Source organism: Pseudophryne corroboree, chromosome 7 (genome assembly GCF_028390025.1).
Source record: "Pseudophryne corroboree isolate aPseCor3 chromosome 7, aPseCor3.hap2, whole genome shotgun sequence".
NCBI lineage: Eukaryota > Metazoa > Chordata > Amphibia > Anura > Myobatrachidae > Pseudophryne > Pseudophryne corroboree.
The window spans coordinates 1,437,002-1,581,180 of record NC_086450.1 but is presented as its reverse complement, the minus strand read 5'-3'; the positions used below and the strand labels follow the sequence as shown (position 1 = coordinate 1,581,180).

The 144,179-nt window shown below is 50.3% G+C and overlaps 1 protein-coding gene across 1 annotated transcript; it reads left to right on the top strand.

Annotated features, from left to right (window-relative positions):
* The first annotated feature begins 30,287 nt into the window (after positions 1-30,287).
* On the top strand, positions 30,288-87,555 carry SUMO1 (small ubiquitin like modifier 1). Its single transcript, XM_063932590.1, has 5 exons — positions 30,288-30,532; positions 37,044-37,121; positions 69,127-69,204; positions 82,934-83,005; positions 87,026-87,555. Exons 1-5 carry the CDS (start codon positions 30,521-30,523, stop codon positions 87,092-87,094), a joined length of 309 nt encoding a protein of 102 aa, XP_063788660.1. The 5' UTR covers positions 30,288-30,520; the 3' UTR covers positions 87,095-87,555.
* Positions 87,556-144,179: the final 56,624 nt, after the last annotated feature.

Genomic DNA, 144,179 nt, shown 5'->3' with positions numbered 1-144,179 from the left:
AGAGCCGCAGCTGCCGGTCCACGAGCACTGATTGGCTCAGAAACTGGAGCCTTAATTAAAATATCAAAAGTCCGCTTAAGCCCTTCTCAGGTAAGCGCACAACCCACGGGCCGCAAAAGTGGGCGGCTGGGGCCGCATGCGGCCCGCGGGCCATGAGTTTGACACCTATGCTGTAGATGAATGTAAAATCCAAAGACTGGGCAGACTGGTGCTCGATATACACAGGTTCACATAGGAGACGGAACAGTACTAGCAGACTGTTGTCCGGAGTTTGTGGATTTCACTCAGCTGGACTGATTAGCACTTGAGGAGAGCACTGCCTACACAGCAATCTATGAATGATGTTTGGCAGAACTGACTGGATCTTGAAGTACACAGAAATGCACAACTGGCTGTGAATGGCGCTCAGCAGGACTAGCTAGCGCTGGAGAAATGCACAGCTTACACAGGAGTCCAAAATAGTATTTAGTAGGACAGGCTGGAACTTGAAGCGTACAGCAATGCACCAGAGACTGTGGGTAGATCTCAACAGGAGTGACTAGCGCTTGAGAAATACACAGCTTACACTGGAGTACAGAATAATAGCAGGACTGTCTGGAACTAGAAGCATTAACAATGCACAGGAGACTATGGACAGAGGTCAGCAGGGCTGGCTAGCACTGGAGAAATACACAGCTTACACTGGAGTACAGAATAATAGCAGGACTGTCTGGAACTAGAAGCATTAACAATGCACAGGAGACTATGGACAGAGGTCAGCAGGGCTGGCTAGCACTGGAGAAATACACAGCTTACACTGGAGTATAGAATAATAGCAGGACTGTCTGGATCTAGAAGCATTAACAATGCACAGGAGACTATGGACAGAGGTCAGCAGGGCTGGCTAGCACTGGAGAAATACACAGCTTACACTGGAGTACAGAATAATAGCAGGACTGTCTGGAACTAGGAGCATTAACAATGCACAGGAGACTATGGACAGAGGTCAGCAGGGCTGGCTAGCACTGGAGAAATACACAGCTTACACTGGAGTACAGAATAATAGCAGGACTGTCTGGATCTAGAAGCATTAACAATGCACAGGAGACTATGGACAGAGGTCAGCAGGGCTGGCTAGCACTGGAGAAATACACAGCTTACACTGGAGTACAGAATAATAGCAGGACTGTTTGGAACTAGGAGCATTAACAATGCACAGGAGACTATGGACAGAGGTCAGCAGGGCTGGCTAGCACTGGAGAAATACACAGCTTACACTGGAGTACAGAATAATAGCAGGACTGTCTGGATCTAGAAGCATTAACAATGCACAGGAGACTATGGACAGAGGTCAGCAGGGCTGGCTAGCACTGGAGAAATACACAGCTTACACTGGAATACAGAATAATAGCAGGACTGTCTGGAACTAGGAGCATTAACAATGCACAGGAGACTATGGACAGAGGTCAGCAGGGCTGGCTAGCACTGGAGAAATACACAGCAGCTGATGGAACACATTGAACTGTGGAGCTATGCTCTGGACACTGGAACTAGCAGGCAGGATACAGCAGAAGTTGTACTGGCAATGCATAGTGGCCAGAGAGAGACATATGGCGTGCCCTGGCTGTTGATAGGATACTGGAGTCATGTGCATGCGATCTCAGGCAAGGTGGCATGACCCATGTCTAGGTGGCGCCAACCCCACATGAAGAAAACACTCATTCCAACTTATTATTACTACTACTTGGAACATTACCTGACAGCTTTAGGAGAGTGATGCAATGCTATGAAGTCACAGTGCCAGGAAAACAACATTGACAGCCCAAAATCACAGCCCTCATCAGATGGCGTGACACTTTCCTGTTGCGTCGTGGAGACTTCGCTTTGCACTGAATACCCAACTGGCCGCTGTGTCAGACTCTTGCTTGCAGCCTGTTTTCATGGTTATACCTCATGCAATATAATTCTAAGAACCTGTGTCTCCTTATTTTGTGTTGCTGATTTTTGTCACTTTTCTATGCATTTGATTAAATGTATTGTTTTTTAAGCAAATGTGTAGGCCATTAATTCTACACTGTGTATTTACAGCTGCTTTCTTTTTTGATATTGTCTCCCTTTCTCTTACGTCCTAGAGGATACTGAGGTCCACATAAGTACCATGGGGTATAGACGGGTCCACTAGGAGCCTTGGGCACTTTAAGAAATTAACAGTGTGGGCTGGCTCCTCCCTCTATGCCCCTCCTACCAGACTCAGTTTAGAAAATGTGCCCGGAAGAGACGGTCACGCTTATGGAAGTTCCTGAAGAGTTTTCTGCATTTATTTTCAGGCAGGACTGGATGGCACCAGCCTGCCTGCTTCATGGGACTTAGGGGGGTGGAACGGCCTAACCTCTTAAAGGGTTAATGGTCCCGTTCCCTGCTGACAGGACACTGAGCTCCTGAGGGAGTCATTCGCAAGCCCCACCACGGTGAGTGTACCCTCCCGCAGCACCCTTAACAGGGCCAGAAGATTGAAGAGTGGTGAGTAGGTAGCCGGCATCTCGGTTAGCGGGTCGCCGACGGTAATGGCTGCACACGGGTAGGAGAGCAGCGCTGGCTGGCAGGCTGCGGCTCCGGGCTTCACTACATGACAGATGCATGTTCCGCTGTGAGGGGCGAGGTGAAGCTACATCGATTACCCACACTGACAGGACATTACAGGGGTTCTAACCCACTGTATGACTACAAATATACCTCAGTCAGTATAAAAATACCGGGAAGAACGTGTGCCATTAAGGGGGCGGGGCTTCACTATGAGCAGATCCAGCAGCTCACCAGCGCCATTTACCCCCTGCAGATCTCACGCAACAGTCTCACAGGGACGCGCAGCTCCATCAAGACTCCAGTTTACCTCAGCAGTACCAGGGGGTTATAGAAGGGGGGGGGGGCAATAGTAGAATACGAAGCCCCTGAAGGGTACTTAGTTTGCGACCCGGCTAAGCTTCCATTAGCTGTAAGGGCGCTGTGTGGCTGGCTCCATCATACTCTGTCTCCCTAGGGGGCTCTGTGTGGGTTCACTGTGCTTTAACCTTTTCTCTCCTGTGTGGGTGTGTTTCACTTGTTGCTATTTCAAAAGAGTGTGTGTCTTGCACTGCAGAGTGCTTCTCATCCCCAGGGGGATCACTACAGTGTACTCAGGATAGTACACCTTCTCAGACTACTGGGTCTGAACCAGCATGGTTAGATTCACTAAAGGGGATGATCTCAAATATTTCTTATAGATTGTCCCAAACTGAAAAAGAGACGCAATACTTAAGACAGTCTATGGATGACCTGATAAATAGAGATTCAGCGGCCATACCAGTGTCTCAGATCCCTACCATTTGTCCACAAAAGTGTACACTGGCGCAGATCCTGCATACTGACTGACACCGACGATGATGCCACTGATGCAGATGACAGTGAGGTGGATTTCGGTGGGGGGGGGATGCAGCTCTGTCACAGGGAATACCGTCCCTAATAGAGGCTGCTAGAGAGGTCCTGCACATTCCTGATAAGGTGATAGAGGACATTGAGGAATCTCATTTCAATGTAGAAAATAAATCCTCTGTTACTTTCCCTGCATCTAAGGAGTTAAATTCTCTATTTGAAGAAACTTGGGTCAATCCTGACAAGAAGTTTCAGATCCCTAAACGGTTAATAGCATCTTTCCCCTTTCCGCAGGAGGATAGGAAAAAGTGGGAAGTCCCGCCAATTGTTGATGCCTCAATTTCTCGGTTGTCCCGTAAGAAAATCTTACCGGTCCCAGGTGCAGCCTCCTTAAAGGACACGGCTGACCGCAAGATTGAGACCACTCTCAAATCTCTGTACACGGCTGTGGGGGTGGCCAAAAGACACACTATAGCTTGTGCTTGAATCACTAGGGACATTTAAAAATCGTCAGGTAATCTAATGGAGGACTTAGATTTCTTACACAGGGGGGAGATAGTTTTACTCCTACAACATATACAGGACTCTGCAGATTTTATGGTGGAGGCCCTAAAAGAGGTAGGCTTACTCCACACACGCACCACGGCCATGGCCGTGCCAGCATGAAGGGGCTTATGGCTACGCCAGTGGAATGCGGATTCCAGGAAAGGTGTAGAAAGCCTACCATTCACTGGTGAAGCCCTGTTTGGAGAGGAACTGGATATGTGGATATCCAAGGCTATGGCGTGTAAGTCTACATACCTTCCTTCCGCAGCCCCCCCAGCTAGGAAAACCTACTCTGCTCCAACTCTGCAGTCCTTTCGGACAACAAAGTTCAAAGGTAAATCCAAGGGTGCTTCTACTACCTTCAAAGGTAATAGAAGTAAACCCAGAAAACCTGCACCTGCAGGTTCACAGGAACGGACCTCTGGCTCTGCTTCCTCATAGCTTTCAGAATGACGGTGGACCGCACTGCCTAGAAGACAGGCAGGTGGGAGCCTGCTTAAGTTATTTCAGTCACATATGGGCAACATCAGGCCTAGATCTTTGGGTCAAAATCGCCCAGGCCTACAGACTGGAGTTTCAGGAACTCCCACCTCACAGATTCTACAAATCAGGCTTACCAGCTTCTCCAGAAGCAAATATGACTTTGCAGGAAGCAATACAAAAACTGGTACATGTCAGGGCCGAGTGTTTTTGTGAATCCGTTAACCCTGGACCAATCAAAGGTGTAGGTGCTGGTGTATGATGAAAACTGGGAGGACGAAGAAAGTTCAGTTTCATATATTTATTAACGGCAACAATTCCAGTAAGGAGTTAAATGACAATTATTAGTCATCATATATATACTGACGTATTACAATGAATGGTATAATGATAAGCAGGAACAGTCTTAAAGATGCATTGAAGAAATGTTCATACAACTGAGTTTAAACAGGCTTGTGAAGAATTGTCCAAATGAAGTAGTGACTGGGGCCAAACTGTAACTGGATATTGCAGACATAAATGAATAACTGTAGAGACTTGTACTGAAGCTTAAAGGTTAAACTGGAAGACTGTGAAGAATTGTCCTTGATTGCAGCAACAATGAAAATACAATACTGAATAGAATACTTGCAAATTATGAAGATAACACTTGAAGCACTGTGAAAAGGCAGCAGACGACAATGGTGATGAATGGGTTAAACTGAGAGCTGATTAAACAAGCACCTGAGTTTAGTAGAATCTTCCAAAGGCTGTGATTGAAGCAGGCAGGCAGGTTAACCTCTCACAAGACTCTGGAAATCCACTTGTTGCCACTGGGAGAACAATTGACTGACAGCACAGGAGGGAGCTGGTGGATCTTTTGCAGTGAAGGCTGCAGGCAGACCTCTGGGAGCAGAGGAGATATCTGGACCACTGGAATCACACAGAAAACCACGGAGAGAGCACAGAGCTAGGGTACAGAGTAGCTACAACAAAGTACTGGCTCAGAGTAACATAATCCCAGCCTACTTAAAGGCAGCGCAAGCACGGGATTGGCTAACACTTACCCACAGGTGTTTCACAAGTGCTCTCAGGTGCTCATTTGATCTCCAACATGGCCGCCTCCTATACTGCAGACACACAGCGGTGCCTTTGGCCATTTGGTCCCCGCACTCCCGGTTCCCAGAACCTGCATCACCTCTGCCGCTGACCACGCTGCGTCCCCACACAGCCGCACAGCACCACGAGCAACCGTGCCGGCAACAGACGGACCCCAGAACCCGCAGAGGTGAGTGATCGGTTCGTGACAGTACCCTCCTTTAAGGGTGGACTCTGTACACCTTTGAGCTTTGTCAGGATTCTTGGAAAATAATTTTTGCACCAGTCTTGGAGGGGTGTGGTATTGAAAGTCGACAGTAACTAGGTCGACAATGTCTAGGTCGACCACTATTGGTCGACAGTAACTAGGTCGACAGGGTGTCTAGGTCGACAGGGTCTTTAGGTCGACATGTTCTAGGTCGACAGGTCAAAAGGTCGCCGGGTTACGTTGCGACTTACAAAGGAGGCGGTCGCAGAGCCGACCGCTAAGAAGATTGACGTGACGGAGGCGTGGCTGGGCGGATCCGGCGTGTTTGGAGCCGTTTTCAGGGAGTGGTGAGTATAACGCAGGCGTGTCCAACAAAACGGAGGGCGGAGAAGTGACGTCAAAGCCGAGCCCATCATCGCTGGATCGATCGCACAGGGTAAGTAGCTGCAGGGCTAGTCTTGTTTTGTGTGAAAATCTTTTAGCTTAGCAGGGCTGCACAAGCGATCGCAGCTCTGCTAAGATATAATTCACTCCCCCATAGGTGTAGCTAGTTGATCGCAGCAGCAGCAAAAAGTTGCTGGCTGCGATCAACTCGGAATGACCCCCTGTGTTCCCCGATCAGAGATGATCTCTCGAGGAAGGCCATGCAATTTAAAAATCTCAGAAATGAACAATCTGGCTGCTGGTAATCCAGTTAATGGTATTCCGCCCTTTTGATGGAGGTAAATCGGTCATGAAATCCATTGAGATATGAGTCCACGGTTGTTTGGGTATAGATAACGGATGTAACAAACCTGGAGGAGAACCCCTTGGACTCTTATGTTGGGCACATTTAGGACATGCTGCTATAAACTCTTGAACATCGTCTTTGAGACGTGGCCACCAGTAAGACTGTTTAATATATTTGAGGGTCTTTAGGACCCCAGGATGACCCATGAAAGATGAAGAGTGAGCCCAAGTAAGTAGTCGTTTTCGAAGGTTTGTGGCTACAAATTTTTTGCAGGCGGAGGAACTGGGACCGGAGAAGTTTGAGTCATTAGAAAGGACGTAGGACTCACAATGGCTAGATTCGTGGTAGCATAATTTGATTCAGAAGAATTGAAAGACAGAGAAAGGGCATCTGCTTTTTTGTATTGAGACCCTGGACGATAGGTGAGCTTCAATTTAAATCGGGTGAAGAAAAGAGCCCATCGAGCTTGTCGTGGATTCAAACACAGAGCCGACTGCAGATAAAGAAGATTCTTATGATCAGTATATACTGTAATGGGGTGTTGTGCTCTCTCTAAAAGGTATCTCCACTCCTCAAACGCCAATTTGATGGCAAGTACTGTAATTCCTGCTCACCAATTGCATAATTACGTTCGGCTGGTAGAAACTTACGGGAGAAATATCCGCAGGGATGGACTTTTTTATCTTCAAAGACTTGTGACAACACAGCTCCCACTGCTTCCGTAGATGCATCTACCTCCAGTAGAAAGGGACGGTTCAAATCCGGCTGTCGAAGAATGGGGGCTAACACAAAGGCTTGCTTTAAATCAGAGAAGGCTTTGATTGCTTCAGAAGACCAGTTCATAGGATTTGCTCCCTTGCGAGTCAGGGCTTTGATGGGAGCAGCCAACGTAGAGTAATTCTTAATATATTTCCTATAAAAATTAGCAAAGCCAAGGAATCGCTGAATCCCCTTGAGAGTTGTAGGAATGGACCAGTCTCGGATAGCTTGTACCTTTACAGGATCCATACATAGCTCTGATCCGGAAATAATGTAACCAAGGAACGGTACAGAAGATACTTCAAATGTACACTTCTCCAACTTACAATATAGTCGATTTTCCTCAGGTGGGTCAGTACCTCTTTAACTTGTTGACGGTGAGACTTCAGATCCTGGGAGAATATTAAGATATCATCCAAGTACACTACTAAACACTTGTAGAGAAGATCTAAAAAAAGTTCATTCACATAGCTTTGGAAAACTGCAGGAGCATTACAAAGACCAAAAGGCATTAAAAGGTATTTGTAATGCCCATCCCGGGTATTAAAGGCAGTCTTCCATTCATCCCCTGCACGGATGCAGATTAAATTGTAGGCTCCACGAAGATCTAATTTTGTAAACACAGTAGCTCCCTTTACCCGGTCAAATAATTCTGAAATTAATGGCAACGGTACTTGTTCTTCACAGTGATCTCATTAAGCCCGTGATAATCTATGCATGGTCGTAAACCACCGTCTTTCTTCTTAACGAAGAAGAATCCGGCTCCTGCAGGTGTGGAAGATGGTCTAATAAATCCTTTGGTTAAATTCTCTTGTATATAATCAGACATAGCTTGAGTCTCTGGGACGGACAGCGGATAAATCCGCCCCCTAGGAGGTGTTTTGCCTGGCACCAAAACGATTGGGCAGTCCCATTCGCGATGAGGGATAAAGGAGTCTGCCGCTTGTTTACTGAAGACATCCACAAAAGATTGATAGACTGAAGGTAACTTGGGAAGACTGACTGACCAGAAAGGTATAATTGAAGCTAAACAGTCCTTGGTGTCACAACTGAGGGCTTGTGTCGATATCTGGAAGCCTCAGTTGTAGGGGCTGACGGATACTGGAATTTGGGAGGTGAGAGTAACCTCCTAGACATGCACTAGACAGTAGCAAGGATGCCAGAAGGCATGACCATGACAACTGGAAATATCTTTCACAGGTTTTATTAAATTAAAGTCATATAAGGTGTAAATCAACAAAAGCCACAGTAGATAAAAAAGCCAGAATCCGGACTGTAAATAAAAGTTCAATATAATGCCTGGGGACCCAAGTGAGGAATAATGTGCTGTTGGGAATGATGAATGAAGTGATGAAGCTGGGGATCACAGGTGAACCTGTAAATAATAATAAAGTTTGTGGATAACTGTAGATGAGGCTGGGGTGCGCTGGGAAACTGTAGATGAGGCTGGAGTGCACTGGGAAGCTGTAGATGAGGCTGGGGTGCGCTGGGAAACTGTAGATGAGGCTGGGGTGCACTGGGAAACTGTAGATGAGGCTGGGGTGCACTGGGAAGCTGTAGATGAGGCTGGGGTGCGCTGGGAAACTGTAGATAAGGCTGGGGTGCGCTGGGAAACTGTAGATGACGCTGGGGTTCGTTGGAAAGCTGTAGAATGATGAGGTGGCTGCTGGAAAGCCAGAGCATGTGAAATGGTTAATGCTAAGGACGGGAACACTGAAGACAGCTTTACCACAGAATCAAACACAGGAGGCTGGAATAGCACCGCAGGGGGAACCACAAGGGAGTCAGGCTAAGGCAGAAAGAGTTCACTGGAGAATCCGCAGAAGACTGCACGCAGGAATCACTGGAGACAAATGAAGCACTGACAACCCTTCAGTGCTGGGACAGGGATTTTATACCTGTAGGTGAGCAGGGATTGGTGAGCAATCAGGCTCCGGTTCTGTCGGCACTGTGGATAGGTAAAATATCAACATGTGATCTATATCCATCATGGCTGCACCCACCGACGATTGCAGAAGGGGAACTAGGAACTTGAATCCTACACGTGAAGCAACAATGGCGGCGGAGGCCACAACAGCAAAAGTCCACACACCCAGCGCGCCCAATGGCCTCAGAGATGGAGGCAGCGGCCAAAGCACATGAGGACATGCGTCCAGCAAGGAATCACAAGCGCGGCCATGACAGCGGCGACGGGACTGAGAACGCAGCACCACCCAAGTGCAAACGCTGAGGAGGCCAGCTCAAACCAGCGCTGCAGGCCAAACATAACTACATCCCGGCCCTGGCTCGCTGAGCCAACCTCAGGAGGCACTTAACCGGTAAGAAGCGGCGTCTAGTTACCCGGATCGTGACACTTGGTACAAGATTCACCCCACGAAAGAATTTCCATGGTTTGCCAGTTGAATTGTGGATTATGTTTCTGCAGCCAAGGTAATCCAAGTATCACATCATGAGAGGCTTTGGGAATCACGAGGAAGGAAATATATTCGGAATGGAGAACACCAACTTTCATCTTGAGACATACGGTTCGATGAGTAATTATGCTGTCTGGAATTCGACTTCCATCCACTGCTGTAACAGCAACTGCTACTTCCAGAGGCACGGTTTGAACTTTAGATCGTATGACAAAGCCTGAGGTGATGAAGTTCTCGGCTGCACCGGAATCTAGGAGAGCTGAAACTTTAACTGTAGAACTCGGAGCTTCTAAACGGGATGCGGTCAAGATCCCGCTGGACGGAATCCTGGCGGTCGAAATACAGACACCGGGATCCTGACCGGCACAATCCCGACATATTCTCCCTCTGTGGGTGTCCATGACACCCATAGAGGGAGAATAAATTAGCGTGCTGAGCGTAGCGAGCCCGCAAGGGGCTGCGTTGCGCTCACCCCCCTGTCGGGATTGTGCCAGTCGGGATCCCAGTGTCGGTATTCCCGGCGGGATTTCGTACTGATCCCTTCTAAACGAATAGGCAAAGTTGTCTCTTTCCCGGAACATGATTCCAAGGTAACTCCTAGCTTAACCTCTCTTGAATAAGCTAGGAGCGAGAGTTTCCCGGCCAGAGTTTGCAAGACTTAATGAAATGTTCGGAGGACCCGCAGTACATGCAGAGGTTACCCTGTAGACGACGAATTCGTTCCTCCTCCGTAAGGCGAGAGTGCCCGCTCTGCATTGGCTCTTCTGTCATTACAGGAGACTAAGATGAAAAAAAATCTTGTCGAGGTCTGGGACGATAGCGCGGACTAGATCGCTCTGCCTTGGATTTCTCTAAACATCGCTCTCTGTAGTGCAGATCAAGTTTATTGCAGATGGAAATTAATTCATCCAGCTTAGTTGGCACATCACGAATGGTTAAATCATCCTTGATTCTTTCTGAGAGTCCATTCCAAAATGCTGCGACCAGGGCCTCCTCATTCCAGTTTAACTCTGAAGACAACGTGCGAAACTGAATAATATATTGACTAACGGGACGTAAACCTTGACGTAGAATCCCCAAAGATGCAGAGGTGGTTCTACCTGGTTCATCGAAGATTTTCTGGAAGGATGATACGAACTCTTTATAATAATTAGAGAGAATAGGATCTCCCCTCTCCCACAGTGGCGACGCCCACTCCAAGGCCTGACTGGACAGGAGGGCAATAATATATGCGATCTTAGAACGGGCTGATGGAAAACTATCAGACAACAGTTCGAACTGGATCTCGCATTGGTTCAGAAATCCTCTGCAAAGCTTTGGGGTTCCATCAAACTTACTTGGCGAAGGTAACTGCAGACGAGACATAGGCACCGTCACTGGAGAAACCGTTGCAGAAGCCGAGACAACCGGAGCTGGAACTTGTGGTGTCTTTATAGCCATGTGAAGAGCCTTCAAACGATCTGCCCTAGTTTGCATAAACTGAATTATTTGTGTCTGTATGGACTCCTGATTTTCCAGTCGGGAAAGGATGTTTACCGTAGCACCGCCTCCTGCGAATTGGTCACCCGACGGATCCATGTGGCCAGTGCTTACTGTCAGAGCCGAGTGTTTTTGTGAATCCGTTATCCCTGGACCAATCAAAGGTGTAGGTGCTGGTGTATGATGAAAGCAGGGAGGACGAAGAAAGTTCCATTTCAAATATTTATTAAAGGCAACAATTCCAGTAAGGAGTTAAATGACAATTATTAGTCACCATATAAATACTGACGTATTGCAATGAATGGTATGATGATAAGCAGGAACAGTCTTAAAGATGCATTGAAGAAATGTTCATAAAACTGAGTTTAAACAGGCTTGTGAAGAATTGTCCAAATGAAGCAATGACTGGGGCCAAACTGTAAGGAGTGTTACCTGGATATTGTAGACATAAATGAATAACTGTAGAGACTTGCACTGAAGCTTAAAGGTTAAACCGGAAGGCTGTGAAGAATTGTCCTTGATTGCAGCAACAATGAAAATACAATACTGAATAGGATACTTGTACATTGTGAAGAAGCACTGTGAAACTGCAGTAGATGACAGTGGTGATGAATGGGTTAAGCTGAGAGCTGATTAAACGAGCACCTGAGTTTAGTAGAATCTTCCAAAGGCTGTGATTGAAGCAGGCAGACAGGGTAACCTCTCACAAGACTCTGGAAATCCACTTGTTGCCACTGGGAGAGTGATTGACTGACAGCACAGCAGGGAGCTGGTGGATCTTTTGCAGTGAAAGCTGCAGGCAGACCTCAGAGAGCAGAGGAGATATCTGGACCACTGGAATCACACAAAACCACATAGAGAGCACAGAGTTAGGGTACAGAGTAGCTACAACAAAGTACTGGCTCAGAGTAACATAATACCAGCCTACTTAAAGGCAGCGCAAGCACAGGATTGGCTAACACTTATCCACAGGTGTTTCACAAGTGCTCTCAGGTGCTCATTTGGTCTCCAACATGGCCGCCTCCTATACTGTAGACACACAGCGGTGTCTTTGGCCATTTGGTCCCCGCACTCCCAGAACCTGCATCACCTCTGCCGCTGACCACGCCGCGTCCCCACACGGCCACACAGCACCGCGAGCAACCGCGCCGGCAACGGACGGACCCCAGAACCCGCAGAGGTGAGTGATCGGTTCGTGATAGTACAGACTCAGGTCATGGTTCCAGTTCCACCTTGGCTACAGAACAGGGGTTATTAATCCAACCTGTTTGTGGTTCCGAAACCCGACGGTTCGGTAAGGCCCATTTTAAACCTCAAGTCACTAAACCCAAATTTACGGGTGTTCAAATTCAAGATGGAGTCTCTGAGAGCGGTGATCCCAGGTCTGGAGGAAGGGGAATTCTTGGTGTCTCTGGATATCAAGGATGCATACCTTCATATCCTAATCTGGCCACCTCATCAGGCTTATCTAAGGTTTGCATTACAGGACTGTCACTACAATTTTTGTCTCGCAACTGCACTGAGGGTGTTCACCAAGGTAATGGCAGAGATGATGTTCCTCCTCCGCAGACAGGGAGTGAACATAATTCCGTACCTGGATGACCTGCTGAAAAAAGCATCATCCAGGGAGAAGCTGTTGGACAGCACTGCCCTTTCAGCTCGACTACTCCAGGATCATGGGTAGATTCTGAACCTACCAAAATCTCACATGGAACCGAGGAGACTTCCATTCCTGGGAATGATACTGGATACGGAAGCACTGAGGGTATTCGTTCCATGGGAAAAGGCATTCGTAATCCAGTCGATGGTGCGGGATGTTCTAAAACCAACCCGGATATCGGTGAATCTGTGCATTCGTCTTCTGGGGAAGATGGTAGCCATTACGAGGCTCTACAGTACGGAAGGTTTCACGATAGGCCCTTCCAGCTGGATCTGTTGGACAAATGGTCCGGATCACATCTCCACATGCACCAGAGGATACGTCTGTTGCCGAGAGCCAGGATTTCTCTGCTGTGGTGGCTTCAAACTTCTCACCTGTCAGAGGACCGAAGGTTCAGGATTCAAAATTGGATTCTTCTAACCACAGACGCAAACCTCAGAGGTTGGGGAGCAGTCACCCAGGGGGAACAGTTCGAAGGAAGATGGGCAAGTCAGGAAACCATTCTTCCAATCAACATTCTTGAACTAAGGGCCATATACAACGCCCTTCTACAGGCATAACATCTTCTTCAAGATCAGGCCATTCAGGTTCAGTCGGACAATGTGACAGTGGTAACGTACATAAACCGACAGGGCGGAACGAAGAGCAGAGCGGCGATGTCAGAGGTAACAAGGATTCTCCTCTGGGTGGAAAGACACGCAGTGGCGTTGTTGGCAATCTTCATTGCGGGAGTAGACAACTGGGAAGCAGACTTCCTCAGCAGACAAAATCTCCATCCAGGAGAGTGGGCCCTTCACCTGGAGGTGTTCGGGTGGTTGACACGTCGGTGGGGAATTCCACAGATCGACATGATGGCCTCTTGTCTCAACAAGAAGCACAAGTGGTATTGTTCCAGGTCGAGAGACCCACAGGCAGTGGCGGTAGTCGCTCTGGTGACTCCATCGGTCTATCAGACAGTGCACGACCACTTCCATTGATCCCAAGAATTCTCAAAAGAATAAGAAGGGAAAAGGTTCAAGCAATTCTCATTGCTCCAGATTGGCCAAAAAGGGCTTGGTACGTGGACCTACTGGAGATGCTCCTAGAGGATCCGTGGCCTCTACCTCTTAGAAAGGACCTTCTGCAACAAGGGCCATTCATCTATCAAGACTTACCGTGGCTATGTTTGATGGCATGGAAATTGAGCGTCAGATTGTAGCCCAGAAAGGGATTCAGGACAGGGTTATTCCTACCTTGATCCAGGCCAGGAAGGGGGTAATGTCTAAACATTACCATCGGATTTGGAGAAAATGTTTCCTGGTGTGAACTCAGGAAATTCCCTGCGGAGGAATTTCAACTGGGACGTTTTCTGCAGTCAGGTGTGGATGCGGGCCTATGGCTGGTCCAGATTTCGGCCTTGTCCATTTTCTTCCAGAAACAATTGGCTTCTCCCCCTGAGGTTCAGACATTCTTAAAAGGCGTTCTGCACATCCAACCGCCCTTTGTGCCTCCCACGACACCTTAGGATCTCAACGTGGTGTTGCAGTTTCTCCAATCTGAATGGTTTGAGCCTTTATAGGACGTTGACGGTTTGTTATGTGGAAGACCGTCACACTGTTGGCCTTGGCTTCTGCAAGACGTGTGTCGGAATTGGGGGCGTTGCCTCACAAGAGCCCATATTTGATTTTTCATGAAGATAGAGCTGAACTCAGAACTTGGCAGCAATTTCTTCCAAAGGTAGTGTCTGTGTTTCATATCAACCAACCTATTGTGTTTCTAGTGGTTACCGACACCTCCTCTACCTCAAAGTCCCTGGATGTTGTGAGGGCTTTGAAGATTTATGTAAAGAGGACAGCTCGTCACAGAAAATCAGACTCGCTGTTTGTGCTCTATGGTGGTCATTCCGAGTTGTTCGCTCGCTAGCTGCTTTTAGCAGCATTGCACACGCTAGGCCGCCGCCCTCTGGGAGTGTATTTTAGCTTAGCAGAATAGCGAACGAAAGATTAGCAGAATTGCTACTAAATAATTCCTTGCAGTTTCTGAGTAGCTCCAGACCTACTCCTAGATTGCGATCAGCTCAGTCCGTTTAGTTCCTGGTTTGACGTCACAAACACGACCTGCGTTCGGCCAGCCACTCCCCCGTTTCTCCAGACAGACACGCCTGCGTTTTTTAGCACACTCCCGGAAAACACTCAGTTACCACCCAGAAACGCCCATTTCCTGTCAATCATTCACCGATCAGCAGTGCGACTGAAAAGCGCTGCACGAACAACAGCAAAACTGCTAAGTTTTTAGTTAAATAACTAAGCGCATGCGAGCTGTGTACCATGCGCATTTAGCAGCAAATCGCAGCATAGCGAAAATCGGCAACGAGCGAACAACTCGGAATTACCACCTATGATCCCAATAAAATTGGGTGTCCTGCTTCAAAGCAGCTCACTGGAGTAGAAACATAGAAACATTGTTGTCGGCAGATAAGAACCACTTGGCCCATCTAGTCTGCCCCTTTTTTTTTTTTTACATTATTTTTATCTCTAACCTTATTTGATCCTTATTTCTTTGTAAGGATATCCTTATGTCTATCCCATGCATTTTTACATTGCTCTACTGTCTTAGCCTCTACCACCTCTGATGGGAGGCTATTCCACTTGTCCACTACCCTTTCTGTGAAGTAATTTTTCCGCAAATTTCCCCTGAACTTTTGGCTTACTATCCAGCATGCGTACTCTGTGGCAGGCTTGCCGGTTCCTAAATCTGTACATGTACACTCGACTAGGTCAGTGGGTTCTTCCAGGGCGGCTGCCCGGGGTGTCTTGACTTTACAGCTTTGCCGAGCAGCTACTTGGTCAGGTTCGATCACGTTTGCTAAGTTCTACAGGTTCGATACTTTGGCCTCTGAGGACCTTCAGTTTGGGCAATAAATTCTGCAGGAACCTCAGCACTCTCCCACCCGGTTTTGGAGCTTTGGTACAATCCCATGGTACTAATGTGGACCCAGTATCCTCTGGAATGTAAGAGAAAATAGGATTTTAATTACCTACCAGTACATCCTTTTCTCGTAGTCCGTAGAGAATACTGGGTGCCCGCCCAGCTCTTCATTCTTCCTGCCCTGTTACTTTAGTTTAGTATTATTGTTGGTTCATCTGTTGCTATTCCTGTTAGTTTGGTGAGCATGGCTTTCCTCTTGTTGTGTGTGATGGTTCAAATCTCACCACTTTTCTGTTAAATCCTTCTCTCGAAGTATGTCCGTCTCCTCGGGCACAGTTTCTAGACTGAGTCTGGTAGGAGGGGCATAGAGGGAGGAGCCAGCCCTCACTGTTAATTTCTTAAAGTGCCCAAGGCTCCTAGCGGACCCGTCTATACCCCATGGTACTAATGTGGACCCCAGTATCCTCTATGGAGTACGAGAAAAGGATTTACCGGTAGGTACTGTAATTAAAATCCTATTATCACTGCATCCCCCTGTCCCCAGCCTCTTCTGTCAGTGACACAGGCAGCACCTGTACCCTTCCCTGTCCCTATCCTGGTGTAACGGACCCCCTTCTGAGACAGCAGCAGTCAGCCAGCAGATATTATAATGAAAAGCAGAATACTTATATATTCAGGGGGAATATGGGGTGTGTGCAGGGTGACAGCATGGTGGGGGTGTGGTTAGGCCTCCCCGACGCACCCTAGTCCTCATAGCCACCCCAGTATATGTGTTGTCCCCGCCCTACTGAGGCATGGAGCAGCCAGGCACAGTGCCTCAGAGTATGGAGGTGTGAGGAATTCATAGCAGGAGCCCTGACCTAATACCTGGGGGGTAACTATGAGATAGCATTATGTGGCCGCCCGTCTCTCAGTGTGACGCTGCTGCAGGGAGACCGGGGCAATAGGCAGAGCTGGGGTAACTGTGAGATAGCATTATGTGGCCGCCCGTCTCTCAGTGTGACGCTGCTGCAGGGAGACCGGGGCAATAGGCAGAGCTGGGGTAACTGTGAGATAGCATTATGTGGCCGCCCGTCTCTCAGTGTGACGCTGCTGCAGGGAGACCGGGGCAATAGGCAGAGCTGGGGTAACTATGAGATAGCATTATGTGGCCGCCTGTCTCTCAGTATGACGCTGCTGCAGGGAGCCCGGGGCAATAGGCAGAGCTGGGGTAACTGTGAGAAAGCATTATGTGGCCGCCCGTCTCTCAGTGTCACTCTGCTGCAGGGAGCCCGGGGCAATAGGCAGAGCTGGGGTAATTGTGAGATAGCATTATGTGGCCGCCCATCTCTCAGTGTGACTCTGCTGCAGGGAGCCCGGGGCAATAGGCAGAGCTGGGGTAAATATGAGATAGGATTATGTGGCCGCCCGTCTCTCAGTGTGACTCTGCTGCACGGAGCCCGGGGCAATAGGCAGAGCTGGGGTAACCGTGAGATAGCATTATGTGGCCGCCCGTCTCTCAGTGTCACTCTGCTGCAGGGAGCCCGGGGCAATAGGCAGAGCTGGGGTAAATATGAGATAGGATTATGTGGCCGTCCGTCTCTCAGTGTGACTCTGCTGCAGGGAGCCCGGGGCAATAGGCAGAGCTGGGGTAAATATGAGATAGGATTATGTGGCCGCCCGTCTCTCAGTGTGACTCTGCTGCAGGGAGCCCGGGGCAATAGGCAGAGCTGGGGTAATTGTGAGATAGGATTATGTGGCCGCCCGTCTCTCAGTGTGATTGCTGCAGGGAGCCCGGGGCAATAGGCAGAGCTGGGGTAACTGTGAGATAGCATTATGTGGCCGCCCGTCTCTCAGTGTGACGCTGCTGCAGGGAGACCGGGGCAATAGGCAGAGCTGGGGTAACTGTGAGATAGCATTATGTGGCCGCCCGTCTCTCAGTGTCACTCTGCTGCAGGGAGCCCGGGGCAATAGGCAGAGCTGGGGTAACTATGAGATAGCATTATGTGGCCGCCTGTCTCTCAGTATGACGCTGCTGCAGGGAGCCCGGGGCAATAGGCAGAGCTGGGGTAACTGTGAGAAAGCATTATGTGGCAGCCCGTCTCTCAGTGTCACTCTGCGGCAGGGAGCCCGGGGTAATAGGCAGAGCTGGGGTAACTGTGAGATAGCATTATGTGGCCGCCCGTCTCTCAGTGTGACGCTGCTGCAGGGAGCCCGGGGCAATAGGCAGAGCTGGGGTAACTGTGAGATAGCATTATGTGGCCGCCCGTCTCTCAGTGTCACTCTGCTGCAGGGAGCCCGGGGCAATAGGCAGAGCTGGGGTAATTGTGAGATAGCATTATGTGGCCGCCCATCTCTCAGTGTGACTCTGCTGCAGGGAGCCCGGGGCAATAGGCAGAGCTGGGGTAAATATGAGATAGGATTATGTGGCCGCCCGTCTCTCAGTGTGACGCTGCTGCAGGGAGCCCGGGGCAATAGGCAAAGCTGGGGTAACTGTGAGATAGCATTATGTGGCTGCCCGTCTCTCAGTGTGACGCTGCTGCAGGGAGCCCGGGGCAATAGGCAAAGCTGGGGTAACTGTGAGATAGCATTATGTGGCCGCCCGTCTCTCAGTGTGACGCTGCTGCAGGGAGCCCGGGGCAATAGGCAAAGCTGGGGTAACTGTGAGATAGCATTATGTGGCCGCCTGTCTCTCAGTATGACACTGCTGCAGGGAGCCCGGGGCAATAGGCAGAGCTGGGGTAACTGTGAGATAGCATTATGTGGCTGCCCGTCTCTCAGTGTGACGCTGCTGCAGGGAGCCCGGGGCAATAGGCAGAGCTGGGGTAACTATGAGATAGCATTCTGTGGCCGCCCGTCTCTCAGTGTGACGCTGCTGCAGGGAGCCCGGGGCAATAGGCAAAGCTGGGGTAACTGTGAGATAGCATTATGTGGCCGCCTGTCTCTCAGTATGACACTGCTGCAGGGAGCCCGGGGCAATAGGCAGAGCTGGGGTAAGTGCATCACATGTAGGTGCCCCTGGCATGTGGTGAGGTGGCACCACGGTAACACATGTACATAGCATGTCAGCTGGGAGGAGTCTTTCTCTGGGTCCACAGCTGGGGCCCTACATAGGTGACCCCCAATGCCAGCCTCACCCATACCTCCCAACATGACCCTCTCCAGGAGGGACACAATGCTATGCTTCTGGACTTCCCTCTTAATAATAAGAATTTACTTACCGATAATTCTATTTCTCATAGTCCGTAGTGGATGATGGGGACTCCGAAAGGACCATGGGGAATAGCGGCTCCGCAGGAGACTGGGCACAAAGTAAAAGCTTTAGGACTATCTGGTGTGTACTGGCTCCTCCCCCTATGACCCTCCTCCAAGCCTCAGCTAGGTACTGTGCCCGGACGAGCGTACACAATAAGGAAGGATCTTGAATCCCGGGTAAGACTCATACCAGCCACACCAATCACACCGTACAACTTGTGATCTGAACCCAGTTAACAGCATGATAACAGAAGGAGCCTCTGAAAAGATGGCTCACAACAACAATAACCCGATTTTTGTAACAATAACTATGTACAAGTAATGCAGACAATCCGCACTTGGGATGGGCGCCCAGCATCCACTACGGACTATGAGAAATAGAATTATCGGTAAGTAAATTCTTATTTTCTCTAACGTCCTAGTGGATGCTGGGGACTCCGAAAGGACCATGGGGATTATACCAAAGCTCCCAAACGGGCGGGAGAGTGCGGATGACTCTGCAGCACCGAATGAGAGAACTCCAGGTCCTCCTCAGCCAGGGTATCAAATTTGTAGAATTTAGCAAACGTGTTTGCCCCTGACCAAGTAGCTGCTCGGCAAAGTTGTAAAGCCGAGACCCCTCGGGCAGCCGCCCAAGATGAGCCCACTTTCCGTGTGGAATGGGCTTTTACAGATTTTGGCTGTGGCAGGCCTGCCACAGAATGTGCAAGCTGAATTGTACTACAAATCCAACGAGCAATCATCTGCTTAGAAGCAGGAGCACCCAGCTTGTTGGGTGCATACAGGATAAACAGCGAGTCAGATTTTCTGACTCCAGCCGTCCTGGAAACATATATTTTCAGGGCCCTGACTACGTCCAGCAACTTGGAATCCTCCAAGTCCCTAGTAGCCGCAGGCACCACAATAGGTTGGTTTAAGTGAAATGCTGAAACCACCTTAGGGAGAAATTGAGGACGAGTCCTCAATTCTGCCCTGTCCGTATGAAAAATTAGGTAAGGGCTTTTATAGGATAAAGCCGCCAATTCTGATACACGCCTGGCTGAAGCCAGGGCTAACAGCATTACCACTTTCCATGTGAGATATTTCAAGTCCACAGTGGTGAGTGGTTCAAACCAATGTGATTTTAGGAATCCCAACACTACATTGAGATCCCAAGGTGCCACTGGAGGCACAAAAGGAGGCTGTATATGCAGTACTCCCTTGACAAACGTCTGAACTTCAGGAACAGAAGCTAGTTCTTTTTGGAAGAATATCGACAGGGCCGAAATTTAAACCTTAATGAACCCTAATTTGAGGCCCATAGACAGTCCTGTTTGCAGGAAATGCAGGAATCGACCCAGTTGAAATTCCTCCGTAGGGGCCTTCCTGGCCTCGCACCACGCAACATATTTACGCCAAATACGGTGATAATGTTGTACGGTTACATCCTTCCTGGCTTTGATCAGGGTAGGGATGACTTCATCCGGAATGCCTTTTTCCTTCAGGATCCGGCGTTCAACCGCCATGCCGTCAAACGCAGCTGCGGTAAGTCTTGGAACAGACATGGTCCCTGCTGGAGCAGGTCCTGTCTTAGAGGTAGAGGCCACGGGTCTTCCGTGAGCATCTCTTGAATTTCCGGGTACCAAGTCCTTCTTGGCCAATCCGGAGCCACGAGTATAGTCTTTACTCCTCTCCTTCTTATGATTCTCAGTACTTTTGGTATGAGAGGAAGAGGAGGGAACACATACACTGACCGGTACACCCACGGTGTTACCAGAGCGTCCACAGCTATTGCCTGAGGGTCCCTTGACCTGGAGCAATATCTGTCCAGTTTTTTGTTGAGGCGAGACGCCATCATGTCCACCTTTGGTTTTCCCAACGGTTTACAATCATGTGGAAGACTTCTGGGTGAAGTCCCCACTCCCCCGGGTGAAGATCGTGTCTGCTGAGGAAGTCTGCTTCCCAGTTGTCCACTCCCGGAATGAACACTGCTGACAGTGCTATCACATGATTTTCCGCCCAGCGAAGAATCCTTGCCACTTCCGTCATTGCCCTCCTGCTTCTTGTGCCGCCCTGTCTGTTTACGTGGGCGACTGCCGTGATGTTGTCCGACTGGATCAATACTGGCTGACCCTGAAGCAGAGGCCTTGCCTGACTTAGGGCATTGTAAATGGCCCTTAGTTCCAGGATATTTATGTGAAGTGACGTTTCCATGCTTGACCACAAGCCCTGGAAATTTTTTCCCTGTGTGACTGCTCCCCAGCCTCTCAGGCTGGCATCCGTGGTCACCAGGACCCAATCCTGAATGCCGAATCTGCGGCCCTCTAGGAGATGAGCACTCTGTAACCACCACAGGAGAGACACCCTTGTCCTTGGAGACAGGGTTATCCGCTGATGCATTTGAAGATGCGATCCGGACCATTTGTCTAGCAGATCCAACTGAAAAGTTCTTGCGTGGAATCTGCCGAATGGAATCGCTTCGTAAGAAGCCACCATCTTTCCCAGGACCCTTGTGCACTGATGCACTGACACCTGGCCTGGTCTTAGGAGTTTCCTGACTAGGTCGGATAACTCCCTGGCTTTCTCTTCCGGGAGAAACACCTTTTTCTGTACTGTGTCCAGAATCATCCCTAGGAACAGCAGACGTGTCGTCGGAATCAGCTGCGATTTTGGAATATTTAGAATCCATCCGTGCTGTCGTAGTACTATTTGAGATAGTGCTACTCCGACCTCTAACTGTTCTCTGGACCGTGCCCTTATCAGGAGATCGTCCAAGTAAGGGATAATTAAGACGCCTTTTCTTCGAAGAAGAATCATCATTTCGGCCATTACCTTGGTAAAGACCCGGGGTGCCGTGGACAATCCAAACGGCAGCGTCTGAAACTGATAGTGACAGTTCTGTACCACAAACCTGAGGTACCCTTGGTGAGAAGGGCAAATTGGGACATGGAGGTAAGCATCCTTGATGTCCAGAGACACCATGTAGTCCCCTTCTTCCAGGTTCGCTATCACTGCTCTGAGTGACTCCATCTTGAACTTGAACCTTTTTATGTAAGTGTTCAAGGCTTTCAGATTTAAAATGGGTCTCACCGAGCCGTCCGGCTTCGGTACCACAAACAGCGTGGAGTAATACCCCTTTCCCTGTTGTAGGAGGGGTACCTTGATTATCACTTGCTGGGAATACAGCTTGTGAATGGCTTCCAATACCGCCTCCCTGTCGGGGGTAGACGTTGGTAAAGCAGACTTCAGGAACCGGCGAGGGGGAGACGTCTCGAATTCCAATTTGTACCCCTGAGATACTACCTGCAGGATCCAGGGGTCCACTTGCGAGTGAGCCCACTGCGCGCTGATATTCTTGAGACGGGCCCCCACCGTGCCTGAGTCCGCTTGTAAGGCCCCAGCGTCATGCTGAGGACTTGGCAGAAGCGGGGGAGGGCTTCTGTTCGTGGGAAGAAGCTGTCTGTTGCAGTCTTTTTCCCCTTCCTCTGCCCCGGGGCAGATATGAGTGGCCCTTTTGCCCGCTTGCCCTTATGGGGACGAAAGGACTGAGCCTGAAAAGACGGTATCTTTTTCTGCTGCGAGGTGACTTGGGGTAAAAAGGTGGATTTCCCAGCCGTTGCCGTGGCCACCAGGTCCGATAGACCGCCCCCAAATAACTCCTCCCCTTTATACGGCAATACTTCCATATGCCATTTGGAATCCGCATCCCCTGACCACTGTCGCGTCCATAATCCTCTTCTGGCAGAAATGGACATCGCACTTACTCTTGATGCCAGAGTGCAAATGTCTCTCTGTGCATCTCGCATATATAGGAATGCATCCTTTAAATGCTCTATAGTCAATAATATATTGTCCCTGTCCAGGGTATCAATATTTTCAGTCAGGGAATCCGACCAAGCCACCCCAGCACTGCACATCCAGGCTGAGGCGATTGCTGGTCGCAGTATAACACCAGTATGAGTGTATATACTTTTAAGGATATTTTCCAGCCTCCTATCTGCTGGCTCCTGAAGGGCGGCCGTTTCTGGAGACGGTAACGCCACTTGTTTTGATAAGCGTGTGAGCGCCTTATCCACCCTAGGGGGTGTTTCCCAACGAGCCCTAACCTCTGGTGGGAAGGGATATAGTGCCAATAATTTTTTAGAAATTAGCAGTTTTTTGTCGGGGGTAACCCACGCTTCATCACACACTTCATTCAATTCATCTGATTCAGGAAAAAAATAAGATTTTACTTACCGATAAATCTATTTCTCGGAGTCCGTAGTGGATGCTGGGGTTCCTGAAAGGACCAGGGGGATAGCGGCTCTGCAGGAGACAGGGCACAAAAAGTAAAGCTTTTCCAGATCAGGTGGTGTGCACTGGCTCCTCCCCCTATGACCCTCCTCCAGACTCCAGTTAGGTACTGTGCCCGGACGAGCGTACACAATAAGGGAGGATTTTGAATCCCGGGTAAGACTCATACCAGCCACACCAATCACACCGTACAACCTGTGATCTAAACCCAGTTAACAGTATGATAACAGCGGAGCCTCTGAAAGATGGCTTCCTTCAACAATAACCCGAATTAGTTAACAATAACTATGTACAATTATTGCAGATAATCCGCACTTGGGATGGGCGCCCAGCATCCACTACGGACTCCGAGAAATAGATTTATCGGTAAGTAAAATCTTATTTTCTCTATCGTCCTAGTGGATGCTGGGGTTCCTGAAAGGACCATGGGGATTATACCAAAGCTCCCAAACGGGCGGGAGAGTGCGGATGACTCTGCAGCACCGAATGAGAGAACTCCAGGTCCTCCTTAGCCAGAGTATCAAATTTGTAAAATTTTACAAACGTGTTCTCCCCTGACCACGTAGCTGCTCGGCAAAGTTGTAATGCCGAGACCCCTCGGGCAGCCGCCCAAGATGAGCCCACCTTCCTTGTGGAGTGGGCCTTTACAGATTTAGGCTGTGGCAGGCCTGCCACAGAATGTGCAAGTTGGATTGTGCTACAGATCCAACGAGCAATCGTCTGCTTAGACGCAGGAGCACCCATCTTGTTGGGTGCATACAATATAAACAACGAGTCAGATTTTCTGACTCCAGCTGTCCTTGCAATATATATTTTTAATGCTCTGACAACGTCCAGTAACTTGGAGTCCTCCAAGTCACTTGTAGCCGCAGGCACTACAATAGGCTGGTTCAGATGAAATGCTGACACCACCTTAGGGAGAAAATGCGGACGAGTCCGCAGTTCTGCCCTGTCCGAATGGAAAATCAGATATGGGCTTTTGTAAGATAAAGCTGCCAGTTCTGACACTCTCCTGGCCGAAGCCAGGGCTAGAAGCATGGTCACTTTCCATGTGAGATATTTCAAATCCACCTTCTTTAGTGGTTCAAACCAATGAGATTTTAGAAAGTCCAAAACCACATTGAGATCCCACGGTGCCACTGGAGGCACCACAGGAGGCTGTATATGTAGCACTCCCTTAACAAAGGTCTGGACTTCAGGGACTGAAGCCAATTCTTTTTGAAAGAAAATCGACAGGGCCGAAATTTGAACCTTAATAGATCCCAATTTGAGACCCATAGACAATCCTGATTGCAGGAAATGTAGGAATCGACCCAGTTGAAATTCCTCCGTCGGAGCACTCCGATCTTCGCACCACGCAACATATTTTCGCCAAATTCGGTGATAATGTTGCACGGTTACTTCCTTCCTTGCTTTAATCAAAGTAGGAATGACTTCTTCCGGCATGCCTTTTTCCTTTAGGATCCGGCGTTCAACCGCCATGCCGTCAAACGCAGCCGCGGTAAGTCTTGAAAAAGACAGGGACCCTGCTGAAGCAAGTCCCTCCTTAGAGGTAGAGGCCACGGATCTTCCGTGATCATCTCTTGAAGTTCCGGGTACCAAGTCCTTCTTGGCCAATCCGGAACCACTAGTATCGTCCTTACGCCTCTTTGCCGTATAATTCTCAATACTTTTGGTATGAGAGGCAGAGGAGGAAACACATACACCGACTGGTACACCCAAGGCGTTACCAGCGCGTCCACAGCTATTGCCTGCGGATCTCTTGACCTGGCGCAATACCTGTCCAGTTTTTTGTTGAGGCGAGACGCCATCATGTCCACCATTGGTCTTTCCCAACGGGTTACCAGCAAGTGGAAGACTTCTGGATGAAGTCCCCACTCTCCCGGGTGAAGATCGTGTCTGCTGAGGAAGTCTGCTTCCCAGTTGTCCACTCCCGGGATGAACACTGCTGACAGTGCTATCACATGATTCTCTGCCCAGCGAAGAATCCTTGCAGCTTCTGCCATTGCACTCCTGCTTCTTGTGCCGCCCTGTCTGTTCACATGGGCGACTGCCGTGATGTTGTCCGACTGGATCAACACCGGTTTTCCCTGAAGCAGAGGTTCTGCCTGGCTTAGAGCATTGTATATTGCTCTTAGTTCCAGAATGTTTATGTGAAGAGACGTTTCCAGGCTCGTCCATACTCCCTGGAAGTTTCTTCCTTGTGTGACTGCTCCCCAGCCTCTCAGGCTGGCGTCCGTGGTCACCAGGATCCAATCCTGTATGCCGAATCTGCGGCCCTCCAATAGATGAGCACTCTGCAACCACCACAGAAGAGACACCCTTGTCCTTGGAGACAGGGTTATCCGCAGGTGCATCTGAAGATGCGACCCTGACCATTTGTCCAACAGATCCCTTTGGAAAATTCTTGCGTGGAATCTGCCGAATGGAATTGCTTCGTAAGAAGCCACCATTTTTCCCAGGACTCTTGTGCATTGATGTACAGACACCTTTCCTGGTTTTAGGAGGTTCCTGACAAGCTCGGATAACTCCTTGGCTTTTTCCTCCGGGAGAAAAACCTTTTTCTGAACCGTGTCCAGAATCATCCCTAGGAACAGCAGACGAGTTGTCGGCATTAACTGGGATTTTGGAATATTCAGAATCCACCCGTGCTGTTTTAGCACTTCTTGCGACAGTGCTAATCCCATCTCTAGCTGTTCTCTGGACCTTACCCTTATTAGGAGATCGTCCAAGTATGGGATAATTAATATGCCTTTTCTTCGAAGAAGAATCATCATCTCGGCCATTACCTTTGTAAAGACCCGAGGTGCCGTGGACAATCCGAACGGCAGCGTCTGAAACTGATAGTGACAGTTTTGTACAACGAACCTGAGGTACCCCTGGTGTGAGGGGTAAATTGGAACGTGGAGATACGCATCCTTGATGTCCAAGGATACCATAAAGTCCCCCTCTTCCAGGTTCGCTATCACTGCTCTGAGTGACTCCATCTTGAACTTGAACTTCTTTATGTACAGGTTCAAGGACTTCAGATTTAGAATAGGCCTTACCGAGCCATCCGGCTTCGGTACCACAAAAAGAGTGGAATAATACCCCTTCCCTTGTTGTAGAAGAGGTACCTTGACTATCACCTGCTGAGAGTACAGCTTGTGAATGGCTTCCAAAACCGTCTCCCTTTCGGAGGGGGACATTGGTAAAGCAGACTTCAGGAAACGGCGAGGTGGATCTGTCTCTAATTCCAACCTGTACCCCTGAGATATTATCTGCAGGATCCAGGGATCTACCTGCGAGTGAGCCCACTGCGCGCTGTAATTTTTGAGACGACCACCCACCGTCCCCGAGTCCGCTTGAGAAGCCCCAGCGTCATGCTGAGGCTTTTGTAGAAGCCGGGGAAGGCTTCTGTTCCTGGGAAGGAGCTGCCTGTTGCTGTCTCTTCCCTCGACCTCTGCCTCGTGGCAGATATGAATAGCCCTTTGCTCTCTTATTTTTAAAGGAACGAAAGGGCTGCGGTTGAAAAGTCGGTGCCTTTTTCTGTTGGGGAGTGACTTGAGGTAGAAAGGTGGATTTCCCGGCTGTAGCCGTGGCCACCAAATCTGATAGACCGACTCCAAATAACTCCTCCCCTTTATACGGCAAAACTTCCATATGTCGTTTTGAATCCGCATCGCCTGTCCACTGTCGCGTCCATAAAGCTCTTCTGGCCGAAATGGACATAGCACTTACCCGTGATGCCAGTGTGCAGATATCCCTCTGTGCATCACGCATATAAAGAAATGCATCCTTTATTTGTTCTAACGACAGTAAAATATTGTCCCTGTCCAGGGTATCAATATTTTCAATCAGGGACTCTGACCAAACTACCCCAGCACTGCACATCCAGGCAGTCGCTATAGCTGGTCGTAGTATAACACCTGCATGTGTGTATATACTTTTTTGGATATTTTCCATCCTCCTATCTGATGGATCTTTAAGTGCGGCCGTCTCAGGAGAGGGTAACGCCACTTGTTTAGATAAGCGTGTTAGCGCCTTGTCCACCCTAGGAGGTGTTTCCCAGCGCTCCCTAACCTCTGGCGGGAAAGGGTATAATGCCAATAATTTCTTTGAAATTATCAGCTTTTTATCAGGGGCAACCCACGCTTCATTACACACGTCATTTAATTCTTCTGATTCAGGAAAAACTATAGGTAGTTTTTTCACACCCCACATAATACCCTGTTTAGTGGTACCTGTAGTATCAGCTAAATGTAACGCCTCCTTCATTGCCAAAATCATATAACGTGTGGCCCTACTGGAAAATACGGTTGATTCGTCACCGTCACCACTGGAGTCAGTGCCTGTGTCTGGGTCTGTGTCGACCGACTGAGGCAAAGGGCGTTTCACAGCCCCTGACGGTGTTTGAGTCGCCTGGACAGGCACTAATTGATTGTCCGGCCGTCTCATGTCGTCAAACGACTGCTTTAGCGTGTTGACACTATCCCGTAGTTCCATAAATAAAGGCATCCATTCTGGTGTCGACTCCCTAGGGGGTGACATCCTCATATTTGGCAATTGCTCCGCCTCCACACCAATATCGTCCTCATACATGTCGACACACACGTACCGACACACAGCAGACACACAGGGAATGCTCCTAACGAAGACAGGACCCACTAGCCCTTTGGGGAGACAGAGGGAGAGTTTGCCAGCACACACCAAAAGCGCTATATATAACAGGGATAGCCTTATAATAAGTGCTCCCTTATAGCTGCTTTATATATATCAAAATATCGCCATAAATTTGCCCCCCCTCTCTGTTTTACCCTGTTTCTGTAGTGCAGTGCAGGGGAGAGACCTGGGAGCCGTCCTGACCAGCGGAGCTGTGAGAGGAAATGGCGCCGTGTGCTGAGGAGATAGGTCCCGCCCCTTTTCCGGCGGGCTCGTCTCCCGCTATTTAGTGAATCCAGGCAGGGGTTAAATATCTCCATATAGCCTCTGGGGGCTATATGTGAGGTATTTTTAGCCTTTATATAGGTTACATTTGCCTCCCAGGGCGCCCCCCCCCAGCGCCCTGCACCCTCAGTGACTGCGTGTGAAGTGTGCTGAGAGGAAAATGGCGCACAGCTGCAGTGCTGTGCGCTACCTTTAGAAGACTGCAGGAGTCTTCAGCCGCCGATTCTGGACCTCTTCTGACTTCAGCATCTGCAAGGGGGCCGGCGGCGCGGCTCCGGTGACCATCCAGGCTGTACCTGTGATCGTCCCTCTGGAGCTGATGTCCAGTAGCCAAGAAGCCAATCCATCCTGCACGCAGGTGAGTTCACTTCTTCTCCCCTCAGTCCCTCGTTGCAGTGATCCTGTTGCCAGCAGGACTCACTGTAAAATAAAAAACCTAAGCTAAACTTTTTCTAAGCAGCTCTTTAGGAGAGCCACCTAGATTGCACCCTTCTCGGCCGGGCACAAAAATCTAACTGGAGTCTGGAGGAGGGTCATAGGGGGAGGAGCCAGTGCACACCACCTGATCTGGAAAAGCTTTACTTTTTGTGCCCTGTCTCCTGCGGAGCCGCTATCCCCCTGGTCCTTTCAGGAACCCCAGCATCCACTAGGACGATAGAGAAACTACGGGTAGTTTTTTCACACCCCACATAATACCCTTTTTTGTGGTACTTGCAGTATCAGAGATGTGCAAAACCTCCTTCATTGCCGTGATCATGTAACGTGTGGCCCTACTGGAAAATACGTTTGTTTCTTCACCGTCGACACTGCAGTCAGTGTCTGTGTCTGGGTCCGTGTCGACCCACTGAGGTAACGGGCGTTTAATAGCCCCTGACGGTGTTTGAGACGCCTGGACAGGCACTAACTGAGCTGCCGGCTGTCTCATGTCGTCAACAGTTTTCTGTAACGTGCCGACACTGTCACGTAATTCCTTAATTACGGCCATCCATTCAGGTGTCGACTCCCTAGGGGGTGACATCACCATTATAGGCAATTGCTCCGCCTCCACATCATTTTCCTCCTCATACATGTCGACACACACGTACCGACACCCAGCACACACACAGGGAATGCTCTGATAGAGGACAGGACCCACTTAGCCCCTTGGGGAGACAGAGGGAGAGTTTGCCAGCACACACCAGAGCGCTATATATGTTTAGGGACAACCTTACAATAAGTGTCTATCACTTATAGCTGCTTATATCTGTTATTTTGCTAAATAAGTGCCCCCCTCTCTTTTTTACCCTGTTTCTGTAGTTGCAGGATGCAGGGGAGATTCTGGGAGCCTTCCTACCAGCGGAGCTGTGTGGGAAAAATGGCGCTGTGTGCTGAGGAGATAGGCCCCGCCCCTTCACGGCGGGCTCTTCTCCCGCTTTTTTCTGGAAAACTGGCAGGGGTTAAATACATCCATATAGCCCAGGAGCTATATGTGATGTATTTTTTGCCAAATAAGGTAAATTCATTGCTTCCCAGGGCGCCCCCCCCAGCGTCCTGCACCCTCAGTGACCGGAGTGTGAAGTGTGCTGAGAGCAATGGCGCACAGCTGCAGTGCTGTGCGCTACCTTATGAAGACAGGAAAGTCTTCTGCCGCCGATTTATGGACCTCTTCTTGCTTCAGCATCTGTAAGGGGGCCGGCGGCGCGGCTCCGGGACCCATCCATGGCTGGGCCTGTGATCGTCCCTCTGGAGCTAATGTCCAGTAGCCTAAGAAGCCCAATCCACTCTGCACGCAGGTGAGTTCGCTTCTTCTCCCCTTAGTCCCTCGATGCAGTGAGCCTGTTGCCAGCAGGTCTCACTGAAAATAACAAACCTAAACTAAAACTTTCACTAAGAAGCTCAGGAGAGCCCCTAGTGTGCACCCATCTCGTCGGGCACAGAGATCTAACTGAGGCTTGGAGGAGGGTCATAGGGGGAGGAGCCAGTGCACACCAGCTAGTCCTAAAGCTTTTACTTTGTGCCCAGTCTCCTGCGGAGCCGCTATTCCCCATGGTCCTTTCGGAGTCCCCAGCATCCACTAGGGCGTTAGAGAAATATGAATGCCCTCACCTGTGCTGAAACACCTTTCTTATCCATTAACCTGTTCAGCACAGGTGAGGGCAATCATAAATGAAGAGGGTAGTCCAGAAGCAGAGCATTGTGTCCTCCTGGAGAGGTCATGTTGGGAGGTATGCTCACGGTAGATGCTAGAATCACGTGGGCTAACCTCCGTCCCTGCAACAGCCCCCAGCAGCAGCACACACGTCACAGGACGTCATCAGGGCGTGGGCGGGGCATTGAATGGCAGGAAGTGACATCGGCACCGGAGACAGGAAGACATCATCGCCTGAGAAGAGAGAGGGAGACAGAGGCAGAGAGAGAGAGCGGCTCCCAGCGCCCGACACACACCGGGGACCGCAGCCAGCATGTCTGACCAGGTGAGCGGGGACCGGGGGGAGGCAGCCATCATGACAGCGGCACTACATCTCCCAGCATACCCCGACACACTGCTGGAGTCCCTTCCCCCGGCCTAGTGTGTGTATTATACAGGGTTACACGTACAGCAGACTGTCATCCCCCGGCCTAGTGTGTGTATTATACAGGGTTACACGTACAGCGGACTGTCATCCCCCGGCCTAGTGTGTGTATTATACAGGGTTACACGTACAGCAGACTGTCATCCCCCGGCCTAGTGTGTGTATTATACAGGGTTACACGTACAGCAGACTGTCATCCCCCGGCCTAGTGTGTGTATTATACAGGGTTACACGTACAGCAGACTGTCATCCCCCGGCCTAGTGTGTGTATTATACAGGGTTACACGTACAGCACACTGTCATCCCCCGGCCTAGTGTGTGTATTATACAGGGTTACACGTACAGCAGACTGTCATCCCCCGGCCTAGTGTGTGTATTATACAGGGTTACACGTACAGCAGACTGTCATCCCCCGGCCTAGTGTGTGTATTATACAGGGTTACACGTACAGCAGACTGTCATCCCCCGGCCTAGTGTGTGTATTATACAGGGTTACACGTACAGCAGACTGTCATCCCCCGGCCTAGTGTGTGTATTATACAGGGTTACACGTACAGCAGACTGTCATCCCCCGGCCTAGTGTGTGTATTATACAGGGTTACACGTACAGCAGACTGTCATCCCCCGGCCTAGTGTGTGTATTATACAGGGTTACACGTACAGCGGACTGTCATCCCCCGGCCTAGTGTGTGTATTATACAGGGTTACACGTACAGCGGACTGTCATCCCCCGGCCTAGTGTGTGTATTATACAGGGTTACACGTACAGCGGACTGTCATCCCCCGGCCTAGTGTGTGTATTATACAGGGTTACACGTACAGCGGACTGTCATCCCCCGGCCTAGTGTGTGTATTATACAGGGTTACACGTACAGCAGACTGTCATCCCCCGGCCTAGTGTGTGTATTATACAGGGTTACACGTACAGCGGACTGTCATCCCCCGGCCTAGTGTGTGTATTATACAGGGTTACACGTACAGCAGACTGTCATCCCCCGGCCTAGTGTGTGTATTATACAGGGTTACACGTACAGCGGACTGTCATCCCCCGGCCTAGTGTGTGTATTATACAGGGTTACACGTACAGCAGACTGTCATCCCCCGGCCTAGTGTGTGTATTATACAGGGTTACACGTACAGCAGACTGTCATCCCCCGGCCTAGTGTGTGTATTATACAGGGTTACACGTACAGCAGACTGTCATCCCCCGGCCTAGTGTGTGTATTATACAGGGTTACACGTACAGCAGACTGTCATCCCCCGGCCTAGTGTGTGTATTATACAGGGTTACACGTACAGCAGACTGTCATCCCCCGGCCTAGTGTGTGTATTATACAGGGTTACACGTACAGCAGACTGTCATCCCCCGGCCTAGTGTGTGTATTATACAGGGTTACACGTACAGCAGACTGTCATCCCCCGGCCTAGTGTGTGTATTATACAGGGTTACACGTACAGCACACTGTCATCCCCCGGCCTAGTGTGTGTATTATACAGGGTTACACGTACAGCGGACTGTCATCCCCCGGCCTAGTGTGTGTATTATACAGGGTTACACGTACAGCGGACTGTCATCCCCCGGCCTAGTGTGTGTATTATACAGGGTTACACGTACAGCGGACTGTCATCCCCCGGCCTAGTGTGTGTATTATACAGGGTTACACGTACAGCGGACTGTCATCCCCCGGCCTAGTGTGTGTATTATACAGGGTTACACGTACAGCGGACTGTCATCCCCCGGCCTAGTGTGTGTATTATACAGGGTTACAGGGACAGCAGACTGTCATCCCCCGGCCTAGTGTGTGTATTATACAGGGTTACACGTACAGCAGACTGTCATCCCCCGGCCTAGTGTTGGTATTATACAGGGTTACACGTACAGCAGACTGTCATCCCCCGGCCTAGTGTGTGTATTATACAGGGTTACAGGGACAGCACACTGTCATCCCCCGTCCTAGTGTGTGTATTATACAGGGTTACACGTACAGCAGACTGTCATCCCCCGGCCTAGTGTGTGTATTATACAGGGTTACACGTACAGCAGACTGTCATCCCCCGGCCTAGTGTGTATTATACAAGGTTACACGTACAGCGGACTGTCATCCCCCGGCCTAGTGTGTGTATTATACAGGGTTACACGTACAGCAGACTGTCATCCCCCGGCCTAGTGTGTGTATTATACAGGGTTACACGTACAGCAGACTGTCATCTCTCGGTCAGTGCTGGGGATCTCTGTGGGGAGGGGTCCTGAGGGTTACACGGACAGCAGACTGTCATCCCCCGGCCTAGTGTGTGTATTATACTGGGTTACACGTACAGCAGACTGTCATCCCCCGGCCTAGTGTGTGTATTATACTGGGTTACACGTACAGCACACTGTCATCCCCCGGCCTAGTGTGTGTATTATACAGGGTTACACGTACAGCAGACTGTCATCTCTCGGTCAGTGCTGGGGATCTCTGTGGGGAGGGGTCCTGAGGGTTACACGGACAGCAGACTGTCATCCCCCGGCCTAGTGTGTGTATTATACAGGGTTACACGTACAGCAGACTGTCACCCCCCGGCCTAGTGTGTGTATTATACAGGGTTACACGTACAGCAGACTGTCATCCCCCGGCCTAGTGTGTGTATTATACAGGGTTACACGTACAGCAGACTGTCATCCCCCGGCCTAGTGTGTGTATTATACAGGGTTACACGTACAGCAGACTGTCATCCCCCGGCCTAGTGTGTGTATTATACAGGGTTACACGTACAGCGGACTGTCATCCCCCGGCCTAGTGTGAGTATTATACAGGGTTACACGTACAGCAGACTGTCATTCCCCGGCCTAGTGTGTGTATGTAACAGGGACAGCGGACTGTCACCCCCCGGCCTAGTGTGTGTATTATACAGGGTTACACGTACAGCGGACTGTCATCCCCCGGCCTAGTGTGTGTATTATACAGGGTTACACGTACAGCAGACTGTCATTCCCCGGCCTAGTGTGTGTATTATACAGGGTTACACGTACAGCAGACTGTCATCCCCCGGCCTAGTGTGAGTATTATACAGGGTTACACGTACAGCAGACTGTCATTCCCCGGCCTAGTGTGTGTATTATACAGGGTTACACGTACAGCGGACTGTCATCCCCCGGCCTAGTGTGTGTATGTAACAGGGACAGCGGACTGTCACCCCCCGGCCTAGTGTGTGTATTATACAGGGTTACACGTACAGCGGACTGTCATCCCCCGGCCTAGTGTGTGTATTATACAGGGTTACACGTACAGCGGACTGTCATCCCCCGGCCTAGTATGTGTATTATACAGGGTTACACGTACAGCGGACTGTCATCCCCCGGCCTAGTGTGTGTATTATACAGGGTTACACGTACAGCAGACTGTCATCCCCCGGCCTAGTGTGTGTATTATACAGGGTTACACGTACGGCGGACTATCATCCCCCGGCCTAGTGTGTGTATTATATAGGGTTACACGTACAGCAGACTGTCATCCCCCGGCCTAGTGTGTGTATTATACAGGGTTACATGTACAGAAGACTGTCATCCCCCGGCCTAGTGTGTGTATTATACAGGGTTACACGTACAGCAGACTGTCATCCCCCGGCCTAGTGTGTGTATTATGCAGGGTTACACGTACAGCAGACTGTCATCCCCCGGCCTAGTGTGTGTATTATACAGGGTTACACGGACAGCAGACTGTCATCCCCCGGCCTAGTGTGTGTATTATACAGGGTTACACGGACAGCAGACTGTCATCCCCCGGCCTAGTGTGTGTATTATACAGGGTTACACGGACAGCAGACTGTCATCCCCCGGCCTAGTGTGTGTATTATACAGGGTTACACGGACAGCAGACTGTCATCTCTCGGTCAGTGCTGGGGATCTCTGTGGGGAGGGGTCCTGAGGGTTACACGGACAGCAGACTGTCATCCCCCGGCCTAGTGTGTGTATTATACAGGGTTACACGGACAGCAGACTGTCATCCCCCGGCCTAGTGTGTGTATTATACAGGGTTACACGTACAGCAGACTGTCATCCCCCGGCCTAGTGTGTGTATTATACAGGGTTACACGGACAGCAGACTGTCATCTCTTGTTCAGTGCTGGGGATCTCTGTGGGAAGGAGTCCTCAGGGTTACATGTACAGCAGACTGTCATCCCCCGGTCAGTGCTGGGGATCTATGTGTAACACTTCTAGTAGATCAGGAGAAATGATGAACCTGTAAGTAGGGGACAGAGTGATGTAATATGTAGTTTATCCAGGACAATAGTGAGTTGTATTATGATGTCATTAATCTGGTTAAGAAAAACATTTGAGTTTTGATTATCAAGTTTGCCCATTGCTGCCCAGATGTCATGTTTGGGTAAGAGGGGGTACTATAGCTACTATACATGTATGATGAGTGTTACATAGCGGAAGTGTCACATCTATAGTGTCCTCGTCTCCCGTGTATGGGGAGTGAGGGGCTAGTGTTACATAGCAGAAGTGTCACATCTATAGTGTCCTCGGCTCCTATGTATGAGGAGTGAGGGGCTAGTGTTACATAGCGCAAGTGTCACATCTATAGTGTCCTCGTCTCCCGTGTATGGGGAGTGAGGGACTAGTGTTACATAGTGCAAGTGTCACATCTATACTGTCCTCGTCTCCTGTGTATGGGGAGTGAGGGGCTAGTGTTACATAGCAGAAGTGTCACATCTATAGTGTCCTCGGCTCCTATGTATGGGGAGTGAGGGGCTAGTGTTACATATTGGAAGTGTCACATTTATAGTGTCCTTGGCTCCCATGTATGGTGAGTGAGGGGCTAGTGTTACATAGCGGAAGTGTCACATCTATAGTGTCCTCAGCTCCAGTGTATGGGGAGTGAGGGGCTAGTGTTACATAGCAGAAGTGTCACATCTATAGTGTCCTCGGCACCTATGTATGGGGAGTGAGGGGCTAGTGTTACATAGCAGAAGTGTCACATCTATAGTGTCCTCAGCTCCCGTGTATGGGGAGTGAGGGGCTAGTGTTACATAGCGGATGTGTCACATCTATAGTGTCCTCGGCTCCCGTGTATGGGGAGTGAGGGGCTAGTGTTACATAGCGGAAGTGTCACATCTATAGTGTCCTCGGCTCTCGTGTATGGGGAGTGAGGGACTAGTGTTACATAGCGGATGTATCACATCTATAGTGTCCTCGGTTCACGTGTATGGGGAGTTAAGGGCTAGTGTTACATAGCGGAAGTGTCACATCTATAGTGTCCTCGTCTCCCGTGTATGGGGAGTGAGGGGCTAGTGTTACATAGCGGAAGTGTCACATCTATAGTGTCCTCGTCTCCCGTGTATGGGGAGTGAGGGGCTAGTGTTACATAGCGGAAGTGTCACATCTATAGTGTCCTCGGCTCCTATGTATGGGGAGTGAGGGGCTAGTGTTACATAGTGGAAGTGTCACATCTATAGTGTCCTCGTCTCCTGTGTATGGGGAGTGAGGGGCTAGTGTTACATAGCGCAAGTGTCACATCTATAGTGTCCTCGTCTCCTGTGTATGGGGAGTGAGGGGCTAGTGTTACATAGTAGTAGTGTCACATCTATAGTGTCCTCGTCTCCCGTGTATGGGGAGTGAGGGGCTAGTGTTACATAGCGGAAGTGTCACATCTATAGTGTCCTCGTCTCCCGTGTATGGGGAGTGAGGGGCTAGTGTTACATAGCGGAAGTGTCACATCTATAGTGTCCTCGGCTCCTATGTATGGGGAGTGAGGGGCTAGTGTTACATAGTGGAAGTGTCACATCTATAGTGTCCTCGTCTCCTGTGTATGGGGAGTGAGGGGCTAGTGTTACATAGCGCAAGTGTCACATCTATAGTGTCCTCGTCTCCTGTGTATGGGGAGTGAGGGGCTAGTGTTACATAGTAGTAGTGTCACATCTATAGTGTCCTCGGCTCCCGTGTATGGGGAGTGAGGGGCTAGTGTTACATAGCGGATGTATCACATCTATAGTGTCCTCGGTTCACGTGTATGGGGAGTTAAGGGCTAGTGTTACATAGCGGAAGTGTCACATCTATAGTGTCCTCGTCTCCCGTGTATGGGGAGTGAGGGGCTAGTGTTACATAGCGGAAGTGTCACATCTATAGTGTCCTCGTCTCCCGTGTATGGGGAGTGAGGGGCTAGTGTTACGTAGCGGAAGTGTCACATCTATAGTGTCCTCGTCTCCTGTGTATGGGGAGTGAGGGGCTAGTGTTACATAGCGCAAGTGTCACATCTATAGTGTCCTCGGCTCTCGTGTATGGGGAGTGAGGGGCTTGTGATGTAATGTCTCGCCGCCTACTCCTCCTTACATGAAACCAAACCATCCAGCCAGAGACCTCACTGACCTATACATACCGTGATCTCCGATCCATAGCACCAAGTAATGTCTCTCCTCCTCCTTCTAGGAAACCAAACCATCCAGCGAGGACTTGGGAGATAAGAAGGAACCCGGTGACTACATTAAACTAAAAGTAATTGGCCAGGTAAATGAATGCTTAATTATATGATGGAATGAAAGACAATGTATGGAGATGTCCCATTACAGCATGGCTGCATAGGCGCCACCAGCATCTGCCTACTATGTATGTAAGGGGCCCAGTCAGCGCTGATGCCGCGCGTTTCACGCATTGTGCGGCTGCTTTCATCAGTGCAGAGGAATATGCGCTGTGCAGTGGCTTCTGGGAGGATTTCTTTATTTCTTTTTTTAAATCGAGTAGTTTGTATTCAATAAAAAAAAAATCAGTCATATTGTCACATTTACAAGCAATACATACATTTAGCTGAACGCTCGGTTAACAACAAAGGCAAAAAACCAACGCATAGAACCGTTCACAAGAGTATGGTGGCCAATCCCGGGATTGGGATCCTGCGATTTTGACCAAAAATTGTCTGGTATTCAATCCCAGGATTAGAGCTTCCAATCACAGGGATTTTGGGATCGGGAAGTCTTTTTTTTATTCACTGCCAGAAAGTGTTGAGCGTCCTCAAGAGGGTCAGACGCAGCCCGGCTCCCTCTGCCCCCTGGCTGTGCTCAGTGTGCCGTGACGTCAAAGGTCACGCTGCGCAGCCGCCCGCTGCACCTCACCTCCCCTCCCCGCAGGAAGTGGACCCAGCCCCCCACCCATCCAGATGAGGGTGAGTTATGTGGGCTGGGCATGGCGGGTGTCACATTGAAAAGAAACAAATCCCGGGATTGAATAAAAAGGCCTGGGACAGGCGACCCTACTCGGGAGCAATACAGTAACATGTGCAGAAATGTACAGTAATCCGGGAACATGAGGGCGTGTGCCTGCCTCAGTACACAGCTAGCAGCAGGGGAACAGGACTGTACATAAAGCATAAGGGCGTGTGCCCGCCTCAGTACACAGCTAGCTGCAGGAGATAGAGGGGAACAGGACTGTACCCAAAGCATAAGGGCATGTGCCCGCCTCAGTACACCGCTAGCTGCAGGAGATACAGGGGAACAGGACTGTACATAAAGCATAAGGACATGTGCCCGCCTCAGTACACAGCTAGCTGCAGGAGATAGAGGGGAACAGGACTGTACCCAAAGCATAAGGGCATGTGCCCGCCTCAGTACACCGCTAGCTGCAGGAGATACAGGGGAACAGGACTGTACATAAAGCATAAGGACATGTGCCCGCCTCAGTACACAGCTAGCTGCAGGAGATACAGGGGAACAGGACTGTACCCAAAGCATAAGGGCGTGTGCCCGCCTCAGTACACAGCTAGCTGCAGGAGATACAGGGGAACAGGACTGTACATAAAGCATAAGGACATGTGCCCGCCTCAGTACACAGCTAGCTGCAGGAGTTACAGGGAACAGGACTGTACATAAAGCATAAGGACATGTGCCCGCCTCAGTACACAGCTAGCTGCAGGAGTTACAGGGAACAGGACTGTACATAAAGCATAAGGGCATGTGCCCGCCTCAGTACACAGCTAGCTGCAGGAGATACAGGGGAACAGGACTGTACATAAAGCATAAGGGCATGTGCCCGCCTCAGTACACAGCTAGCTGCAGGAGATACAGAGGAACAGGACTGTACATAAAGCATAAGGGCATGTGCCCGCCTCAGTACACAGCTAGCTGCAGGAGATACAGGGGAACAGGACTGTACATAAAGCATAAGGACATGTGCCCGCCTCAGTACACAGCTAGCTGCAGGAGATACAGGGGAACAGGACTGTACATAAAGCATAAGGACATGTGCCCGCCTCAGTATACAGCTAGCTGCAGGGGATACAGGGGAACAGGACTGTACATAAAGCATAAGGCCATGTGCCCACCTCAGTACACAGCTAGCTGCAGGAGATACAGGGGAACAGGTCTGTACATAAAGCATAAGGACATGTGCCCGCCTCAGTACACAGCTAGCTGCAGGAGATACAGGGGAACAGGACTGTACCCAAAGCATAAGGGCATGTGCCCACCTCAGTACACAGCTAGCTGCAGGAGTTACAGGGAACAGGACTGTACATAAAGCATAAGGGCATGTGCCCGCCTCAGTACACAGCTAGCTGCAGGAGATACAGGGGAACAGGTCTGTACATAAAGCATAAGGACATGTGCCCGCCTCAGTACACAGCTAGCTGCAGGAGATACAGGGGAACAGGACTGTACCCAAAGCATAAGGGCATGTGCCCGCCTCAGTACACAGCTAGCTGCAGGAGATACAGGGGAACAGGACTGTACATAAAGCATAAGGGCATGTGCCCGCCTCAGTACGCAGCTAGCTGCAGGAGATACAGGGGAACAGGACTGTACATAAAGCATAAGGGCATGTGCCCACCTCAGTACACAGCTAGCTGCAGGAGTTACAGGGAACAGGACTGTACATAAAGCATAAGGGCATGTGCCCGCCTCAGTACACAGCTAGCTGCAGGAGATACAGGGGAACAGGTCTGTACATAAAGCATAAGGACATGTGCCCGCCTCAGTACACAGCTAGCTGCAGGAGATACAGGGGAACAGGACTGTACCCAAAGCATAAGGGCATGTGCCCGCCTCAGTACACAGCTAGCTGCAGGAGATACAGGGGAACAGGACTGTACATAAAGCATAAGGGCATGTGCCCGCCTCAGTACGCAGCTAGCTGCAGGAGATACAGGGGAACAGGACTGTACATAAAGCATAAGGGCATGTGCCCACCTCAGTACACAGCTAGCTGCAGGAGTTACAGGGAACAGGACTGTACATAAAGCATAAGGGCATGTGCCCGCCTCAGTACACAGCTAGCTGCAGGAGATACAGGGGAACAGGTCTGTACATAAAGCATAAGGACATGTGCCCGCCTCAGTACACAGCTAGCTGCAGGAGATACAGGGGAACAGGACTGTACCCAAAGCATAAGGGCATGTGCCCGCCTCAGTACACAGCTAGCTGCAGGAGATACAGGGGAACAGGACTGTACATAAAGCATAAGGGCATGTGCCCGCCTCAGTACGCAGCTAGCTGCAGGAGATACAGGGGAACAGGACTGTACATAAAGCATAAGGGCATGTGCCCGCCTCAGTACACAGCTAGCTGCAGGAGATACAGGGGAACAGGACTGTACATAAAGCATAAGGGCATGTGCCCGCCTCAGTACACAGCTAGCTGCAGGAGATACAGGGGAACAGGTCTGTACATAAAGCATAAGGACATGTGCCCGCCTCAGTACACAGCTAGCTGCAGGAGATACAGGGGAACAGGACTGTACATAAAGCATAAGGGCATGTGCCCGCCTCAGTACACAGCTAGCTGCAGGGGATACAGGGGAACAGGACTGTACATAAAGCATAAGGACATGTGCCCGCCTCAGTACACAGCTAGCTGCAGGAGATACAGGGGAACAGGACTGTACATAAAGCAGAAGGGCATGTGCCCGCCTCAGTACACAGCTAGCTGCAGGAGATACAGGGGAACAGGTCTGTACATAAAGCGTAAGGACATGTGCCCGCCTCAGTACACAGCTAGCTGCAGGAGATACAGGGGAACAGGACTGTACATAAAGCGTAAGGGCATGTGCCCGCCTCAGTACACAGCTAGCTGCAGGAGATACAGGGGAACAGGACTGTACATAAAGCATAAGGACATGTGCCCGCCTCAGTACACAGCTAGCTGCAGGAGATACAGGGGAACAGGACTGTACCCAAAGCATAAGGACATGTGCCCGCCTCAGTACACAGCTAGCTGCAGGAGATACAGGGGAACAGGACTGTACCCAAAGCATAAGGGCATGTGCCCGCCTCAGTACACAGCTAGCTGCAGGAGATACAGGGGAACAGGACTGTACATAAAGCATAAGGGCATGTGCCCGCCTCAGTACACAGCTAGCTGCAGGGGATACAGGGGAACAGGACTGTACATAAAGCATAAGGACATGTGCCCGCCTCAGTACACAGCTAGCTGCAGGGGATACAGGGGAACAGGACTGTACATAAAGCATAAGGCCATGTGCCCACCTCAGTACACAGCTAGCTGCAGGGGATACAGGGGAACAGGACTGTACATAAAGCATAAGGACATGTGCCCGCCTCAGTACACAGCTAGCTGCAGGAGATACAGGGGAACAGGACTGTACATAAAGCATAAGGGCATGTGCCCGCCTCAGTACACAGCTAGCTGCAGGAGATACAGGGGAACAGGACTGTACATAAAGTATAAGGACATGTGCCCGCCTCAGTACACAGCTAGCTGCAGGAGATACAGGGGAACAGGACTGTACATAAAGCATAAGGGCATGTGCCCGCCTCAGTACACAGCTAGCTGCAGGAGATACAGGGGAACAGGACTGTACATAAAGCAGAAGGGCATGTGCCCGCCTCAGTACACAGCTAGCTGCAGGAGATACAGGGGAACAGGTCTGTACCCAAAGCATAAGGGCATGTGCCCACCTCAGTACACAGCTAGCTGCAGGAGTTACAGGGAACAGGACTGTACATAAAGCATAAGGGCATGTGCCCGCCTCAGTACACAGCTAGCTGCAGGAGATACAGGGGAACAGGTCTGTACATAAAGCATAAGGACATGTGCCCGCCTCAGTACACAGCTAGCTGCAGGAGATACAGGGGAACAGGTCTGTACCCAAAGCATAAGGGCATGTGCCCACCTCAGTACACAGCTAGCTGCAGGAGTTACAGGGAACAGGACTGTACATAAAGCATAAGGGCATGTGCCCGCCTCAGTACACAGCTAGCTGCAGGGGATACAGGGGAACAGGACTGTACATAAAGCATAAGGACATGTGCCCGCCTCAGTACACAGCTAGCTGCAGGAGATACAGGGGAACAGGACTGTACCCAAAGCATAAGGGCATGTGCCCGCCTCAGTACACAGCTAGCTGCAGGAGATACAGGGGAACAGGACAGTACATAAAGCATAAGGGCATGTGCCCGCCTCAGTACACAGCTAGCTGCAGGAGATACAGGGGAACAGGACTGTACATAAAGCATAAGGGCATGTGCCCGCATCAGTACACAGCTAGCTGCAGGAGATACAGGGGAACAGGACTGTACATAAAGCATAAGGACATGTGCCCGCCTCAGTACACAGCTAGCTGCAGGAGATACAGGGGAACAGGACTGTACCCAAAGCATAAGGGCATGTGCCCGCCTCAGTACACAGCTAGCTGCAGGAGATACAGGGGAACAGGACTGTACATAAAGCATAAGGGCATGTGCCCGCCTCAGTACACAGCTAGCTGCAGGGGATACAGGGGAACAGGACTGTACATAAAGCATAAGGGCATGTGCCCGCCTCAGTACACAGCTAGCTGCAGGAGATACAGGGGAACAGGACTGTACATAAAGCATAAGGGCATGTGCCCGCCTCAGTACACAGCTAGCTGCAGGAGATACAGAGGAACAGGACTGTACATAAAGCATAAGGGCATGTGCCCGCCTCAGTACACAGCTAGCTGCAGGAGATACAGGGGAACAGGACTGTACATAAAGCATAAGGACATGTGCCCGCCTCAGTACACAGCTAGCTGCAGGAGATACAGGGGAACAGGACTGTACATAAAGCATAAGGGCATGTGCCCGCCTCAGTACACAGCTAGCTGCAGGAGATACAGGGGAACAGGACTGTACATAAAGCATAAGGGCATGTGCCCGCCTCAGTACACAGCTAGCTGCAGGAGATACAGGGGAACAGGACTGTACATAAAGCATAAGGGCATGTGCCCGCCTCAGTACACAGCTAGCTGCAGGAGATACAGGGGAACAGGACTGTACATAAAGCATAAGGGCATGTGCCCGCCTCAGTACACAGCTAGCTGCAGGAGATACAGGGGAACAGGACTGTACATAAAGCATAAGGGCATGTGCCCGCCTCAGTACACAGCTAGCTGCAGGAGATACAGGGGAACAGGACTGTACATAAAGCATAAGGACATGTGCCCGCCTCAGTACACAGCTAGCTGCAGGAGATACAGGGGAACAGGACTGTACATAAAGCATAAGGACATGTGCCCGCCTCAGTACACAGCTAGCTGCAGGAGATACAGGGGAACAGGACTGTACATAAAGCATAAGGACATGTGCCCGCCTCAGTACACAGCTAGCTGCAGGAGATACAGGGGAACAGGACTGTACATAAAGCATAAGGGCATGTGCCCGCCTCAGTACACAGCTAGCTGCAGGAGATACAGGGGAACAGGACTGTACATAAAGCATAAGGACATGTGCCCGCCTCAGTACACAGCTAGCTGCAGGAGATACAGGGGAACAGGACTGTACATAAAGCATAAAGACATGTGCCCGCCTCAGTACACAGCTAGCTGCAGGAGATACAGGGGAACAGGACTGTACCCAAAGCATAAGGGCATGTGCCCGCCTCAGTACACAGCTAGCTGCAGGAGATACAGGGGAACAGGACTGTACATAAAGCATAAGGGCATGTGCCCGCCTCAGTACACAGCTAGCTGCAGGAGATACAGGGGAACAGGACTGTACATAAAGCATAAGGACATGTGCCCGCCTCAGTACACAGCTAGCTGCAGGAGATAGAGGGGAACAGGACTGTACCCAAAGCATAAGGGCATGTGCCCGCCTCAGTACACAGCTAGCTGCAGGAGATACAGGGGAACAGGACTGTACATAAAGCATAAGGGCATGTGCCCGCCTCAGTACACAGCTAGCTGCAGGAGATACAGGGGAACAGGACTGTACCCAAAGCATAAGGGCATGTGCCCGCCTCAGTACACAGCTAGCTGCAGGAGATACAGGGGAATACTGGGATACAGGGGAATATTGGGATACAGGGGAATTATCATGCATACAGTATGTGCAGGAAAGTGGCTTCTGCTATGTGAATAAAATCTTTACAGTTATATACCTCTTGGGATGATTTAATATATCTATGTTCACTGTCTTATTATGTCGTTCCAACACCCGGGGCCGGATGTAATGACACGGGATGCCGGCCGAACTCGGTGTTTTTATTAAATGGGCAATCACTTGCAAGGCAAAACCATGCCTTGTAAGTGATTTCCCCTTTAAAAAAACGTCTGAGTTAAGCACCACTCCACACGACCGCCGAACTTGGGCATCATTACATCCGTCCCCGGGTGTGACACTTGTAGTGCAGGTATGGTTCATAGTCACTAGTCAGTACATTCGTCCCCAAGTGTGACACTTGTAGTGCAGGTGTGGTTCCTAGTCACTAGTCATTACATCCGTCCCCAGATGTGACACTTGTAGTGCAGGTATGGTTCCTAGTCGCTAGTCATTACATCCGGCCCCAGGTGTGACACTTGTAGTGCAGTTATGATTCCTAGTCACTAGTCGTTACATCTGTCCCCAGGTGTGACACTGGTAGTGCAGGTATGGTTACTAGTCATTACTTCCGTCCCCAGATGTGACACTTGTAGTGCAGGTATGGATCCTAGTCACTACATCCGGCCCCAGGTGTGACACTTGTAGTGCAGTTATGATTCCTAGTCGCTAGTCATTACATCCATCCCCAGGTGTGACACTTGTAGTGCAGGTATGGTTACTAGTCACTACATCCAGCCCCAGGTGTGACACTTGTAGTGCAGGTATGGATCCTAGTCACTAGTCATTACATCCGCCCCCGGGTGTGACACTTGTAGTGCAGGTATGGTTCCTAGTCACTACATTCGTCCCCAGGTGTAACACTTGTAGTGCAGGTATGGTTACTAGTCATTACATCCGGCCCCAGGTGTGACACTTGTAGTGCAGTTATGATTCCTAGTCACTAGTCATTACATCCATCCCCAGGTGTGACACTTGTAGTGCAGGTATGGTTACTAGTCATTACATCCGTCCCCAGATGTGACACTTGTAGTTCAGGTATGGTTCCTAGTCACTAGTCATTACTTCCGTCCCCAGATGTGACACTTGTAGTGCAGGTATGGATCCTAGTCACTAGTCATTACTTCCGTCCCCAGATGTGACACTTGTAGTGCAGGTATGGATCCTAGTCACTAGTCATTACATCCGTCCCCAGGTGTGACACTTGTAGTGCAGTTATGGTTACTAGTCATTACATCCGTCCCCGGGTGTGACACTTGTAGTGCAGGTATGGTTACTAGTCATTACTTCTGTCCCCAGATGTGACACTTGTAGTGCAGGTATGGATCCTAGTCATTACATCCATCCCCAGGTGTGACACTTGTAGTGCAGGTATGGTTACTAGTCATTACATCCGTCCCCGGGTGTGACACTTGTAGTGCAGGTATGGTTCCTAGTCATTACATCCATCCCCAGGTGTGACACTTGTAGTGCAGGTATGGATCCTAGTCACTAGTCATTACATCCGTCCCCGGGTGTGACACTTGTAGTGCAGGTATGGTTCCTAGTCACTACATTCGTCCCCAGGTGTAACACTTGTAGTGCAGGTATGGTTCCTAGTCACTAGTCATTACATCCGTCCCCAGAGGTGACACTTGTAGTGCAGGTATGGTTCCTAGTCGCTAGTCATTACATCCGTCCCCAGATGTGACACTTGTAGTCCAGGTATGGTTCCTAGTCACTAGTCATTACTTCCGTCCCGAGATGTGACACTTGTAGTGCAGGTATGGATTCTAGTCACTAGTCATTACATTCGTCTCCGGGTGTGACACTTGTAGTGCAGGTATGGATTCTAGTCACTAGTCATTACATCCGTCCCCGGGTGTGACACTTGTAGTGCAGGTATGGTTCCTAGTCACTACATTCGTCCCCAGGTGTGACACTTGTAGTGCAGGTATGTTTACTAGTCATTACATCCGGCCCCAGGTGTGACACTTGTAGTGCAGGTATGGTTACTAGTCACTACATTCGTCCCCAGGTGTGACACTTGTAGTGCACGTATGGTTCCTAGTCACTAGTCATTACTTCCGTCCCCAGATGTGACACTTGTAGTGCAGGTATGGATCCTAGTCACTAGTCATTACATCCGTCCCCAGATGTGACACTTGTAGTTCAGGTATGGTTCCTAGTCACTAGTCATTACTTCCGTCCCCAGATGTGACACTTGTAGTGCAGGTATGGATCCTAGTCACTAGTCATTACTTCCGTCCCCAGATGTGACACTTGTAGTGCAGGTATGGATCCTAGTCACTAGTCATTACATCCGTCCCCAGGTGTGACACTTGTAGTGCAGTTATGGTTACTAGTCATTACATCCGTCCCCGGGTGTGACACTTGTAGTGCAGGTATGGTTACTAGTCATTACTTCCGTCCCCAGATGTGACACTTGTAGTGCAGGTATGGATCCTAGTCATTACATCCATCCCCAGGTGTGACACTTGTAGTGCAGGTATGGTTACTAGTCATTACATCCGTCCCCGGGTGTGACACTTGTAGTGCAGGTATGGTTCCTAGTCATTACATCCATCCCCAGGTGTGACACTTGTAGTGCAGGTATGGATCCTAGTCACTAGTCATTACATCCGTCCCCGGGTGTGACACTTGTAGTGCAGGTATGGTTCCTAGTCACTACATTCGTCCCCAGGTGTAACACTTGTAGTGCAGGTATGGTTCCTAGTCACTAGTCATTACATCCGTCCCCAGAGGTGACACTTGTAGTGCAGGTATGGTTCCTAGTCGCTAGTCATTACATCCGTCCCCAGATGTGACACTTGTAGTCCAGGTATGGTTCCTAGTCACTAGTCATTACTTCCGTCCCGAGATGTGACACTTGTAGTGCAGGTATGGATTCTAGTCACTAGTCATTACATTCGTCTCCGGGTGTGACACTTGTAGTGCAGGTATGGATTCTAGTCACTAGTCATTACATCCGTCCCCGGGTGTGACACTTGTAGTGCAGGTATGGTTCCTAGTCACTACATTCGTCCCCAGGTGTGACACTTGTAGTGCAGGTATGTTTACTAGTCATTACATCCGGCCCCAGGTGTGACACTTGTAGTGCAGGTATGGTTACTAGTCACTACATTCGTCCCCAGGTGTGACACTTGTAGTGCACGTATGGTTCCTAGTCACTAGTCATTACTTCCGTCCCCAGATGTGACACTTGTAGTGCAGGTATGGATCCTAGTCACTAGTCATTACATCCGTCCCCAGAGGTGACACTTGTAGTGCATGTATGGTTCCTAGTCACTAGTCATTACATCCGTCCCCAGAGGTGACACTTGTAGTGCATGTATGGTTCCTAGTCACTAGTCATTACATCCGTCCCCAGAGGTGACACTTGTAGTGCAGGTATGGTTACTAGTCACTACATCCAGCCCCAGGTGTGACACTTGTAGTGCAGGTATGCTTACTAGTCACAACATCCGGCCCCAGGTGTGACACTTGTAGTGCAGGTATGGATCCTAGTCACTAGTCGTTACATCCGGCCCCAGGTGTGACACTTGTAGTGCAGGTATGGTTACTAGTCACTACATTCGTCCCCAGGTGTGACACTTGTAGTGCAGGTATGGTCCCTAGTCATTACATCCGTCCCCAGATGTGACACTTGTAGTGCAGGTATGGATCCTAGTCACTAGTCATTACATCCGTCCCCGGGTGTGACACTTGTAGTGCAGGTATGGTTCCTAGTCACTACATTCGTCCCCAGGTGTAACACTTGTAGTGCAGGTATGGTTCCTATTCACTACATTCGTCCCCAGATGTGACACTTGTAGTGCAGGTATGGATCCTAGTCACTAGTCATTACATCCGTCCCCATGTGTGACACTTGTAGTGCAGGTATGGTTCCTAGTCAATACATCCAGCCCCAGGTGTGACACATGTAGTGCAGGTATGGATCCAAAGCATCCGGCCCCAGGTGTGACACTTGTAGTGCAGGTATGGTTCCTAGTCACTAGTCATTACATCCGTCCCCGGGTGTGACACTTGTAGTGCAGGTATGGTTCCTAGTCCCTAGTCATTACATCCGTCCCCAGATGTGACACTTGTAGTGCAGGTATGGTTCCTAGTCACTACATTCCTCCCCAGGTGTGACACTTGTAGTACAGGTATGGTTACTAGTCACTACATCCGGCCCCAGGTGTGACACTTGTAGTGCAGGTATAGATCCTAGTCACTAGTCATTACATCCGGCCCCAGGTGTGACACTTGTAGTGCAGGTATGATTCCTAGTCACTACATCCGTCACTAGGTGTGACACTTGTAGTGGAGGTATGGTTCTTAGTCACTACATTCGTCCCCAGGTGTGACACTTGTAGTGCAGGTATGATGCCTAGTCACTAGTCATTACATCCGTCCCCAGGTGTGACACTTGTAGTGCAGGTATGGTTACTAGTCACTACATCCAGCCCCAGGTGTGACACTTGTAGTGCAGCTATGCTTACTAGTCACTACATCCAGCCCCAGGTGTGACACTTGTAGTGCAGGTATGGTTACTAGTCACTACATCCGGCCCCAGGTGTGACACTTGTAGTGCAGGTATGGATCCTAGTCACTAGTCATTACATCCGGCCCCAGGTGTGACACTTGTAGTGCAGGTATGATTCCTAGTCACTAGTCATTACATCCGTCCCCAGGTGTGACACTTGTAGTGCAGGTATGGTCCCTAGTCATTACATCCGTCCCCAGATGTGACACTTGTAGTGCAGGTATGGATCCTAGTCACTAGTCATTACATCCGTCCCCGGGTGTGACACTTGTAGTGCAGGTATGGTTCCTAGTCCCTAGTCATTACATCCGTCCCCAGTGGTGACACTTGTAGTGCAGGTATGGTTCCTAGTCACTAGTCATTACATCCGTCCCCAGATGTGACACTTGTAGTGCAGGTATGGATTCTAGTCACTAGTCATTACATTCGTCCCCGGGTGTGACACTTGTAGTGCAGGTATGGATTCTAGTCACTAGTCATTACATCCGTCCCCGGGTGTGACACTTGTAGTGCAGGTATGGTTCCTAGTCACTACATTCGTCCCCAGGTGTGACACTTGTAGTGCAGGTATGGATCCTAGTCACTAGTCATTACATCCGGCCCCGGGTGTGACACTTGTAGTGCAGGTATGGTTCCTAGTCACTACATTCGTCCCCAGGTGTGACACTTGTAGTGCACGTATGGTTCCTAGTCACTAGTCATTACTTCCGTCCCCAGATGTGACACTTGTAGTGCAGGTATGGATCCTAGTCACTAGTCATTACATCCGTCCCCAGAGGTGACACTTGTAGTGCATGTATGGTTCCTAGTCACTAGTCATTACATCCGTCCCCAGATGTGACACTTGTAGTGCAGGTATGGTTACTAGTCACTACATCCAGCCCCAGGTGTGACACTTGTAGTGCAGGTATGCTTACTAGTCACAACATCCGGCCCCAGGTGTGACACTTGTAGTGCAGGTATGATTCCTACTCACTGGTCATTACATCCGTCCCCAGGTGTGACACTTGTAGTGCAGGTATGGTTACTAGTCACTACATTCGTCCCCAGGTGTGACACTTGTAGTGCAGGTATGGTCCCTAGTCATTACATCCGTCCCCAGATGTGACACTTGTAGTGCAGGTATGGATCATAGTCACTAGTCATTACATCCGTCCCCAGATGTGACACTTGTAGTGCAGGTATGGTTCCTAGTCACTAGTCATTACTTCCGTCCCCAGATGTGACACTTGTAGTGCTGGTATGGTTCCTAGTCACTAGTCATTACATCCGTCCCCAGATGTGACACTTGTAGTGCAGGTATGGTTCCTAGTCACTAGTCATTACATCCGTCCCCGGGTGTGACACTTGTAGTGCAGGTATGGTTACTAGTCATTACATCCGGCCCAAGATGTGACACTTGTAGTGTAGGTATGGTTCCTAGTCACTAGTCATTACATCCGTCCCCGGGTGTGACACTTGTAGTGCAGGTATGGTTCCTCGTCACTAGTCATTACATCCGTCCCCAGATGTGACACTTGTAGTGCAGGTATGGTTCCTAGTCACTAGTCATTACTTCCGTCCCGAGTGGTGACACTTGTAGTGCAGGTATGGTTCCTAGTCACTAGTCATTACATCCGTCCCGAGTGGTGACACTTGTAGTGCAGGTATGGTTCCTAGTCACTAGTCATTACTTCCGTCCCCAGATGTGACACTTGTAGTGCAGGTATGGATCCTAGTCACTAGTCATTACAACCGTCCCCGGGTGTGACACTTGTAGTGCAGGTATGGTTACTAGTCATTACATTCGGTTCCGGGTGTGACACTTGTAGTGCAGGTATGGTTACTAGTCATTACTTCCGTCCCCAGATGTGACACTTGTAGTGCAGGTATGGATCCTAGTCACTAGTCATTACATCCGGCCCCAGGTGTGACACTTGTAGTGCAGTTATGATTTCTAGTCACTAGTCATTACATCCATCCCCAGGTGTGACACTTGTAGTGCAGGTATGGTTACTAGTCACTACATCCAGCCCCAGGTGTGACACTTGTAGTGCAGGTACTGATCCTAGTCACTAGTCATTACATCCGGCCCCGGGTGTGACACTTGTAGTGCAGGTATGGTTCCTAGTCACTACATTCGTCCCCAGGTGTAACACTTGTAGTGCAGGTATGGTTACTAGTCACTACATCCGTCCCCAGGTGTGACACTTGTAGTGCAGGTATGGTTACTAGTCATTACATCCGTCCCCGGGTGTGACACTTGTAGTGCAGGTATGGTTCCTAGTCCCTATTCATTACATTCGTCCCCAGATGTGACACTTGTAGTGCAGGTATGGTTCCTAGTCACTAGTCATTACATCCGTCCCCGGGTGTGACACTTGTAGTGCAGGTATGGATCCTAGTCACTAGTCATTACATCCGGCCCCAGGTGTGACACTTGTAGTGCAGGTATGGTTCCTAGTCCCTAGTCATTACATCCGTCCCCAGATGTGACACTTGTAGTGCAGGTATGGATCCTAGTCACTAGTCATTACATCCGTCCTTGGGTGTGACACTTGTAGTGCAGGTATGGTTCCTAGTCACTACATTCGTCCCCAGGTGTGACACTTGTAGTGCAGGTATGGTTCCTAGTCACTAGTCATTACATCCGTCCCCAGGTGTGACACTTGTAGTGCAGGTATGGTTACTAGTCATTACCTCCGTCCCCGGGTGTGACACTTGTAGTGCAGGTATGGTTACTAGTCATTACTTCCGTCCCCAGATGTGACACTTGTAGTGCAGGTATGGATCCTAGTCACTAGTCATTACATCCGTCCCCGGGTGTGACACTTGTAGTGCAGGTATGGTTACTAGTCATTACATCCGTCCCTGGGTGTGACACTTGTAGTGCAGGTATGGATCCTAGTCACTAGTCATTACATCCGGCCCCAGGTGTGACACTTGTAGTGCAGTTATGATTCCTAGTCACTAGTCATTACATCCATCCCCAGGTGTGACACTTGTAGTGCAGGTATGGATCCTAGTCACTACATTCGTCCCCAGGTGTAACACTTGTAGTGCAGGTATGGTTACTAGTCACTACATCCGGCCCCAGGTGTGACACTTGTAGTGCAGGTATGGATCCTAGTCACTAGTCATTACATCCTGCCCCAGGTGTGACACTTGTAGTGCAGGTATGGTTCCTAGTCACTAGTCATTACATCCGTCCCCAGGTGTGAGACTTGTAATGACTAGTAACCATACCTGCACTACAAGTCTCACACCCGGGGACTGATGTAATGACTAGTAACCATACCTGCACTACATCAGTCCCCGGGTGTGACACTTGTAGTGCAGGTATGGTTCCTAGTCACTAGTCATTACTTCCGTCCCCAGATGTGACACTTGTAGTGCAGGTATGGTTCCTAGTCACTAGTCATTACTTCCGTCCCCAGATGTGACACTTGTAGTGCAGGTATGGATCCTAGTCACTAGTCATTACATCCGTCCCTGGGTGTGACACTTGTAGTGCAGGTATGGTTCCTAGTCACTACATTCGTCCCCAGGTGTGACACTTGTAGTGCAGGTATGGTTCCTAGTCACTAGTCATTACATCCGTCCCCAGGTGTGACACTTGTAGTGCAGGTATGGTTACTAGTCATTACATCCGTCCCCGGGTGTGACACTTGTAGTGCAGGTATGGTTACTAGTCATTACTTCCGTCCCCAGATGTGACACTTGTAGTGCAGTTATGATTCCTAGTCACTAGTCATTACATCCGGCCCCAGGTGTGACACTTGTAGTGCAGTCATGATTCCTAGTCACTAGTCATTACATCCATCCCCAGATGTGACACTTGTAGTGCAGGTATGGTTCCTAGTCACTAGTCATTACTTCCGTCCCCAGATGTGACACTTGTAGTGCAGGTATGGTTCCTAGTCACTAGTCATTACTTCCGTCCCCAGGTGTGACACTTGTAGTGCAGGTATGGTTACTAGTCACTACATCCAGCCCCAGGTGTGACACTTGTAGTGCAGGTATGGATCCTAGTCACTACATCCGGCCCCAGGTGTGACACTTGTAGTGCAGGTATGGTTACTAGTCACTAGTCATTACATCCGTCCCCGGGTGTGACACTTGTAGTGCAGGTATGGTTCCTAGTCCCTAGTCATTACATCCGTCCCCAGATGTGACACTTGTAGTGCAGGTATGGATCCTAGTCACTAGTCATTACATCCGTCCCTGGGTGTGACACTTGTAGTGCAGGTATGGTTCCTAGTCACTACATTCGTCCCCAGGTGTGACACTTGTAGTGCAGGTATGGATCCTAGTCACTAGTCATTACATCCGGCCCCAGGTTTGACACTTGTAGTGCAGGTATGGTTACTAGTCATTACATCCGTCCCCGGGTGTGACACTTGTAGTGCAGGTATGGTTACTAGTCATTACTTCCGTCCCCAGATGTGACACTTGTAGTGCAGGTATGGATCCTAGTCACTAGTCATTACATCCGGCCCCAGGTGTGACACTTGTAGTGCAGTTATGATTCCTAGTCACTAGTCATTACATCCGGCCCCAGGTGTAACACTTGTAGTGCAGGTATGGTTACTAGTCACTACATCCGGCCCCAGGTGTGACACTTGTAGTGCAGGTATGGATCCTAGTCACTAGTCATTACATCCGGCCCCAGGTGTGACACTTGTGGTGCAGGTATGGTTACTAGTCATTACTTCCGTCCCCAGATGTGACACTTGTAGTGCAGATATGGATCCTAGTCACTAGTTGTGACAGGACGATACCGTACGGAAGCACTCGCAGCTTCCGCGTCCCGTTGACTGCGCACAGAATGGAAGGTCAAGCCGCACGAGGCCTGACCACATAGGGGATTCCCGCTTACCGTCAGTAACCGCCTGTTACTGACTCCACCCACTGCGCTGTGGGCGGGTTCTTGCTGCCACCACCAAACTCCTAACCTGCCGTGGCGTTTGGAACCACGGTTCTGCTCTGTATGTGCCGACGCACTGCCTTACCACAGCTGTGTGGTGTTGACGAATCCCCTCTAGCCACTCTCTAGGCCTCTACCGGTAGCTGGCGGAAGGCGGAGCTTGGAGACGTCAGGTGCTTCCCTGGACAGCCGGAGAACGGGGCTAGGTTTGGCCTAACCCTGTTGGTCACAAGATGAAGCAGTCTTCTTGAGGCAAAGGTGTTTATTGCTCAAATAACCTTTAAAAAGGCTCCTCCCTATTGCTAGGGGCAACAGCATACAATCAAGATCTTTTCAGCAGAAGAAGATGTTACAATACACACTCCTATGGGCCAACTGCCCTTCTTTTATCCCTCTCCAAGACCCCTTACCACAGGGGGTAAGCCCGCCCTGTGGTGTACAACCAATCAATGTTTACCCATGAGCTGTGCATGCTCTGGTCTCATGCACACCTAACATTGTTCCCTATGGACAGTGGGGAGTGGTCGGTCTCCTTTGACGCTCCTACCTTGGAGAATCAGGATACTCCCCGGTGCCGTCCAGTCTGGCTGGGGGGAAGTTTTCCCTCCTAAATCTGACTTCCAGAAACCTGCCCGGGACCCCTCTCACTGCCTGCAGCCTGGATTTGGGCTCCAGAGCTGGGCAGCCGGGCTCCCCGGTCCAGGTTTCTTGGCCACTACGGCTGATCTCCATGGAGCTCCAAGAAACCACTCAGCTTGTTTCATAGCTAAGCTGCTTCTCTTTCTCCCTGGGCCCATTGGAACTGTGAGGCTGGATGGGAAAGCATTCCGTTTTTAGGGAAAAGGTCTGGGAGAATCCATCAGCCTGCACAGCTATGGATTCCCCCCTCCTGGGACACACAATCAAGTAAGTGCATTTTACCTTTACATACATTACATTTAAATCACACTGTACATGTTTATACATTTAAATACACTCTGAGCCTGCACAGGCTCCACATACCTAGGCACTGCATGTTTTACACAATGTCCTAACTACTGTGCCTTCCCTAGCCCTGCAGCCTGGCTGCTAGGGCTCTCCCTCTGTGCTGGAAGTATGGGGCTGGCTTCCCCCATCCTCCAGCCTGCCTTCCTGCCTCTGGGGTTCCAGGGAGCTGGCTCTCCCTGTCCCCCCAGTGTGGCACTACTTTTGTGGCCCCGCCGCACGCAGCGGCGCACCCCCCTGTACCGAAGTCCGGCGGCCCGTGACACTTGTCCCGGCCGCCGTGACCCTGGCTTGTTTCAGCGCTGAGGCGCCGGGAGCGTAGCTCCCGGACCCCAGCGCTCACCATCCTGCTGGGCAGCCTACTTTCACCCACGCCGCTAGGGAGCCGGCTAGCCCGGTCCCCCATGAGCGGCGCCTGTCTGGTAGCCTCGCTGCAGCGTCCGGCGGGGAGCCGAGCTGCAGCGCACCCCCCTCGCCGGCTAGCAGCCCGGGACGTTCGTCCCGGCTGCTGCGGCTGGCCACCCGTGCTGGGCTGAGGCGCCGGGAGCAGAGCTCCCGGCCCCCGGCGGCGGCTCGTACAGAGAGCACTGCAGCGGGAGCCGAGCTCCCAGCCGCAGCGCTCACCCTTCTCCCCGGCGCGCACACTCCAGTGCGCCCGGGGCTACACTGACCGCTGCCGGGAGCGGAGCTCCCGGACTCCGGCGGTCAGCGGCTGCCTTCTCTCCCCCGGCGTGCACACTCTGCTGAGCGCGCCGGGGGGCTGTCCTCCCTGCCGTGGTCTCCGGAGGGGTCCGGGACCACGGCACAGTTTAAAAATACATGTGCACACATTTTATACATCACGGCGCCTAGCGCCCAACATACATTTTTAAATCTGGCGCCAAGCGCCCTTTGTCCCTCAAAAATGGCGCCGGGCACTAGGGGTTAACCCCTTCAGTGCCGCAGGCGGCCATTTGCCTCGTGGCTGGGGCTCTCCGGCCACACTAGTCATTACATCCGGCCCCAGGTGTGACACTTGTAGTGCAGGTATGGTTCCTAGTCACTAGTCATTACATCCGGCCCCAGGTGTGACACTTGTAGTGCATGTATGGTTACTAGTCACTACATCCGGCCCCAGGTGTGACACTTGTAGTGCAGGTATGGATCCTAGTCACTAGTCATTACATCCTGCCCCAGGTGTGACACTTGTAGTGCAGGTATGGTTACTAGTCATTACTTCCGTCCCCAGATGTGACACTTGTAGTGCAGGTATGGATCCTAGTCACTAGTCATTACATCCGTCCCCAGATGTGACACTTGTAGTGCAGGTATGGTTATTAGTCATTACATCCAGCCCCAGGTGTGACACTTGTAGTGCAGGTATGGATTCAAGTCCCTAGTCATTACATCCAGCCCCAGGTGTGACACTTGTAGTGCAGGTATGGTTACTAGTCATTACATCCGTCCCCGGGTGTGACACTTGTAGTGCAGGTATGGTTCCTAGTCGCTAGTCATTACTTCCGTCCCCAGATGTGACACTTGTAGTGAAGGTATGGTTCCTAGTCACTAGTCATTACATCCAGCCCCAGGTGTGACACTTGTAGTGCAGGTATGGATCCTAGTCACTAGTCATTACATCCGTCCCCGGTTGTGACACTTGTAGTGCAGGTATGGTTCCTAGTCAGTAGTCATTACATCCGTCCCCAGGTGTGACACTTGTAGTGCAGGTATGGTTCCTAGTCATTACATCCGTCCCCAGATGTGACACTTGTAGTGCAGGTATGGTTCCTAGTTACTACATTCGTCCCCAGGTGTGACACTTGTAGTGCAGGTATGGTTACTAGTCACTACATCCGGCCCCTGGTGTGACACTTGTAGTGCAGGTATGGATCCTAGTCACTAGTCATTACATCCGGCCCCAGGTGTGACACTTGTAGTGCAGGTATGGTTACTAGTCACTACATTCGTCCCCAGGTGTGACACTTGTAGTGCATGTATGGTTCCTAGTCACTAGTCATTACTTCCGTCCCCAGATGTGACACTTGTAGTGCAGGTATGGTTCCTAGTCACTAGTCATTACATCCGTCCCCAGAGGTGACACTTGTAGTGCAGGTATGGTTCCTAGTCACTAGTCATTACATCCGTCCCCAGATGTGACACTTGTAGTGCAGGTATGGTTACTAGTCACTACATCCAGCCCCAGGTGTGACACTTGTAGTGCAGGTATGCTTACTAGTCACTACATCCAGCCCCAGGTGTGACACTTGTAGTGCAGGTATGGTTACTAGTCACTACATCCGGCCCCAGGTGTGACACTTGTAGTGCAGGTATGATTTCTAGTCACTAGTCATTACATCCGTCCCCAGGTGTGACACTTGTAGTGCAGGTATGGTTACTAGTCACTACATTCGTCCCCAGGTGTGACACTTGTAGTGCAGGTATGGTTCTTAGTCACTACATTCGTCCCCAGGTGTGACACTTGTAGTGCAGGTATGGTCCCTAGTCATTACATCCGTCCCCAGTGGTGACACTTGTAGTGCAGGTATGGTTCCTAGTCACTAGTCATTACATCCGTCCCCAGATGTGACACTTGTAGTGCAGGTATGGTTCCTAGTCACTACATTCGACCCCAGGTGTGACACTTGTAGTGCAGGTATGATTCCTAGTCACTAGTCATTACATCCGTCCCCGGGTGTGACACTTGTAGTGCAGGTATGGTTACTAGTCACTACATCCGGCCCCAGGTGTGACACTTGTAGTGCAGGTATGGTTCCTAGTCACTAGTCATTACATCCGTCCCCAGGTGTAACATTTGTAGTGCAGGTATGGTTCCTAGTCACTAGTCATTACATCCGTCCCTGGGTGTGACACTTGTAGTGCAGGTATGGTCCCTAGTCATTACATCTGTCCCCAGGTGTGACACTTGTTGTGCATATGTAGACATTTATCTGTTATTGGAATGCAGCACTAAGCACCGCCACCACCGAGGAACTTCTAACGCGACCCCCTCCAGCCCTTTCACCCCTAGTAATCTACACCTCTATTTCTCTAACGTCCTAGTGGATGCTGGGGACTCCGTAAGGACCATGGGGAAAAGACGGGCTCCGCAGGAGACTGGGCACTCTAAAGAAAGATTCAGTACTATCTGGTGTGCACTGGCTCCTCCCTCTATGCCCCTCCAGACCTAAGTTAGAAACTGTGCCCGGCCAGAGCTGGGTGCTCCTAGTGGGCTCTCCTGAGCTTGCTAGAAAAGAAAGTATTTTGTCAGGTTTTTTATTTTCAGAGAGCTTCTGCTGGCAACAGACTCACTGCTACGTGGGACTGAGGGGAGAGAAGCAAACCTACCTGCTTGCAGCTAAGTTGCGCTTCTTGGGCTACTGGACACTATTAGCTCCAGAGGGATCGAACACAGGTACCTAACCTTGATCGTCCGTTCCCTGAGCCGCGCCGCCGTCCCCCTCGCAGAGCCAGAAGTACAGAAGCAGCAGAAGCAAGAAGACATCGAAATCGGCGGCAGAAGACTCCTGTCTTCACTTAAGGTAGCGCACAGCACTGCAGCTGTGCGCCATTGCTCCCGCAGCACACCCACACACTCGGGTCACTGTAGGGCGCAGGGGGGGGGCGCCCTGGGCAGCAATTTAGATACCTGATGGCAAAAGTATTCATATATACAGTCAGGCACTGTATATATGTGCGAGCCCCCGCCATTTTTACACATGAGAAGCGTGACAGAAGCCCGCCGCTGAGGGGGCGGGGCCTTCTTCCTCCGTACACCAGCGCCATTTTCTCTTCACAGCTCCGCTGGAAGGACGAACCCCAAGCTCTCCCCTGCAGTATACAGGTGCAATAGAGGGTAAAAAAGAGAGGGGGGGGCACATAAATTTAGGCGCAGATATATATATTTATACACACACACACACACACACACACACACACACACACACACACACACACATGTATCAGCAGCTACTGGGTAAGCACTAATGTGGCTGGCTAGTCTAATTTCTGTGACAGGACGGTACCGTACGAAAGCACTCGTCGCTTTCGCGTCCCGTTGACTGCGCACAGATTGGAAGGTCAAGCCGCACGAGGCCTGACCACATAGGGGATTCCCGCTTACCGTCAGTAACCGCCTGTTACTGACTCCACCCACTGCACTGTGGGCGGGTTCTCGCTGCCACCACCAAACTCCTAACCTGCCGTGGCGTTTGGAACCACGGTTCTGCTCTGTATGTGCCGACGCACTGCCTTACCACAGCTGTGTGGTGCTGACGAATCCCCACTAGCCACTTGCTAGGCCTCTACCGGTAGCTGGCGGAAGGCGGAGCTTGGAGACGCTAGGTGCTTCCCTGGACAGTCGGAGGACGGGGCTAGGTTTGGCCTAACCCTGTTGGTCACAAGATGAAGCAGTCTTCTTGAGGCAAAGATGTTTATTGCTCTATGATGACCTTTAAAAAGGCTCCTCCCTATTGCTAGGGGCAACAGCATACAATCAGATGTTTTCAGCAGAAGAAGATGTTACAATTACAACTCTGGAGGCACGCAGGTCTCCTTTTTATGTCAGTTTTCCACACAGTATCACAGGGGGGTAAGCCCTCCCTGTCTTCTCCAACCAATCAGGTTATTTTACAAAATACCAATAAATTACATTTTACAAGGATATAAGTGCAATAAAACAATATCCTCCTTCCTGTCACCCAGACAACGTTTGGTATCAGATTAACATTCACTATTGATAAATTTATCACATATCTTCAAAATACAAATGTGTCTGGTCATTCCCATCTGCAGGCAATCCCAGTGTTTAAGATTACAACAGGAATAGCTACAATACAAACAAACGGTCTTCCTTCCTTTATCTGCCATTCACGGGTCGTATATCAATTACATCCCCTACATGAAACAGATTCCAAGCCCATAGACCCAGTGATTAGCATCTCTCTCTAAGGAACTTACACATCAAAAGGTATTGTCCTTCACACCTCACTGCTAGGACAGGGCCCTTAGCATGCCCCTTCCTATTTCCAGAGGATAAGAGTTGCTTATTCAGACAGCTATAGTAACTGCATTTTTCCTTTAAATATACACCAAGCCTGTCTTGAATATAAAATAGATACAGTTAAACATGCCTTCCTGCAATGGTGCACAGAGCACTACATATGACATGTTAAAAGTAAAACACATCATTAAACAAACTTTTAAACAGTCCGTAACATGGCGCCGGGCACGAGGGTTAACCCCTTCAGTGCCGCAGACGCCATTACACGTGTGGCTGGCTAATCTCTCCGGCCACATTCCCCCCCCCCCATTCAAGCGGGTCAACCAGGGACCCATGTCCCAACGATTTGGGTCCTGGTCCCGCAGTCCGTTGGGGTGAAGGGGACGCTACATGGGGGGTGTAGGCTCTGGCCTAGACAGTTCATCCATAGTGTAGTGGGCCTCTCTTCGTGGGTGCACAATGTTCAAATAGTCCACCTGAAGTCCAAGTTCAAGGCTCCACCACAAAAGTCTGTCCAATTCCCCCAAGGTAGGTTGCAGCCACCTAACAGGTAGGTGGTAAGTCACCACGGTGGGGGGCCGGTTCCTACCAAGTGCCACCCAAGGTGTCCCAATTGTGGCATACCCCACCTCCCACAATAGCAGTATACTGCTCAACCAGGCCATAGGGTGCTCCTGCCCATATGGCTCTTTCTGGCTCGGTACTGCTCCCAGTCCATGCAGTGGCGCAATAGTTCGTAACACACAGTCCTGGTCAAGAATGTGCGCCATCAGCACTGGAGCGGGTACCCGAGCCTCTTTCAATGACTGGAATGCCAACTCGCAAGCGGGTGTAAAGTCCACTGACTTGGGAATGCCCTTCCTAGCCATCTCTGTCAAGGGGTTCACTACAGGACTAAAGTCAATGACAACATGTCCGTAGGGCCTTACAGGTTCTAAGGTCAGTACCGGTCTGGGTGATGTGGGTCGGGGACAGCCTCTGGTTGCCTCCACCCCCTCTGGGTTGGGCCTACCCCTGTCTCCTCCCACATGGTGCCCCATTCACTGCACCTCCGTCATACCTAACTGGCAACTGTCTGCCCTAACTGTCAGACCTGCCCTCCAATCCTCTTCTGTCGACCTATGACTCGGGAAACCTACCCTGTCACCTAGGCCTACTCCTTCCTCCTCGTCCGCTATCTGTGCCACAGTGATGGCGGCCAGACCACCAGCCTCTGGATCCTGTGTGGCATCCACTACAGGGAGGCTGCGTGTCTTCCCCGATCTACTGTGCACAGGCAGGGGACCTGCTATGTCCACAGCAACTTGCTGCGAGGGTTCTCCTATGGGCAGAGGCCCAGAGACAGCACAAACGCTGGAGTTCCCCGGCTGCCAACGCATGGCACCAGCCTTACAGTTGGTCTGGGCGTCATCCAACATTCCAGACCAGGGTAAGCTCTGTGTCAGGCACTTCAGGGTACGGTCTGTCTCCGGGTTGCTGTCCAAAGGGGTTTCGCTGGCAACCGACACCGGTTGCGCAGGAACGTTCCCTGAGGGGACCAGTTGGACACATTCCCTATCTGGTCTATCCCCTCCCACTTTCCTGTCTACCCTGTACCTTAACCCTTCCCGCCAGGTCAAACTTCCCGCCCCAACCCTGTCAAGGCCGCTGCCAGAGTGGCGCCTCATGCCTTTCGGGGATGGGTCAGAGAGTTGAGCCTCCCTAAACTCCTGCCTGTGGCCCTCAATCTCTCCTAAATTGGGACACTCTACAGGGGGATCTAGGTGGGGACTACTAGGGTCAGTCTGGTAGGGTTCAGTCATGGAAAAATCAGTGTGGTTTCTCATACTCACCGCCGGAGTTGGCAAACCACTTGGGTCAGGAGCATCATTGGGCACCCCCACAGGATCAAACGAGCTGGAACCGACATCCTCTGCGTTGCTAGGGGACGTAGGCATACCAGAGGCAAAAGGCATGCGCGGGGTAGATGTGCTGATCTAGCCGCTGTAATCTTTTCCTCTGGGCTGGTTGATGCTGTGGTTGGCTGTGCTGGCAGTTGTCTAGCAGCTGTAGTCTTTTCCTCTGGGCTGGGCTGTGCTGGAGTAGCTGATGTCAACGGTGGGTTTGGAACTTGACTCCGGGGAATGGCGCCAACAAACATAGTGACGATCCCACCACCCAGATCATTTCCTAGGACCACATCAGTTGGGAGACCATCCATGACGGCAACTTCTCGCAACTCTGGTCCAGCTCCCCAGTCCAGGTAGACTCTTGCCATGGGAACCGCTTTTTCTGTTCCTTCTGCCAGGGTGATCGTGGCAGTGCGACCCTGCAATACGGCAGCAGGATCTATAAGGTGGGGGCTCACCACAGTGATTGAGGCCCCAGAGTCTCTTAGGCCTTCCCCCTGCAGGGGTCCCACGTGGACCGGCTGCAGGTGCCTCCACATGTTGTGTAGGGGCTGTTTGGCCATGCAGGCGACTCTCTCCGCAGAGTGCACCTGTCTCTCGCCACACTCCATCGGACTGACTGGAGGGGGAACAGTCTCTGTAATCTCATCTCCTCTCGTCAAACAAGCAAGCCGGGCTCCAGCACTCGGATTTGGGGCACGAGCCTGGGGTGCTTGGGATGCAGGACAGTTCATCCTCAGATGTCCGATTTTCCCACAGCCGTAGCACTTCTTCTCCAGTCGTGGCACCGATGATCTCTGATCAGTTGCAGGGACGCTGCGGTGCGGTTGCTGGCCAAGAGCACCCGGGTTGGAAGATGCTTGTCTTTGGGGGTGATGAGCTGAAGAGGGTGGTCCCCTTGGTGGTACAGTCTGTTGGAGCTGGCTGCTGGCGGGGCGCTTCTGCCCCTGTGGCCGAATTGCCACATACTTGTCGGCTAATTGGGCAGCCATCTTTAAGCTGGGTGGCTCCCGATCTAGCACCCACTCCTTCACTTCTTGGATGCACCTGCGGTAGAACTGCTCCCTGCAGATCAGGTCGATCAGTGCGTCCCATGTAGTGGCTTCAGAATCCTTCACCCACTTCACCACGTACTGCCGCAGCTGGGTGGCGAACTGCTCATGGGTGCTGCTAGGATTCTTGGGCAAGTCTCTGAACTTCTTCCTGTAAGACTCTGGAGTGATGAAGAATCGCTGGAGGAGGGCCTTCGCGACTACGTCGTAGTTCCCACAGTCCTCCGTGGCCACTCCTCGATAGGCCTCCAAGGCCTCTCCATGCAGAGTGGGCACAAGGTGTCTCACCCACTCTGACTCGGGTAGATCGTGTAGTTTACAAGTCCTTTCAAAAACTTGCAAATGTCCATCAATGTCCCCATCACTGTCTGCAAACTTGGCAAACTGAATACGTCCTGATCTGTGTACAACAGCTGACAACGGCTCCCGGGGTACCACGGCCTGTGGTGCCCGCTCATCACGCCACATCTGGATGATGATCAAGCGCTCTTGCTCCGTTGCCCTTTCCCCCAATTCCGCTAGCCGATCTGCTAGGGTATCCGGGCCGCCCCCCCTGGGACGTTGGGATCCTGGCCCTGCTAGGGATTGCTGGGAAACATGGCTGCTGAGAGAGAGGGCGGGGCTTGTGGTTCTCACCGGTTCTGTGCGAAGGGCCACTGTTGGGTCGTCCTCTGCGATGCTGACGCCGTCAGTGCTTTCCACCTCCGCCCGATGAGACTCCTCCAGGCTCCTGAGCGCCGCCTTCATGACGCTTCTGGACGCGTTGGAAGGGATATCCACACCCTTCCCCTGGCATACGATCTCCAGATCCTCCTTGGACATTCCGCTGAATTCCGCCATCTTGTGCGTTCTCCTGCGCTGCAGTTACTCCTCTCCTGAGTAACTCGGCTTCTCCAATCGGGTGATGAAAAGCCGCCTGGGAATATCCCACCACTATGCCACCAATTTCTGTGACAGGACGGTACCGTACGAAAGCACTTGTCGCTTTCGCGTCCCGTTGACTGCGCACAGATTGGAAGGTAAAGCCGCACAAGGCCTGACCACATAGGGGATTCCCGCTTACCGTCAGTAACCGCCTGTTACTGACTCCACCCACTGCACTGTGGGCGGGTTCTCGCTGCCACCACCAAACTCCTAACCTGCCGTGGCGTTTGGAACCACGGTTCTGCTCTGTATGTGCCGACGCACTGCCTTACCACAGCTGTGTGGTGCTGACGAATCCCCACTAGCCACTTGCTAGGCCTCTACCGGTAGCTGGCGGAAGGCGGAGCTTGGTGACGCTAGGTGCTTCCCTGGACAGCCGGAGGACGGGGCTAGGTTTGGCCTAACCCTGTTGGTCACAAGATGAAGCAGTCTTCTTGAGGCAAAGATGTTTATTGCTCAATGATAACCTTTAAAAAGGCTCCTCCCTATTGCTAGGGGCAACAGCATACAATCAGATGTTTTCAGCAGAATAAGATGTTACAATAACTACAACTCTGGAGGCACGCAGGTCTCCTTTTTATGTCAGTTTTCCACACAGTATCACAGGGGGGTAAGCCCTCCCTGTCTTCTCCAACCAATCAGGTTATTTTACAAAATACCAATAAATTACATTTTACAATGATATAAGTGCAATAAAACAATATTCTCCTTCCTGTCACCCAGACAACGTTTGGTATCAGATTAACATTCACCATTGATAAATTTATCACATATCTTCAAAATACAAATGTGTCTGGTCATTCCCATCTGCAGGCAATCCCAGTGTTTAAGATTACAACAGGAATAGCTACAATACAAACAAACGGTCTTCCTTCCTTTATCTGCCATTCACGGGTCGTATATCAATTACATCCCCTACATGAAACAGATTCCAAGCCCATAGACCCAGTGATTAGCATCTCTCTCTAAGGAACTTACACATCAAAAGGTATTGTCCTTCACACCTCACTGCTAGGACAGGGCCCTTAGCATGCCCCTTCCTATTTCCAGAGGATAAGAGTTGCTTATTCAGACAGCTATAGTAACTGCATTTTTCCTTTAAATATACACCAAGCCTGTCTTGAATATAAAATATACAGTTAAACATGCCTTCCTGCAATGGTGCACAGAGCACTACATATGACATGTTAAAAGTAAAACACATCATTAAACAAACTTTTAAACAGTCCGTAACATGGCGCTGGGCACGAGGGTTAACCCCTTCAGTGCCGCAGACGCCATTACACGTGTGGCTGGCTAGTCTCTCCGGCCACAACTAAGGTACAGTGTAATCCCTGGGTTATATAGTGCTGGGGTGTGTGCTGGCATACTCTCTCTCTCTGTCTCCCCAAAAGCCTTTGTGGGGTCCTGTCCTCAGTCAGAGCGTTCCCTGTATGTGTTGCGGTGTGTCGGTACGCCTGTGTCGACATGTTTGATGAGGAAGGATACGTGGGGGCAGAACAAGTGCAAATAGATGTGGTGTCTCCCCCGACGGGGCCGACACCTGATTGGATGGATATGTGGAAGGTGTTAAATGATAATGTAAGCTCCTTACATAACAGATTGGATAAAGCTGTAGCCTTGGGACAGTCGGGGTCTCAACCCATGCCTGCTCCCACAGCGCAGAGGCCGTCAGGGTCTCAAAAGCGCCCAATATCCCAGTTAGTTGACACAGACGTCGACACGGATTCTGACTCCAGTGTCGATGACGATGATGCAAAGTTGCAGCCTAAAATGAGTAAAGCCATCCGCTACATGATTGTGGCAATGAAGGATGTGTTACACATTTCTGAGGAAAATCCTGTCCCTGACAAGAGGTTTTATATGTATGGGGAGAAAAAGCAAGAAGTGGCTTTTCCCCCATCACATAAATTGAATGAATTATGTGAAAAAGCGTGGGATTCCCCTAATAGGAAGGTAGTAATTTCCAAGAGATTTCTGATGGCGTATCCTTTCCCGCCAACGGACAGGTTACGCTGGGAATCCTCCCCCAGGGTAGACAAGGCGTTGACACGCTTATCTAAGAAGGTGGCCCTGCCGTCTCAGGATACGGCCGCCCTAAAGGATCCTGCGGATAGAAATCAGGAAGCTATCCTGAAGTCTGTTTACACACATTCTGGTACGCTGCTGAGACTAGCAATTGCTGCGGCCTGGATGTGTAGTGCGGTAGCAGCATGGACGGATACTCTGTCTGAGGAGTTAGATACCCTGGACAGGGACTCTGTTCTAATGACCCTGGCACATATCAAGGACGCGGTCCTATATATGCTGGATGCCCAGAGGGACATTTGCCTGCTGGGCTCTAGAGTAAACGCAATGTCCATTTCTGCCAGAAGGGTCTTATGGACTCGGCAATGGACAGGGGATACCGACTCTAAAAAACACATGGAGGTTTTACCTTATAAGGGTGAGGAATTGTTTGGGGACTGTCTCTCAGACCTAGTTTCCACAGCTACGGCTGGGAAGTCAAATTTCTTGCCTTATGTCCCGCCACAGCCTAAGAAAGCACCGCATTACCAAATGCAGTCCTTTCGATTCGCAAAAGAGCAAGAAAGTCAGAGGTGCATCCTTTCTTGCCAGAGGCAGGGGTAGAGGAAAGAGGCTGCACCACGCAGCTAGTTCCCAGGAACAAAAGTCCTCCCCGGCTTCCACTATATCCACCGCATGACGCTGGGGCTCCACAGGCGGAGCCAGGAGCAGTGGGGGCGCGTCTCCGACTTTTCAGCCACCAGTGGGTTCGCTCACGGGTGGATCCTTGGGCTATACAAGTTGTATCTCTGGGATACAAACTGGAATTCGAGGTGACGCCCCCTCACCGTTACCTAAAATCGGCCTTGCCAGTTTCCCCCATGGAAAGGGAAGTACTGCTGGCAGCAATTCACAAGTTATACCTCCAGCAGGTGGTTGTAAAGGTTCCTCTCCTTCAACAGGGAAGGGGTTACTATTCCACTATGTTTGTAGTACCGAAACCGGACGGTTCGGTCAGACCCATCTTGAATTTAAAATCCCTGAACATTTATCTGAAAAGATTCAAGTTCAAAATGGAATCGCTCAGAGCGGTCATTGCAAGCCTGGAAGAGGGGGATTTTATGGTGTCTCTGGACATCAAGGATGCTTACTTGCATGTCCCCATTTATCCACCTCATCAGGAGTACCTCAGATTTGTGGTACAGGACTGTCATTACCAATTCCAGACGTTGCCGTTTGGGCTCTCCACGGCACCGAGAATATTTACCAAGGTAATGGCGGAAATGATGGTGCTCCTGAGAAAGCAAGGAGTCACAATTATCCCATACTTGGACGATCTCCTCATAAAGGCGAGGTCCAGAGAGCAGTTGCTGATCAGCGTAGCACACTCTCTGGAAGTGTTGCAACAGCACGGCTGGATTCTGAATATCCCAAAATCGCAGCTGATTCCTACGACGCGTCTGCCCTTTCTGGGCATGATTCTGGACACAGACCAGAAGGTGTTTCTCCCGGCGGAGAAGGCTCAGTTGTGGTCAAGTCAGGAGGCTTGTCTGCACATAAATATCCTGGAACTAAGGGCCATATACAACGCCCTGAGTCAAGCGGAGCCTCTGCTTCGTAACCAACCGATGCTGATTCAGTCAGACAACATCACCGCAGTGGCTCATGTAAACTGCAGGGCGGCACAAGAAGCAGAGTGGCGATGGCGGAAGCCACCAGGATTCTTCGTTGTGCAGAGAATCACGTGCAAGCACTGTCAGCAGTGTTCATTCCGGGAGTGGACAACTGGGAAGCGGACTTCCTCAGCAGGCACAACCTCCACCCGGGAGAGTGGGGACTTCATCAAGAAGTCTTCACGCAGATTGCAAGTCGGTGGGAACTGCCACAGGTGGACATGATGGCGTCCCGCCTCAACAAAAAGGTAAAAAGGTATTGCGCCAGGTCAAGGGACCCTCAGGCGATAGCTGTGGACGCACTGGTAACACCGTGGGTGTTCTAGTCGGTCTATGTGTTTCCTCCTCTTCCTCTCATACCCAAGGTACTGAGAATCGTAAGGAAAAGAGTGAAAACAATACTCATTGTTCCGGACTGGCCAAGAAGGACTTGGTACCCGGAACTGCAAGAAATGCTCACAGAGGAACCATGGCCTCTGCCTCTCAGACAGGACCTGTTGCAACAGGGGCCCTGTCTGTTCCAAGACTTACCGCGTTTGACGGCATGGCGGTTGAACGCCGAATCCTAGCAGAAAAGGGCATTCCGGATGAAGTTATTCCTACGCTGATAAAGGCTAGGAAGGACGTGACAGCAAAGCATTATCACCGTATATGGCGAAAATATGTTGCTTGGTGTGAGGCCAGAAAGGCCCCTACAGAGGAATTCCAGCTGGGTCGATTCCTGCACTTCCTACAGTCAGGGGTGACTATGGGCCTAAAATTAGGGTCCATAAAGGTCCAGATTTCGGCCCTATCCATCTTCTTTCAAAAAGAACTGGCTTCACTGCCTGAGGTTCAGACGTTTGTTAAGGGAGTGCTGCATATTCAGCCCCCTTTTGTGCCACCAGTGGCACCTTGGGATCTTAACGTGGTGTCGGATTTCCTGAAATCCCACTGGTTTGAGCCACTTAAGACCGTGGAACTAAAGTATCTCACGTGGAAAGTGGTCATGCTTTTGGCTTTAGCTTCAGCTAGGCGTGTGTCAGAATTGGCGGCTTTGTCATGTAAAAGCCCCTATCTGGTTTTCCATATGGACAGGGCAGAATTGCGGACTCGTCCGCAGTTTCTGCCAAAGGTGGTATCATCTTTTCATTTGAACCAACCTATTGTGGTGCCTGCTGCTACTCGTGACTTGGAGGACTCCAAGTTGCTGGACGTAGTCCGGGCTTTGAAGATTTATGTAACCAGAACGGCTTGAGTCAGGAAGACTGACTCGCTGTTTATCCTGTATGCATCCAACAAGCTGGGTGCCCCTGCTTCAAACCAAACTATTGCTCGCTGGATCTGTAACACGATTCAGCAGGCTCATTCTGCGGCGGGATTGCCGCTGCCTAAATCAGTAAAAGCCCATTCCACAAGGAAGGTGGGCTCTTCTTGGGCGGCTGCCCGAGGGGTCTCGGCATTACAGCTTTGCCGAGCTGCTACTTGGTCGGGTTCAAACACTTTTGCAAAATTCTACAGATTTGATACCCTGGCTGAGGAGGACCTTGTGTTTGCCCATTCGGTGCTGCAGAGTCATCCGCACTCTCCCGCCCGTTTGGGAGCTTTGGTATAATCCCCATGGTCCTTACGGAGTACCCAGCATCCACTAGGACGTTAGAGAAAATATGAATTTACTCACCGGTAATTCTATTTCTCGTAGTCCGTAGTGGATGCTGGGCGCCCGTCCCAAGTGCGGACTTTCTGCAATACGTGTATATAGTTATTGCTTAACAAAGGGTTATGGTTATGTAGCATCAGTTGAGTGATGCTTGTTTGTTGTTCATACTGTTAACTGGGTAAGTTTATCACAAGTTGTACAGTGTGATTGGTGTGGCTGGTAATGAGTCTTACCCTGGATTCCAAAATCCTTTCCTTGTAATGTCAGCTCTTCCAGGCACAGTTTCCTTAACTTAGGTCTGGAGGAGGGGCATAGAGGGAGGAGCCAGTGCACACCAGTAGTCCTAATTCTTTCTTAGAGTGCCCAGTCTCCTGCGGAGCCCGTCTATTCCCCATGGTCCTTACGGAGTCCCCAGCATCCACTACGGACTACGAGAAATAGAATTACCGGTGAGTAAATTTTTATTTTCCCCATACGTCCTTCCCAGGCATTAATCTCAGAGGTTATAGATGTTCATGGATATAGGAAGTAAATACCGTGGCATTAATGGCGGTGATTCATTTTACACAGTGCGCAATATTTGTATCACTAATACACTGTGCTATGCATCCCATGTAACCCAAGTACTCTGATCCGTTTTCTTTCAGGACAGCAGTGAAATTCATTTCAAGGTAAAGATGACGACGCACCTGAAAAAGCTGAAAGAGTCATACTGTCAGAGACAGGTAAGTGCAGTGCCGAGTGCATCGTCCCTGTATCGAGAGAACGCTCTGCAGGTGCAGTGCCGGGTACAGTGTCCTGTATGGAGACACCGCTGTCGGTGTAAGAGCTGTAGGTGCAGTGCTGGGTACAGTGTCCTGTATGGAGACACTGCTGTCAGTGTAAGAGCTGTAGGTGCAGTGCTGGGTACAGTGTCCTGTATGGAGACACCGCTGTCAGTGTAAGAGCTGTAGGTGCAGTGCTGGGTACAGTGTCCTGTATGGAGACACCGCTGTCAGTGTAAGAGCTGTAGGTGCAGTGCTGGGTACATTGTCCTGTATGGAGACACTGCTGTCAGTGTAAGAGCTGTAGGTGCAGTGCTGGGTACAGTGTCCTGTATGGAGACACCGCTGTCAGTGTAAGAGCTGTAGGTGCAGTGCTGGGTACAGTGTCCTGTATGGAGACACCGCTGTCAGTGTAAGAGCTGTAGGTGCAGTGCTGGGTACAGTGTCCTGTATGGAGACACTGCTGTCAGTGTAAGAGCTGTAGGTGCAGTGCTGGGTACAGTGTCCTGTATGGAGACACTGCTGTCAGTGTAAGAGCTGTAGGTGCAGTGCTGGGTACAGTGTCCTGTATGGAGACACCGCTGTCAGTGTAAGAGCTGTAGGTGCAGTGCTGGGTACAGTGTCCTGTATGGAGACACCGCTGTCAGTGTAAGAGCTGTAGGTGCAGTGCTGGGTACAGTGTCCTGTATGGAGACACTGCTGTCAGTGTAAGAGCTGTAGGTGCAGTGCTGGGTACAGTGTCCTGTATGGAGACACTGCTGTCAGTGTAAGAGCTGTAGGTGCAGTGCTGGGTACAGTGTCCTGTATGGAGACACTGCTGTCAGTGTAAGAGCTGTAGGTGCAGTGCTGGGTACAGTGTCCTGTATGAAGACACTGCTGTCGGTGTAAGAGCTGTAGGTGCAGTGCTGGGTACATTGTCCTGTATGGAGACACCGCTGTCCGTGTAAGAGCTGTAGGTGCAGTGCTGGGTACAGTGTCTGGATGGAGACACCGCTGTCAGTGTAAGAGCTGTAGGTGCAGTGCTGGGTACAGTGTCCTGTATGGAGACACCGCTGTCAGTGTAAGAGCTGTAGGTGCAGTGCTGGGTACAGTGTCCTGTATGGAGACACTGCTGTCAGTGTAAGAGCTGTAGGTGCAGTGCTGGGTACAGTGTCCTGTATGGAGACACCGCTGTCAGTGTAAGAGCTGTAGGTGCAGTGCCGGGTACAGTGTCCTGTATGGAGACACTGCTGTCAGTGTAAGAGATGTAGGTGCAGTGCCGGGTACAGTGTCCTGTATGGAGACACCGCTGTCAGTGTAAGAGCTGTAGGTGCAGTGCTGGGTACAGTGTCCTGTATGGAGACACTGCTGTCAGTGTAAGAGCTGTAGGTGCAGTGCTGGGTACAGTGTCCTGTATGGAGACACCGCTGTCAGTGTAAGAGCTGTAGGTGCAGTGCCGGGTACAGTGTCCTGTATGGAGACACCGCTGTCAGTGTAAGAGCTGTAGGTGCAGTGCTGGGTACAGTGTCCTGTATGGAGACACCACTGTAGGCCTATACGTTAGCTGATTGCCTAGACACCATTACAGATTATATAGAGATGTGTCCATATAGATCCCTCACCGTACACCTGCACTGTATAGATGAGAGCTGGCAGGTTGCTGTTTGCAGAAAGTAAATCAGAGATGTAATTACCCTTTCTCTTACGTCCTAGAGGATGCTGGGGACTCCGTAAGGACCATGGGGTATAGACGGGCTCCGCAGGAGATATGGGCACTATAAAGAACTTTAGAATGGGTGTGCACTGGCTCCTCCCTCTATGCCCCTCTCCAGACCTCAGTTAGATCCTGTGCCCAGAGGAGATTGGGTGCATTACAGGGGAGCTCTCCTGAGTTTCTCTGATAAAGAATTTTGTTAGGTTTTTTATTTTCAGGGAGCACTGCTGGCAACAGGCTCCCTGCATCGTGGGACTGAGGGGAGAGAAGCAGACCTACTTAAGTGATAGGCTCTGCTTCTTAGGCTACTGGACACCATTAGCTCCAGAGGGAGTCGGAACGCAGGTCTCCCCTCGCTGTTCGTCCCAGAGCCGCGCCGCCGTCCTCCTCGCAGAGCCGGAAGATAGAAGCCGGGTGAGTATAAGAAGAAAAGAAGACTTCGATGCGGCAGAAGACTTCAGATCTTCACTGAGGTAAGCGCGCAGCGGTAACGCTGCGCACCATTGCTCCCACTACACACACTACACACACTAGCGGGCACTGATGGGTCGCCCTGGGCAGCAATAAAAACCTCTAATTCTGGCATTATAAGGTTAGACACTGCGGAGGCAGTAATTCTATAAATCCCCCGCCAGTTTTGTGATACTTTGAGTGGGACCGAAGCCCGCCGCTGGAGGGGGCGGAGCTTGGTCCTCAGCCCTAACCAGCGCCATTTTCTCCACAGAGATCTGCAGAGAAGCTGGCTCCCCGGTCTCTCCCCTGCTGAACACGGTGACACAGGGCTGAAAAGAGGAGGGGGGGCACTTGTAAGGCGCAGTGAGTGTATTAACACAGTGATTAAGATAAAAGCGCTATTATCTGAGAGATTATTTTCCAGTGTCAGTTGGCGCTGGGTGTGTGCTGGCATACTCTCTCTCTCTCTCCAAAGGGCCTTATTGAGGAACTGTCTCCTTATATCTATACCCCTGTGTGTGTGTAGGGGTGTTGGTACGAGTGTGTCGGCATGTCTGATGCGGAAGGCTCAGCTAAGGAGGAGGTGGAGCAGATGATTGTGGTGTCTCCGTCGGCAACGCCGACTCATGATTGGATGGACATGTGGAATGTTTTAAATGCAAATGTGACCTTATTACATAAGAGATTGGACAAAGCAGAGTCCAGGGAGAGAGCAGGGAGTCAATCCACCGCTTCGACTGGGTCACCGGGCTCTTCTGGGTCTCAAAAACGTCCCCTATCCCAAATAGCAGACACTGATACCGACACGGATTCTGACTCCAGTGTCGACTACGATGATGCGAGGTTACACCCAAGGGTGGCCAAAAGTATTCATTATATGATTATTGCAATAAAAAAGGTTTTGCATATCACAGATGACCCCTCGGTCCCTGACACGAGGGTGCGCATGTATAAGGAAAAGAAACCTGAGGTAACCTTTCCCCCATCCCATGAACTTAACGAGTTATTTGAAAAGGCTTGGGAAACTCCAGATAAAAAAACTAAAGATTCCCAAAAGGATTCTTATGGCGTATCCTTTCCCTGCACAGGACAGGGTACATTGGGAATCCTCACCCAGGGTGGACAAGACGTTAACGCGCTTGTCCAAGAAGGTGGCGCTAACGTCTCCGGACACGGCAGCCCTCAAGGATCCTGCTGATCGCAGACAGGAAACTACTTTAAAGTCTATTTATGCGCATACAGGTGCTTTGCTCAGACCGGCAATAGCATCGGCATGGGTATGTAGTGCAGTTGCAGCTTGGGCAGATACCTCGTCAGCTGACCTTGATACCCTAGACAGGGATACCATTTTATTGACCTTAGGCCACATTAAAGACGCAGTCTTATATATGAGGGACGCTCAGACGTTGGGCTGCTGGGTTCGAGAGCCAACGCCATGGCGATTTCTGCTAGGCGAGCCCTGTGGACCCGCCAATGGACGGGTGATGCCGACTCAGAGAAGCATATGGAGGTTTTACCATACAAAGGTGAAGTTTTATTTGGGGATGGTCTCGCGGACCTGGTTGCCACAGCTACCGCGGGTAAATCTACCTTTTTGCCTTTTGTTCCCCCACAGCAAAAGAAAACTCCATAGTATCAGATGCAGTCCTTTCGGTCGCATAAGTCCAGAAGAGGTCGGGTCTCATCTTTCCTCGCTAGAGGTAAGGGTAGAGGAAAGAGAGCACCTGCTCCAGCTAGTTCCCAGGAGCAGAAGTCCTCCCCGGCTTCTACTAAATCCACCGCATGACGCTGGGGCTCCACTGAGGGAATCCGCACCGGTGGGGGCACGTCTTCGACTCTTCAGCCAGGTCTGGGTTCTGTCAGACGTGGATCCTTGGGCGATGGATATTGTATCCCAAGGCTACAAACTGGAATTCGAAGAGGTGTCCCCCTCGCCGATTTTTCAAGTCGGCCTTGCCTGCTTCTCCCCCAGAGAGGGAAGGAGTGCTCGCTGCAATTCAAAAGCTGTATCAACAGCAAGTGATTGTCAAGGTTCCCCTAGTCCAACAGGGAAAGGGTACTATTCGACCCTGCTCGTGGCCCCGAAGCCGGATGGTTCGGTCAGACCCATTTTAAATCTAAAATCCATAAACCTGTACTTGAGAAAGTTCAAATTCAAGATGGAATCGCTCCGGGCTGTGATCTCCAGTCTGGAAGGGGGGGATTTTATGGTGTCACTCGACAAAAAGGATGCATACCTTCATGTCCCCATATATCCTCCTCATCAGGCACACCTGAGATTCGCTGTACAGGATTGTCATTACCAGTTTCAGACGTTGCCGTTTGGGCTTTCCACAGCCCCGAGTATTTTCACCAAGGTGATGGCGGAGATGATGGTGCTCCTGCGCAGGCAGGGAGTCACAATTATCCCATATTTGGACGATCTCCTGATAAAGGCGAGATCGAGAGACCAATTGCTGAAGAGCGTGTCGCTCTCCCTGAAAGTGCTGCAACAGCACGGTTGGATTCTCAATTTGCCAAAGTCCTAATTGGTTCCAACGACTCGGCTATCATTCCTAGGCATGATTCTGGACACGGAACAAAAGAGGGTTTTTCTCCCATTGGAAAAAGCCCAGGATCTCCAGAACATGGTCAGAGACCTGCTAAAACCAAAAAGAGTGTCTGTTCATCAATGCACTCGGGTTCTGGGGAAAATGGTGGCAGCCTACGAGGCCATCCCCTTCGGCAGGTTTCATGCGAGGACTTTTCAGTGGGAACTTCTGGACAAGTGGTCCGGGTCCCATCTACAAATACATTAGAAAATAACCCTGTCCCCCAGGGCCAGGGTGTCTCTCCTGTGGTGGCTGCAGAGTGCTCACCTTCTAGAGGGTCGCAGGTTCGGCATTCAAGACTGGGTTCTGGTGACCACGGACGCGAGCCTCCGAAGATGGGGAGCAGTCACACAAGGAAGAGATTTTCAGGGACTATGGTCAAGCCAGGAGGCTTGTCTACACATCAACCTACTGGAATTGAGGGCCATATACAACTGCCTACGACTAGCGGAGAATCTTCTTCGCGACCTACCGGTTCTGATTCAATCGGACAACGTCACAGCCGTGGCTCATGTAAACCGCCAAGGCGGGACAAGGAGCAGAGTGGCGATGGCGGAAGCCGCCAGGATTCTTCGCTGGGCGGAAAATCACGTAAGCGCTCTGTCAGCTGTCTTCATTTCGGGAGTGGACAACTGGGAAGCAGACTTCCTCAGCAGACACGATCTCCATCCAGGAGAGTGGGGACTTCATCAAGAAGTTTTTGCAGAGATAACAAGTCTTTGGGGAATTCCTCAAATAGACATGATGGCGTCACGCCTCAAGTAAAACCTTCGGAGGTATTGTGCCAGGTCTCGGGACCCTCAGGCAGTAGCAGTAGACGCCCTAGTGACACCATGGGTGTTTCAGTCGGTCTATGTTTTTCCTCCTCTTCCTCTCATCTCAAAAATATTGAGAATCATAAGACAAAGAAGAGTGCAGACAATATTCATTGTCCCAGATTGGCCTCGAAGGGCCTGGTACTCAGATCTTCAGGAAATGCTCACAGAAGATCCGTGGCCTCTACCTCTCAGGGAGGACTTGTTACAGCAGGGGACATGTGTGTTCCAAGACTTATCGCGGTTACGTTTGACGGCATGGCGGTTGAACACAGATTCCTAGCTGGGAAAGGTATTCCGGAGGAAGTTATCCCTACTCTGATAAAGGCTAGGAAGGAGGTGACGGCAAAGCATTATCACTGTATCTGGAGGAAGTATGTATCTTGGTGTGAAGCCAAGAATGCTCCTACGGAAGATTTCCATCTGGGCCGTTTTCTCCACTTTCTACAGACAGGAGTGGATATGGGCCTGAAGTTAGGCTCCATTAAGGTACAGATTTCGTCCCTATCTATATTCTTTCAGAGGGAGTTGGCTTCTCTCCCAGAAGTCCAGACGTTTGTGAAGGGAGTGCTGCACATCCAGCCCCCTTTTGTGCCCCCAGTGGCACCGTGGGACCTTAACGGGGTGTTAAGTTTCCTGAAATCTCACTGGTTTGAACCTCTTCAAACAGTGGAATTAAAATTTCTCACGTGGAAGGTGGTCATGTTGTTGGCCTAGGCATCTGCAAGGCGGGTGTCCGGATTGGCGGCCTTGTCCCACAAGAGCCCCTATTTGATTTTCCATGTGGATAGAGCAGAGACATGTCCTCAATTTTTGCCTAAGGTGGTTTCTTCATTTCATATGAACCAACCTATTGTGGTGCCTGTGGCTACGGGTGACTTGGAGGATTCCAAGTCCTTGGATGTAGTCAGGGCCTTAAAGATTTATGTAGCCAGGACGGCTAGGGTTAGGAAAACAGAGGCTCTGTTTGTCCTGTATGCAGCCAAGAAGGTTGGCGCTCCTGCTTCTAAGCAGACTATTGCTCACTGGATCTGTAACACGATTCAGCAGGCTCATTCTACGGCTGGATTGCCGTTACCAAATTCGGTAAAGGCCCATTCCACTAGGAAGGTGGGCTCTTCTTGGGCGGCTGCCCGAGGCGTCTCGGCATTACAGCTTTGCCGAGCAGCTACTTGGTCGGGTTCAAACCCTTTTGCAAAATTCTACAAGTTTGATACCCTGGCTGATGAGGACCTTGCGTTTGCTCAGTCGGTGCTTCGGTCATCCGCACTCTCCCGCCCGGTCTGGAGCTTTGGTATAATCCCCATGGTCCTTACGGAGTCCCCAGCATCCTCTAGGACGTAAGAGAAAATCAGATTTTAAACCTACCGGTAAATCTCTTTCTCCTAGTCCGTAGAGGATGCTGGGCGCCCGTCCCAGTGCGGACTGAATCTGCAAGATTTGTATATAGTTATTGCTTACATAAGGGTTATGTTACAGTTGGAATCGGTCTTTGACTGATACTGTTTTTGTTCATACTGTTAACTGGTTGCGTATTTTCCAGGTTATATGGTGTGATTGGTGTGGCTGGTATGAATCTTGCCCTTAGATTAACAAAATCCTTTCCTCATATTGTCCATCTCCTCTGGGCACAGTTCTCTAGCTGAGGTCTGGAGGAGGGGCATAGAGGGAGGAGCCAGTGCACACCCATACTAAAAGTTCTTTATAGTGCCCATGTGTCCTGTGGAGCCCGACTATACCCCATGGTCCTTTTGGAGTCCCCAGCATCCTCTACGGACTAGGAGAAAAAGATTTACCGGTAGGTTTAAAATCTTATTTTTATTCAAAAAGTCTAAAAGACCCTTCCCCTGTACAAGCATTGCTGAGAGGGTACAGCATACAGGATGTTACAGCAGGTCCCTCCTCTCAGCCAGAAGAGAGATCCCTGTTTATGCAGTCTGAAGACACAATAGCATGGTGAAATCCTCCCCCATATACCTTTTAGGATTTGTATATAAAATCCGACCAGCTATCTTACATCACATAAATAAAGGGGCAACCATATTTCCTTCCTTCCCCCTCATACAGTATTTGTGTAACAAATGTACAGGAAAAGATTGATTCCAAATCTACTTAACATAGAGAAACACAGAAGTCTTTCATTAACACCTTTCAAGAGGTTACTGCCGAGATCCAGGACGTCGCCTGGGGTGCACTGACCAACATCTAAAGGTCTTGTTATCACACCAGAAGGCTAATTAGCATATTCCTATATGAGAATGTCCCATGAACGGTTTCCAAATGTCAGTGCATTTTAAAGCAAAAATCCCTTGTACGTTCCTCATTAGTGCTGCGTCCATGCATTTTAAATGTGCAATTCTCCGGCAGGGTCCACAGGTTATCCACAGGATAACAATGGGATATGATGGAGCAACAGCGGATTGGCACCAAACGATCTAAAGCTTTCAGGCCTCCCAGGAAGCAATGGGCCTGTCCATATATCCATTGGCCCAGGCAAATCAGTTTTTTGTTTGGTGCGGCAGGAGCTGGACCATGGTCAGAGGGCTGCTGTCCATTTTAGCAGCCCTAAGTTTTCTTATGTTATTTTTTAGTCTTACTTTTTTTTGAGTGATCTCTTCTAAACAGTGTCTTATACGCTTAGAAAGAGACGCTCCAACAACTCTCCGCCGGACCGCAACAACGCTTACCCACGAGTACAGTGCGGTTTCGGTGGGCGTCTGTGTCGGATATACTAGCAGGTCCAGCAGACTTTACCAGGCTGTGGCCGGAGCACGGGGAGTAGGTAAGTCATTGATTCTGCTTAGTAGATGGAATACGGACACAGCCGCACTGTATTGGGAGGAGACTACCAAACTGTAGCTGACGCGGCTGCCACTGCGGGTGCACCAGCGCTAGGCCTTAGGGATCTTAGGCACCAGGAATAGTAGGAGGCCACGATCCCTAGGGTTGATGTCAGCAGGGGGATTAAGACGCTCTCCTGGTCGCCCCTCCTCCCTGGTTCATGACCAGTTTCCGCCGAGTCTCCTGCCATGAACGGTTTCCTTGCTTTCGTCCCAGACGCTACCACGAGGGGACTCGTCGCAGCATAGGCCGCTGCGTCTGTGTTCACTAAGCGCTACCACGAGGAGACCCGGTCGCAGCATTGGGCTGTGTGACCGGTGCGTCTGTGATCACTATAGGTTCCCGGAGGGAGTGTACACTAGTAGCGTCTGGATCCACTAAGTGTTAGCTATCGTCTTGATCGATCCTGGAAGTGGGGTGAGTCTCCCTGTATCCCACTCTGAGTACGGGCTATACAGCACTAAATTTCTATCTACTTTGTTCAGTATGGATAGTTAAGTGCCTATTGCATATGAGTCTGTGTACATTTATTGTGGTTTTCTTCGCATTGCGTCTCAATACGTTAGATCTGTGTAAAACAGGATTCAGTAATATGTACTCCTACATATTTAAAATATGTTTGTAGTTGATGATGTGCTCATACAGTGACTATATAACGTGATTGCTGACTTTAATATATGTTTGTCAGTTGTTTCTTCTGATCCTCAATGCTGGTGCATGGGTATGGTCAGATTCATATCACTTTAGAAGGTTAAAGTGATTACAGTCACAAATTGTGTAGTACACTGTGAAAGTGCTGATTATTTATCATGTCGAGCGGCAAAAGAGACGAAGGTACGCTTACAGTAACACCAACACTCATATCATGTTTGTCTTGCAAAACTGTATTATCCTCTCAGGATCTGGTTCAGGATGGTTTATGTGCAAATTGTTTTGCTTTTCAGCAAAATACTAGGCAGATGCCTGTACAACGTCAGGTTCAGATGGATCCACCTTGGGCTATGTTTGCACAGACCTTGTCCAGTATAGCTGAACTGGTAATTCCTACTGCTTCTTTACCAGGAATGGGGTACACTATTAACCCATACATGCAGCTCCCTACCTACGGTATATCATTTCCCCCAGCAGCTTCTCATATAAAACAAGCTGATAAACCGATGGTAAGTAAACCTTCACAGGCTACACAAGATGATTCATCGGAAGATGAAAATTTAATTTACTCTACTTCGGCATACGAAGAGGAGGAAGAAGGTCTCAGCTCAGTGGATATAGCTGAATTAATTAGAGCTATGAAAGCCTGATGGTGCGAGCCTCCACCTTGGTAGGGTAGGAGGCCGGCTTCTTCAATTTGCACAGATCTGGCAGCAGTCTACAACAGATGCCTGGGTGCAAGAAGCGGTATCTGTAGGTTATGTTTTCCCCTTCAAAAAGCATCTTCCTCGAAGGTTCTTCTGCACCAGCCCGTCTCTGGTGGAGGTGTAGGCAAGGGCCTTGCAAGAAGCAGTTCAGAAATTGCTTCAGTCAGGAGTGGTCATTCCAGTACCCCCTGCACAACGGGGACAGGGTTTTTACGCCAACCTGATTTTGGTTCAGAAGCCAAATGGGTCTTTTCAACCCATTCTCAATCTCAAAATGCTAAACAAATATATCACATGGAGACGTTGCACGCCATAGTTTTGGCCTTGGAACCAGGGAATTATATGGTATCCCTGGATATTCAGGATGCATACCTACATGTTCCTATAGCACTGTCTCATCAGTGTTATCTCAGTTTTGCCAGCCTCTAGTTCCAGGCCTTACCCTTTGGGTTAGCCGCAGCCCCCAGAGTATTTCCCAAGATCATGGTGGTTATGGCAGCTTATCTCCGCAAGCAGGGGATAAGGATTTTCCCATACCTCGATGATCTTTTAATTAATTAAGGAATTGCTCCTGTGCCATCTCCAACAGACAATAACATGTCTGCAGAGGCACTAGTGGCTCATAAATTGGGCAAAGTTGTCTCTGGTTCCGTCACAACGTATGACTCACTTGGTGGGTGTACTGGATTCAAGTCTGCAGAAAGTATTTTTACCTCTGAACAAGATATCCAAGGTACAGTCAAGGACTCAGGAGTTGTTACACAGTCAAACGGTATCCATTCACGCAGCAATGCGAGTGATGGGTTTGATGGTGTCAACATTCGACATGGTGGAGTATGCACAATTCCACTCAAGACCTCTGCAGCGTCTGATTCTGGCCAGATGGAATGGAGTACATCAGACAATAAAGAAACAGACTGATACTTTCAGAAAAGGTAAGAAAGTCATTCGCCTGTTGGCTACAGACATCCCATCTAGACAAGGGGAGACCCTTTTGGATATCCGATTGGGAGATCCTGACAACAGATGCCAGTCTTCATGGCTGGGGAGCAGTGTCCGGAAAATTATGGTTCCAGGGACAATGGACCACAGAAGAGAGTTGCCTGACAATAAACCTGTTAGAACTCCGGGCCATATACATGGCACTGATTCAGGCAATGGACACTCTTAAAGGAAAACCAGTCCAGATCTGCTCGGACAATGCAATGGCAGTAGCGGACCTCAACCATCAGGGAGGAACCCGCATCCAAACGCAATGAAGGAGGTAAGTCCCAGCCTTATCCGCAGTATTCGTTCCAGGAGTCCTAAACTGGGAAGCGGACTTTCTCAGTCGACACGCCATTCAAGAAACCGAATGGGCTCTACACCCAGAGGTCTTTCAGACTCTAGTAGACAAGTGGGGATTGCCAGAGATAGATCTCATGGCGTCCCGTCTGAACAACAAAGTGCCCGCATACGGGTCAAGAACAAAGGATCCCAAAGCAGTCTTTGTGGACGCCTTTTCAGTGAAATGGGACTTTCATCTGGCATATCTGTTTCCTCCGATCATCCTGTTACCCAGGGTGGTGAAGAAAATAAAGCAAGCAAAGGGTGCCGTGATTCTAATAGCTCCGGCTTGGCCCAGAAGGCATTGGTACACAGATTTGCAGAGAATGTCGATGGATTCTCCACTTCTGTTACCTCAACGTCCAGATCTACTAAAGCAGGGTCCTTGTTATCACAGACATCTGGATCGACTGTCTTTGACGGCGTGGCTCTTGAAAGCTCTATCCTGAAGTCAAGAGGATTCTCACAACAGGTAATTCAAACAATGCTCAGAGCAAGGAAACCCTCCTCAGCTCGTATTTATCACCGAATATGGCAGGCCTATATTCATTGGTGCAGTGAAAGAAGTATGGACCCGAAATCTTTCAGAGTTTCCAGGGTCTTAGATTTCCTTCAGGCAGCAATGGATAAAGGTTTGAAGGTGGCTTCCTTGAGAGTGCAAATATCAGCATTGACTGTGTGGTTCCAAAAGAAAATTGCCAATTTCCAGGATGTGCGTACTTTTTTTTCCAGGGAATACTGCACATTCAACCGCCTTTTGTTCCTCCCACAGCATCTTGGGACTTAAGTCTAGTCCTGAAAGCTCTTCAAGTTGCTCCGTTTGAACCACTTAATGGATCTTAAATGGTTGACAGCTAAAGTTCTCTTTCTACTGACCATGGCATCAGCTAGAAGAGTCGCAGATTTAGGAGCGCTGTCATGTCGTTCCCCTTTCTGATTTTTTATCCAGATAAAGCAGTTCTCAGAACTAGGTCTGGGTATCTTCCTAAGGTGGTGTCTAAATTCCGGCTTTTCAGGTTTCGGGACTTTCTGCGGAAGATGCGTTGCTTGATGTGGTCCGGGCATTAAGGATCTACGTGGATCGTACCAGTGCCATCAGAAAGACAGATTCTCTCTTTATTCTCTACGGATTTCACAAGAGAGGATGGCCTGCTACTAAACAGACGCTGGCAAGATGGCTTCGGATGATGATTTCAGAAGCATATTCTCAGGCTGATCTCCCTGTTCTGGCTAATGTCTCTGCTCACTCTACATGTAAGTTAGGTCCTTCATGGGCAGCACAACATGGTGCTTCAGCAGAACAGATATGTAAGGCAGCCACATGGTCTTCCATTAACACATTCATTAGACGTTATGCCTTGGATACTTTTGCCTCTTATTACGCCGAATTCGGGCGTAAGGTTCTCCTGTCTAATCAGGAGCGTCCCCACAACTAAAATGCTTTGGTAAGTCCCATTGTTATCCTGTGGATAACCTGTGGACCCTGCCGGAGAAATATACGTTATGGTAAGAACTTACCGTTGATGACGGTATTTCTCCTAAGGCCACAGGTTCCACAGGGATCCCACCCTGACGTACCTGATTTGAGGATCCTTCTACTCACTAACCTCTTCCTTCTTGTACGGAAGGGTGTGCATGTGTGTTCTTCTCGCCTGATTAGGGCTCTGCATGATGCTCCTGCCTAGTGCTTTGGTATACAACTGATTTGCCTTAGCCAATGGGCGGGGATAAATGGACGGGCCCGTTGCATCCTGGGAGGCCTGAAAGCTTTTGATTGTTTGGTGCCAATCCGCTGTTGCTCCATCATATCCCATTGTTCTCCTGTGGAACCTGTGGACTTAGGAGAAATACCGTTATCAACAGTAAGTTCTTACCATAACGTATATTTTTGCAACTATGCATAGAGCACTACATATAACATGTTAAACACATTATTAAACATGCATACTAGGCGACCTAGTAATTACTGTGGGCACTGCCTGCTTTCCCCAGACCCTCTACTGGTGGAGACGTCTGCCTTTGGTGTGAAAAGCTGGGGGATGAGAATTACCGGTCACATTCCTAGAAAAGGGTGGTTGTATAGATTAGTGGGTCCACGTCCGTTGTTAGTAATGTTCATTAACTGTGACCCTGAGACCATAGCAGTGTGTCAGGTAACCCTATATCACAGCCATGGCCATCCAGAATAGTTACCCAACCAAATGCGATTTTATTAGCATTCCTTACAATATGTCCAGAAATGTCGGAGTATATATATTGCAGATGTCCGTGGTGATTTCACAGGATCGTTGATCTAATATCATGGGAAAAAACATTTCACGACGACTATTAATTAGTATGTAATGGCAATTAGCACGGACAGTATAAAAACAAAGCATAAAAATAATATATTGGGTTTTTAACTTCAGATATTATATATTATATTTTCTGCTTCACGTTTGTCTTTAAGTTTTTTTTAAATATATTCTGTCCATGCTAAATCCTATTTATTTTGGAAGTGACTTTACGTGGCGCTGTGCCTGTTACACCATGGATCCTATGAAACCACCACGGGATATCATGACCAAACCAATGTCCTATGTGTTGCTAAGAGTAACCATTGCTTATCTGCAGGGTGTCCCGATGAACTCGCTAAGGTTTCTGTTTGAAGGGCAGAGGATCTCCGATCACCAGACCCCTAAGGAGGTTAGTACTTTGTATGGATGGCAGCCATTGCTGAATAGCGTATGGGGTAATTGTGCTAACAGGCTTCAGGGTGAGAGCTGGCCGAGCTGATGGGGTCACAGGACCTACCTAGGAGTATTCCGTGGACACATTATGTATCCCATAGCCTGGCTCCATAGTGCTTATTCCCTGCAATATGACCGTATTTCACAAGGTTTCTTTCCACGTGGGGAATCGCTATACGTTTGTGTGACTTATAATTATACATACCTTCATTATAATAGAACCATGACCGGTGGGAAAGGCCATTAGGGGCAGACTCAAACAAACTTATGTCATGCAGCATCCTCTCTGGGGTGCACTGGCAGACAATGGGCTGTAGAGGGCACTGTTACAGGAATAGGAGCAATACTCCAGCTACCCTTGCTGGCCGCCTCCCCCTCCACATCCCACCATGCACATCTGCCCCAGCAGTTTATTTTTGGTGTTCCCTAGGTGGCTGATAAGGCAGTTGGGCTCTTAGTTTTATGATATTTTCCCCTAGTTTGTCGTGCAGTGGTATGTTGTTGTTTTTACACTTCTTCTGTGAGATCTAATGAAGACTCCACTGGAGGTGGGCAGGTCGGAGTGCACTTCTTATTTCTTGGAACCTTCATGCAACGAGACTTGCTCACCTCTCCCCCTACCCCCTTCCCCCTCTTGGATGTCCGATGTTCAGGGGAGGGGGTGGAGGCACTTGATTGGAATGGTCTCATCTTGGGGTGTTGGTACTTGTTTTCGTTCTGTGTCTGTGGAGAAACTCGCCTCCAGATCCTGGGTGGTGTGGGAACAGTCTCTATCCTGCTACTCGTGTTCCCAATGCCAGGTCAGTTCCTCACGGCATACTGGAATAAGAGACCAAGCACCGTGGCCGTTCTGGAGAGGCTACAGTTCTGCATGGTTTGGTTTCTATAGGACTCTGATAGTGACCTCTCTGAGGCGGTGAAAGGCAATTGGCTGAGAACCTGGACTACTGACTGTTTCCTTGCTGAAACAGCATTTTGTTTTCCAGTGCGTTCCATCGGCACATCTGCTAGATGATCTGGCTAGGTGAGAGACAGCCCCCCCGTGGTGGACATTTCAGCTCGGATTGGAAATGTGAGCGGATTGTTAAATCAATATGTGTCACTGCTGGTGCAGCTCTTGAGCTGGTTCTGTCCAACAGGGTAGTGGAAAGGTGGGCTGACCAGCTGTGAGGGGCTTACAGTCAGGATGGTCTTTGGAGGATTTCACCAGGAATGTGATGGCCTACATAGATTGTGAGGTCATGGATACTGCCCTCTGTTTCTTCTGAAATCCTGCCTTGACCATCATAGCCAGATGCACTCTCTAGACTTAAATGCTGGGAGGTGGGTGTAGAATCTTAACGGGCATAAGATGTTCAGTTTTGTTTTTGTTTTTTTCTGTGTGGTCTGGATTGCTATTACTACAGGGGCGAGAGTTCCTTCTGTCTACCAAACCCAGGACACAAAGTTATAGGTTCTTTAAGAGTCTCAGAGAAGATATGCTTGTTCAGGAAATTCTCATAGGGGGAATACTAGAGGGGCAGGCAGTTTGGACTGAGCAGGTGACCAGACCCCAAGACTGACGAAAAACGGACAGCTTGGCAGGGCACCTTCCTACCTTAGACTGTGTGTGGTGGTAGCCTGTTTTTGCAGTTTCTTGACCAGTAGACCGTTTTTTTTTTTTTATCTATGGGCCTAATTCAGACCTGATTGCAGAAGCAAAATTGTTCTCTAATGGGCAAAACCATGCTGCACTGCAGGGGGGCAGATGTAACATGTGCAGAGAGAGTTACATTTGGGTGGGTTATTGTTTCTGTGCAGGGTAAATACTGGTAACTTTATTTTTACACTGCAATTTAGATTTCAGTTTGAACACCCCCACCCAAATCTAACTCTCTGCACATGTTACATCTGCCCCACCTGCGCTGCACATGGTTTTGCCCATTAGAGATCAATTTTGCTACTGTGATCAGGTCTGAATTAGGCCCTATGGGAGGGAAGTATCATTAAAATAAGTTATATTCTGGACCTCTTTGGACCTCCATCCTGTAATTTTTTCACCATACTTCTACCAGGCACAAGACCAGATATGGATCCCTCATAGCTCCTCGGCTTGGGAGTGGTTGTTCCTGTGTTAGCCCATCTGCTCTTGGTCCCATCCTGATACTCCATCAATTCCATGGAGAAGAATGAGTGGTTATAAAGGATTGGTACCTGCATATCCTGTTCTAGGACTGATGTCACACACTGCCTATTCCCTATTTAGGGCTCTTCCCTTCCATCTGGCCACAGCTCTGAGGTCATTTTGATGGCTTTTGTGGTGGAATGGGGGACAGTCATTCCGTATCTAGACACGCTTCTCCAGACCTTCCACAGTTGTCTAAGGAGATGTCACTTTCTTTTCCCGGTGTTCTGCACTGTGGATGAATGTCACCAGAATGTTCTTTCTGCCCAGTGTAAGATCTTTGCTGCTTCTGCTATCGAGCTGTGGTTCCCTCCTTCATGGTGGATGCATGCCACGGTGTGGACCCACAAAGGTACGACGACTAGCAGTGGCATCCATCTGGTAGTAATATGATTTCGGATTCTTCCAGATCAGTGAGCACTTCTTGGGCAGTGTGATATGGTGCCTGGTGGAGCACCGAGTCTTTCTTAGGTGTATAAAGGTCTACACATCTCATGTTTGTGTCTGCAGATGTCCGCTTTGGGTGCAGCCATTGCTGGGTACCTTTCCCTGGTGTTATCTTTGGAACGTCTCCATTGTCTAACAGGGTGGCTCAGATAAAATGCTAAGACAGAGGCATTGTGTACTGACTGATCCGTTTCTTGTGACCCATCCTGGTACTCTACCTTCCTATAGACCTATTGTTTCCTCACGGTGTTGCCGCGTGTTCTTGTGTGTGGCAGACGTGCATGGTGTGGGGGAGCAGGCAGCTCTCAGACAAGTATATTTTTCCGGCTCCTGGAACAGTGCTCTGCACCCCATTGTCTGCCAGTGTCCCCCAGATGGATTTGGGGAGTATCACACCACGTACCAAATATTGTTGTGTGGTGTGATCCTTGGGGGAATTTGAAAACCAAAGAAATTGTTTAGCATTTAATGTATTTTGTCACAACAATTTTTGAGAACATTGAAAATACGAGACCAGCGTATTCAGAATGACCCTACAGGGAGACCAGCGTGTTCAGAATGACCCGACAGGGAGGCCAGTGTAATCAGAGTGACCTGACAGGGAGGCCAGCGTAATCAGAGTGACCTGACAGGGAGGCCAGCGTAATCAGAGTGACCTGACAGGGAGGCCAGCGTAATCAGAGTGACCTGACAGGGAGGCCAGCGTAATCAGAGTGACCTGACAGGGAGGCCAGCGTAATCAGAGTGACCTGACAGGGAGGCCAGCGTATTCAGAGTGACCTGACAGGGAGGCCAGCGTATTCAGAGTGACCTGACAGGGAGGCCAGCGTGTTGAGAGTGACCCGACAGGGAGGCCAGCGTGTTGAGAGTGACCCGACAGGGAGGCCAGCGTGTTGAGAGTGACCCGACAGGGAGGCCAGCGTGTTGAGAGTGACCCGACAGGGAGGCCAGCGTGTTGAGAGTGACCCGACAGGGAGGCCAGCGTGTTGAGAGTGACCCGACAGGGAGGCCAGCGTGTTGAGAGTGACCCGACAGGGAGGCCAGCGTGTTGAGAGTGACCCGACAGGGAGGCCAGCGTGTTGAGAGTGACCCGACAGGGAGGCCAGCGTGTTGAGAGTGACCCGACAGGGAGGCCAGCGTGTTGAGAGTGACCCGACAGGGAGGCCAGCGTGTTGAGAGTGACCCGACAGGGAGGCCAGCGTGTTGAGAGTGACCCGACAGGGAGGCCAGCGTGTTGAGAGTGACCCGACAGGGAGGCCAGCGTGTTGAGAGTGACCCGACAGGGAGGCCAGCGTATTCAGAATGAAATGTGTAGAAGGGTCATAGGTAACTTCTTTTCTTTTCTTCTTGTTTCTTCTCTTGCAGTTGGGCATGGAGGAAGATGATGTCATTGAGGTTTATCAGGAACAGACTGGGGGCCACTCGTTGATTTAAATTTTAGCGCAATTTCCTTTTTTGCCATTTTGGATTTATTTTTATTATTTTTATTTTGTAATAAGACGTTTATCACCCCCCCCCGTGCTGTTTCCTTTCGCGTTGTAATCTGCCCGTTGTCTTCACTTCAACATCACTTCCTGTCAGCAGTTGCACTATGTACTAAGAGGAGTCTCCACCAGTTCCACCACAGCCAGGATCCAGCTTGGGGCCTAGATGGTAACGTTGTGACTGGAGGAGAGGACTTACTGGTGACTTTGGAATTGCTTCCCTTTTAACAGAAATGACCATGATTAACTTCATTGTTCCAGTGCCTGCCTAGCAGATGTACCAATTGTGTTTTTAGACGTGGTCATGCTACAGAATAATTCCCTATGTTAAAAACAAAAACAAAAAAAATGTTTGATGTATCTTATTTTTGTGGGGGCATGGGTTTTAAATAAAAAAGAAAAAAAATCGTAGTCTGTATTGGCTTAATTGAAGTTCTATTTAAAAAAAGATAAAATAAAAAAGAAAGAAACCCATTTGTAGAACCAGAGATCAAATGTCTTTTTTTATTATCACTCCAGTTTTCCAGTCAAACTGTGGCTCTCCAACTACAAGTCCCAGCATGTCCACCCACGGATCATCTGGCAAAGCATGCTGAGGCTTGCAATTTCACTACAACTGGAGAGCGGCAGGTTGGCCGGGCCTGCTGTAGGAACAGGTTATGTAGTTATTGCAGCTGATGTGTAAGGTGTCGCAGTGCTGGGTGGTGAGGAAGAACATAAATCGGGGACATCCAAGGTAGACCAGATAAATGCAGATGTGAATAAAGGGAAGGGGGAACCCCGCTGGCAAAAGAGCTGACCATCTAGTGGAGAAAGAGCACAGCTCAGGTAAGAGGAGATTGAAATGGTGAGGTGGACATTATGGTAAGCTCTGGGCTATCAGCGGGAGATTAATGGTTCGAAAGGCTGACGGCGAGTCTTCCCAGACCAGGTAGGAAACTCCATAAGTTGGTCAGGAGAAGTCACATAGGTGGGAGAAGGTCACAGGTGGATTTAGGAGGCTGTGAGGAGAGTATTTCAGGATGACGTTAGTTATTTGATGGGCTGGGGATAGTAAGGACGAGTCATTTATATTGAATTATGGAGAATACTGTTGTAGAGTTGTGGAGTGGTGACAGTAAGATGTGTGTAGTGTCAGGGAGAGATAGAAGAGGGATGGGTGAGGAGAAAGTGCCCAAAAGGAGGAGGCGGTCATAGTCAAGGAGACAGATGCTGGGTAAGAGTTTGTTTGTGTCTTGTATGGAATATAGAAAGGTGTGTGTATATACAGGTTGAGTATCCCTTATCCAAAATGCTTGGGATTAGAAGTATTTTGGATATCTGATTTTTCCGTATTTTTGAATAATTGCATACCATAATGATATATTATGGTGATGGGACCCAAGTCTAAGCACAGAATGCATTTGTTTCATATACATCTTATACACACAGCCTGAAGGTCATTTTAGTCAACATTTTTTATAACTTTGTGCATTAAACAAATACTCAACCTGTACTACCAATGCTAGATGTCACCGAAATGGGGGAGAAACCGTAACGCACACAGCAGAGAAGTTGAATTGCTTGGAAGTACTGTCCTCTAGACTTGGGGTGTGTACACACGGTGAGATCCTTGCTGTGCCCGATTTTCACTTGCGATTTCCCTTGAACTCCCCGGAGCCCAGATAGCACAGATTTTGAGTAACTCTTCTTGAGATATGGCCTATGTGTGCTTACGATTTTGGCTTATGTGAGATGTCATTGACATGTGAGATGAACTAGATAGTACACCGATCTAGCAAGGATTGACTTGCCTGCACAGTCTATCTTTTCTTGCGATGCCGACCTGGCGGGACCGCATATCGGGATCGCAAGGGGACTTTCACCTTGCGATCTGTATTAATTTTTCTTGCTATTTTGACTATATAGTCAAAATCGAAAGAAAATATCTCGCCGTGTGTACACGGGATCCGGTCTGAAGATCGACAGTGTCTAGGTCGACAATGTTTAGGTCGACCACTATAGGTCGACAGTCACTAGGTCGACATGGATGGAAGGTCGACAGGGTTTCTAGGTCGACATGTGCTAGGTCAGGCCTGGCCAACCTGTGGCTCTCCAGCTGTTGTAAAACTACAAGTCCCATCATGCTTTGCTACAGTTTTGCTATTAGGGAAGGCTAAAACTGTGGCAGGGCATGCTGGGATGTGTAGTTTCACAACATCTGGAGAGCCACAGGTTGGCCAGGCCTGTGCTAGGTCGACAGGTCTAAAGGTCGACATGAGTTTTTCACATTTATTTTTTTGGGGATTTTTTCATACTTAACGATCCACGTGGACTACGATTGGAACGGTAAAGTGTGCCGAGCGAAGCGAGCCATGCGAGGGGACGCGGTGCACTAATTTGGGATCCCGGTCACTCTACGAAGAAAACGACACAAAAAAAAAAAAATCCTCATGTCGACCTTTAGACATGTCGACCTAGCACATGTCGACCTAGAAACCCTGTCGACCTTCCATCCATGTCGACCTAGTGACTGTCGACCTATAGTGGTCGACCTAAACATTGTCGACCTAGATACTGTCGATAAAACGAACCACACCTGTGTACACACCCTTAGATTCTAAATCATGGTGACAAGTTTTTAATTAAACTGTTTTTCAAAGTTGTTATTGAGGCGCTCGTAGCCACTAATGCTGGTTATGAAAGATGGATTCGTGGCTTTAGAATGTGAAGGGTTTTTTGGTTTGTGTTTCTATGTCATTGTGAGACTTTTCTATGAATTTTTTAACTTTTGAATACTTTTAATCCTGAACACTTTATTTGTATATGGTTTGCTGTATTGTTGTTGTACTTGTATTAACAGAAATATCACAGTTACTCAGAAGACTGCAGTCTCTGCTTCTCATCTGTATCCGATCCACTCCTGACATGGTCTTAAGGACATGATAGAAGCCTCAAATATATAGTAGGGGAGCTTTGGAGTATCTCTATAGGGCTTCCACTGTGGTAGGGGGCACTGGGGTATCTCTATAGGGCTTCCACTGTGGTAGGGGGCACTGGGGGTACCTCTATAGGGCTTCCGCTGTGGTAGGGGGCACTGGGGTATCTCTATAGGGCTTCCACTGTGGTAGGGGGCACTGGGGGTATCTCTATAGGGCTTCCACTGTGGTAGGGGGCACTGGGGTATCTCTATAGGGTTTCCACTGTGGTAGGGGGCACTGGGGGTATCTCTATAGGGCTTCCACTGTGGTAGGGGGCACTGGGGGTATCTGTATAGGGCTTCCACTGTGGTAGGGAGCACTGGGGTATCTATAGGGCTTCCACTGTGGTAGGGGCCACTGGAATATCTCTATAGGGCTTCCACTGTGGTAGGGGGCACTGGGCTATCTCTATAGGGCTTCCACTGTGGTAGGGGGCACTGGGGTATCTATAGGGCTTCCACTGTGGTAGGGAGCACTGGGGTATCTCTATAGGGCTTCCACTGTGGTAGGGAGCACTGGGCTATCTCTAAGGGCTTCCACTGTGGTAGGGAGCACTGGGGGGTATCTCTCTAGGGCTTCCACTGTGGTAGGGAGCCCTCGGGTATTTCTCTAGGGCTTCCACTGTGGTAGGGAGCACTGGGGGTATCTCTGTAGGGCTTTCACTGTGGTAGGGGGCACTGGGGGTATCTCTGTAGGGCTTTCACTGTGGTAGGGGGCACTGGGGGTATCTCTGTAGGGCTTTCACTGTGGTAGGGGGCACTGGGCTATCTCTATAGGGCTTCCACTGTGGTAGGGAGCACTGGGGGTATCTCTGTAAGGCTTTCACTGTGGTAGGGGGCACTGGGGTATCTCTCTAGGGCTTCCACTGTGGTAGGGGGCACTGGGGGTATCTATAGGGCTTCCACTGTGGTAGGGGGCACTGGGGGTATCTCTATAGGGCTTCCACTGTGGTAGGGAGCACTGGGGTATCTCTATAGGGCTTCCACTGTGGTAGGGAGCACTGGGCTATCTCTAAGGGCTTCCACTGTGGTAGGGAGCACTGGGGGGTATCTCTCTAGGGCTTCCACTGTGGTAGGGAGCACTGGGGGGTATCTCTAGGGCTTCCACTGTGGTAGGGAGCACTGGGGGGTATCTCTCTAGGGCATCCACTGTGGTAGGGAGCCCTCGGGTATTTCTCTAGGGCTTTCACTGTGGTAGGGGGCACTGGGGGTATCTCTGTAGGGCTTTCACTGTGGTAGGGGGCACTGGGCTATCTCTAAGGGCTTCCACTGTAGTAGGGGGCACTGGGGGTATCTCTGTAGGGCTTTCACTGTGGTAGGGGGCACTGGGGTATCTCTATAGGGCTTCCACTGTGGTAGGGAGCACTGTGGGTATCTCTCTAGGGCTTCCACTGTGGTAGGGAGCACTGGGGGTATCTCTGTAGGGCTTTCACTGTGGTAGGGGGCACTGGGGTATCTCTATAGGGCTTCCACTGTGGTAGGGAGCACTGTGGGTATCTCTCTAGGGCTTCCACTGTGGTAGGGGGCACTGGGGGTATCTATAGGGCTTCCACTGTGGTAGGGGGCACTGGGGGTATCTCTATAGGGCTTCCACTGTGGTAGGGAGCACTGGGGTATCTCTATAGGGTTTCCACTGTGGTAGGGAGCACTGGGCTATCTCTAAGGGCTTCCACTGTGGTAGGGAGCACTGGGGGGTATCTCTAAGGGCTTCCACTGTGGTAGGGAGCACTGGGGGGTATCTCTCTAGGGCTTCCACTGTGGTAGGGAGCCCTCGGGTATTTCTCTAGGGCTTCCACTGTGGTAGGGAGCACTGGGGGTATCTCTGTAGGGCTTTCACTGTGGTAGGGGGCACTGGGGGTATCTCTGTAGGGCTTTCACTGTGGTAGGGGGCACTGTGCTATCTCTATAGGGCTTCCACTGTGGTAGGGAGCACTGTGGGTATCTCTCTAGGGCTTCCACTGTGGTAGGGAGCACTGGGGGTATCTCTAGGGCTTCCACTGGGGTAGGGAGCACTGGGGTATCTCTATAGGGCTTCCACTGGAGCCAAGATACCTTACATTTCCACTCGAGCGAAACTCCCCTTGTGATTTGTTTATACAGGGCCTTTTCTGCTGCGGGGTACACTGGGCTCCACAAGGATAGACATTGGGGTGTAGAGTAGGATCTTGATCTGAGGCACCAGCAGGCTCAAAGCTTTGACTGTTCCCAGAATGCACGGCGCCGCCTCCTCTATAACCCCGCCTTCCTGCACAGGAGCTCAGTTTTGTAGTTGGTGCTGCAGATAGCAGGCACATAACAGAGGGGCTGCTCTGGGCAGCCCTGAGAAAAGCTTTTTAGAAGAAAAGTGAAGACTTCAAGGGCAGCAGCAGTGTGTGTGTCTTTTGACATTCACTGCTGCAGCTCCAGCTCTCCCCAGCGGCGCTGTACACTCCCGAGCCCTGGTTGCCGGGTAACTACAGCAGGAGGCTCCGGGTTTTCTTCTAACGTCAGGCACACACAGCGGGGGCTCTCCGGGATCGTGTGGCTGCGCTTCGGGAGGTGGTGAGTGGGTCCTGCTTGCGGGACCCGTACTTTATCGCAATCCGGCGCGGTCAGTGGGAGGCTGGCGGTGGACACTGTGGCAGTACAGGCGATCCCACTAGATCACCAGGGCATGGGTGCAGGTCAGGTTTTCCCTTAAAACCGTTTTACTAGTAGCCCACAGTACCTGGTGGTTTTGCCAGCAGGGGGATAAGGCTTAGACCTGAAGCCCCTCCCCCAGCCCCAGGGCGCCATTTCCAGCAAATGTTCCCGCCCTGGAGCTGCATATCTATCTCTCCCTCACTACCTGTCAGTGTCTGGGCGCCATTTCCCCAGCTACACTGTTCCTGGGAATGCTTGGGCAAATCCTCCTGTGTAAAGCCGCCTGGTTGTCAGCGCTGTGCCTTTACAGGACACTTAAATATTCTACATGTCATTTAGACAGTGATAGTTCAGAAAGAGTGCATTTAGTCAGGGTTCTCTGGTACAAGTACCCTGTGATATACATCCAGTTCTTACTGTGCAGTGTTATATCTATTACTACATAGCTATATATATTAGCTAGTCCAGTGCAGTATTATTGTTAGTAATAACCTCTGCATTGTATTACTGTGACTATATGTGTGTGCATTAGCTGGCTGAGTGGTTTCCATCTCGTGTCTCTCACTCACCTTGCTATCCCTATATTCTATAACCTGAGGGGGCTTGGTGCTTCAGGTTTTATAATTATATAGGATTTTCACAAACATATACTCTAATACGTATTTCTCTAACGTCCTAGTGGATGCTGGAGACTCCATAAGGACCATGGGGAATAGACGGGGCTCCGCAGGAGACTGGGCACTCTAAGAAAGATTTAGTACTACTGGTGTGCACTGGCTCCTCCCTCTATGCCCCTCCTCCAGACCTCAGTTAGAATCTGTGCCCGGACAGAGCTGGGTGCATTTTAGTGGGCTCTCCTGAGCTTGCTAATAAGAAAGTATTTTAGTTAGGTTTTTTATTTTCAGAGAGTTTCTGCTGGCAACAGACTCTCTGCTACGTGGGACTGAGGGGAGAGAAGCAAATCTACTAACTGCGGCTAGGTTGTGCTTCTTAGGCTACTGGACACCATTAGCTCCAGAGGGATCGAACACAGGACCTGACCTTGTCGTCCGTTCCCGGAGCCGCGCCGCCGTCCCCCTCGCAGAGCCAGAAGTCAGAAGCCGGCTGGTTGAAGAAAGAAGACGTCAAAATCGGCGGCAGAAGACTCCTGTCTTCATATGAGGTAGCGCACAGCACTGCAGCTGTGCGCCATTGCGCCCACACTAACCCACACACTCCGTTCACTGTAGGGTGCAGGACGCAGGGGGGGCGCCCTGGGTAGCAATTAGATACTTCCTGGCAAAAGCAGCATATATACAGTTGGACACTGTTATATACATGAGCCCCTGCCATTAATTTTACACAAAATCGCGGGACAGAAGCCCGCCGCTGAGGGGGCAGGGCCTTCTTCCTCAGCACTCACCAGCGCCATTTTCTCTCCACAGCTCCGCTGAGAGGAAGCTCCCCCAGGCTCTCCCCTGCAGACTCACGGTAGAAAGGGTAAAAAGAGAGGGGGGGGGCACATAAATTTAGCGCATTTGATATATATACAGCAGCTACTGGGTAAACACTAAGTTACTGTGTGATTCCTGGGTCATATAGCGCTGGGGTGTGTGCTGGCATACTCTCTCTCTCTCTCTCTCTCTCTCTGTCTCTCCAAAAGGCCTTGTGGGGGTCCTGTCCTCATATAGAGCATCCCCTGTGTGTGTGGTGTGTCGGTACGCGTGTGTCGACATGTTTGACGAAGAGGGCTATGTGGAGGCAGAACAAGTACAGATGAATGAGGTGTCTCCGCCGACGGCGCCGACACCTGATTGGATGGATATGTGGAAGGTGTTAAATGATAATGTAAACTCCTTACATAAAAGGTTGGATAAAGCTGATGCCTTGGGACAGTCGGGGTCTCAGCCCATGCCTGATCCTACAGTGCAGAGGCCGTCAGGGTCTCAGAAGCGCCCACTATCCAAAATGGTTGACACAGATATCGACACGGATTCTGACTCCAGTGTCGATGACGATGATGCAAAATTGCAGCCTAAAATGGCTAAAGCCATCCGCTACATGATTATAGCAATGAAGGATGTATTGCACATATCGGAGGAAAACCCTGTCCCTGACAAGAGGGTTTATATGTATGGGGAGAAAAAGCAAGAGGTGACTTTTCCCCCTTCACATGAGTTGAATGAATTATGTGAAAAAGCGTGGGATTCTCCCGATAAGAAAGTGCTGATTTCCAAAAGGTCACTTATGGCGTACCCTTTCCCGCCAGAGGACAGGGTGCGCTGGGAATCCTCCCCTAGGGTAGATAAAGCTCTCACACGCTTATCTAAGAAGGTGGCCCTGCCGTCACAGAATACGGCCTCCCTAAAGGATCCTGCCGATAGGAAGCAGGAAAGTATCCTGAAGTCTGTTTATGCACACTCAGGTACTCTACTGAGGCCGGCAATTGCGTCGGCCTGGATGTGTAGTGCTGTAGCAGCATGGACAGATAATCTGTCTGAGGAACTGAATACCTTAGACAAGGATACCATTTTACTGACCCTGGGGCATATAAAAGACGCTGTCCTATATATGAGGGATGCCCAGAGGGACATTTGCCTACTGGGCTCTAGAATAAATGCAATTTCAATTTCTGCCAGAAGGGTCCTGTGGACTCTGCAATGGACAGGTGATGCCAACTCCAAAAAGCACATGGAGGTGTTACCTTACAAGGGTGAGGAATTGTTTGGGTACGGTCTCTCGGACCTAGTTTCCACAGCTACGGCTGGGAAGTCAAAGTTTTTGCCATATATTCCCTCACAGCCTAAGAAAGCACCGTATTACCAAATGCAGTCCTTTCGATCACAGAGAAGCAAGAAGGTCAGAGGTGCGTCCTTTCTTGCCAGAGGCAGGGGTAGAGGAAAGAAGCTGCACCATACAGCTAGTTCCCAGGAACAGAAGTCCTCCCCGGCTTCCACTAAATCCACCGCATGACGCTGGGGCTCCACAGGAGCCAGGAGCGGTGGGGGCGCGTCTCCGAAATTTCAGCCAACAGTGGGTTCGCTCACAGGTGGATCCCTGGGCTGTACAGATTGTGTCTCAGGGATACAAGCTGGAATTCGTAGTGATGCCCCCTCACCGTTATCTCAAATCGGCCCTGCCAGCTTCCCCCATAGAAAGGGAAGTAGTGTTAGCGGCAATTCACAAGTTATATCTCCAGCAGGTGGTGGTAAAGGTTCCCCTCCTTCAACAAGGAAGAGGATACTATTCCACAATGTTTGTGGTACCGAAACCGGATGGTTCGGTCAGACCCATATTGAATTTAAAATCCCTGAACATTTATCTGAAAAGATTCAAGTTCAAAATGGAATCGCTCAGAGCGGTCATTGCAAGCCTGGAAGAGGGGGATTTTATGGTGTCTCTGGACATCAAGGATGCTTACTTGCACGTCCCCATTTATCCACCTCATCAGGAGTACCTCAGATTTGTGGTACAGGACTGTCATTACCAATTCCAGGCGTTGCCGTTTGGGCTCTCCACGGCACCGAGAATATTTACCAAGGTAATGGCAAAAATGATGGTGCTCCTTCGAAAGCAAGGAGTCACAATTATCCCATACTTGGACGATCTCATAAAGGCGAGGTCCAGAGAACAGTTGCTGATCAGCGTAGCACACTCTCAGGAAGTGTTGCAACAGCACGGCTGGATTCTGAATATTCCAAAGTCGCAGCTGATTCCTACGACGCGTCTGCCTTTTCTGGGCATGATTCTGGACACGGACCAGAAGAAGGTGTTTCTCCCGGCGGAGAAGGCTCAAGAGCTCGTGACTCTAGTCAGAGACCTCTTGAAACCAAAACAGGTGTCGGTGCATCGCTGCACGCGAGTCCTGGGAAAGATGGTGGCATCATACGAAGCCATTCCCTTCGGCAGGTTCCATGCGAGGATCTTTCAGTGGGATCTGTTGGACAAGTGGTCCGGATCGCATCTTCAGATGCATCGGCTGATCACCCTGTCCCCCAGGGCCAGGGTGTCTCTTCTGTGGTGGCTGCAGAGTGCTCACCTTCTCGAGGGCCGCAGGTTCGGCATACAGAACTGGGTCCTGGTGACCACGGATGCGAGCCTCCGAGGATGGGGGGCAGTCACTCAGGGAAGAAACTTCCAAGGGTTGTGGACAAGTCAGGAGGCTTGTCTGCACATAAATATCCTGGAACTAAGGGCCATATACAACGCCCTGAGTCAAGCGGAGCCTCTGCTTCGCGACCAACCGGTGCCGATTCAGTGAGACAACATCACCGCAGTGGCTCATGTAAACCGCCAGGGCGGCACAAGAAGCAGAGTGGCGATGGCAGAAGCCACCAGGATTCTTCGTTGGGCGGAGAATCACGTGCAAGCACTGTCAGCAATGTTCATTCCGGGAGTGGACAACTGGGAAGCAGACTTCCTCAGCAGGCACGACCTCCACCCGGGAGAGTGGGGACTTTCTTTACGAAGTCTTCACTCAGATTACAAATCGATGGGAACTGCCACAGGTGGACATGATGGCGTCCCGTCTCAACAAAAAGCTACAAAGGTATTGCGCCAGGTCAAGAGACCCTCAGGCGATAGCTGTGGATGCCCTGGTAACACCGTGGGTGTTCCAGACGGTCTATGTGTTTCCTCCTCTTCCTCTCATACCCAAGGTGCTGAGAATCATAAGAAAAAGAGGAGTGAGAACAATACTCATTGTTCCGGATTGGCCAAGAAGGACTTGGTACCCGGAACTGCAAGAAATGCTCACAGAGGACCCATGGCCTCTGCCTCTCAGACAGGACCTGTTGCAACAGGGGCCCTGTCTGTTCCAAGACTTACCGTGGCTGCGTTTGACGGCATGGCGGTTGAACGCAGGAACCTAGCGGAAAAAGGCATTCCAGATGAAGTTATTCCTACGCTGATAAAGGCTAGGAAGGACGTGACAGCGAAACACTATCACCGTATATGGCGAAAATATGTTGCCTGGTGTGAGGCCAGGAAGGGCCCTACAGAGGAATTCCAGCTGGGCCGGTTCCTGCACTTCCTACAGTCTGGAGTGACTATGGGCCTGAAGTTGGGGTCCATAAAGGTCCAGATTTCGGCCCTATCCATTTTCTTTCAAAAGGAACTGGCTTCTCTTCCTGAAGTTCAGACGTTTGTTAAGGGAGTGCTGCATATTCAGCCCCCTTTTGTGCCACCAGTGGCACCTTGGGATCTCAACGTGGTGTTGGGTTTCCTGAAATCCCACTGGTTTGAGCCACTTAAGACCGTGGAGCTAAAGTATCTCACGTGGAAGGTGGTCATGCTATTGGCCTTAGCTTCGGCTAGGCGTGTGTCAGAATTGGCGGCTTTGTCACGTAAAAGCCCCTATCTGGTTTTCCATATGGACAGGGCAGAATTACGGACTCGTCCGCAATTTCTGCCGAAGGTGGTATCATCTTTTCATTTGAACCAACCTACTCGTGACTTAGAGGATTCCAAGTTGCTTGATGTAGTCAGGGCTTTGAAGATCTATGTAGCCAGGACGGCTGGAGTCAGGAAGACTGACTCGCTGTTTATCCTGTATGCATCCAACAAGCTGGGTGCTCCTGCTTCAAAGCAAACTATTGCTCGCTGGATCTGTAGCACGATTCAGCAGGCTCATTCTGCGGCTGGATTACCGCATCCAAAATCAGTGAAAGCCCATTCCGCAAGGAAAGTGGGCTCTTCTTGGGCGGCTGCCCGAGGGGTCTCGGCATTACAGCTTTGCCGAGCAGCTACTTGGTCGGGTTCAAACACATTTGCTAAGTTCTACAAGTTTAATACCCTGGCTGAGGAGGACCTTGTGTTTGCCCATTCGGTGCTGCAGAGTCATCCGCACTCTCCCGCCCGTTTGGGAGCTTTGGTATAATCCCCATGGTCCTTACGGAGTCCCCAGCATCCACTAGGACGTTAGAGAAAATAAGATTTTACTCACCGGTAAATCTATTTCTCGTAGTCCGTAGTGGATGCTGGGCGCCCATCCCAAGTGCGGACTTTCTTCAATACGTGTATATAGTTATTGCTTAATAAAGGGTTACGTTATGTTGGCATCCATTGTTGATGCTCTGTTGTTGTTCATACTGTTGACTGGGTAAGTTTATCACAAGTTATACGGTGTGATTGGTGTGGCTGGTATGAGTCTTACCCTGGATTCCAAAATCCTTTCCTTGTAATGTCAGCTCTTCCGGGCACAGTTTCCTTAACTGAGGTCTGGAGGAGGGGCATAGAGGGAGGAGCCAGTGCACACCAGTAGTACTAAATCTTTCTTAGAGTGCCCAGTCTCCTGCGGAGCCCGTCTACTCCCCATGGTCCTTACGGAGTCCCCAGCATCCACTACGGACTACGAGAAATAGATTTACCGGTGAGTAAAATCTTATTTTTTCTCTGATTTTAGTCACCATATCTCTCCTGTATCTCTGCTGGTGCTGACTACACTGTGCAGGGGTTTGGGTTTAGGGATATTGTGCTGCTGACAATTGTACTGTGTTACCTGATATTGCAAGTGATATCATGTATGCTTCTGAGGGTAATGGTTCTGGGGCTGAACACACTGCCAGTGTTGCTGAAGCCACAGATCCCTATGAGGAGACTATAGCAGCTGTGGGCTCTGGTTCTGGGGGCTCCTTGCCCCCTAGTGGGACTGTGGCAACGGGGGTACATAATGACCCACCGTGGACTACTTTCTCCACGCTTCTACATACGCTAGTTCATAAACTAACACCCCTTGTGGGACCTCCTATGCCGGTGCAACCGTATATGGTCCCCGCAGCTAACCCGCCTTGGGCGGACAATTTATCTGCTCAATTGAAGTTGAACCAGTCCTTGACTACTAAAAAGTCTGACCCTCGCTTGCTCTAAGCGAGCTCTTATCTCCTCACAATCTACTGCTGTCACTGACACCTCGTCTGATGAAGATGGCGCTTACACTGACCCCACAAATTCTGACACAGATATTGCTGATGGGGAGGGTAGTTCACATGTGGATGTTCCTGATCTTTTGGAGGCTATTAAGTTAATTTTACAGATTACGGATGATCCCGAGCCATCCGCCCCTCCTAAGAAACCAGATAGGTTCAAGCGTCAGAAGGTGGTTAAACAAGTTTTACCTCACTCTGACCACCTAGTGGATATACGTCAGGAACCCTGGGGAAACCCGGGTAAGAAGTTTGTGCCTCAAAAGAAGATGCTGGCTCGCTATCCCCTCGCGCCAGAGCTGTCTAAATTGGGAAACGCCTCCTCTAGTAGACTCACATGTGGCTAGGATGGTTGTTTCCTCAGCTCTACCTGTCACTACCGTCACGTCTCTGAAAGAGCCTACTGATAAACGGGTGGAGGGTTGTCTGAAAGCGATTTACACCCTCACGGGTGCTGCACAAAGGCCCACTATTGCAGCAACATGGGCTGCAGAAGCTATTGAAGCATGGGCCTTGGAGTTAGAAGCTGAAATCTCTTCTGACCATGCTAGACAATGCTCGTCATATATTGTCACAGCTTCTCACTATATTAAAGAGGCGGCTTCTGTTGCCGGTATCCTAGCAGCCAAGGCCTCTACTGCATCAGTCCTGGCTCGCCGGATATTGTAGCTGAGATCCTGGTCTGTGGATCTGGACTTTAGAAAAACCCTGGAGGTACTCCCTTTCAAGGGAGATATTCTGTTTGGGGAGGACTTAAATAAGATAGTGGCTTACTTGGCTACTGCCAAAACTGCCTGTCTGCCAAGTACCGCTCCTTCTGTGTCGAAGGCTAAAGGTACTTCCTTTCGCCCCTTTCGTCCCTTTCGTCCTTCAGGTAAAGCAAAAGGTCAGGCGTACAACAAGTTGGTTCGCACTTCCAAACCTGGTAAGCCGAAGCCCAAAAGAGCCTGGGCTGCCCGTAAGCCAGCTTCCAAGACTGATAAGCCTGCTGCATGACGGGGCGGTCCTCCCCCTGGTGGATCCCAGGGTGGGGGGCCGGCTTCTAGGGTATACCCAGGAATGGTTGAAGACCACTTCAGATGCCTGGGTATGGGAAGTCGTCACTCAAGGTTATGCCATAGCCTTCAAAAACCGACCCCCTCATCGATTTTGCCGGACAGACGTCCCATTGGACCAGACAAAGGCAAAAACTCTACATTCGGTGGTACAGACCCTCCTGGATACAGGAGTCGTAGTACAGGTGCCTCTTGCTTAGAGGGGCTGGGGGTACTATGCTCCGCTGTTTCTGGTCCCAAAACCGAATGGGTCCTCCCGCCCCATTCTCAACCTCAAGGCATTGAACAGGTTTGTGAAAGTTTCCAAGTTCCGTATGGAAACCCTTCGCTCTATAGTTCTGGCCTTGGAACCTGGGGACTACATGGTCTCCCTGGACATACAGAGGATGCTTACCTGCATATTCCTATAGCAGTGTCACATCAGCAATACCTGAGGTTTGCGATTGGCAACCTCCATTACCAGTTTCGGGCGTTACTTTTTGTTTTAACTACGGCTCCGCGAGTCTTTACCAAAGTTATGACGGTGGTACTCCGCCGTCAAGGGGTCAGGATACTGCCATATCTGGACGACTTGTTAATCCTGGCAAGTTCCCCAGAAATTCTCCTACGTCATCTGGATATGACTGTCCAGTTTCTACAAGCGCACGGGTGGCTCATCAACTGGAAGAAATCCTCCCTGGTCCCTGCTCAGAGCATGGTGCACCTGGGAGCGCTATTGGACACTCACATCCAATGGTTGTTCTTGTTTCAGGAGAAAGTCCTGAAGCTTCAGGACAGGATTCGTTACTTCCTTTCTCGTCCGCAAGTGTCGATACATTCGGCGATGCAGGTGCTGGGCCTCATGGTGTCAGCATTCGACATGGTAGAGTATGCTCCATTCCATTCTCGCCCCCCTCCAGAGGCTGATTTTAGCCAAGTGGGATGGCCTGCCTCACCGGATCAGGTCTCACATGATCTCATTGACTCCGGAGGTCCGTCTGTTCCTGCAATGGTGGCTCCAGGACCAACGATTGTGCAGGGGCCGTCCCTTTTGGATATCCAACTGGGTCCTGTTGACGACAGATGCCAGGCTCAGAGGTTGGGGAGCGGTGCTGGAGCAACACTCCCTTCAGAGTCGGTGGACCAAGGAGGAATCTCTCCTCTCGATCAACATTCTGGAATTGCGGGCGGTCTTCAATGCATTGAACCTAGCCCAGCATTTAATTCAGAACCGTCCTGTTCAAGTACAGTCGGACAACGCCACCACAGTGGCTTACATAAATCATCAAGGCGGCACTCGAAGCCGTTTGGCAATGAAGGAAGTCTCACGGATTCTACATTGGGCGGAACGTCATCTACCGGCCCTATCGGCAATATTCATTCCGGGAGTCCTGAATTGGGAAGCGGACTTTCTCAGTCGTCAGGACGTACATGCCGGCGAGTGGGGCCTCCATCCAGAAGTGTTTCATCTCCTAGTGGAAAAGTGGGGCCTTCCAGACGTAGATCTGATGGCGTTTCGACACAATCACAAGGTTCCGGTCTTCGGAGCAAGGACAAAGAATTCTGCTTCTCATAGCTCCAGCGTGGCCCAGACGGCACTGGTTCTCAGACCTGCAGGGCCTATCGTCAGAGCGTCCAATTCTACTTCCACAACGCCCAGACCTCCTCGTTCAGGGCCCCTGTGTCTACCAGGACCTAGCCCGGCTGTCTTTGACGGCGTGGCTCTTGAAGCTTCCATCTTGAGGGCTAAAGGGTTTTCTGAGGCGGTCATTCAAACTATGTTGCGGGCCCGGAAACCGGCTTCTGCTCGGATTTACTAAAGGGTCTGGCATTCTTACTTTGTTTGGTGCGCATCTAACGATTATGACGCTTCCAAGTTTAGTATAGCCAAGTTTTTGGCCGTTCTTCAGCAGGGCCTGGACTTAGGCTTGCGTCTGGCCTCCCTCAAGGTTCAAATATCTCCCTTGTCCGTGTGGTTTCAGAGAGAGATTGCGACCTTACCTGATGTGCATACCTTCACTCAGGGTGTCTTGCGTATCCAACCTCCCTTTTTTCCCGCCTGTGGCTCCTTGGGACTTGCCTCTAATACCACCGACATTACAAGAGTCTCCGTTTGAACCTCTTGGTTCAGCTGATCTTAAGTGGCTTTCCCTTAAGGTGGTGTTTCTGCTGGCTATTGCTTCAGCTCGAAGAGTGTCGGATTTGGGTGCCTTGTCTTGTAGTTCCCCCATATCTGATATTTCACCGTGACCGGATATTTACCTAAGGTGGTTTCTTCGTTCCACCTTAACCAGGAGATTGTGGTTCCGGCACTTGTTTCTCCTGATCTGTCTCCCAAAGAGCGGTCTTTGGATGTGGTACGGGCTCTCCGTATCTATGTGAAGAGAACTGCTTCTATTAGGAATTCTGATTCTCTCTTTGTGCTGTTTGGATTTCACAAACGGGCTGGCCTGCTCACAAGCAAACTTTGGCCAGATGGATTAGAATGGTGATTGCACATGCTTATGTGAGGGCTGGTCTATCAGCTCCTGCTCACATTATGGCCCATTCTACTCGGTCTGTTGGACCTTTCTGGGGCGGCCCGCCGTGGTGCGACCCTTGAACAATTGTGCAAGGCGGCTACGTGGTCCTCCGTGACCATGTTCATAAGGTTCTATGCCTTCGATACTGCCGCTTCCCATGATGCTTCCTTTGGACACCGGGTTCTAGTGCCCGCTACAGTGCGTCCCCTTCCATAAGGAACTGCTTTAGGACATCCCCTATGTCTTTCCTTGTGGAGCCCAGTGTACCCTGCAGCAGAAAACGAGTTTTATGGTAAGAACTTACCTTTGTTAAAACTTTCTGCGAGGTACACTGGGCTCCACAAGGCGCCCACCCTGACGCATTTAGTTTCTTTGGGTTGGTATGGCATTATCCGCTGACACTTCTCCTGTCGTGAGAGTGTGGTGTATGTGGCTACTAACCGTTGTTGTCTCTCTTCCTGCTACTGCATTGGGCTGGTTAACTAAAAACTGAGCTCCTGTGCAGGGAGGCGGGGTTATGCATTCTGGGAACAGTCAAAGCTTTTGAGCCTGTTGGTGCCTCGGATCAAGATCCTACTCTACACACCTATGTCTTTCCTTGTGGAGCCCAGTGTACCTCGCAGAAAGAGTTTTAACAAAGGCAAGTTCTTACCATAAAACTGTTTTTGCTCTCCCATGTTTTAGACTGTGTAGCTATTGTAGCCATCATCCCTACAGATAAGGGGTTGATACTAAGGCCATGCTTACAGCTAGAAATCTGGGCTATGCCTACAATGATCAGTGGGTTTGGAGGAGGAGGAGGAGGGGGGGGGGGGGTGGTAATAGATGCTGGTGTTTAGATCCCGGTACTGTAAATATTGAGAGATTTGGGCTTTGCCCCGCCCCCTCTATACCCCACCTGACCTTATTTCACAATCCGAATGGCGGACTGCTCACCTACATAGGGGATCCTGGGGGTGCGTTGACTTCAGTTTCAAACCACCCTCTCCAATTCTTGGGTGAGGAGTCTCTTAGTAGGGTACAAGATTGAATTTCTCGTGGTACCTCCTCTGGGTTTTTTACCACTGGTCTTCCCGTTTCTTTCCAGAAGCAGCAGAGAACGAGCTACTCTCCTCTGAAATGGTAGTCCCAGTTCCTTCTCCCAGTGAATTTCATTCAAATCTTTTTGTCAAACCAAAGCCAGACTGCTCAGCACGACGCAATCTCAAGTCCCTGAATATGCACCTGTAGTTTTGCAGAGTCAAGAGGGAGTCTCTGTGCTCTGTTATTGCGAGTATGGAAAAGGGGAATTCCTTATTACTCTGGACATCCAGGATGCCTATTTACACATCACAATCTGGTTACCTCACCAAACTTCATTTTAATATTCAGGATCTCCAATTTGAGTTCTGGTCCCTGCTCTTCAGACTCTCTTCCTCCCGACAGGTCTTTACAAAGGAAACAGCGGGGATGGTGGCTCATCTGCGATAATTGGGGATGATTGTCACTCTCTATCTCAATGATCTTCTTATAAAAGCCCTGTCAGTGGACATTCTCCTATTCCATGTTCATCTAACGCACCTCACACTTGTAACTCACAGACAGGATTGTCAACTTCAAAAAGTCCTCTTTCTATCCCAGAGGTTTCTGTTCTTGGGGATGATTTCTGACATGTCCTTGCAGAGGATTTTTCTTCCTCCAGAGAAGATCCAGGAGTTAGTGCAGTTGATTCTCAAAATGTATTTCAATACACTTGTGTATGCGCCTCTTAGGGTAACAGGTATTGTCCTTCAAGGCAGTCCTATTCTGCAGGTTCCACTCTTGGGAGCTTCAGTAAAACCTTCTATCTTAATGTGATTTCTCTCCTCTTCATCTAGCAAAGGTGATTCCACTGTCCCCTTGGGCCCCTCTATCCCTTATATTGTGATTGATCCCCAATCACTTCTGAGTCTGTCAATTTGGAATAGTGACCACGGATGTCGACTTCAGGGGTAGGGGCGTGATGCTGCTTCGAAACCAGTTTTGGGGTATTTGGTCCCGGAAAGCGTCACTTCTGCCTTCAACTTTCTGGAACTCAGGCCAATCTTCAATGCCTTGATGATGGTGCATCATCTTCTTTGAGGGCTCTCGGTAAAGGTCCAGTTAGAACGCCATGGGAGGGTACAAAGAGTCCTCTAGCCATGAAGGAGATGGCGTGCATCCTACGCTATGCAGAAAGCCATGTACCGGCCTTAACAGTCATCTTGATTCTTGGGGTTGATAACTGGACCTTTACCCCAGCTAATAGATTCGTCATCTGGTAACTCACTGGGGTCTGGCATACCTAGGGGGCTATTCAGCGGTGGATGCAGATGTCCAAAAATCGCAAGTGGGGTGATTTTTCTGACATCTGGACATACGCAGCGGCCACAGTGCGTGTGCGTGAGCTATCATGATGCGAATATATTATGATTGACAGGCGGCAGACGTCCGGGGGCAGCGATGCGGCAGTGTGGACCAGGAAATGCAGAGGTGTCATGATCGTTTAAGGGGTGGCATGATGATGTCACTTGCGTTTCCTGTGATCGGACACATGGGGCGATGCACCTGCATATGCAGCCAGGCTGTGTAGGCAGGTGTCAACCACTATTTGAGGTTTATGCAATTGAATTGTGATCGCATCACTGGGTGCCAGCGCACATGCTGGGTGTCCCCCAGCATGTGATTTTAGTGGTCACAGTTTTTGCTAAAATAGCAAAAACTGTGACCAACTCTGGATAACCCCCGTAGACCTTATGGCATCTCATCTTAAACCACAAAGTCCCCCTATATTGCTCCAGGACGCAGCTCAGGCTGTGGATTTTCTAACTCGGCCATGGGAATTTCTTTTTTTATCTACCTGTATTCCATACCGTGTTTGTGGTCTGTGATTCCTAAAATGGTTGGACTGTTTCAAAACAAACATCTAGATGGTTCCTTGTAGTCATCAGACAGGCTTACGTTTTCTAAGATCTTTCTATGACTTCCAAAGCTTTGGCTGATTTTTCTTGGCTGGTGTGCCCTCTGCGGCTCAGCTATGTAGGGCTGCTACCTGGTCCTCCGTGCATAATTTTGTCATTCTGTCACATTGGCACCTTTGCGTCTAAGGAGGCTAGTTTTGGGCATCCACATGGCACTCCCTTCCATGAGGGCTGCTTTGGGACATTCCCAGTGTTATATCAGTGTTCCCCAAGGAAGGAGAAATTAGATTTTTGTACTTACCAGTAAAATCCCTTTCTCTGATTATATGAGGGACACTGGATGCATTTCCAGTGATGCTGTGTTTAGTGTTTGGTTGTTGTCCCCTGTTGGTCACTTCGTTTAGGATGTCATCCTCCTTTAGTTCTTCCTCTCCCCTTCTATCTCTACTTATCTTTGTTACATCAAACTGAGGTGAGAGAGGAGCCAAGCCCCACACACCACTGTGTAACCCCAATGGTTACTCCAGTGTCCCCCCTGGAATTGGAGAAATAGATTTTACTGTCCAGTACAAAAAAAACTGTTGTCAGTAATTTTGTGACTAGGTGCTGCAGTGTCTGAGCGTGTCCTCCTGTAGGGAAAAGTTTGGTGAATCCCCAGTATGCGGTATGTGGACTACAGAGGACATGGGAATATTAAGCTTTTCTCTGAGTTCACTGGAACGGGACATTCTCGGAACGCTGCTTCTCTTCTCTAAGTTTCAGCTTTTGGTTTGTGATGGGAGAACACGTTCTCATTCCTCATACCGGCCTTTGTGCACATTTTCAGGTGGAGGAGCTTTGATGTTTTGGAACCCTACCTCCGGGGAAGCCCTCTGTGTCTCCGATAAGTAGAAGACTCCTGTTCCTGTTCTGACAGCTGCCCCAGTGCGGAGTCAGGATGACAAAGGCTGACGTGTGTTACCTTCATGGCTCACGTCTCAGGGTTTCATGTTTGCGTTATGTGGCCCGTGTTATAGATGCTAATGTAAGTAATATAACCTTAGTCATGCACGTTGTGTTACTGTGCGCCGACATTGCCGACAGATAAACCTTCCTCTTAGTGATGATGGATGATTTGGAAGATTTTCCACGGCTCTGATGAAATTCCGGCATGACCAATGATTGTCGCTGTTATGAGCAGTATTATAGCCTGCCTTCATGGGCGGAGCCTGTTAGAAGGGATCACTAATCTCACAATGAGGCTGAGCGATGCAGAAACCCTGCGGCTCACCATAGCACAGGAACGGCACCAGTGCTGCCTCCATACAGGGCTTCCAGCCCCAGTTATCGGGGGTTAGCAGCACATATTAAGTTTCCCCGGATTGTGTGTAGGAGGAGCCACAGCTGCCGTCCCTCCATTCCCACCGGCTGCCAGATTTACCAATATCCGGGATGCGAATTCTGCTGTTGCCCATGGGCTACTTACCACACTTGTACCCGGCAGAGGAACCCTCCCAGCAGTGGCCCCTGTACATGCGCAGGGACCGACTCCGACCTGTCCCACATGATACCTCTCACCAATATGGCCGCATATTGCAATGTGATCCTGGATGCTAATATCGCATTGAATATGCCATCAATGATCATGTAAATGCGGTTACCAAGCGCTCAGGAATATGGCTACAGTATACTTACTACATATACAGCATAAATATATACTCTGCATGAGAGAGAACCCAATGTAATCTGCTGACATTTGTGGTGAATACCGCACTGACCATAGATACCGTGCTTACCAGCCTAGACATACCGAGATTACACAGAGGTGGAGGAAACTCCTCTTAGTGTTCTAGTGGTGGTGCACAGTCAGGATTGTATTAGGCACATGGACATAGATACTGTGCTTACCAGCCTAGACATACCGAGATTACACAGAGGTGGAGGAAACTCCTCTTAGTGTTCTAGTGGTGGTGCACAGTCAGCTTTGTATTAGGCACATGGACATAGATACTGTGCTTACCAGCCTAGACATACCGAGATTACACAGAGGTGGAGGAAACTCCTCTTAGTGTTCTAGTGGTGGTGCACAGTCAGCTTTGTATTAGGCACATGGACATAGATACTGTGCTTACCAGCCTAGACATACCGAGATTACACAGAGATGGAGGAAACTCCTCTTAGTGTTTCTAGTGGTGGTGCACAGTCAGGTTTGTATTAGGCACATGGACATAGAAAGAAAGAAGACTCTCTTGTGGGGGCACCATTAAGAACAGTCAGAAAAAGACTAAAGTATTGAAAAATTAAAACATACGTTTATTAATCCGTAGAAAAATGTGACAGAGGGAGTGTCCTAGATAAACATATAATCGCCATCCATAGAAAAGCGCCACATAGATGGCCTCTGTGAAGATGTGCCCTGTATTGCAGAGCACATCAAGGCTGCAGAGTGCATTGGATCTGCGTTACCTGCAAGGTGCAGCGGTGGCTGGCGCTGGGGTGTTTGTCCCCCAACGTCTGCCAAAGCACGGCAGCGGCGACGCCACTTCAAACTTTGTGCCGATTCGGAAGCCTATTGGAAATGCCGCCCGGGCCATTTCAAATTCGGCGCCCCCCGCCAGCAAACCATGGCTTGCGTAGCGCTGACCAATCATGGGCGGCCGCGGCGAGCCAATCAGTGCTCGAAGCGTCATAGGCCCAGGGAACAGAAGAAGGAGGCCGTGCAGAAGAGCGGTGAAGCATTCCCGAGGCCGCGGAAGAGGCCTGAAGAGTCGGGTGCCGCCGTAGAGAAGAGGATGCTGCTGAGGGAGTTCCTGAAGACATGGGTGACGCCAGAGAAGATGTCCAGCGGCGGCTGGATGCAGAGGAGCGGCGGCAACGAAGAGTGTGCCTGAGGACCGGAGAGGCCACCAGGGGTGGAAAGGAAAAGAGCTGACTAAGCTCCCCCCTGGTGCCTCTCCCACCGGTACAGGTAGGCCCTCGGTGAGGGCAACTGTCACCCACCCCTCCTTCTTAGACAATCGGGATTCGGGCACTAGGCCCGTGGGGACAATTCAGGTATATAAGGTGACTCTGGGTATAGGGCCCAGGGCCACCCATCTGGCTCCATGTTAGGTGGGCACTAGGCCTGTGGGTAATTGGCAGGCCTTAGGCCTGAGATGACATCTAGGGGGCACTAGGCCCAGTATAAATAGTGTGCACCCCCCCCCCCCCCCCCCCAGGTGAATAAGAGTGGTAGTGGGCTCTAGGCCCGGGCCACTCTGATGTGTACTTATAGGCAGGCTCACGGGGCCTGAGCCCCTGATAAATTAGTATATGGGGAGGTGGGGAGGCTGTACGGTGCCCACCCCCCAGTAATACAAAGTGAGTCTTTCCCCTGTGTGGAGGAGCGGTCCAGCTGCGCACACACAGACACAACCGCTCTAGGAGTTAGGGATTTAAGTGGACAGGACGTTGTTGATTCTTGTATTGTGTTATTGTGATGTGTGTTGTTTCCGAGCAGGGCAAAGTGTTTGCTCAAAGTTTGTGCATAGTTTGTGTTGCACCACATACACCTGAGCTAGTGTGAGGGCTCTGTTCATGCAGCTAGTGTAGCGGACGCACACTAGGATAGTTAGGCCCTGCACGGCTGTTGCTTGTTTGCGTCCTTACAGGGACCTGTAAGTGAAGAGGAAGATCGCAGCACAAGATTAGCAAAGGTGAGCATCATCTGTGTCCGTCTGTCTGTCTTCCCCCTGAGCACCGGTTCGGTGAACCTTGCACGGCCGTGCGAGGTCCAGGGTACACCTCAGCGTGAGAGTGCTGTTAGGTGAGAATTGGGTGGCTGAGGCTTTGTGCCGATGATGATCATTCACCTCACCGGTGAAGGTCGCCGCCACCCCTGGGGTATCCTCTTTTCCTTTGGAACAAGAGTTGATACTCCTTCATTGGTTTGTTTTCTTTCCTAGTTCAGCCGTCATCTGCTTCCGAAAGGGGATCGCCGTGTCCAAGTCCAAGTGAAGATCCCAGGTCCTTTGAGGTTTCCGTGACCTGAAGGTGAGAGTGCGGCGCGAGGTAAGCAGAGAGACTCTCACATTTCAGTTATTAACAATGCATAGGATAACTTCAAATGGGGGGAAGGGTCATTCTATGCACTGTTATAACTGAGAGACCATCTATGGGAAGCTTTTCTATGGATGGTGATTATATGTTTGTCTCCAACTGTCACATTTTTAAACGGATTAATAAACGGAAATTTTTAATTTTTCAATACTTTAGTCTTTTTCTGACTATTGGTAAGAGTGCCCCCACAAGAGTCTTCTGTCTTTCTATGTCCATTTGCGTAATCTACTGCAACCCAGACTCCACTATGAATAACACGTTCTGATTCGTCAGTACCATGTCACGCTCTGTTCTACAGATGCTTCTGTTTCAGGTGATTGTCTCTCTCATTCTCCTTTCTTACTATCTGCAAATACTCTACTAACTGTGCACCAGAGTGACTCCTGGGACTTGTGGTGATGGAACAGAAAATAAATCCTTTTTTACACCAGGCCAATCATCATGTCAGTCTTCTGAAGCCTGTGATTGGTCCACTTAAACAATAAATAAAGAATAAAATAAATGGGCAGGAAATGCGTCTTGGAGCCATTGTTCTGTTACTCGGTGACCGCAATAAGAGGGTGATGGTATATATTAGCCGTGACCTGCCCCTTGGGGTAATGACACATGGCTGTATAGACTATACAGACCCCTCTGCAGCCAGCGACATGTATAGGGTATACAGACCCCTCTGCAGCCAGCGTCATGTATAGTCTATACAGACCCCTCTACAGCCAGCGTCATGTATAGGCTATACAGACCCCTCTGCAGCCAGCGTCATGTATAGGCTATACAGACCCCTCTGCAGCCAGCGTTATGTATAGACTATACAGACCCCTCTACAGCCAGCGTTATGTATAGTCTATACAGACCCCTCTGCAGCCAGCGTCATGTATAGTCTATACAGACCCCTCTACAGCCAGCGTCATGTATAGGCTATACAGACTCCTCTGCAGCCAGCGTTATGTATAGACTATACAGACCCCCTCTACAGCCAGCGTTATGTATAGACTATACAGACCCCTCTGCAGCCAGCGTCATGTATAGTCTATACAGACCCCTCTGCAGCCAGCGTCATGTATAGTCTATACAGACCCCGCTGCAGCCAGCGTCATGTATAGACTATACAGACCCCTCTGCAGCCAGCGTCATGTATAGACTATACAGACCCCTCTGCAGCCAGCGTCATGTATAGGGTATACAGACCCCTCTGCAGCCAGCGTCATGTATAGGGTATACAGACCCCTCTGCAGCCAGCGTCATGTATAGGGTATACAGACCCCTCTGCAGCCAGCGTCATGTATAGAATATACAGACCCCTCTGCAGCCAGCGTCATGTATAGACTATACAGACCCCTCTGCAGCCAGCGTCATGTATAGACTATACAGACCCCTCTGCAGCCAGCGTCATGTATAGGGTATACAGACCCCTCTGCAGCCAGCGTCATGTATAGGGTATACAGACCCCTCTGCAGCCAGCGTCATGTATAGGGTATACAGACCCCTCTGCAGCCAGCGTCATGTATAGGGTATACAGACCCCTCTGCAGCCAGCGTCATGTATAGAATATACAGACCCCCTCTGCAGCCAGCGTCATGTATAGTCTATACAGACCCCTCTGCAGCCAGCGTCATGTATAGACTATACAGACCCCTCTGCAGCCAGCGTCATGTATAGTCTATACAGACCCCCTCTGCAGCCAGCGTCATGTATAGGGTATACAGACCCCTCTGCAGCCAGCGTCATGTATAGAATATACAGACCCCTCTGCAGCCAGTGTCATGTATAGACTATACAGACCCCTCTGCAGCCAGCGTCATGTATAGACTATACAGACCCCCTCTGCAGCCAGCGTCATGTATAGTCTATACAGACCCCTCTGCAGCCAGCGTCATGTATAAGGTATACAGACCCCTCTGCTGCCAGCGTCATGTATAGGGTATACAGACCCCTCTGCAGCCAGCGTCATGTATAAGGTATACAGACCCCTCTGCAGCCAGCGTCATGTATAGACTATACAGACCCCTCTGCAGCCAGTGTCATGTATAGACTATACAGACCCCTCTGCAGCCAGTGTCATGTATAGACTATACAGACCCCTCTGCAGCCAGCGTCATGTATAGACTATACAGACCCCTCTGCAGCCAGCGTCATGTATAGTCTATACAGACCCCTCTGCAGCCAGCGTCATGTATAGTCTATACAGACCCCTCTGCAGCCAGCGTCATGTATAGGGTATACAGACCCCTCTGCAGCCAGCGTCATGTATAGAATATACAGACCCCTCTGCAGCCAGTGTCATGTATAGACTATACAGACCCCTCTGCAGCCAGCGTCATGTATAGTCTATACAGACCCCTCTGCAGCCAGCGTCATGTATAAGGTATACAGACCCCTCTGCTGCCAGCGTCATGTATAGACTATACAGACCCCTCTGCAGCCAGCGTCATGTATAGTCTATACAGACCCCTCTGCAGCCAGCGTCATGTATAAGGTATACAGACCCCTCTGCAGCCAGCGTCATGTATAGGGTATACAGACCCCTCTGCAGCCAGCGTCATGTATAAGGTATACAGACCCCTCTGCAGCCAGCGTCATGTATAGTCTATACAGACCCCTCTGCAGCCAGCGTCATGTATAAGGTATACAGACCCCTCTGCTGCCAGCGTCATGTATAGTCTATACAGACCCCTCTGCAGCCAGCGTCATGTATAAGGTATACAGACCCCTCTGCTGCCAGCGTCATGTATAGGGTATACAGACCCCTCTGCAGCCAGCGTCATGTATAAGGTATACAGACCCCTCTGCAGCCAGCGTCATGTATAGGGTATACAGACCCCTCTGCAGCCAGCGTCATGTATAAGGTATACAGACCCCTCTGCAGCCAGCGTCATGTATAGTCTATACAGACCCCTCTGCAGCCAGCGTCATGTATAGACTATACAGACCCCTCTGCAGCCAGCGTCATGTATAGGGTATACAGACCCCTCTGCAGCCAGCGTCATGTATAAGGTATACAGACCCCTCTGCAGCCAGCATCATGTATAGTCTATACAGACCCCTCTGCAGCCAGCGTCATGTATAAGGTATACAGACCCCTCTGCTGCCAGCGTCATGTATAGGGTATACAGACCCCTCTGCAGCCAGCGTCATGTATAAGGTATACAGACCCCTCTGCAGCCAGCGTCATGTATAGACTATACAGACCCCTCTGCAGCCAGTGTCATGTATAGACTATACAGACCCCTCTGCAGCCAGTGTCATGTATAGGACTATACAGACCCCTCTGCAGCCAGCGTCATGTATAGACTATACAGACCCCTCTGCAGCCAGCGTCATGTATAGTCTATACAGACCCCTCTGCAGCCAGCGTCATGTATAGTCTATACAGACCCCTCTGCAGCCAGCGTCATGTATAGGGTATACAGACCCCTCTGCAGCCAGCGTCATGTATAGAATATACAGACCCCTCTGCAGCCAGTGTCATGTATAGACTATACAGACCCCTCTGCAGCCAGCGTCATGTATAGACTATACAGACCCCTCTGCAGCCAGCGTCATGTATAGTCTATACAGACCCCTCTGCAGCCAGCGTCATGTATAAGGTATACAGACCCCTCTGCTGCCAGCGTCATGTATAGACTATACAGACCCCTCTGCAGCCAGCGTCATGTATAGTCTATACAGACCCCTCTGCAGCCAGCGTCATGTATAAGGTATACAGACCCCTCTGCTGCCAGCGTCATGTATAGGGTATACAGACCCCTCTGCAGCCAGCGTCATGTATAAGGTATACAGACCCCTCTGCAGCCAGCGTCATGTATAGACTATACAGACCCCTCTGCAGCCAGTGTCATGTATAGTCTATACAGACCCCTCTGCAGCCAGTGTCATGTATAGACTATACAGACCCCTCTGCAGCCAGCGTCATGTATAGGGTATACAGACCCCTCTGCAGCCAGCGTCATGTATAGAATATACAGACCCCTCTGCAGCCAGCGTCATGTATAGTCTATACAGACCCCCTCTGCAGCCAGCGTCATGTATAAGGTATACAGACCCCTCTGCTGCCAGCGTCATGTATAGGGTATACAGACCCCTCTGCAGCCAGCGTCATGTATAAGGTATACAGACCCCTCTGCAGCCAGCGTCATGTATAGACTATACAGACCCCTCTGCAGCCAGTGTCATGTATAGACTATACAGACCCCTCTGCAGCCAGTGTCATGTATAGACTATACAGACCCCTCTGCAGCCAGCGTCATGTATAGACTATACAGACCCCTCTGCAGCCAGCGTCATGTATAAGGTATACAGACCCCTCTGCAGCCAGCGTCATGTATAGTCTATACAGACCCCTCTGCAGCCAGCGTCATGTATAGTCTATACAGACCCCTCTGCAGCCAGCGTCATGTATAGGGTATACAGACCCCTCTGCAGCCAGCGTCATGTATAGAATATACAGACCCCTCTGCAGCCAGTGTCATGTATAGACTATACAGACCCCTCTGCAGCCAGCGTCATGTATAGACTATACAGACCCCTCTGCAGCCAGCGTCATGTATAGTCTATACAGACCCCTCTGCAGCCAGCGTCATGTATAAGGTATACAGACCCCTCTGCAGCCAGCGTCATGTATAGTCTATACAGACCCCTCTGCAGCCAGCGTCATGTATAAGGTATACAGACCCCTCTGCTGCCAGCGTCATGTATAAGGTATACAGACCCCTCTGCTGCCAGCGTCATGTATAGGGTATACAGACCCCTCTGCAGCCAGCGTCATGTATAAGGTATACAGACCCCTCTGCAGCCAGCGTCATGTATAGACTATACAGACCCCTCTGCAGCCAGTGTCATGTATAGACTATACAGACCCCTCTGCAGCCAGTGTCATGTATAGACTATACAGACCCCTCTGCAGCCAGCGTCATGTATAGACTATACAGACCCCTCTGCAGCCAGCGTCATGTATAGACTATACAGACCCCTCTGCAGCCAGCGTCATGTATAAGGTATACAGACCCCTCTGCAGCCAGCGTCATGTATAGTCTATACAGACCCCTCTGCAGCCAGCGTCATGTATAGTCTATACAGACCCCTCTGCAGCCAGCGTCATGTATAGGGTATACAGACCCCTCTGCAGCCAGCGTCATGTATAGAATATACAGACCCCTCTGCAGCCCAGTGTCATGTATAGACTATACAGACCCCTCTGCAGCCAGCGTCATGTATAGACTATACAGACCCCTCTGCAGCCAGCGTCATGTATAGTCTATACAGACCCCTCTGCAGCCAGCGTCATGTATAAGGTATACAGACCCCTCTGCTGCCAGCGTCATGTATAGACTATACAGACCCCTCTGCAGCCAGCGTCATGTATAGTCTATACAGACCCCCTCTGCAGCCAGCGTCATGTATAAGGTATACAGACCCCTCTGCTGCCAGCGTCATGTATAAGGTATACAGACCCCTCTGCTGCCAGCGTCATGTATAGGGTATACAGACCCCTCTGCAGCCAGCGTCATGTATAAGGTATACAGACCCCTCTGCAGCCAGCGTCATGTATAGTCTATACAGACCCCTCTGCAGCCAGCGTCATGTATAGTCTATACAGACCCCTCTGCAGCCAGCGTCATGTATAAGGTATACAGACCCCTCTGCTGCCAGCGTCATGTATAGGGTATACAGACCCCTCTGCAGCCAGCGTCATGTATAAGGTATACAGACCCCTCTGCAGCCAGCGTCATGTATAAGGTATACAGACCCCTCTGCAGCCAGCGTCATGTATAGACTATACAGACCCCTCTGCAGCCAGCGTCATGTATAGACTATACAGACCCCTCTGCAGCCAGTGTCATGTATAGACTATACAGACCCCTCTGCAGCCAGTGTCATGTATAGACTATACAGACCCCTCTGCAGCCAGCGTCATGTATAGACTATACAGACCCCCTCTGCAGCCAGTGTCATGTATAGTCTATACAGACCCCCTCTGCAGCCAGCGTCATGTATAAGGTATACAGACCCCTCTGCTGCCAGCGTCATGTATAGGGTATACAGACCCCTCTGCAGCCAGCGTCATGTATAAGGTATACAGACCCCTCTGCAGCCAGCGTCATGTATAGACTATACAGACCCCTCTGCAGCCAGTGTCATGTATAGACTATACAGACCCCTCTGCAGCCAGTGTCATGTATAGACTATACAGACCCCTCTGCAGCCAGCGTCATGTATAGACTATACAGACCCCTCTGCAGCCAGCGTCATGTATAAGGTATACAGACCCCTCTGCAGCCAGCGTCATGTATAAGGTATACAGACCCCTCTGCAGCCAGCGTCATGTATAGACTATACAGACCCCTCTGCAGCCAGTGTCATGTATAGACTATACAGACCCCTCTGCAGCCAGCGTCATGTATAAGGTATACAGACCCCTCTGCTGCCAGCGTCATGTATAGACTATACAGACCCCTCTGCAGCCAGCGTCATGTATAGTCTATACAGACCCCTCTGCAGCCAGCGTCATGTATAAGGTATACAGACCCCTCTGCTGCCAGCGTCATGTATAGGGTATACAGACCCCTCTGCAGCCAGCGTCATGTATAAGGTATACAGACCCCTCTGCAGCCAGCGTCATGTATAGACTATACAGACCCCTCTGCAGCCAGTGTCATGTATAGACTATACAGACCCCTCTGCAGCCAGTGTCATGTATAGACTATACAGACCCCTCTGCAGCCAGCGTCATGTATAGAATATACAGACCCCTCTGCAGCCAGTGTCATGTATAGTCTATACAGACCCCTCTGCAGCCAGCGTCATGTATAAGGTATACAGACCCCTCTGCTGCCAGCGTCATGTATAGGGTATACAGACCCCTCTGCAGCCAGCGTCATGTATAAGGTATACAGACCCCTTCCCTTGCAGCCAGCGTCATGTATAGTCTATACAGACCCCTCTGCAGCCAGCGTCATGTATAGGGTATACAGACCCCTCTGCAGCCAGCGTCATGTATAGGAATATACAGACCCCTCTGCAGCCAGTGTCATGTATAGACTATACAGACCCCTCTGCAGCCAGCGTCATGTATAGAATATACAGACCCCTCTGCAGCCAGTGTCATGTATAGTCTATACAGACCCCTCTGCAGCCAGCGTCATGTATAAGGTATACAGACCCCTCTGCTGCCAGCGTCATGTATAGGGTATACAGACCCCTCTGCAGCCAGCGTCATGTATAAGGTATACAGACCCCTCTGCAGCCAGCGTCATGTATAGACTATACAGACCCCTCTGCAGCCAGTGTCATGTATAGACTATACAGACCCCTCTGCAGCCAGTGTCATGTATAGACTATACAGACCCCTCTGCAGCCAGTGTCATGTATAGACTATACAGACCCCCTCTGCAGCCAGCGTCATGTATAGGGTATACAGACCCCTCTGCAGCCAGCGTCATGTATAGACTATACAGACCCCTCTGCAGCCAGTGTCATGTATAGACTATACAGACCCCTCTGCAGCCAGCGTCATGTATAGGGTATACAGACCCCTCTGCAGCCAGCGTCATGTATAAGGTATACAGACCCCTCTGCAGCCAGCGTCATGTATAGTCTATACAGACCCCTCTGCAGCCAGCGTCATGTATAGTCTATACAGATCCCTCTGCAGCCAGCGTCATGTATAAGGTATACAGACCCCTCTGCTGCCAGCGTCATGTATAGGGTATACAGACCCCTCTGCAGCCAGCGTCATGTATAAGGTATACAGACCCCTCTGCAGCCAGCGTCATGTATAGACTATACAGACCCCTCTGCAGCCAGTGTCATGTATAGACTATACAGACCCCTCTGCAGCCAGTGTCATGTATAGACTATACAGACCCCTCTGCTGCCAGCGTCATGTATAGGGTATACAGACCCCTCTGCAGCCAGCGTCATGTATAAGGTATACAGACCCCTCTGCAGCCAGCGTCATGTATAGTCTATACAGACCCCTCTGCAGCCAGCGTCATGTATAGTCTATACAGACCCCTCTGCAGCCAGCGTCATGTATAGTCTATACAGACCCCTCTGCAGCAAGCGTCATATATAGGGTATACAGACCCCTCTGCAGCAAGCGTCATGTATAGGGTATACAGACCCCTCTGCAGCCAGCGTCATGTATAGAATATACAGACCCCTCTGCAGCCAGTGTCATGTATAGACTATACAGACCCCTCTGCAGCCAGCGTCATGTATAGACTATACAGACCCCTCTGCAGCCAGCGTCATGTATAGTCTATACAGACCCCTCTGCAGCCAGCGTCATGTATAAGGTATACAGACCCCTCTGCAGCCAGTGTCATGTATAGACTATACAGACCCCTCTGCAGCCAGTGTCATGTATAGGCTATACAGACCCCTCTGCAGCCAGCGTCATGTATAGGGTATACAGACCCCTCTGCAGCCAGCGTCATGTATAAGGTATACAGACCCCTCTGCAGCCAGCGTCATGTATAGTCTATACAGACCCCTCTGCAGCCAGCGTCATGTATAGTCTATACAGACCCCTCTGCAGCCAGCGTCATGTATAAGGTATACAGACCCCTCTGCTGCCAGCGTCATGTATAAGGTATACAGACCCCTCTGCAGCCAGCGTCATGTATAGGGTATACAGACCCCTCTGCAGCCAGCGTCATGTATAGACTATACAGACCCCTCTGCAGCCAGCGTCATGTATAAGGTATACAGACCCCTCTGCAGCCAGCGTCATGTATAGTCTATACAGACCCCTCTGCAGCCAGCGTCATGTATAAGGTATACAGACCCCTCTGCAGCCAGCGTCATGTATAGTCTATACAGACCCCTCTGCAGCCAGCGTCATGTATAGTCTATACAGACCCCTCTGCAGCCAGCGTCATGTATAAGGTATACAGACCCCCTCTGCTGCCAGCGTCATGTATAGGGTATACAGACCCCTCTGCAGCCAGCGTCATGTATAAGGTATACAGACCCCTCTGCAGCCAGCGTCATGTATAGACTATACAGACCCCTCTGCAGCCAGTGTCATGTATAGACTATACAGACCCCTCTGCAGCCAGCGTCATGTATAAGGTATACAGACCCCTCTGCAGCCAGCGTCATGTATAGACTATACAGACCCCTCTGCAGCCAGTGTCATGTATAGACTATACAGACCCCTCTGCAGCCAGTGTCATGTATAGGGTATACAGACCCCTCTGCAGCCAGCGTCATGTATAGACTATACAGACCCCTCTGCAGCCAGTGTCATGTATAGACTATACAGACCCCTCTGCAGCCAGCGTCATGTATAGACTATACAGACCCCTCTGCAGCCAGCGTCATGTATAGACTATACAGACCCCTCTGCAGCCAGTGTCATGTATAGTCTATACAGACCCCTCTGCAGCCAGCGTCATGTATAAGGTATACAGACCCCTCTGCTGCCAGCGTCATGTATAGGGTATACAGACCCCTCTGCAGCCAGCGTCATGTATAGACTATACAGACCCCTCTGCAGCCAGCGTCATGTATAGACTATACAGACCCCTCTGCAGCCAGTGTCATGTATAGACTATACAGACCCCTCTGCAGCCAGTGTCATGTATAGACTATACAGACCCCTCTGCAGCCAGCGTCATGTATAGACTATACAGACCCCTCTGCAGCCAGTGTCATGTATAGTCTATACAGACCCCTCTGCAGCCAGCGTCATGTATAAGGTATACAGACCCCTCTGCTGCCAGCGTCATGTATAGGGTATACAGACCCCTCTGCAGCCAGCGTCATGTATAAGGTATACAGACCCCTCTGCAGCCAGCGTCATGTATAGACTATACAGACCCCTCTGCAGCCAGTGTCATGTATAGACTATACAGACCCCTCTGCAGCCAGTGTCATGTATAGACTATACAGACCCCTCTGCAGCCAGCGTCATGTATAGACTATACAGACCCCTCTGCAGCCAGCGTCATGTATAAGGTATACAGACCCCTCTGCAGCCAGCGTCATGTATAAGGTATACAGACCCCTCTGCAGCCAGCGTCATGTATAGACTATACAGACCCCTCTGCAGCCAGTGTCATGTATAGACTATACAGACCCCTCTGCAGCCAGCGTCATGTATAAGGTATACAGACCCCTCTGCTGCCAGCGTCATGTATAGACTATACAGACCCCTCTGCAGCCAGCGTCATGTATAGTCTATACAGACCCCTCTGCAGCCAGCGTCATGTATAAGGTATACAGACCCCTCTGCTGCCAGCGTCATGTATAGGGTATACAGACCCCTCTGCAGCCAGCGTCATGTATAAGGTATACAGACCCCTCTGCAGCCAGCGTCATGTATAGACTATACAGACCCCTCTGCAGCCAGCGTCATGTATAGACTATACAGACCCCTCTGCAGCCAGTGTCATGTATAGACTATACAGACCCCTCTGCAGCCAGCGTCATGTATAGAATATACAGACCCCTCTGCAGCCAGTGTCATGTATAGTCTATACAGACCCCTCTGCAGCCAGCGTCATGTATAAGGTATACAGACCCCTCTGCTGCCAGCGTCATGTATAGGGTATACAGACCCCTCTGCAGCCAGCGTCATGTATAAGGTATACAGACCCCTCTGCAGCCAGCGTCATGTATAGTCTATACAGACCCCTCTGCAGCCAGCGTCATGTATAGGGTATACAGACCCCTCTGCAGCCAGCGTCATGTATAGAATATACAGACCCCTCTGCAGCCAGTGTCATGTATAGACTATACAGACCCCTCTGCAGCCAGCGTCATGTATAGAATATACAGACCCCTCTGCAGCCAGTGTCATGTATAGTCTATACAGACCCCTCTGCAGCCAGCGTCATGTATAAGGTATACAGACCCCTCTGCTGCCAGCGTCATGTATAGGGTATACAGACCCCTCTGCAGCCAGCGTCATGTATAAGGTATACAGACCCCTCTGCAGCCAGCGTCATGTATAGACTATACAGACCCCTCTGCAGCCAGTGTCATGTATAGACTATACAGACCCCTCTGCAGCCAGTGTCATGTATAGACTATACAGACCCCTCTGCAGCCAGTGTCATGTATAGACTATACAGACCCCTCTGCAGCCAGCGTCATGTATAGGGTATACAGACCCCTCTGCAGCCAGCGTCATGTATAGACTATACAGACCCCTCTGCAGCCAGTGTCATGTATAGACTATACAGACCCCTCTGCAGCCAGCGTCATGTATAGGGTATACAGACCCCTCTGCAGCCAGCGTCATGTATAAGGTATACAGACCCCTCTGCAGCCAGCGTCATGTATAGTCTATACAGACCCCTCTGCAGCCAGCGTCATGTATAGTCTATACAGATCCCTCTGCAGCCAGCGTCATGTATAAGGTATACAGACCCCTCTGCTGCCAGCGTCATGTATAGGGTATACAGACCCCTCTGCAGCCAGCGTCATGTATAAGGTATACAGACCCCTCTGCAGCCAGCGTCATGTATAGACTATACAGACCCCTCTGCAGCCAGTGTCATGTATAGACTATACAGACCCCTCTGCAGCCAGTGTCATGTATAGACTATACAGACCCCTCTGCTGCCAGCGTCATGTATAGGGTATACAGACCCCTCTGCAGCCAGCGTCATGTATAAGGTATACAGACCCCTCTGCAGCCAGCGTCATGTATAGTCTATACAGACCCCTCTGCAGCCAGCGTCATGTATAGTCTATACAGACCCCTCTGCAGCCAGCGTCATGTATAGTCTATACAGACCCCTCTGCAGCCAGCGTCATGTATAAGGTATACAGACCCCTCTGCTGCCAGCGTCATGTATAGGGTATACAGACCCCTCTGCAGCCAGCGTCATGTATAAGGTATACAGACCCCTCTGCAGCCAGCGTCATGTATAGACTATACAGACCCCTCTGCAGCCAGTGTCATGTATAGACTATACAGACCCCTCTGCAGCCAGTGTCATGTATAGACTATACAGACCCCTCTGCTGCCAGCGTCATGTATAGGGTATACAGACCCCTCTGCAGCCAGCGTCATGTATAGACTATACAGACCCCTCTGCAGCCAGTGTCATGTATAGACTATACAGACCCCTCTGCAGCCAGTGTCATGTATAGACTATACAGACCCCTCTGCAGCCAGCGTCATGTATAGGGTATACAGACCCCTCTGCAGCCAGCGTCATGTAAAGTCTATACAGACCCCCTCTGCAGCCAGCGTCATGTATAGTCTATACAGACCCCTCTGCAGCCAGCGTCATGTATAAGGTATACAGACCCCTCTGCTGCCAGCGTCATGTATAGGGTATCCAGACCCCTCTGCAGCCAGCGTCATGTATAAGGTATACAGGACCCCTCTGCAGCCAGCGTCATGTATAGACTATACAGACCCCTCTGCAGCCAGTGTCATGTATAGACTATACAGACCCCTCTGCAGCCAGTGTCATGTATAGACTATACAGACCCCTCTGCTGCCAGCGTCATGTATAGGGTATACAGACCCCTCTGCAGCCAGCGTCATGTATAAGGTATACAGACCCCTCTGCAGCCAGCGTCATGTATAGTCTATACAGACCCCTCTGCAGCCAGCGTCATGTATAGTCTATACAGACCCCTCTGCAGCCAGCGTCATGTATAGTCTATACAGACCCCTCTGCAGCAAGCGTCATATATAGGGTATACAGACCCCTCTGCAGCAAGCGTCATGTATAGGGTATACAGACCCCTCTGCAGCCAGCGTCATGTATAGAATATACAGACCCCTCTGCAGCCAGTGTCATGTATAGACTATACAGACCCCTCTGCAGCCAGCGTCATGTATAGACTATACAGACCCCTCTGCAGCCAGCGTCATGTATAGTCTATACAGACCCCTCTGCAGCCAGCGTCATGTATAAGGTATACAGACCCCTCTGCAGCCAGTGTCATGTATAGACTATACAGACCCCTCTGCAGCCAGTGTCATGTATAGGCTATACAGACCCCTCTGCAGCCAGCGTCATGTATAGGGTATACAGACCCCTCTGCAGCCAGCGTCATGTATAAGGTATACAGACCCCTCTGCAGCCAGCGTCATGTATAGTCTATACAGACCCCTCTGCAGCCAGCGTCATGTATAGTCTATACAGACCCCTCTGCAGCCAGCGTCATGTATAAGGTATACAGACCCCTCTGCTGCCAGCGTCATGTATAAGGTATACAGACCCCTCTGCAGCCAGCGTCATGTATAGGGTATACAGACCCCTCTGCAGCCAGCGTCATGTATAGACTATACAGACCCCTCTGCAGCCAGCGTCATGTATAAGGTATACAGACCCCTCTGCAGCCAGCGTCATGTATAGTCTATACAGACCCCTCTGCAGCCAGCGTCATGTATAAGGTATACAGACCCCTCTGCAGCCAGCGTCATGTATAGTCTATACAGACCCCTCTGCAGCCAGCGTCATGTATAAGGTATACAGACCCCTCTGCTGCCAGCGTCATGTATAGGGTATACAGACCCCTCTGCAGCCAGCGTCATGTATAAGGTATACAGACCCCTCTGCAGCCAGCGTCATGTATAGACTATACAGACCCCTCTGCAGCCAGTGTCATGTATAGACTATACAGACCCCTCTGCAGCCAGCGTCATGTATAAGGTATACAGACCCCTCTGCAGCCAGCGTCATGTATAGACTATACAGACCCCTCTGCAGCCAGTGTCATGTATAGACTATACAGACCCCTCTGCAGCCAGTGTCATGTATAGACTATACAGACCCCTCTGCAGCCAGTGTCATGTATAGACTATACAGACCCCTCTGCAGCCAGTGTCATGTATAGGGTATACAGACCCCTCTGCAGCCAGCGTCATGTACAGTATAGACTATACAGACCCCTCTGCAGCCAGTGTCATGTATAGACTATACAGACCCCTCTGCAGCCAGTGTTATGTATAGACTATACAGACTTCTCTGAGCCAGCGTCATGTATAGACTATACAGACCCCTCTGCAGCCAGCGTCATGTATAGTCTATACAGACCCCTCCTCTGCAGCCAGCGTCATGTATAAGGTATACAGACCCCTCTGCTGCCAGCGTCATGTATAGGGTATACAGACCCCTCTGCAGCCAGCGTCATGTATAGACTATACAGACCCTCTGCAGCCAGCGTCATGTATAGACTATACAGACCCCTCTGCAGCCAGTGTCATGTATAGACTATACAGACCCCTCTGCAGCCAGCGTCATGTATAGACTATACAGACCCCTCTGCAGCCAGCGTCATGTATAGACTATACAGACCCCTCTGCAGCCAGCGTCATGTATAGACTATACAGACCCCTCTGCAGCCAGCGTCATGTATAGACAATACAGACCCCTCTGCAGCCAGTGTTATGTATAGACTATACAGACTTCTCTGCAGCCAGTGTCATGTATAGACTATACAGACCCCTCTGCAGCCAGCGACATGTATAGGTATACAGACCCCTCTGCAGCCAGCGACATGTATAGACTATACAGACCCCTCTGCAGCCAGCGTCATTATAGACTATACAGACCCCTCTGCAGCCAGTGTTATGTATAGACTATACAGACCCCTCTGCAGCCAGCGTCATGTATAGACTATACAGACCCCTCTGCAGCCAGTGTTATGTATAGACTATACAGACCCCTCTGCAGCCAGCGACATGTATAGGGTATACAGACCCCTCTGCAGCCAGCGACATGTATAGACTATACAGACCCCTCTGCAGCCAGCGACATGTATAGACTATACAGACCCCTCTGCAGCCAGCGACATGTATAGGGTATACAGACCCCTCTGCAGCCAGCGACATGTATAGACTATACAGACCCCTCTGCAGCCAGCGTCATGTATAGTCTATACAGACCCTCTGCAGCCAGCGTCATGTATAGACTATACAGACCCCTCTGCAGCCAGCATCATGTATAGACTATACAGACCCCTCTGCAGCCAGCGTCATGTATAGTCTATACAGACCCCTCTGCAGCCAGCGTCATGTATAGGGTATACAGACCCCTCTACAGCCAGCATCATGTATAGACTATACAGACCCATCTGCAGCCAGCGTCATGTATAGAATATACAGACCCCTCTGCAGCCAGTGTCATGTATAGACTATACAGACCCCTCTGCAGCCAGCGTCATGTATAGAATATACAGACCCCTCTGCAGCCAGTGTCATGTATAGTCTATACAGACCCCTCTGCAGCCAGCGTCATGTATAAGGTATACAGACCCCTCTGCTGCCAGCGTCATGTATAGGGTATACAGACCCCTCTGCAGCCAGCGTCATGTATAAGGTATACAGACCCCTCTGCAGCCAGCGTCATGTATAGTCTATACAGACCCTCTGCAGCCAGCGTCATGTATAAGGTATACAGACCCCTCTGCTGCCAGCGTCATGTATAGGGTATACAGACCCCTCTGCAGCCAGCGTCATGTATAGGGTATACAGACCCCTCTGCAGCCAGCGTCATGTATAGAATATACAGACCCCTCTGCAGCCAGTGTCATGTATAGACTATACAGACCCCTCTGCAGCCAGCGTCATGTATAGACTATACAGACCCCTCTGCAGCCAGTGTCATGTATAGACTATACAGACCCCTCTGCAGCCAGCGTCATGTATAAGGTATACAGACCCCTCTGCAGCCAGCGTCATGTATAGACTATACAGACCCCTCTGCAGCCAGTGTCATGTATAGACTATACAGACCCCTCTGCAGCCAGTGTCATGTATAGACTATACAGACCCCTCTGCTGCCAGCGTCATGTATAGGGTATACAGACCCCTCTGCAGCCAGCGTCATGTATAAGGTATACAGACCCCTCTGCAGCCAGCGTCATGTATAGTCTATACAGACCCCTCTGCAGCCAGCGTCATGTATAGTCTATACAGACCCCTCTGCAGCCAGCGTCATGTATAGTCTATACAGACCCCTCTGCAGCAAGCGTCATGTATAGGGTATACAGACCCCTCTGCAGCCAGCGTCATGTATAGAATATACAGACCCCTCTGCAGCCAGTGTCATGTATAGACTATACAGACCCCTCTGCAGCCAGCGTCATGTATAGACTATACAGACCCCTCTGCAGCCAGCGTCATGTATAGTCTATACAGACCCCTCTGCAGCCAGCGTCATGTATAAGGTATACAGACCCCTCTGCAGCCAGCGTCATGTATAGACTATACAGACCCCTCTGCAGCCAGCGTCATGTATAGACTATACAGACCCCTCTGCAGCCAGTGTCATGTATAGGCTATACAGACCCCTCTGCAGCCAGCGTCATGTATAGGGTATACAGACCCCTCTGCAGCCAGCGTCATGTATAAGGTATACAGACCCCTCTGCAGCCAGCGTCATGTATAGTCTATACAGACCCCTCTGCAGCCAGCGTCATGTATAGTCTATACAGACCCCTCTGCAGCCAGCGTCATGTATAAGGTATACAGACCCCTCTGCTGCCAGCGTCATGTATAGGGTATACAGACCCCTCTGCAGCCAGCGTCATGTATAGACTATACAGACCCCTCTGCAGCCAGCGTCATGTATAAGGTATACAGACCCCTCTGCAGCCAGCGTCATGTATAGTCTATACAGACCCCTCTGCAGCCAGCGTCATGTATAAGGTATACAGACCCCTCTGCAGCCAGCGTCATGTATAGTCTATACAGACCCCTCTGCAGCCAGCGTCATGTATAAGGTATACAGACCCCTCTGCTGCCAGCGTCATGTATAGGGTATACAGACCCCTCTGCAGCCAGCGTCATGTATAAGGTATACAGACCCCTCTGCAGCCAGCGTCATGTATAGACTATACAGACCCCTCTGCAGCCAGTGTCATGTATAGACTATACAGACCCCTCTGCAGCCAGTGTTATGTATAGACTATACAGACTTCTCTGCAGCCAGTGTCATGTATAGACTATACAGACCCCTCTGCAGCCAGCGTCATGTATAAGGTATACAGACCCCTCTGCAGCCAGCGTCATGTATAGACTATACAGACCCCTCTGCAGCCAGTGTCATGTATAGACTATACAGACCCCTCTGCAGCCAGTGTCATGTATAGACTATACAGACCCCTCTGCAGCCAGCGTCATGTATAAGGTATACAGACCCCTCTGCAGCCAGCGTCATGTATAAGGTATACAGACCCCTCTGCAGCCAGCGTCATGTATAGACTATACAGACCCCTCTGCAGCCAGTGTCATGTATAGACTATACAGACCCCTCTGCAGCCAGTGTTATGTATAGACTATACAGACTTCTCTGCAGCCAGTGTCATGTATAGACTATACAGACCCCTCTGCAGCCAGCGTCATGTATAGTCTATACAGACCCCTCTGCAGCCAGCGTCATGTATAGTCTATACAGACCCCTCTGCAGCCAGCGTCATGTATAGTCTATACAGACCCCTCTGCAGCCAGCGTCATGTATAGTCTATACAGACCCCTCTGCAGCAAGCGTCATGTATAGGGTATACAGACCCCTCTGCAGCCAGCGTCATGTATAGAATATACAGACCCCTCTGCAGCCAGTGTCATGTATAGACTATACAGACCCCTCTGCAGCCAGCGTCATGTATAGACTATACAGACCCCTCTGCAGCCAGCGTCATGTATAGTCTATACAGACCCCTCTGCAGCCAGCGTCATGTATAAGGTATACAGACCCCTCTGCAGCCAGCGTCATGTATAGACTATACAGACCCCTCTGCAGCCAGCGTCATGTATAGACTATACAGACCCCTCTGCAGCCAGTGTCATGTATAGGCTATACAGACCCCTCTGCAGCCAGCGTCATGTATAGGGTATACAGACCCCTCTGCAGCCAGCGTCATGTATAAGGTATACAGACCCCTCTGCAGCCAGCGTCATGTATAGTCTATACAGACCCCTCTGCAGCCAGCGTCATGTATAGTCTATACAGACCCCTCTGCAGCCAGCGTCATGTATAAGGTATACAGACCCCTCTGCTGCCAGCGTCATGTATAGGGTATACAGACCCCTCTGCAGCCAGCGTCATGTATAAGGTATACAGACCCCTCTGCAGCCAGCGTCATGTATAGGGTATACAGACCCCTCTGCAGCCAGCGTCATGTATAGACTATACAGACCCCTCTGCAGCCAGTGTCATGTATAGACTATACAGACCCCTCTGCAGCCAGTGTTATGTATAGACTATACAGACTTCTCTGCAGCCAGTGTCATGTATAGACTATACAGACCCCTCTGCAGCCAGCGTCATGTATAAGGTATACAGACCCCTCTGCAGCCAGCGTCATGTATAGACTATACAGACCCCTCTGCAGCCAGTGTCATGTATAGACTATACAGACCCCTCTGCAGCCAGTGTCATGTATAGACTATACAGACCCCTCTGCAGCCAGCGTCATGTATAAGGTATACAGACCCCTCTGCAGCCAGCGTCATGTATAGACTATACAGACCCCTCTGCAGCCAGTGTCATGTATAGACTATACAGACCCCTCTGCAGCCAGTGTTATGTATAGACTATACAGACTTCTCTGCAGCCAGTGTCATGTATAGACTATACAGACCCCTCTGCAGCCAGCGTCATGTATAGTCTATACAGACCCCTCTGCAGCCAGCGTCATGTATAAGGTATACAGACCCCTCTGCTGCCAGCGTCATGTATAGGGTATACAGACCCCTCTGCAGCCAGCGTCATGTATAGACTATACAGACCCCTCTGCAGCCAGCGTCATGTATAGACTATACAGACCCCTCTGCAGCCAGTGTCATGTATAGACTATACAGACCCCTCTGCAGCCAGCGTCATGTATAGACTATACAGACCCCTCTGCAGCCAGCGTCATGTATAGACTATACAGACCCCTCTGCAGCCAGCGTCATGTATAGACTATACAGACCCCTCTGCAGCCAGCGTCATGTATAGACTATACAGACCCCTCTGCAGCCAGTGTTATGTATAGACTATACAGACTTCTCTGCAGCCAGTGTCATGTATAGACTATACAGACCCCTCTGCAGCCAGCGACATGTATAGACTATACAGACCCCTCTGCAGCCAGTGTTATGTATAGACTATACAGACCCCTCTGCAGCCAGCGTCATGTATAGACTATACAGACCCCTCTGCAGCCAGCGACATGTATAGGGTATACAGACCCCTCTGCAGCCAGCGACATGTATAGACTATACAGACCCCTCTGCAGCCAGCGTCATGTATAGTCTATACAGACCCCTCTGCAGCCAGCGTCATGTATAGACTATACAGACCCCTCTGCAGCCAGCATCATGTATAGACTATACAGACCCTCTGCAGCCAGCGTCATGTATAGTCTATACAGACCCCTCTGCAGCCAGCGTCATGTATAGGGTATACAGACCCCTCTACAGCCAGCATCATGTATAGACTATACAGACCCATCTGCAGCCAGCGTCATGTATAGTCTATACAGACCCCTCTGCAGCCAGCGTCATGTATAGTCTATACAGACCCCTCTGCAGCCAGCGTCATGTATAGACTATACAGACCCCTCTGCAGCCAGCGTCATGTATAGGGTATACAGACCCCTCTGCAGCCAGCGTCATGTATAGACTATACAGACCCCTCTGCAGCCAGCGTCATGTATAAGGTATACAGACCCCTCTGCAGCCAGCGACATGTATAGACTATACAGACCCCTCTGCAGCCAGTGTCATGTATAGACTATACAGACCCCTCTGCTGCCAGCGTCATGTATAGGGTATACAGACCCCTCTGCAGCCAGCGTCATGTATAAGGTATACAGACCCCTCTGCAGCCAGCGTCATGTATAGTCTATACAGACCCCTCTGCAGCCAGCGTCATGTATAGTCTATACAGACCCCTCTGCAGCCAGCGTCATGTATAGTCTATACAGACCCCTCTGCTGCCAGCGTCATGTATAGTCTATACAGACCCCTCTGCAGCCAGCGTCATGTATAAGGTATACAGACCCCTCTGCAGCCAGCGTCATGTATAGACTATACAGACCCCTCTGCAGCCAGCGTCATGTATAGACTATACAGACCCCTCTGCAGCCAGTGTCATGTATAGGCTATACAGACCCCTCTGCAGCCAGCGTCATGTATAGGGTATACAGACCCCTCTGCAGCCAGCGTCATGTATAAGGTATACAGACCCCTCTGCAGCCAGCGTCATGTATAGTCTATACAGACCCCTCTGCAGCCAGCGTCATGTATAGTCTATACAGACCCCTCTGCAGCCAGCGTCATGTATAAGGTATACAGACCCCTCTGCTGCCAGCGTCATGTATAGGGTATACAGACCCCTCTGCAGCCAGCGTCATGTATAGACTATACAGACCCCTCTGCAGCCAGCGTCATGTATAAGGTATACAGACCCCTCTGCAGCCAGCGTCATGTATAGTCTATACAGACCCCTCTGCAGCCAGCGTCATGTATAAGGTATACAGACCCCTCTGCAGCCAGCGTCATGTATAGTCTATACAGACCCCTCTGCAGCCAGCGTCATGTATAAGGTATACAGACCCCTCTGCTGCCAGCGTCATGTATAGGGTATACAGACCCCTCTGCAGCCAGCGTCATGTATAAGGTATACAGACCCCTCTGCAGCCAGCGTCATGTATAGACTATACAGACCCCTCTGCAGCCAGTGTCATGTATAGACTATACAGACCCCTCTGCAGCCAGTGTTATGTATAGACTATACAGACTTCTCTGCAGCCAGTGTCATGTATAGACTATACAGACCCCTCTGCAGCCAGCGTCATGTATAAGGTATACAGACCCCTCTGCAGCCAGCGTCATGTATAGACTATACAGACCCCTCTGCAGCCAGTGTCATGTATAGACTATACAGACCCCTCTGCAGCCAGTGTCATGTATAGACTATACAGACCCCTCTGCAGCCAGCGTCATGTATAAGGTATACAGACCCCTCTGCAGCCAGCGTCATGTATAAGGTATACAGACCCCTCTGCAGCCAGCGTCATGTATAGACTATACAGACCCCTCTGCAGCCAGTGTCATGTATAGACTATACAGACCCCTCTGCAGCCAGTGTTATGTATAGACTATACAGACTTCTCTGCAGCCAGTGTCATGTATAGACTATACAGACCCCTCTGCAGCCAGCGTCATGTATAGTCTATACAGACCCCTCTGCAGCCAGCGTCATGTATAGTCTATACAGACCCCTCTGCAGCCAGCGTCATGTATAGTCTATACAGACCCCTCTGCAGCCAGCGTCATGTATAGTCTATACAGACCCCTCTGCAGCAAGCGTCATGTATAGGGTATACAGACCCCTCTGCAGCCAGCGTCATGTATAGAATATACAGACCCCTCTGCAGCCAGTGTCATGTATAGACTATACAGACCCCTCTGCAGCCAGCGTCATGTATAGTCTATACAGACCCCTCTGCAGCCAGCGTCATGTATAAGGTATACAGACCCCTCTGCAGCCAGCGTCATGTATAGACTATACAGACCCCTCTGCAGCCAGCGTCATGTATAGACTATACAGACCCCTCTGCAGCCAGTGTCATGTATAGGCTATACAGACCCCTCTGCAGCCAGCGTCATGTATAGGGTATACAGACCCCTCTGCAGCCAGCGTCATGTATAAGGTATACAGACCCCTCTGCAGCCAGCGTCATGTATAGTCTATACAGACCCCTCTGCAGCCAGCGTCATGTATAGTCTATACAGACCCCTCTGCAGCCAGCGTCATGTATAAGGTATACAGACCCCTCTGCTGCCAGCGTCATGTATAGGGTATACAGACCCCTCTGCAGCCAGCGTCATGTATAAGGTATACAGACCCCTCTGCAGCCAGCGTCATGTATAGGGTATACAGACCCCTCTGCAGCCAGCGTCATGTATAGACTATACAGACCCCTCTGCAGCCAGTGTCATGTATAGACTATACAGACCCCTCTGCAGCCAGTGTTATGTATAGACTATACAGACTTCTCTGCAGCCAGTGTCATGTATAGACTATACAGACCCCTCTGCAGCCAGCGTCATGTATAAGGTATACAGACCCCTCTGCAGCCAGCGTCATGTATAGACTATACAGACCCCTCTGCAGCCAGTGTCATGTATAGACTATACAGACCCCTCTGCAGCCAGTGTCATGTATAGACTATACAGACCCCTCTGCAGCCAGCGTCATGTATAAGGTATACAGACCCCTCTGCAGCCAGCGTCATGTATAGACTATACAGACCCCTCTGCAGCCAGTGTCATGTATAGACTATACAGACCCCTCTGCAGCCAGTGTTATGTATAGACTATACAGACTTCTCTGCAGCCAGTGTCATGTATAGACTATACAGACCCCTCTGCAGCCAGCGTCATGTATAGTCTATACAGACCCCTCTGCAGCCAGCGTCATGTATAAGGTATACAGACCCCTCTGCTGCCAGCGTCATGTATAGGGTATACAGACCCCTCTGCAGCCAGCGTCATGTATAGACTATACAGACCCCTCTGCAGCCAGCGTCATGTATAGACTATACAGACCCCTCTGCAGCCAGTGTCATGTATAGACTATACAGACCCCTCTGCAGCCAGCGTCATGTATAGACTATACAGACCCCTCTGCAGCCAGCGTCATGTATAGACTATACAGACCCCTCTGCAGCCAGCGTCATGTATAGACTATACAGACCCCTCTGCAGCCAGCGTCATGTATAGACTATACAGACCCCTCTGCAGCCAGTGTTATGTATAGACTACAGTATACAGACTTCTCTGCAGCCAGTGTCATGTATAGACTATACAGACCCCTCTGCAGCCAGCGACATGTATAGACTATACAGACCCCTCTGCAGCCAGTGTTATGTATAGACTATACAGACCCCTCTGCAGCCAGCGTCATGTATAGACTATACAGACCCCTCTGCAGCCAGCGACATGTATAGGGTATACAGACCCCTCTGCAGCCAGCGACATGTATAGACTATACAGACCCCTCTGCAGCCAGCGTCATGTATAGTCTATACAGACCCCTCTGCAGCCAGCGTCATGTATAGACTATACAGACCCCTCTGCAGCCAGCATCATGTATAGACTATACAGACCCCTCTGCAGCCAGCGTCATGTATAGTCTATACAGACCCCTCTGCAGCCAGCGTCATGTATAGGGTATACAGACCCCTCTACAGCCAGCATCATGTATAGACTATACAGACCCATCTGCAGCCAGCGTCATGTATAGTCTATACAGACCCCTCTGCAGCCAGCGTCATGTATAGTCTATACAGACCCCTCTGCAGCCAGCGTCATGTATAGACTATACAGACCCCTCTGCAGCCAGCGTCATGTATAGGGTATACAGACCCCTCTGCAGCCAGCGTCATGTATAGACTATACAGACCCCTCTGCAGCCAGCGACATGTATAGGGTATACAGACCCCTCTGCAGCCAGCGTCATGTATAAGGTATACAGACCCCTCTGCAGCCAGCGTCATGTATAGACTATACAGACCCCTCTGCAGCCAGTGTCATGTATAGACTATACAGACCCCTCTGCAGCCAGTGTCATGTATAGACTATACAGACCCCTCTGCAGCCAGCGTCATGTATAAGGTATACAGACCCCTCTGCAGCCAGCGTCATGTATAGACTATACAGACCCCTCTGCAGCCAGTGTCATGTATAGACTATACAGACCCCTCTGCAGCCAGTGTTATGTATAGACTATACAGACTTCTCTGCAGCCAGTGTCATGTATAGACTATACAGACCCCTCTGCAGCCAGCGTCATGTATAGTCTATACAGACCCCTCTGCAGCCAGCGTCATGTATAAGGTATACAGACCCCTCTGCTGCCAGCGTCATGTATAGGGTATACAGACCCCTCTGCAGCCAGCGTCATGTATAGACTATACAGACCCCTCTGCAGCCAGCGTCATGTATAGACTATACAGACCCCTCTGCAGCCAGTGTCATGTATAGGGTATACAGACCCCTCTGCAGCCAGCGTCATGTATAGACTATACAGACCCCTCTGCAGCCAGCGTCATGTATAGACTATACAGACCCCTCTGCAGCCAGCGTCATGTATAGACTATACAGACCCCTCTGCAGCCAGTGTCATGTATAGACTATACAGACCCCTCTGCAGCCAGCGTCATGTATAAGGTATACAGACCCCTCTGCAGCCAGCGTCATGTATAGACTATACAGACCCCTCTGCAGCCAGTGTCATGTATAGTCTATACAGACCCCTCTGCAGCCAGCGTCATGTATAAGGTATACAGACCCCTCTGCAGCCAGCGTCATGTATAGTCTATACAGACCCCTCTGCAGCCAGCGTCATGTATAGACTATACAGACCCCTCTGCAGCCAGCGTCATGTATAGACTATACAGACCCCTCTGCAGCCAGTGTTATGTATAGACTATACAGACTTCTCTGCAGCCAGTGTCATGTATAGACTATACAGACCCCTCTGCAGCCAGCGACATGTATAGACTATACAGACCCCTCTGCAGCCAGTGTTATGTATAGACTATACAGACCCCTCTGCAGCCAGCGTCATGTATAGACTATACAGACCCCTCTGCAGCCAGCGACATGTATAGGGTATACAGACCCCTCTGCAGCCAGCGACATGTATAGACTATACAGACCCCTCTGCAGCCAGCGTCATGTATAGTCTATACAGACCCCTCTGCAGCCAGCGTCATGTATAGACTATACAGACCCCTCTGCAGCCAGCATCATGTATAGACTATACAGACCCCTCTGCAGCCAGCGTCATGTATAGTCTATACAGACCCCTCTGCAGCCAGCGTCATGTATAGGGTATACAGACCCCTCTACAGCCAGCATCATGTATAGACTATACAGACCCATCTGCAGCCAGCGTCATGTATAGTCTATACAGACCCCTCTGCAGCCAGCGTCATGTATAGTCTATACAGACCCCTCTGCAGCCAGCGTCATGTATAGACTATACAGACCCCTCTGCAGCCAGCGTCATGTATAGGGTATACAGACCCCTCTGCAGCCAGCGTCATGTATAGACTATACAGACCCCTCTGCAGCCAGCGACATGTATAGGGTATACAGACCCCTCTGCAGCCAGCGTCATGTATAAGGTATACAGACCCCTCTGCAGCCAGCGTCATGTATAGACTATACAGACCCCTCTGCAGCCAGTGTCATGTATAGACTATACAGACCCCTCTGCAGCCAGTGTCATGTATAGACTATACAGACCCCTCTGCAGCCAGCGTCATGTATAAGGTATACAGACCCCTCTGCAGCCAGCGTCATGTATAGACTATACAGACCCCTCTGCAGCCAGTGTCATGTATAGACTATACAGACCCCTCTGCAGCCAGTGTTATGTATAGACTATACAGACTTCTCTGCAGCCAGTGTCATGTATAGACTATACAGACCCCTCTGCAGCCAGCGTCATGTATAGTCTATACAGACCCCTCTGCAGCCAGCGTCATGTATAAGGTATACAGACCCCTCTGCTGCCAGCGTCATGTATAGGGTATACAGACCCCTCTGCAGCCAGCGTCATGTATAGACTATACAGACCCCTCTGCAGCCAGCGTCATGTATAGACTATACAGACCCCTCTGCAGCCAGTGTCATGTATAGGGTATACAGACCCCTCTGCAGCCAGCGTCATGTATAGACTATACAGACCCCTCTGCAGCCAGCGTCATGTATAGACTATACAGACCCCTCTGCAGCCAGCGTCATGTATAGACTATACAGACCCCTCTGCAGCCAGCGTCATGTATAAGGTATACAGACCCCTCTGCAGCCAGCGTCATGTATAGACTATACAGACCCCTCTGCAGCCAGTGTCATGTATAGACTATACAGACCCCTCTGCAGCCAGTGTTATGTATAGACTATACAGACTTCTCTGCAGCCAGTGTCATGTATAGACTATACAGACCCCTCTGCAGCCAGCGTCATGTATAGTCTATACAGACCCCTCTGCAGCCAGCGTCATGTATAAGGTATACAGACCCCTCTGCTGCCAGCGTCATGTATAGGGTATACAGACCCCTCTGCAGCCAGCGTCATGTATAGACTATACAGACCCCTCTGCAGCCAGCGTCATGTATAGACTATACAGACCCCTCTGCAGCCAGTGTCATGTATAGACTATACAGACCCCTCTGCAGCCAGCGTCATGTATAGACTATACAGACCCCTCTGCAGCCAGCGTCATGTATAGACTATACAGACCCCTCTGCAGCCAGCGTCATGTATAGACTATACAGACCCCTCTGCAGCCAGCGTCATGTATAGACTTTACAGACCCCTCTGCAGCCAGTGTTATGTATAGACTATACAGACTTCTCTGCAGCCAGTGTCATGTATAGACTATACAGACCCCTCTGCAGCCAGCGACATGTATAGGGTATACAGACCCCTCTGCAGCCAGCGACATGTATAGACTATACAGACCCCTCTGCAGCCAGCGTCATGTATAGACTATACAGACCCCTCTGCAGCCAGTGTTATGTATAGACTATACAGACTTCTCTGCAGCCAGTGTCATGTATAGACTATACAGACCCCTCTGCAGCCAGCGACATGTATAGACTATACAGACCCCTCTGCAGCCAGTGTTATGTATAGACTATACAGACCCCTCTGCAGCCAGCGTCATGTATAGACTATACAGACCCCTCTGCAGCCAGCGACATGTATAGGGTATACAGACCCCTCTGCAGCCAGCGACATGTATAGACTATACAGACCCCTCTGCAGCCAGCGTCATGTATAGTCTATACAGACCCCTCTGCAGCCAGCGTCATGTATAGACTATACAGACCCCTCTGCAGCCAGCATCATGTATAGACTATACAGACCCCTCTGCAGCCAGCGTCATGTATAGTCTATACAGACCCCTCTGCAGCCAGCGTCATGTATAGGGTATACAGACCCCTCTACAGCCAGCATCATGTATAGACTATACAGACCCATCTGCAGCCAGCGTCATGTATAGTCTATACAGACCCCTCTGCAGCCAGCGTCATGTATAGACTATACAGACCCCTCTGCAGCCAGCGTCATGTATAGGGTATACAGACCCCTCTGCAGCCAGCGTCATGTATAGACTATACAGACCCCTCTGCAGCCAGCGTCATGTATAGGGTATACAGACCCCTCTGCAGCCAGCGTCATGTATAGACTATACAGACCCCTCTGCAGCCAGCGTCATGTATAGACTATACAGACACCTCTACAGCCAGCGTTATGTATAGGGTATACAGACCCCTCTGCAGCCAGCGTCATGTATAGTCTATACAGACCCCTCTGCAGCCAGTGTTATGTATAGGCGATATGGGGACGATATCCGTAATCACTGTAATATGAATGACAGGCTAATTCTACATTATATAACGAGTGGTTCTATGTAACGGACTATTCCACTGTACACTTTCCCGCTTCTCTGCAACAGGCGCAGGGTTAGGAGGGAGGGGCCACCCTATAGCAGCAGGTGCAGTGTTAGGAGGGAGGGGCCGCCCTATAGCAGCAGGTGCAGTGTTAGGAGGGAGGAGCCTCCCTATAGCAGCAGGTGCAGTGTTAGGAGGGAGGGGCCACCCTATAGCAGCAGGTGCAGTGTTAGGAGGCTGGGGCCTCCCTATGGTGGTAGGTGCCATGTTAGGAGGGAGGGGCCGCCCTATAGCAGCAGGTGCAGTGTTAGGAGGGAGGGGCCGCCCTATAGCAGCAGGTGCAGTGTTAGGAGGGAGGGGCCGCCCTATAGCAGCAGGTGCAGTGTTAGGAGGGAGGGGCCGCCCTATAGCAGCAGGTGCAGTGTTAGGAGGGAGGGGCCGCCCTATAGCAGCAGGTGCAGTGTTAGGAGGGAGGGGCCGCCCTATAGCAGCAGGTGCAGTGTTAGGAGGGAGGAGCCTCCCTATAGCAGCAGGTGCAGTGTTAGGAGGGAGGGGCCACCCTATAGCAGCAGGTGCAGTGTTAGGAGGCTGGGGCCTCCCTATGGTGGTAGGTGCCATGTTAGGAGGGAGGGGCCGCCCTATAGCAGCAGGTGCAGTGTTAGGAGGGAGGGGCCGCCCTATAGCAGCAGGTGCAGTGTTAGGAGGGAGGGGCCGCCCTATAGCAGCAGGTGCAGTGTTAGGAGGGAGGGGCCGCCCTATAGCAGCAGGTGCAGTGTTAGGAGGGAGGGGCCGCCCTATAGCAGCAGGTGCAGTGTTAGGAGGGAGGGGCCGCCCTATAGCAGCAGGTGCAGTGTTAGGAGGGAGGAGCCTCCCTATAGCAGCAGGTGCAGTGTTAGGAGGGAGGGGCCGCCCTATAGCAGCAGGTGCAGTGTTAGGAGGGAGGAGCCTCCCTATAGCAGCAGGTGCAGTGTTAGGAGGGAGGGGCCGCCCTATAGCAGCAGGTGTAGTGTTAGGAGGGAGGGGCCGCCCTATAGCAGCAGGTGCAGTGTTAGGAGGGAGGAGCCTCCCTATAGCAGCAGGTGCAGTGTTAGGAGCCGCCATATAGCAGCAGGTGCAGTGTTAGGAGGGAGGAGCCTCCCTATAGCAGCAGGTGCAGTGTTAGGAGGGAGGAGCCGCCATATAGCAGCAGGTGCAGTGTTAGGAGGGAGGGGCTTCCCTATCACAGCAGGCATAGACTGACACCCTGACAGACTTGTGTAAGTGCAGTGTGTGGATTGTTGGATATCTGCCTTCCAACGTAAAATAAACCTCGCCCTGATCTGCCCAGGATTGCCCACTTTTGGGTGAAACACCGGCCATTGTGAGGTCCACAAATTGTCACTATAATGCCACAGTTGGAACCTGTGGGCAGAGGCGTCACTAGGGTTGGTGGTACCCGGTGTGGTAACTCATGGTGTCACCCCCCATGGACCTCCGCGTGCGTATATATATATATATATATATATATATATATATATATATATATATATATATATATAAGCAATGGAGCACTCACCAGTCTTTTCTTAATTGAGTATCAACAGGAGTTTATTTATCCAGACAGCACAACATGACTGTTCACCTCAGTCCAATGTGATTTCACAAAAGCTCAAACGTTTTCGGTCATAACCAGACCGTCATCAGGAGACACAAATATCACTAGAGAGCTGTCCCATCATAGTTGAAGTACCAGCAGCCTATCTGACCCTGCCTCACCGGCTCCTTATCTACCCACCATTCAATCAACGACGCCAAAATGACGTCATAATATGGGCGGAGTCAGCCCGTTTTGTTCAAACCACTATAAGGAAAAAACCAACCATCATAGCATTATATGCATCCCGCACCAATATCCCCAACATTGCACATACCATAATCAATATTTCTCTGACGTCCTAGTGGATGCTGGGGACTCCGTAAGGACCATGGGGAATAGACGGCTCCGCAGGAGACTGGGCACATCTAAAGAAAGATTTAGGACTATCTGGTGTGCACTGGCTCCTCCCCCTATGACCCTCCTCCAAGCCTCAGTTAGATTTCTGTGCCCGGCTGAGCTGGATGCACACTAGGGGCTCTCCTGAGCTCCTAGAAGAAAGTATAGTTTAGGTTTTTTATTTTCAGTGAGATCTAAGGGGAGAAGAAGCGAACCTACCTGCTTGCAGCTAGCTTGGGCTTCTTAGGCTACTGGACACCATTAGCTCCAGAGGGATCGAACACAGGACCCGACCTCGTCGTCCGTTCCCGGAGCCGCGCCGCCGTCCCCCTTACAGAGCCAGAAACAAGGTGGTCCGGAAAATCGGCGGCTGAAGACTTCTGTCTTCTCCAAGGTAGCGCACAGCACTGCAGCTGTGCGCCATTGCTCCTCATGCACACCACACACTGCGGTCACGATGGGTGCAGGGCGCTGGGGGGGGGGGGGGGGGGGGGGTCGCCCTGAGCAGCAATAGTAACACCTTGGCTGGCAAAACTAACACCATATATAGCCCCAGAGGCTATATAGGTGTATATTAACCCCTGCCAGAAACGATAAAATAGTGGGAGAAAGCCAGCCGAAAAAGGGGCGGAGCCAACTCCCTCAGCACACTGGCGCCATTATTCCCTCACAGCTTCGCTGGAAGGATCGCTCCCTGGCTCTCCCCTGCAGTCCTGCACTACAGAAAGGGTAAAAAAGAGAGGGGGGGCACAATTTAGGCGCAGTATATATATATTATAGGCAGCTATAGGGGAAAACACTCTGTATAGTGATATCCCTGTGTTATATAGCGCCCTGGTGTGTGCTGGCATACTCTCCCTCTGTCTCCCCAAAGGGCTTTGTGGGGTCCTGTCCTCTGTAAGAGCATTCCCTGTGTGTCCTGCTGTGTGTCGGTACTGCTGTGTCGACATGTATGATGAGGATAATGATGTGGAGGCGGAGCAAATGCCTGTGAATGTGATGTCACCCCCTGCGGGGTCGACACCAGTGTGGATGGACTTATGGAAGGAATTACGTGACAGTGTCAGCTCCTTACATAAAAGGTTTGACGACATAGGACAGCCGGCTACTCAGCTTGTGCCTGTCCAAGCGTCTCAAATGTCATCAGGGGCTATAAAACGCCCGCTACCTCAGATGACAGATACAGATGTCGACACGGATACCGACTCCAGTGTCGACGATGATGAGACGAGTGTACCCTCCAATAGATCCACCCGTTATATGACTGAGGCTATGAAAAATGTATTACACATTTCTGATGATACCCCAGGTACCACAAAAAAGGGTATTATGTTTGGTGAGAAAAAACTACCAGTAGTTTTTCCTGCATCTGACGAATTAAATGAGGTGTGTGAGGAAGCGTGGACTTCCCCAGATAAGAAATTGATCATTTCTAAACGGTTAATGGCTGCGTACCCTTTCCCGCCAGAGGATAGGTCACGCTGGGAAACACCCCCTAGGGTAGATAAAGCGCTGACACGCTTATCAAAGAAGGTGGCACTACCGTCTCCGGATACGGCCGCCCTAAAAGAACCTGCTGATAGAAAGCAGGAAAGTACCCTAAAAGCTATATACACACACACTGGCATTATATTGAGACCCGCTATTGCATCAGCTTGGATGTGCAGTGCTGCTGCTGCGTGGTCAGACTCACTGTCGGAAAACATTGATACCATGGATAGGGACAATATTTTGCTAACGATTGACCATATTAAAGACGCGGTCTTATACATGCGCGATGCACAGAGGGATATTTGCCGGCTAGCATAAAAAATAAGCGCTATGTCCATTGCCGCCAGACGGGGGTTATGGACTAGGCAATGGTCAGGTGATGCCGACTCCAAGCGGCACATGGAAGTTTTACCCTATAAAGGGGTGGAACTTTTTGGGGACGGTCTTTCAGACCTCGTTTCCACAGCTACTGCTGGGAAATCGATTTTTTTGCCACAGGCTACCCCACAGCAAAAGAAAGCACCGTATTATCAGGTACAGTCCTTTCGGCCCCAGAAAAATAAGCGGGCTAGAGGCTCATCCTTTCTGCCGAGGGGCAGAGGAAGGGGGGAAAAAGCTGCAGCAAAAATCTGCCTTGCCGGCAACTCCCTCTGCCAGGGAGGCAGTGTTGGTGGCTATTCAAAAACTGTATTCACAGAAAGTGATTGTCAAGGTACCCCTCCTTCAGCAAGGAAAGGGTTACTACTCCACAATGTTTGTGGTACCGAAACCGGACGGTTCGGTGAGACCCATCTTAAATTTAAAAGCCTTGAACACTTATATCAAAAGGTTCAAGTTCAAGATGGAATCGCTCAGGGCGGTTATTGCGAGCCTGGAGGAGGGGGATTACATGGTATCCCTGGACATCAAGGATGCGTACCTGCATGTCCCCATTTACCCTCCGCACCAGGAGTACCTCAGATTTGTGGTACAGGACTGTCACTATCAGTTCCAGACGCTGCCGTTTGGGTTATCCACGGCACCGAGGGTCTTTACCAAGGTAATGGCCGAAATGATGATACTCCTTCGCAAGAAGGGAGTTTTAATTATCCCGTACTTGGACGATCTCCTGATAAAGGCGAGGTCCAAAGAACAGTTGATAGTGGGGTTGGCACTTTCTCAGGAAGTGCTACAACAGCACGGCTGGATTCTAAACATTCCAAAGTCACAGCTGGTCCCGACGACTCGTCTTCTGTTCCTGGGAATGATTCTGGACACAGACCAGAAAAAAAGTGTTTCTTCCACTGGAAAAAGCCGAGGAATTGTCATCTCTGGTCAGAGACATCCTAAAACCAGGAAAAGTGTCGGTACATCAATGCACACGAGTCCTGGGAAAAATGGTAGCTTCGTACGAAGCAATTCCATTCGGAAGGTTCCACGCAAGGACGTTCCAGTGGGACCTGTTGGACAAATGGTCCGGGTCCCATCTCCAGATGCAACAGCGGATAACCCTATCGGCCAGAACTAGGGTGTCGCTGCTGTGGTGGCTGCAGAGGGCTCATCTACTAGAGGGCCGCAGATTCGGAATACAGGACTGGGTCCTGGTGACCACGGATGCCAGCCTTCGGGGCTGGGGGGCAGTCACAAAGGGAAGAAATTTCCAAGGACTGTGGTCAGATCAGGAGATTTCTCTTCACATAAATATCCTGGAGCTAAGGGCCATTTACATTGCCCTAAGCCAGGCAAGACCCCTGCTTCAAAACCAGCCGGTACTGATCCAGTCAGACAACATCACGGCGGTCGCCCATGTAAACAGACAGGGCGGCACGAGAAGCAGGATGGCGATGGCAGAAGCCACAAGGATTCTCAGATGGGCAGAGAATCATGTGTTAGCACTGACGGCAGTGTTCATTCCGGGAGTGGACAACTGGGAAGCAGACTTCCTCAGCAGGCACGACCTCCACCCGGGAGAATGGGGACTTCATCCAGAAGTCTTCCAAATGCTGGTCAACCGGTGGGAAAAACCACAGGTAGACATGATGGCGTCCCGCCTCAACAAGAAGTTGACAAGATATTGCGCCCGGTCAAGAGACCCTCAGGCGATAGCGGTGGACGCCCTAGTGACACCATGGGTGTACCAGTCGGTTTATGTGTTTCCTCCTCTACCTCTCATACCCAAGGTACTGAGAATAATAAGAAGGCGAGGAGTGAAAACCATACTCGTGGTTCCGGATTGGCCAAGAAGAGCTTGGTACCCCGGAACTTCAAGAGATGCTTACAGAGGACCCTTGGCCTCTGCCGCTCAGACAAGACCTGCTGCAGCAGGGACCCTGTCTGTTCCAAGACTTACCGCGGCTGCGTTTGACGGCATGGCGGTTGAACACCGGATCCTGAAGGAAAAGGGTATTCCGGAGGAAGTCATCCCTACCCTGATCAAAGCCAGGAAGGATGTCACCGCAAGACATTATCACCGCATTTGGCGAAAATATGTTGCTTGGTGTGAGGCCATGAAGGCCCCGACGGAGGAATTTCAATTGGGTCGATTCCTGCATTTCCTGCAAGCAGGGGTCACGTGACGTTGGGCCTCAAATTGGGGTCCATAAAGGTCCAGATTTCGGCTCTGTCGATTTTCTTCCAAAAAGAACTGGCTTCACTGCCTGAAGTTCAGACTTTTGTCAAAGGAGTACTGCATATTCAGCCTCCTTTTGTGCCCCCAGTGGCACCTTGGGATCTCAATGTGGTTTTGGCATTCCTGAAATCACATTGGTTCGAACCACTTAAGACTGTGGATTTAAAATATCTCACGTGGAAAGTGGTCATGCTGTTGGCCCTGGCGTCGGCCAGGAGGGTTTCAGAATTGGCGGCTTTGTCTTGTAAAAGCCCTTATCTGATTTTCCATATGGATAGGGCAGAATTGAGGACTCGTCCTCAGTTTCTCCCAAAGGTGGTCTCAGCTTTTCACTTGAACCAACCTATTGTGGTGCCTGCGGCTACTGGGGACTTGGAGGATTCCAAGTTGCTGGACGTAGTCAGGGCCCTTAAAATTTATATTTCCAGGACGGCTGGAAATCTTGTATGCACCCACCAAGCTGGGTGCTCCTGCTTCTAAGCAGTCTATTGCGCGCTGGATTTGTAGCACTATTCAGCTGGCGCATTCTGCGGTGGGCTTACCGCAGCCTAA

Bases quoted from the DNA above. Each gene is read 5' to 3' on its own strand.
- SUMO1 (XM_063932590.1), top strand. The intron at 37,122-69,126 runs GTAAATGAATGC...GTTTTCTTTCAG, and splicing joins AACTAAAAGTAATTGGCCAG to GACAGCAGTGAAATTCATTT. The intron at 69,205-82,933 runs GTAAGTGCAGTG...GCTTATCTGCAG, and splicing joins AGTCATACTGTCAGAGACAG to GGTGTCCCGATGAACTCGCT.